Source organism: Polypterus senegalus, chromosome 1, assembly GCF_016835505.1.
Source record: "Polypterus senegalus isolate Bchr_013 chromosome 1, ASM1683550v1, whole genome shotgun sequence".
NCBI lineage: Eukaryota > Metazoa > Chordata > Cladistia > Polypteriformes > Polypteridae > Polypterus > Polypterus senegalus.
The window spans coordinates 80,206,741-80,350,919 of NC_053154.1; the positions used below are offsets into that span (position 1 = coordinate 80,206,741).

The 144,179-nt window shown below is 38.4% G+C and overlaps 2 protein-coding genes across 2 annotated transcripts in view; one reads left to right on the forward strand and one right to left on the reverse strand.

The window, feature by feature from the left end:
- Window positions 1-22,937: 22,937 nt before the first annotated feature.
- Window positions 22,938-71,056, reverse strand: LOC120527904 (cytochrome P450 2B4-like). The gene is made up of 9 exons (XM_039751847.1): window positions 70,769-71,056; window positions 67,927-68,089; window positions 53,636-53,788; window positions 48,835-48,995; window positions 38,305-38,478; window positions 35,039-35,180; window positions 30,527-30,714; window positions 29,888-30,029; window positions 22,938-23,161 (listed from the first exon to the last, which is right to left on the reverse strand). Exons 1-9 carry the CDS (start codon window positions 70,973-70,975, stop codon window positions 22,962-22,964), a joined length of 1,530 nt encoding a protein of 509 aa, XP_039607781.1. The 5' UTR covers window positions 70,976-71,056; the 3' UTR covers window positions 22,938-22,961.
- A 63,379-nt stretch (window positions 71,057-134,435) lies between these two features.
- Window positions 134,436-144,179, forward strand: part of LOC120524695 (cingulin) — a 136,073-nt gene continuing 126,329 nt past the window's right edge. Inside the window, 1 exon segment of the mRNA XM_039746520.1 lies at window positions 134,436-134,550. The gene's annotated coding sequence lies outside the window, so the exon portion shown is untranslated.

A 144,179-nucleotide genomic window follows, 5' to 3' on the forward strand; every position in this document is an offset into this window, starting at 1 on the left:
TAACGGCCAAGTATATGGCAGCTTAAGGGTTAAAGCCCCAAGATGCCTCTGAATTGCCCTGCACCTTCTAAGGCTTCTGGCAATGAAAACGCGCTTTCATGAATTACAGTATATATAGTGGTAACATCGGTATTTTACATTCTAGCACTGCGGGAGACATAGCAGTACCTTTCCATTCTTTATCTTTAGGTAATGTATTAAGCTGAGTTTGAAATTAAATTAAAATGTTTTGGCATCATATTTAGGGTTTATTTTTTTTAACCACATCCAAAATTTGCGGTTTTTCATAATTCACGTGTGCTCTAGGAATGTAACCCCCACTAATTTTGGGGGTGAACTGTACACCAAAGGCAGTAAAGATGGACTCTGCTATCTCCACTAGCTAGAGTTGTCTCAAAGTGGTAATGGCCGCCCAGTGTCCTGCACTTTGGGCCAAACACGCTTGCCTGAACTCCCACCCACTCCACAATCTACAATCCCTCTTCACACATGCATGAAATCTAAAACCTGTCTGAAAACAGATCCGTTATTCATAACTGTAATGACATCAGACTAGCGCTAATTACGTCATTAGCTGCAGGTCAAAACTTACAGCATAATGTATCCAGCCTAAACGAACATGCAAAAAAAGTTAGCCAGTGGAGAAAAAAATAAAGACAACCAAAAAGAGAGACAAATGATTACAAAAGGAAAGGAAAGAAAAAGGAATCAAGAGGGAGGATGCCATTCTGGTGCTTAAAGGGTCTTTTGAAAGATTAATTGTAAAAGATCTGGAGCAAAAAATGAAAGGACATGTGTGGTGATCTGCATAACAACCATTAGCAACAACTACACAGGGTATTTCCATCACCTCACCATTGCTTCTTGCTACCACCACTCCACAAAAAAATGTTGCAACACTTGTCCCGCAACAACACACCACCATGACACCAGTCTCATCCTCTGCTCTACTGACCCGTTGACATGGCCCTTCTGCCAACAATCTGGAGCTGGTATTAGGAAATACATTAGCAAAGATAAATGACACAAAACACATAAGAAACTACAGCCCCACCAGTGGGGATTTGTAGTGGCATATGCTCTTTGCAACTGGGTGCCTACAAAGCCTCATCTTAGAGGTGTATGTGATGGATTCACCCCTTTGGTAACAGATAGTGCTCTTATTCTGCCAATATCTCTTATAACATCTGACACCAATATTTGGTTTGAATTCAAATGGAGTTTGTCAAATACATATCATTTATAATGCCCCTTGACAAGTGAAGGTAAGAACTCCTCAAGGAATTCTGTTCAGTCTTAGATAGATAGATAGATAGATGTGAAATGCACTGTATAATTAAACAAAGAATGCATTTTACTTATATATCACCTTTCTTATGAAAGATGCTTAGATTAGCATATTAGAGCATTGGTCATTGAGTTCAACAAGTTCTACCGCATTGGTCTGGTTTACCAACTCTAGCCTAGTCGTGTCAGGGTTTTGGTTTCCCAACATGGACATTGATTTATTATTATTTTCACTCATCCATTGTCCAGTACATGAAGTTAACAGTCATTCATTAGCATAACAGTTATAAACCTCATTCTTGTGGCCCAAGCAAGTGCAAGGAATTCTCTACGATGATACTGCTGCTGGCATATAATATCGGAAAACAGAAGCCAATAAGGCAAATTTTCTCATTTTTAGACCAAAATTTGGTATTTTTATTATTGTTTTTATTTTTTTGATCCTTCTTTTACATGTTTTGCCTATTTTTAGATTTTTCTTCCTAAACTTAGCAACTGAACAGACACAGAGACACTCAGACATTTGTCCCTTTATTAAGGTGGATAATTGCTCTGAAGTTAGTCTGCAAAACAGACCTATAGTCTGTTTTGTGTACATATACATTTATTTATTCAGTAGGTCTGTCGAGAAGCAGCATGGTCAAGTGACCATAATGTAATACAATTCTCAGTATTTTGTAAGAGTGCAGATGCAAAGACTAAAATTGTGAAGTTGAACTTTGGTAGGGCTAATTTTGGGCAGATGCGACAAAGTCTAAGGAGGATGGCCTGGGATAAGCTTTTAAATGTGGAGACAGTCGAGGAGCAATGGAACAGGTTTAAAAATGTTTTACATGTAATGCAGGACAGATACATACAATGGTGTGAAAAACTATTTGCCCCCTTCCTGATTTCTTATTCTTTTGCATGTTTGTCACACAAAATGTTTCTGATCATCAAACACATTTAACCATTAGTCAAATATAACACAAGTAAACACAAAATGCAGTTTTTAAATGATGGTTTTATTATTTAGGGAAAAAAAATCCAAACCTACATGGCTCTGTGTGAAAAAGTAATTGCCCCCTTGTTAAAAAATAACCTAACTGTGGTGTATCACACCTGACTTCAATTTCCGTAGCCACCCCCAGGCCTGATTACTGCCACATCTGTTTCAATCAAGAAATCACTTCAATAGGAGCTGCCTGACACAGAAAAGTAGACCAAAAGCACCTCAAAAGCTAGACATCATGCCAAGATCCAAAGAAATTCAGGAACAAATGAGAACAGAAGTAATTGAGATCTATCAGTCTGGTAAAGGTTATAAAGCCATTTCTAAAGCTTTGGGACTCCAGCGAACCACAGTGAGAGCCATTATCCACAAATCTCAAAAACATGGAACAGTGGTGAACCTTCCCAGGAGTGGCCGGCCAAACAAAATTACCCCAAGAGCGCAGAGACGACTCATCCGAGAGGTCACAAAAGACCCCAGGACAACGTCTAAAGAACTGCAGGCCTCACTTGCCTCAATTAAGGTCAGTGTTCCGACTCCACCATAAGAAAGAGACTGGGCAAAAACGGCCTGCATGGCAGATTTCCAATACGCAAACCACTGTTAAGCAAAAAGAACATTAGGGTTAGTCTCAATTTTGCTAAGAAACATCTCAATGATTGCCAAGACTTCTGGGAAAATACCTTGTGGACTGATGAGAAAAAAGTTGAACTTTATGGAAGGCAAACGTCCCGTTACATCTGGCGTAAAAGGAACACAGCATTTCAGAAAAAGAACATCATACCAACAGTAAAATATGGTGGTGGTAGTGTGATGGTCTGGGGTTGTTTTGCTGCTTCAGGACCTGGAAGGCTTGCTGTGATAGATGGAACCATGAATTCTACTGTCTACCAAAAATCCTGAAGGAGAATGTCCGCCATCTGTTCGTCAACTCAAGCTGAAGCGATCTTGGGTGCTGCAACAGGACAATGACCCAAAACACACCAGCAAATCCGCCTCTGAATGGCTGAAGAAAAACAAAATGAAGACTTTGGAGTGGCCTAGTCAAAGTCCTGACCTGAATCCAATTGAGATGCTATGGCGTGACCTTAAAAAGGCGGTTCATGCTAGAAAACCCTCAAATAAAGCTGAATTACAACAATTCTGCAAAGATGAGTGGGCCAAAATTCCTCCAGAGTGCTGTAAAAGACTCATTGCAAGTTATCGCAAACGCTTGATTGCAGTTATTGCTGCTAAGGGTGGCCCAACCAGTTATTAGGTTCAGGGGCAATTACTTTTTCACACAGGGTCATGTAGGTTTGGATTTTTTTTTCTCCCTAAATAATAAAAACCATTATTTAAAAACTGCATTTTGTAGTACATCATTGCTACTCAAGGATTGATTACTTCTTTATAGATAATAACTTCTTGCCTAAGATTAAATCTTGTAAATACGATGCTATTGTTATTTCAGACCATGCTCCGATGATCTTGGAGCTGAAATTACTAAGCCCCATACACTCACCCCGCAGATGGCGTCTCAATCCGCTTCTATTAGCTGACGAGAATTGTACTGAATTTATATCCAAACAAATTGAATTCTTTCTAGAGACAAATACATCCCCTGAGATCTCTGCAGGAACACTCTGGGAAACTCTTAAGGCCTTCTTAAGAGGACAGATTATCTCATATCTTTCCCACAGAAATAAATCCGAAGCGAAGAAAGTAGCAGAGATAAAAGCGAAATTACTAAAATAGATGAAGAACATGCCAGACTACCAAGCGAGACTCTACATAAGAGGAGGCAGGCTCTACATTCAGAATTAAACCTCTTGACAACTAAAGAAACCGAACAACTAATTTACAAATCCAGACATCATTATTATGAACATGGAGAGAAAGCTAATAAGCTTTTAGCGCAACAAATTCACAAGCAAGAAGTGCAAGCGCAATCTCGTAATTACTAACACGAATGGAGATAAAATCATCGAACACAAAAATATAATGTGCACTTTTAGAGACTACTATAAATCCCTATATACTACTGAGTTTAAAGAAGACAATATACAATCTAATGCATTTCTGGATAAATTACAGATACCACAAATTGACGCTATTAGTGTGGAGGAGCTCGATAAACCTCTGTCATTATCAGAATTACTGGATGCTATAAAGTCACTCCAAGGTGGAAAAGCAGCAGGCCCTGATGGCTACCCTGCAGAGTTTTACAAGAAATTCTCCGCTCAGCTAGCTCCCTCCTATTAGCAACATTTACAGAAGCCAGAGATAACCAATCTCTTCCACAAACCTTCGCCAAGCACTAATCACTGTCTTTCCAAAACAAAATAAGGACTTATTACAATGTGCATCATACAGACCAATTTCACTTCTGAATAACGACGTTAAAATACTCTCTAAAATCATAGCTAGAAGGATGGAGAAAGTGCTCCCTCAATAATATCACAAGACCAAACTGGATTTATTAGGGGCCGACACTTATCTTCAAATCTTCGACGCCTGTTTAATGTAATATACTCACCAACTAAATCAAACACCCCAGAAATATTATTATCATTGGATGCAGAAAAGCATTCGACATGATTGAATGGAAATACCTTTTACTATTTTGGAGAAGTTTGGGTTTGGCCCGAACATTTGTGCATGGATTAAATTACTGTATACTAACCCAGAAGCTTCAGTTTGCATCAATAACATTTGCTCAGACTACTTTAAACTAGAACGTGGCACAAGACAAGGATGCCCTTTGTCACCACTGCTGTTTGCAATTGCCATTGAACCACTGGCAATACATTGTCGAAATACTGATCAGATAAAGGGGATTAGCAGAGAAGGACTGGAACAGAAAATCTCATTATATGCAGATGACATGGTACTGTATATATCGGACCCAGAAAATTCTGTGCCTGCAGTCTTAGCAGCACTCACAGAATTTCAAAAGCTCTCTGGTCTCAGAATTAATCTGAATAAAAGTGTACTCTTTCCGTGAATTCGCAAGCATATAATATTAGATTAGACACCCTTCCTTTTATCATTGCAGAACAGTTTAAATACCTCGGGGTAAACATCACAAGTAAACATAAAGCTCTTTATCAAAAAATTTCAGTCGTCTGTATGGAAAAAATTAAACAAGACTTGCATAGATGGTCAACCCTTCATCTCACACTAGCTGGAAGAATTAACACTGTTAAGATGAATATTCTTCCTAAGCTCCTTTTTATTTCAAAACATACCAATATACATTAATAAATCGTTCTTTAAGCAATTAGATTCAACAATAACCTCATTTATTTGGAATTCTAAACATCCACGCATCAAAAGAGCGACCCTACAAAGACAAAAGGCAGAAGGCGGCATGGCTCTACCTAACTTCCAGTTTTATTACTGGGCGGCAAATATACAGTCGATAAGAACCTGGACACAAATAGAAGAACATACACAGGCATGGACCGCAATAGAAGTAAAATCCTGCAGTACTTCTTTGTATTCCTTGCTTTGTGCTCCAATAAACACACGTTATCGGCAATACACTAATAACCCAATTGTGCTCCACTCACTTAGAATCTGGAACCAATGTAGAAGGCATTTTAAGACGGAGAAGCTTCTTTCTGTGGCACCCCTGCAAAAGAACCACCTCTTTCAACCCTCACAAACATATGCAGTTTTAATATCTGGAAAAATTTGGAATTAACTTGCTTAGAGATCTTTATATAGACAACGCCTTTGCATCCTATGAACAATTACATTCCAAATTTAACATTCCAGCTACAAATTTCTTTCACTATCTTCAAATCAGGAACTTTGTTAAACAGAACCTTCCAGATTTTCCTCATCTTGCACCCTCATCCACGCTGGAAAGCATACAATTATACAACTCAAAATTATATATCGAGCACATCTGTCTCGACTAAAACTCTCCAAAATGTTTCCAGGGCATGATCCAACCTGCGAACGTTGCAACCAAGCCCCAGCCTCAGTGGGTCACATGTTCTGGGCCTGCTCCAAATTAACATTATTCTGGACAAAAATTTTTAATTACCTCTCAGACAGTCTTGGACTCACAATCCCTCCTAACCCATTAACAGCTGTGTTTGGGGTTCTTCCAGAGGGTCTTAAAGTGGAGAAAGACAAACAAACTGTGATTGCATTCACTACACTGTTGGCACGCAGACTTATTCTGATAAACTGGAAGAACCCAAACTCTCCTCTTTAAGTCAGTGGGAAACTGATGTGTTATATTATTTAAAATTGGAAAAATCAAATACTCAGTTAGAGGATCTGTGCAGACTTTTTTCAAAACATGGCAGGATCTAATCAGTAATATTTTGAAATGATTTTATAAAGCACAGAGAATTTGTTGATTTAGGTATTTTTAAAAGCCTTAAATTTTACACCGTTTGGCTTGCTCTCTCTCTCAAGGGTGGGGATCGATCTGTTCTTAGCATAATTTTTTTTTTGTAAAACTTGATTGCTATGTATTGATTGTAATAAAATTAATAAATAAATAAAAAAAAAAAAAAAAAAAAACTGCATTTTGTGTTTACTTGTGTTATATTTGACTAATGTTTAAATGTGTTTGATGATCAGAAACATTTTGTTTGACAAACATGCAAAAGAATAAGAAATCAGGAAGGGGGCAAATAGTTTTTCACACTACTGTACCTGCATTTGGAATTAATAGGAAACTAAAAAAAACTCCACGGTGGATTAATAAAGATTTAAAGTTGCAAAATAAAGCACCTTGAAACAAAACAAAGGTTTAGGGCAGCCACCTGTGTACTTGACCTTGGCAGCAAAGCAATCAAAATATTCAGCACAACAATGTACAGAATGGAGTCCAAAACAGAACTGATCAACAGAGGAAGGGAGTGGAGTTTTATAAGGAAGAATGTGGAAGTGATGTCATCCTCGGGGCTGGGGCAGGAAGTGATGTTTTCGTATTCAGGTGGAATTTCCCATGTCTTGTCTGCGGGGATAAAATAAGAGGGTTGAATGCACCCCACCACCCCCCAGCTGGGAATGGAATTCCTTTATTTTGGTCCCTGTGGCTGGCTCCAATGTGCACATCAGTGGCAATATATATATATATATACTGTATATATATATATATATATATATATATATATATATATATATATATATATATACACACAATCATGTGAAAAACTTTGGGAACCCCTCTTAGTACTTTGGGTTTTTGTTTATCATTGGCTGAGCTTTCAAAGTAGCAACTTCCTTTTAATATGACATGCCTTATGGAAACAGTAGTATTTCAGCAGTGACATTAAGTTTATTGGATTAACAGAAAATATGCAATATGCATCATAACAAAATTAGATGTATGCATACATTTGGGCACCCCAACAGAGATATTACATCAATACTTAGTTGAGCCTCCTTTTGCAAATATAACAGCCTCTAGACGCCTCCTATAGCCTTTGATGAGTGTCTGGATTCTGGAGGTATTTTTGACTATTCTTCCATACAAAATCTCTCCAGTTCAGATAAAATTTGATGGCTGCTGAGCATGGACAGCCTGCTTCAAATCATCCCATAGATTTTCAATGATATTCAAGTCAGGGGACTGTGACGGCCATTCCAGAACATTGTACTTCTCCCTCTGCATGAATGCCTTTGTAGATTTTGAACTGTGTTTTGGGTCATTGTCTTGTTGAAATATCCAATTCCTGCTTAACTTCAACTTTGTGACTGATGCTTAAACATTATCCTGAAGAATTTGTTGATATCATGTTGAATTCATCTGACCCTCAACTATAACAAGGGCCCCAGTCCCTGAACTAGCCAAACAGCCCCACAGCATGATGGAACCTCCACTAAATTTGACAGTAGTTAGCAGGTGTTTTTCTTGGAATGCGGTTTTCTTCTTCCGCCATGCAAAGAGCTTTTTGTTATGACCAAATAACTCAATTTTTGTCTCATCAGTTCAAAGCACTTTGTTCCTGAATGAATCTGGCTTGTCTAAATGAGCATTTGCATACAACAAGCGACTCTGTTTGTGGTATGAGAGCAGAAAGGGCTTCTTTCTCATCACCCTGCCATACAGATGTTCTCTGTGCAAATTGCACTGAATTGTAGAACAATGTACAGATACACCATCTGAAGCAAGATGTTCTTGCAGGTGTTTGGAGCTGATCTGTGGGTTGTCTGTAACCATTCTCACAATCCTGTGCATATGCCACTCCTGTATTTTTCTTGGCCTGCCAGACCTGGGTTTAACAGCAACTGTGCCTGTGGCCTTCCATTTCCTGATTACAATACAATACAGTTTATTTTTGTATAGCCCAAAATCACACAGGAAGTGCCGCAATGGGCTTTAACAGGCCCTGCCTTTTGACAGCCCCCCAGCCTTGACTCTCTGAGAAGACAAGGAAAAACTCCCAATAAAAAACATGTAGGGAAAAATGGAAGAAACCTCGGGAAAGGCAGTTCAAAGAGAGACCCCTTTCCAGGTAGGTTGGGCGTGCAGTGGGTGTCAAAAGTAGGTGGTCAATACAATACAAAACACAGAACAGAACAATTCCTTAATACAGCATAATAATAAAAATTTTAGAAGTACGGTTTAACAGTAGATGATATGACATAATTAGGTTTGGATATTTTTAGAGTCCTGGAGACCTCATCCATCAAGCTGCCTCCCCATTTGGCCATGCCACGGCTAAAACGTTGCTCAGATAAAAGGACCCCTCTTTCCCATGATTCCTGTGATCCTCCATCAACCATAGGCAGGCAAACAGCTTGGCAGGTGGGCCGTGGCACCAATTGCCACATTTGGGTACCGAGAAAAAAACATTCTTTACAGTCGAAACTGATAGTTTAAACCTCTGTGAGAGCTTTTTGTAGCCTTCCCCTAAACCATGAGACTGAACAATCTTTGTTTTCAGGTCTTTTGAGAGTTGCTTTGAGGATCCCATGCTGTCACTCTTCAGAGGAGAGTCAAAGGGAAGCACAACTTGCAATTGACCACCTTAAATACCTTTTCTCATGATTGGACACACCTGTCTATGAAGTTCAAGGCTTAACGAGCTAATCCAACCAATTTGGTGCTGCAAGTAATCAATATTGAGCAGTTACATGCATTCAAATCAGCAAAATTACAAGGGGACTCAAATTTTTGCACAGCCAGTTTCACATTTGATTTAATTTCATACAACTAAATACTGCTTCACTAAAAATCTTTGTTCTGAAAAAACACCCCAGTACTCAGATGTTCCTAGGAAATATAAGACATACCACTGTTATCTTTTTTGTTGAAAGTAGAGTAAGTTATTATGCAGGCTGAGAGGGGTTCCCAAACTTTTTCATATGACTTGTATATATTGTCACACACGTGCGCATGGGAGGCAGCTAAACGGCTTGAGTAAGGGCAGTTCCATGTCATACCGGGATGTGGCAGAGTGCACTAACTCTTTTTCTCCCTTTCCTGCAGACCATTCACTGGAGATTCCACCTGGCCCTCTTGACGTCACTTCCGGGACCGAGCCTAGCTCCGGCCCCTGTGATGTCACGTCCAGGCTCGAACCTATGGCTGAAGTCCTTCATGAGCTCGACCCCTTTGATCTCATTTCCTGTCTTCCCCTTTAAAAGCCTGCATCTTTTGCCTATTCCATCATTTCTGTTTTGGACTCGGTTTTGGGTACATCAGTGCTGTATACCTTTTACGACTTTGCAGCCAGAAAACCAAATACACGTATGGGCTGCCACAAAACTTTCTATGAATCGGAGTCAAGTTTGTGACAATATATATATATATATATATATATATATATATATATAATATATATATATATATACATAAAAGTTATTTCCTTCATCTCAGAACTGTTGCCACTTCTTAGGCTACATTCACATTAAAAGCCTCATTGCTCAATTCTGATATTTTGCTCAGATTGGATTTGCCTATCCTGACAGTTCAGTGGCCTGTATCTAAAAGTAATACGAACATATCTGTCCCATACACTCATGCACCATTGATATATTTGTGTACGAGTCATCAGCATCAATAACACCAAAAAAACATCATATTAGTGAGATACCTCTTGGTATTAAAACCAAGAAAATGGACCGACTAATAGCTAGTGTATGCATTGTGTTTTGCTCTGGAGGATGGCAAACAGTTTGTCAGCTGTATATGTTAAGGTCAACAAGGTGCAAAAACAGATGGCAAAACTTTTGCTTTTTTTGGAGCAATCGTTGGCACTGCTGCACCAAGAGATGTGTGGGTACAATAAATGAGCGAGCAGTGATGGGACCATGACGGTTGCACACAGCTGTAGCTCTCCTCTATCATTGTTTTGCTGTGCTGTTGGTGCTGGCTGATGATGTCAGCTCTCAGCTAATGTGTTGACTGTTTTCCTTCATGTCACAATGCCATGAATACATGTCTGATCTAGGACCACATATAAAAGTAACTCACATCTGATTTGAAAAGATCAGATTTTTGTGTCCATACAGCCCTGAAAACAAGATCTGTGTCACATTAAGGCAAAAAAAAAAATCATATTTGAGCATGGAAGTCTATTCACTTATGGGTTGTATAGATGTGGCTTTCCTCTAGCAAGTCCTTAGACTCCTTATACAGTCTAAAGACCTACACTTGGACTAACTGGTTGCATTCAGGCAGCTACATGTGTGGGTGAGCATCGCCTTCAGTGGACTGACATCCCATACAGTGCATCTTCATGAATTGTGTCTGTCAAAAACAAACCACACTTGGCCCTCAGGCTACAGTAGTTCAAACTATAATTAATTGTGGGTTATACTTGTGGCAATAAAGACTGATAAAGCACTTTTATTTGCCACTTGCTCAATTTTTTTCCTTTTATTTTAGTTTAGCAACAAATATTAATAACATAACAGATACAACCATTTGCTTCAAAATTAATATAAAAAAAGAAAAATGGAAATACAAAAAACAAAAGTAAGATTCAACCCCCACCCAATGTGAATGCTTTTTTTAAATAAAGTGATAAACTCAAGTCTACCAGGATACCTCAAGCTAAGACTGTTACACATAGCATGAGTTACTGCTACCTTTATTCAAAGCATTTCTAGACTTCTAGATTGAAGACATTCTCCCTCCTCTAGTGGTGCCACTCACCTGAAAGGATTCACACAAGTGATTATTTATATTTCCAATCTGAGTTTTAACAGGCTAAAAACAAAAGTGTTAGGAATTAGAAATGACTAAAGAACACAGGTGACATAGATACCGAGTGCGAGTGAGCAATTAGCAGTCACTACAAAAAACAAACAGTTTTGCTTTCTGAAAAAAACTTTAAAAAGCAAAAAATTGTTTCGGTGTTGACAGGTGATCAACATTTACAACACAATGTGTCCCAAAGTCAAGTAAAGAAGTAGTCAAGATTCAAGAGTTTTGAGGTCAAAGGGACAAGAAAACGGGTGGTCTGGAGTACATCACTCATGGATCTGCAGTGAAAAATAGAGGTTGCTGCTTCCCAGGTGTATTGTTTGGCTTAACAGCTGTATTGGACTTTCTGCAAAGTCAATGCTTTGCACTCCTGGATACGTTAATGGGCAATATGACCAGAAATCGATAACATAATTAACAATGTTGACTGTTTCCATAGATAATGGTAAAATATATTTGTTAAACTTTTCAGAGTGAAACAAATAGCAAATATATTAATTATTGGTGCAAACCAGTGCTGACACTCTTCTACTTAAATTGATTCAAAAGCAGATGCTTCCTTCTCTTGAGTCGTGATCAAGGTTCTGATTTTCATTTTTTTCCAACTGTTCCTTGACCTCCATCCATCCACCCCATACCATGACCACTTGCGGTTGGAGGTTAACTCTAAAAATTATTTGATCATCATTTCAGGTAGTTTGGAGACTAAGGAATTTCTCAGTTATATGTATAATCATCCCTCACCTATCACAGGGGTTACATTCCAGAACCCTTCCATGAAAGGTGAAAATCCACAAAGTAAAAACCATATGCTTATATGGTTATCTTTATATATTTTAAGCCCTTATAAACTCTCCCACACTCTTATAAACATTTCCCACACAGTTATACAGCATAAACCCTTTGTATTCTCTTAGATATTAGGTAAGATTCGTTGAAATTGTGTATGTAAACACACTGTTTATATACAGTAAAACCTAAATATTATAGATAAGATATCAGGCGATATGAACCTGTGAAAGTCGAAGCGCAACATAGCGAGAGATTACTGTATGCCCTGCTTTATTTTGGTTTTGGTAATGTTAAAAACAAATGTTCTCATTCTCCTCTATTTTGCTTTTTTATGGACATTATTTTGGGACCACTTTGTTGATGACCACTTTCTGTTTTTCTATGATTAAATTCATTTAAAAACATTTGCAGTTATTTTTTATAGTCCATTTCCTAGTCTTCAGGATACATTTTTAATGCTCTTTTATTGAAGTTAATGTCTAGCAATTTGTCTCTGGTTAGATGGTTTTCGTTATGGTTATGACCACAATTCTGCTGCACGTCCTGAGCTTTGTTTACTTGATTACTTAACGGTAATGACCTTAGCTTGAATTTTGAGTTTTTCAAATCATGTTTTGATTCCATTTTCTTACAAAACTGCTGCAGCCTTGCACGGTCAGAACATCTTGAACAAATAAAAGTACAGCATCTTCTCACTGACTAACTCACTAATGCCACCACCAACACCAAGCAAACACAGCACAAGGCAGGGCTTAGCATTATGTTTACCCCAGGAAAGATGAGCCAAAAACACAGAATTTTTTCAACAAGTAAAATGTTATTACGTGCAACAGAAACGTGTAAATACCAAACTGTCAACAACAAAGTACAGTGCCCACTGCTGTACTGATGCAGATTTAGTACATGTTCTATGTGTGATACGTGTTGAGACAGTCACCAATATACACCCCACTGTTCTAACTTGGACACAAGAAGACATTTCTTTGTGCCCCAAAGAAATTATACAGTACAGTATTATACAGTACTTTCCTGATACTCAGTGTCCCAAAAGAAAGAAAGAAAACTCTTACACCAAATAGAATTTGAAAGCCTTGGTGATACTGAGGAAGAGAAAACATTATTATTTAACTCACAGATATCAAGGACTGTGTTATGAGTTGATCATGCTGCAGAGAGCTATATGATTTGTTCCTGATTTATGCAGAAAAGGAGTTGGGCTGTGTACACAGAATTAAGGGACTAACTTTTATCATTTATAGGAAAGGCTGACCTCTGATACTATCAGAAGACCCTGTGAAGAATGTAAGATCTTTATGGACTATAAGAATGTTTAAATTGAATCTAAGTGTGTATAATTAGAAGGGTGTATTCCTTAGGAATGCAAATGGCTGTTTGTTTCAGGTTTTAAGAACATTCCAGTATATCATAAATTAAGATTTAACCTTAGCTATGTATAACCTCAGAATGAACTGCTAGGGGTTTTTTTTTCTTTTCTAGGATATAAAAGAGAGAACAGGTTTACTTTAGATATTCTGCCAAAATCCAAATCAGTTGACTGAGTTGGAAAGAGGCAGTCTCACATTCTCTCTACTCACCAAGAATTAAGAATAAAGAAATTATTTTTACTTTAATTGGGTTTAAGTTCTTCCGTTGTTTTCGACTTCAGCGCTCACAGTTTTTGGCACCCAACGTGGGGCAGAGACGGCCAAGCGACTCCTTGAGCGGGATCGTCCAGAGGACCGGTAAAAGGACCGACACCCGCCGGGTCGGGAGGACCAGATCCGGAAAAAGTTAGGACTGGCCTGCCTCGGGCGACTCCTGCATGGGGAATCCTTGACCTCCTCTGATTCTTCCTGAAAGTCGAGTAAACTGGGAACTTCCAGGCGGGAGGAAAAATTCTTGGTGAGTAGACCGAGGGAGTCCGACCGGGGAAAAGAAACCAGGCAGTGAGTGGACGGAATGTATAGATAAGCTCTCGGAAATAAAACAGTGTAAAGATTATGAATGTTAAGGACATGAGTTAGTACACTCCCTAGGAAATGAAGAAGAAGTCTCTTAGAGACTTAAAAGTAAAATAAAGGAAGGGAGTGGGAAGAATAGATAAATAACTGAACATTTCATGATCGGGAAAAAGCACTGTTGCGGGAGGGCGAGACTCTTTGCTCTAACGGTCTGGTTATATTCTGAACTCAACCTAAACAGCGGTAACCAGCGGCCTTCGGGTGAAACTGTCAGTCCGCTAATCAGGTTGATCGTCCCGGTGGACCAGGGAACAGGAGGGACCGGGAGTGAAGTGACAATTGAGGCTGGTTTAGCAAAAAGAGTGTGGAAAACTCACTGACCATGGGGAAAACTAATAGCAAACCGGTTACAACTCCTTTGGGAAACAGAAAGCATGAATCAACGTACTCATCTGTGACTGAATAAAGACTAATTGATTGAACTATTCCTGTCTTCCTCGGGTGTTACTTCCACTGTTTATTTGGCACCTGAACAGTTTCCTTCGTGTTGGAGAACCCGAGTGAAGGTGCGAATTGCAGACAGGAATAAGATCAGTGACCGCTGTGTACAACTGCTTTACCGTTTGGGAGAGGTACTGGGACGTAACGATTAGAGCGCCTCTTGGAATGAGACGGTGTCTTAATTAGAAGGGAGAGGTGGAAGTGTAATAAAAAGGGAAAGTACCTCCCGGTTGGGGATTCGCTAAAGAAAGAGATTGAAAAAACAGGGTGTGAATGAGGAGCCTCTGTTCGGAGGATTGTTTTTGGAAAACGTACCAAGGAAAAAAAAAAAAGCGGCTCTCCAAGACGCTACATAGAACAGAAAACAGGGTTAGTTTAAAAAAATAATGTAAACGGTGGAATGAACAGAGCAGGGGCAGGTGGCCAGTAGAAGGCTCTGGTGATATGAGTGAACTACAGGAAGTTAGGTAGATTGTATATAGAAAAGCACAGGGTGCTGTAGTAGAGAAAATGGAAATGTTTTAATAGATGGGAATTGATAATTAAAGATAGAGCCCTGAAAGCGATGCAGAAGTGCAATGAGGGACTGCAAAGCCAAATTAAACTTATTGCAGAAAAAGAAAAGTTGTTCTTGATAATGCAAGAACTGTCCCAAAAGTCTGGATAAAAGAAGGAAGAATAAATAAATAAAAATATATGAAAAAGAAGAACAGATTATACCTTGATTTAGTGACAGCATGTGTTTAAACTCCCTTTGAGGACAATAGTCCATCACCACCCTTTGGGCAGCTGGAGGAATTAATGAGGGAGAGGAAGAAGATGGTCCCGATGATTTTTAAAAATGAACAGTTTCAGCCAGAGAGGGATGAAGAAGCGGGGAAAAGGATGCCTCATAAGCCCCGATTCTGACCCCTCAGGGTCAAAAAACATGAATATGAAAGGATGGAATTTCAAGCACCATTAATACAAGTGCCCTTTCCGCAATATAATGTACAACAGCCTGACTCAGATTAAAACTGTCCCACCTTCATGGTGCAAAGAAACTGGGACCTGCAAGAATTAAAAGAGGTGGTGCAGGAATTGCTGAACCAGTTCATGACAATGGAGAAACAATTAGATGAAATATATAAGCCAAATACTGCAGAATGGATTCAGGTCCTTAGAAGGAAAGCTCATTTCAGGCTGAAATGATGTGAGAGTGCAATGGACAGAGACTCTGGGACGACAGCGGGTTGATAGTGGCCAGTTCAGTGTTCAGTGGACAGTTATGAGCACAAATAAAAGCAAAATATATCAGCCCTCTAATGCCCAGTGAACTTTGACAAGACTTGATGGTCCGCCTGTGCCTTTGCATTTCAGTTACGAATAAGGGAGTGAAGGTTGCATCAGAACAGCACACCGCCATTGCACTGACCACCACCATTACATGCTTGTATGCTGCCTTGATTGTTCATGTTTGTCAAAACAGCAAAAATCTCTGCTGTCCTGGGTTCCTCTTGGATTACAGTATTCAAAATCATTTTACTGTATTGCATGATTTTTGGACTGTATTATGATGAAGTCTGACTCTTGGACTTTTCAGCTGCTGTTTTCAGAAAAAGAGACTATTTGCCTAACGAACTGTTATATCTCAGCAAAACTGGCTGGAGCAGTATTTCTCTTTTTACAACAATTGCTTTTCTTCTGGAGTGGTTTTACCACATATCCTCATTGCTAAATCCTCTCGTTTTCAGTGGCATAATGTGAGACAATTGGTAATAGCATGTCCAGAAGGGGAGGATTGGGAGTATGTGGGACCTAACATTTAGTTCACCTAGATAGATCTGTTAAGAAAATAGCAGTAGAACTAGTTGTACCTGTAACCCGATCCGTTCTGTCATTTATCTTTCACTTCTCCACCTAAACCCATGCTGTTTACCCTTAAAAATTTTTAGTTAGATTTGCTCCACTCATCTCTCTGGGTACAAGGGAAATAATATTTTGTCTGAATAGCTCATGCTGAACCCTTGGTCATTTTCCCAAAGTCATCCTTCCGTTTACATTGTGCACAATTTCTTATTTCGTTTGAGGCTGAGACCGGTATTACAATTGTTTATGCTGATTTAGTTAAGCGGGGTGCTATTATTCCGATCCAATACTTTCCTATTCTTCCAGTTAGAAAGCATATGATTCATGACGATTCATTCAGGACCTCCGTGGAGTCAATGCTGCTATACACCCTAGGACTCCTATAGTCTCGAAACCTTCCACTATTCTCTGTACTGTCCCGGCCACTGCTATGTGGTTTTCTGTTACTGATCTTGTGAATGCTTTCTTTTCAATTACTGTACACCCTGAGTCTCAGTTCTGGTTCACATTCACTTTTAAAGGGAAGCATTGGACCTGAGCTGTGATGCCGCAGGGATATATAGAGGCTCTGTGTGCGTGCATGTGAGTGTGTGTGCGTGAGTATGTGTGTGTGCGTGAGTATGTGTGTGCGCGTGTTCGTGTGTGTATGGACAAGAACTAGAAAAGATAAAAAGTTGAAAGGTTATTGGCCAAAGGGGGGTGGTGTCCTGGTGTAATATGTAGATGAGTTGCTTTTATGTTCTGAGGCTCAGGAATAATGCAAAGAAGACACAAAGGCTTTGTTGGTCTTCCTAGCGGAAATCGGGCACAAAGTGTTCGGAAAAAGTTGCAACGGGTTGAAAGAAAATGAAATACCTGAGTCATGATTTGACTTCAGAGGAATGTGCACAGTCTGCAAGACGGCAAGTTATGTCTGTTCTTGGAATGTTATGATATTGCCGGCAATGGGTTAAAAAAGATTTTTTTTTTGCTGAAAAGCACAGCCACTCCAAGAATTAGCGACCTCTTCTAATTTGGTTTTGACTGATAAAATTTCATGGACGGAGCAGGCTGAGAAGGCTTTAACTGATATAAACTAAATTTTGATGTCTGCGCCTGCGTTAAGAGTTCGGACTACGGTAGTCTCGTCCTTTCACTCTGTTTGTGGACGAGAAAGGGGGGTGTATGACTGCAGTATTAACTCAACAACAAGGAAATAGACAATGACCGGTCACATACTATTCTAAAAAAAAAAAATTACCAAATAAAACTGGATCCAGTGGCCGCTACAATCCCGGCCTGTTTGAAAGCAGCTTCTGCAATAACAGAGGCCATATTAGCATGCTCAGATGTTGTTCTCATGAGTTTATTAACTGTTAAGGTACCACATGCTGTACATTCCATCTTAGTACAGACAAAAACATCTCATTTGACAGGTGCGCTTGCGGTAGTGAAGTGTCAAGCTCACACAGGGAAGACGAATCCAGTAAGTGAGGGAAATGCAAGCAGACATGTGGGCAAAGAAAGCCCAGGATCCTACTTCACCACTAACTTCTTCATTTCTATTACAGAAGGAGGAACAAGAGTCACACAAGGATGCAGTATTATCTCTACAAACTGTAGCAATGGAAAAGGAGATAAAGATGTTGCAGAAAGAGGGATCAGATAAAGCTCTGAAAGGAATTTAGATCCATCCATTAACTAAACAAACCTTTCCTCCCAAAAGCTTCTTTCCAGAAATGGCAAAAATCGCACATGACCTGGATCATGCAGGAAAAGACACTATGACTCAGGAAGTCGAGCGACATTGGGAAACCACAGGTTTCTCTACATATGCTGAACAATTCTGCTGATGATGCGCACTAGGCCAAAGGTTTAATGTAGGTAAAGGTACTCAGGTAAGCCCCGCCGTCAATCCTAACCCAATGGAACACCTCCAAATGGATTTCATTGAGTTAACACCGTCTAAAGGCTACCATTATTGCTTGGTAATTGTCGATGTGTTCTCCTGATGGGTGGAAGTTTTCTCTCTAAACATGCAGATGCAAAAACTGTGGCTACAGCTTTAATAAAAGAAATCATTCCAAGATGGGGAATATCACAGAAACTGCACACCGATAACGGAACCCACTTTGTGAATTCTGTAATAAATGAGCTGACTACTTGGCTCCAGATAAATGTATATCATTACTGCAAATACCATCCCCAAAGTGGAGGTATTGTAGAAAGGTGCAATGGTACCCTAAAATCAAAATTGGCAAAAATCTGTGAGCAGACAAACTTAACCTGGCCAGATGCTCTACTCCTGGCCTTGATGGGGTTGAGAGGAAGAACACATCGGCAGTTGGGACTATCACCATTTGAAATTTTAACTGGATGCCCCATGCCCGTTGGCATGGTTATCGGAAATGTTACTCTGCATATTGTGGACAATGATCTTCCCTCTAGTCTTGCAGGTCTCCGAGCTTCCCTGAAGGAAGTCCATGAACAAGTTAACAAGGCTTGGCGGACCGGTCCCCCACCAACGGAGATCCAGATCCCCCTTGGAACCTGGATACTGGTCAGAGACACCCGAAGGAAACATTGGCATCAACCTCGTTGGAGGGGACCATTCCAGGTGCTATTATCTACACCTCAAGCTGTTAAAGTCGAAGGACTTCCTGCCCGTGTCCACGTCTCACATTGCAAAGACATTCTTAGTCCTATTATTAATAACTTTTTCTGTCCCCTTGAACATGCGACAACAAACTTATGGGGACCTTCCCACACTAACTTTCCAAGTAGGGAAGACTACCTCACTCCAGATTGACTTTTGTACTGTTGCTCCTTTGTGGAACCGGCAGTCATGAACAATGGACTAGGGCTAAAAAATATGTGTGTGTGTGACTACTGTCTACATTCATTATGGCAGTAATTGTGAAAAATGGCAGTGGGTATTTGCAAATACAGGTACCTATGACTGGGGTTATCAGCCCTGGAAGGCTCAGCAACATGATCTCAAGGTTTGTGGTTGCTGCCTCATCCCCTGTATTCATGGCCTCCTTCAGAGGCTTATTGACACCTCTCTCACAAAAGCCTATTTTCTTCATGCTGACAATTCCCAAAACCCTGATTACAACTCTTTGCTTCCGGAACTTTCTCCCTCTTCTGAATATGATGATATTGTTCCCGATGATTGGGTCTGATCATTCTCATTTGCACATTTTATGTGCAAAGGGGGGAACTGAGGAAGAGAAAACATTATTATTTAACTCACAGATATCAAGGACTGTGTTTTGAGTTGATCATGCTGCAGAGAGCTATATGATTTATTCCTGATTTATGCAGAAAAGGAAAAGGGACTAACTTTTATCATTTATAGGAAAGGCTGACCTCTGATACTATCAGAAGACCCTGTGAAGAATGTAAGATCTTTATGGACTATAAGAATGTTTAAATTGATTCTAAGTGTGTATAATTAGAAGGGTGTATTCCTTAGGAATGCAAATGGCTGTTTGTTTCAGGTTTTAAGAACATTCCAGTATATCATAAATTAAGATTTAACCTAAGCTATGTATAACCTCAGAATGAACTGCTAGGGTTTTTTTTTTCTTTTCTAGGATATAAAAGAGAGAACAGGTTTACTTTAGATATTCTGCCAAAATCCAAATCAGTTGACTTAGTTGGAAAGAGTCAGTCTCACATTCTCTCTACTCACCAAGAATTAAGAATAAAGAAATTATTTTTACTTTAATTGGGTTTAAGTTCTTCCGTTGTTTTCGACTTCAGCGCTCACAATACTATTAAGCGAAGTTGTGGCTCAGGAGCTGCACTAGTATCTTCAAGGTTGCTGGTTCAAATCCAATTACTTTCAGAAAGGATCGTACTCCATTGGGTCCTTGGGCAATGTCTTTAACCTGAAAATTGCTCTAGAGGCACTGACCCTGCACTCTGACCCCCAAAGGTCATGCCAAAAGGCTTTTGATTCACCTTTTAAAAATCAAGGTTCATCATTTAGCCTACACATTTGTGTCTGCAGCTATAATTTCAAATTACAATCAAATGTACTTCATAAACAGAACAGGATGTGAATAAAGGCTTCTGCTTTGACATTTCTAATATTTCCGTGCACATCTCAAAAACTTGCTAAAGAGGATCTAAAGAGGACCTGAAGCTCCAACAATAATTGTAAAGGAGTAGCACTTGACAGGACAGCCTTCAAGCTACAGTTCATTTTGCATCCACAGCTATTCTTATGCAGAGGCATATAAAGCAATATTCATGCCAAATAATGTTACATTAAGGAACTATTTAAGTATATATTTTAGGAATTAAACTGTACAGTGCTTTTGTAATATGTTCTCTTTTTTAGTATATCTTATTCACAGAAGTCTCCAAATCCCCTCTTGCCTTTTCCACTTCATCATATTGTATTTTATATATATATATATATATATATACAGTGGAACGTCTAGATACGAGTTTAATTCGTTCCAGCACTGAGCTTGTATAGCGAATTTCTTGTATCTAGAACAAAACTTCCCCATTGAAAATAATGGAAATCCAGTTAATCCGTTCCGCACCCCCAAAAATATCAACATAAAAATCAATTTTCCTAACAAATAACACTGATAAATAAGTGTGGATAAACTTTGTCTGCTGAGCGTCATGTGATCATAACTGAGCTGATGGTTCTTCTCTCTCGTGCGCGTCTCCCTCTCCTTATCTCTCTTGCTTGCTCACTTGCGCACCCCCCTCTCTCTCTCTCCTTATCTCTCTTGCTTGCTCACTCGCTCGCCTCTCTCTTTCTCTCTCCTCTAGAGGGTAGAGAAAAGCTAAGCAAATTGACACCTTTTATCGGCTAACTAAAAAGATTACAATATGCAAGCTTTCGAGGCAACTCAGGCCCCTTCTTCAGGCAAGATGTAATCAAAGCTTGCATATTGTAATCTTTTTAGTTAGCCAATATAAGGTGTCATTTTGCTTGGCTTTTCTCTACATTCATAATGGCTAACACGGTACAACACCCTAGTACTCCTCTTGAGGGCAATCGTCTCCTATTCTCCGTCTGCATGTCCGCAATATTTTTGGATACGCTTATACGGAGAACTGCTACAGCGAAACAATAAAATCACAAGCGCACAAACGCGTAGATCCTCACGCTACGGGAGAGCAAGGAACACTGAGTGAGCTGACGGCCTGGCAGCGTCAGCTTGGGTGAATCCCCGAGTCAAGGCGGATTGGGAAACGCGTCACGCATAACCACAGCCTGGCTCGTGGCTCGTTACGCGAGGCAATGCTCGTATTTAGATCCGAATTTTTCGCTCATACTTTCCTCTTATCTTGACTTTCTCGTATACAGAGGTGATAGTATCTAGAGGTTCCACTGTATATATATATATATATTGTGGTCCCCGGCCGGGGCTTGTGCCTCCTCCAGACCAAGAGGGGGCGTCCGCCCTGGTTATGTTGGGGGCCTCGGGTAAAGGGCTTGGAAGCCCAGCCCTGTAGGGACCCGTGGCCACCGCCAGGCATCGCCCTGGTGCCTGAATATCACATGTGGTACCCGGCCGGGACGCCCAGGAGGACCGGAGGAGGGCTTGTGCCTCCTCCAGACCGAGAGGGGGCGTCCGTCCTGGTTATGCTGGGGGCCTCGGGTACAGGGCTTGGAAGCCCAGCCCTGTAGGAACCCGTGGCCACCGCCAGGCGCCGCCCCAGTGCCTAAATATCCAGAGAGCCCAACACTTCCGCCACACCAGGAAGTGCTGGGGGGAAGACTTTGGGAGACACCCGGAGAGCTGCCGGCACTTCCCCAACGCTGGGGCGTGGCCAAGGGAGGAATGCCGGGAACACCTGGTGCTCATCCGGGAGCTGTATATAAGGGGCCGCCTCCCTCCAGTCATTGGCAGAAGTCGGGTGGAAGAGGACGGAGCTGGAGTGAGGGCTGGAGGCGGCCAGGAGAGCAAGGCACAGAGACTGTGGGGGAATCGGTGCAAGAGGCACTGGGGTTGTGAGTGCACAAAGTTTGTAAATATTTGTAAATAAACAGTGTGTTGGGTGATGAACAACATGTCTGCCTGTCTGTGTCCGGGCCAGCGTCCACAATATATATATATATATATATATATATAAGAAGAACATCAGAAGTTGGACAGATGAGGGCTGCCTATTTAGTCCATCAAAGTTATTTGGTTAGTTAAAGTCTTACTATCTCAACTTCAAAAAGTTGTCAGGGTCTTCCATTTAACTGCACGACTCTGTAGTTTCACCCAGATTCCCAGAACACTTTGTCTGAACACTTTATTCCTTGCTTCTGTCTTAAAATTCACTTCCTGTGAACTTCCTGTCCACAAGATTATTTGACTGTGCACCCTATCAATATTTCTTACATGACATCTTGAGATTTTAAATGTTAACAACAAAATTAAAAATATAAAATTGCAGGAAAGAATTCCTTTTATTGAGGTGTCTTCTTCCAGTCTCGAGTTTGACACAGCAGCTTAAACGGTTTAGGGCTATGGCTCAAACCCACAATGCCTTCTAGGTCTGGTGGGGAGGCACCATCTGGCCAGCAGAACTTGAGGTGCTGGAGAAGACTGCTGAAGAAGATAAAAAGCTCCACACGGGCAAGCTGCTCTCCTGGACACATTCGCATTCCTGTCAGAATCAACAAAATAAGAGGATTATATAATATGGAAAAATAAGCCACTCCAATGGTTGATTTTATATAAAGATTCTGAAGACACAATACAAAGCTTGAGCAAACATAACTAGAAACATCAATATAGCACCACAAAGCAAAAAAAGCATAAGCATGGTACCACAATGAATTTTTGTCAGGAAAACAGTTCAGTCTTAAGATGGATTAAGACAGATTTTTACAGGCATTGCGCCTTGGTTGTGTTTGGTTATTTAAAATGTAGTCTCCAGGATTGGTACACCAGTTATTGCTACCAGAAGCTCCCAAAGTGAATCACTGAATCATACCTGAGAACAAGTCGCACAATTATTGTTTACTTATGATTCCAGAACTTACTGTCTAATTTTAATTATGCATTTTCACTATATTGTAATTAGGTTTGTGTGGTATGCATGTACTTAAAAAGTACCAAACAATATGGCAAAAGAATTTTGGGAATTTTGGTATCAGAAATGAACAGACGTTTTGAAAGACCGTGTGTTCAGCTGTTCATTCTGCTCTCCAAAGTGCTGTAGACTCTGTGGGGTGGTAAACCCTTCCTGCCTATTTCAATACACTACAGTAGTGGTTCTTAAACTATGGGTCTCCACATGATTGTGTAGTAAACTTACAAAGTTACAAAGTGTGAACTCTGTGCTGAGTGATATGCTTGTCATTCATTATTTGCTGCACTTTTTACTGCAGAAGAATGTGAAACAATGCCATTGATGCATCACAAAGAGCTTTTGTTTCTGTAGCACAAAAATATAATTAATTAATATAATAAAATATAATTAAGTTTTCCTCAACTCCCATCTCATAACCTATAAAACATTAAATCTGAGAAAACTGACAGCAAAGAAGTGTATAAGAAAAGGATAGAGAAGAGGAACTGACAGACAAGCTTGTGAGGTTAAGAAACTGTGGTGCTAGATTGACAAAAACATTTTCCAACATAGCCAACACTATATAGTTGCTTTCCAGGGAACTTGTACTGCTTACCTGTGTGCACCTACATTGCATTTTATAAAGTTTGAATAATATATATATATATATATATATATTGTCGCAGTAGGGGGCAGTAGTGCTCCCTTGAACCCTTAGGTACCACACCAAACACCTGGTAAAAGTGCTACAATAATTATATTTATTATAATAATGTGCACCAAGCACCCTCCACTCCACACTATTCATAAACCACAATACAATAACCAATCAATAATCCTCCACTCCCAGACGCGTTGCCCTCCTACCACCCAGCTCAGCTCAGTGTCTGGACTGAGGCACCGTCCTTTTATAGCCCCTGACCCGGAGGTATTCCTGTCCCGACAGTCCATAGTTCCTTACTCCTTCCGGGTCAGGGCAATCAGTCCTTTTCTTTAACCCGGGAGCACGTTGTTAGTTCCTGTCACGTGACCATGACGTACTCCCGGGTCATAGGGCATGAAAGAGCCCATAAGCCCCCCCACAGCGACTCCTGATGGCCCCCAAGGTATCCAGCAGGGTTGTGTAAAATACTACAAGGTCCATAATGCCCTGCTGGACCTCGGGGCATGATCCTGCTGGCGGGAGAGCTCCTCCTGGCGGCCTGGGGGTGCGGACCGGCATGGAAAGCCGGCAATCCTCCACAATATATATATATATATATATATATATATATATATATATATATATATATATATGCGTAAAAGGCAAATTATTTACTAGTTGCTACAACTTTGCAATAAATCTCATGGCTGACAGTGATAATGTTATAGTGAAAAATGCTGAGCTCCATGAAAACCAGATTATAAATAACTCAATTGGCAGCCTCTAATCGATGTTTATTTTCAGTAAGAAGGAGCACAATCCACAGAAAAAGTAATAATAAGGCACTCAACATACATAGTGAATGGGTGTAGAATGCAGCCAAGTTCACAGCATTACAGGACGGAGAGAGAAACAAAAGCACAGTACAGTAAACAAAGTTATAGATGTACACACACACACATTTCCTTATGTATGTATGTATGTATGTATGGAAGGAATCCTGCATAAGAAAAGGAAATATTTTAAAAATAACGTAACATGGTTGTCAATGTAATTGGTTTGTGACTGTTATGAGTGTTGCTGTCATCAAGGACTTGATTATCATTATTTCTTTCAATCAGGTTCGTATTTGGAGGATGTGTTGTGTTCAAGTTACATTCTGTGTTTGTCTAGTCTATCCCTGACCATCTCCTCTTCGTTGTCAACCATTGTAAAGATAACAGGTTTCATTTATCGAAGTGATCACTGCTCAAATCGGTACTCCTGAATCTAAGATGTTTAACAGGCATTATTAAGTTGTGGATTTGCCTGCAAATATTTAGCGGCAGCATGTCTATGAACGTAATTTAAACTTAAGCTTTACACCTTGCTTTCCTATTGATATGTGTACAAAGGCTTGTTCAGCGTCAGAGGGTTGTTCCTTTCCTACTGCATCAATAAGCAGCTTGTCTTCCTCCTTATCTGAGACATCACACACTGCATGCATGGGTTTATCTTTCCCAATCCTGCAAAATCAGTTCATGTGAGCCGCTCGGAGCACATGCATCGAAGGTTCTCAGCTGTGCCTGTGCTATCTCGTGCGATCTTGCAATATCCACGGCTTTATTTAATGTTAGCTCAGATCCGGCACTTAAAAGTTTCTCTCGCACTTTTGCTGGGTTTGTGCCAAACACTATTCTATCCCTGACCATCTCATCTTCGTTTGCATAAGCACAGTCCTTCACCAGCAATTTTAACTCTGTTACAAAGTGATGAAAAGTCTCGTTTATACCCTGCGTCCTCTCATTAAACTTGTATCTCGTAAATATCGTATTCGTCTTAGGCATGACAAACGCCAGATGCAAAGTTAAGCTTTACTCCTTGCTTTCCTATTCGTTTGCATAAGCAGTCCTTCACCAGCAATTTTAACTCCGTTACAAAGTGATCAAAAGTCTCGTTTATACCCTGCGTCTTCTCATTAAACTTGTATCTTGCGAATATCGTATTCGTAAGCATGACAAACGCCAGCGGCAGCCTGTCTATGAACTTAATTTAAACTTAAGGTTTACACCATGCTTTGTTTCCACAGTAGCTGCACTTATGAATATGCTTGTATGCGTCACTCGCTTCATATTCTTTTGCTGCTTTGTCAATTGTGTAATGCGTTTTTGTTCAGCGCTCTTTGGAGCTCTTACTTGTTCTCTGCGTACTGCGTTCACAGTCAGTTCACGTGAGCCGCTCGGAGTACAAGCATCGAAGGTTCTCAGCTGTGCTTGTGCTCTCTCATGCGATCTTGTGATGTCCACGGCTTTATTTAATGTTAGCTAAGACCCGGCACTTAAAAGTTTCTCTCGCACTTTCGCTGAGTTTGTGCCAAACACTAGTCTAGCCCTGACCATCTCAACTTTGTTTGCATAAGCACAGTCCTTCACCCGCAAATATACTGCTCAAAAGAATTAAAGGAACACTTTTTAATCAGAGTATAGCATAAAGTCAATGAAACTTATGGGATATTAATCTGGTCAGTTAAGTAGCAGAGGGGGTTGTTAATCAGTTTCAGCTTCTGTGGTGTTAATGAAATTAACAACAGATGCACTAGAGGGGCAACAATGAGATGACCCCCAAAACAGGAATGGTTTAACAGGTGGAGGCCACTGACATTTTTCCCTCCTCATCTTTTCTGACTGTTTCTTCACTAGTTTTGCATTTGGCTACAGTCAGTGTCACTACTGGTAGCATGAGGCGATACCTGGACCCTACAGAGGTTGCACAGGTAGTCCAACTTCTCCAAGATGGCACATCAATACGTGTCATTGCCAGAAGGTTTGCTGTGTCTCCCTGCACAGTCTCAAGGGCATGGAGGAGATTCTAGGAGACAAGCAGTTTCTCTAGGAGAGCTGGAGAGGGCCATAGAAGGTCCATAACCCATCAGCAGGACCAGTATCTGCTCCTTTGGGCAAGGAGGAACAGGATGAGCACTGCCAGAGCCCTTCAAAATGACCTCCAGCAGGCGACTGGTGTGAATGTCTCTGACCAAACAACCAGAAAGACTTCATGAGGGTGACCCAAGGGCTCCATGTCCTCTAATGGGCCCTGAGCTCACTGCCCAGCAGCATGCAGCTCGATTGGCATTCGCCATAGAATACCAGAATTGGCAGATGCACCACTGGTGCCCTGTGCTTTTTACAGATGAGAGCAGGTTCACCCTGAGCACGTGACAGAAGTGAAAGGGTCTGGAAAAGCCATGGAGAACATTATGCTGCCTGTAACATTATTCAGCATGAGCAGTTTGGTGGTGGGTTAATGATTGTCTGGGGAGGCATATCCATGGAGGATCACACAGACCGCTACAGGCTTGACAAAGGCACCTTGGCTGCCATTAGGTATCAGGATGAAATCCTTGGACCCATTGTCAGACCCTATGCTGGTACAGTGGCTCCTGGTGCACGACAATTCCTGGCCTCATGTGGTGAGAGTATGCAGGCAGTTCCTGGAGGATGAAGGACTTGATACCATTGACTGGCCACCACACTTTCCTGACCTAAATCCAATAGAACACCTCTGGGACATTATGTTTTGGTCCATCCAATGCCACCAGGTTGCACCTCAGACTGTCCAGGAGCTCAGTGATGCCCTGGTCCAGATCTGGGAGGAGATCCCCCACAACACCATCTGTCATCTCATTAGAAGCATGCACCGATGTTGTCAGGCATGTATACAAGAACACAGGGGCCATACAAAGTGCTGCGTACAATTTTGAGTTGTTGCAATTAAATTTTGGCAAAATGGACTAGTCTGCCACATAATTTTTCTGGATTTTAGAAATCTGACTGGACAATGATGTGGATGTCCCTTTAATATAAAAACAGGCCTAAATGTATTTCAGTTCATCTACAGACTCCTATAATGAGTAACTGGCATATGGAGAAAAACAGACTGTACATTAATTCGAAAACTAAACTTCCACAATTTTTACTGAATAAAAGTCTGTAATGTAAATCTGAGACAATCTTAGGTACTGAATGACAACCTAGCCCTCCTCTCCCCAAGGTGAGCTGTGCAGTGATTGCACATTCAGGCTGTAAAGACAATGAGAGTGGTAGAAAAGTATGGGATATAGCATATTAATGGGAAACGACTGACCTTTAAGTGTAACAGTTTTGCATTTGTTTCATTTACCCTGGTGTCACATACAGGGCCAGATGAATGTGGGGCTAAGTCCAGAAAAACAGCACCAATTATGGATCAGTCATGTCTGGACGATACATAATCCATTTATTAAGGTCAGTATCAGTACCTGTGTAATCCAGAATATACAGTAGGATTGGTTCATCCCTATCTCTTATTTGTGATGTACAGTTTAGGTAATAGTTTAAAACTGATTCACTGCTACATTTTCTAAGATCCCTATTACTTTTTACTATCTATTGATGTTATCATGTGTATTTAGTTCACAGTTTTACATTTTGATCAGATTCCTGTACGTTTACAAGCTACCAGGATTAGCTTTGGCCCTCCATTACCCTGAATTGGATTAAACAGGTTACTTTATGTTAACTAATAACTTTATTTCATTTGCAAGCTGTAATCAATCATTTAAATGTATCTCTTAAAGTCACTTAAATGTAGTAAAGATTTACTTGTTATCTTGTGTTTGTGTTTTGACTGAAAATCGACATTTGATGGTGATTGATGGTGAAAATTTAAAAATGTACTTTAATTTCATTTGCAGTGGTTTATAATAACATAACCTTCCGTGATATGTATTTAAGGAGGAAACAAGCTTGTTAACCAGGTGTTTGGTAGAGAGTATGACAGGATAGTAGACCAAAAACAATCCTTTTTTTATTTGCTGAAGTAGTGCGCACGTATAATTTTGTCATAGCACAGGTTTTTACAAAGCTTGGTTTGACTTGCTCATCTATCTTATTCTAACTTGCTAGTTTGGGAAGACAGGAAGTTTAGATGAGGAACACTCTTATGTGGTGGGGAATTTCATTCCAAGTTGTGTTTTATCCTATTCTTACTGTTATGTGATTGTATTGTTCAGGATTTTTTTTTGCATGCCTGTGCATAAACTTTAATAAATCCATCCATCTTCTAAACCCGCTTTATTATGAGCAGGGTGATGAGGAGCAGGAGCCTATCCCAGCAAGCATATGGTGCAAGGCAGGAACAGTCTCTAGACAGAGTGCCAGTACATAATAAGGGTGAACAGACAGACACACATTTATGACACACACGTTCAGTTTAGCATCACCAGTTCACCTAACCTGCAGGTCTTTAAAATGTGGGAGGAAACCCACACGGACACGTGGAGAACATGCAAATTCCATTTAGTGAGGACCAAGGACATCAAACTTGGTCTCCTTACTGTGGAGGACTAACACTGCACCACTGTCCCACCCCTGCATTTGTAAATATTTCTCTAATTTTATTTCAAAAAATTGTCTCAACTTCAAAATAGGGAAAATGCAACATACAAAACAGAACATCACTAATCCTCTTCACAGTGCTCGATGGCCAATCTGCCATTTCTACCTCAGAAATACAATATAATAATGCAATATAACTACATGTAACATACACAGTAACTGCACCTTATTTGCAATGGGACAAATTGTGCTTGCAGTACAGATTATGTTATCAGTCACTTTACCTTAACCATTGACACATTCAAATGTAAATCTACTTACCTGCAGAAAAAGGAATGAACAGTTCTGGCCTGTAGAAATTCCCTTCATCATCCAGAAAATTCTCTGGGTTAAACTGGTCTGGAAACTTCCAGATTGATTTGTCATAAAAAACTGAAGACAGGTTAATAAACACCTGGGTCCCCTAGGTAAGAGTAAACATATTTTATATTTTGTTTCAGGGAAACATTCGCAAGAACAAAAATATGCAATTTCTTTTACATGCAAAATTATCATCTGCCTAGCATTTTCATCACAAACACCATATTTTAGGTAAAATGTAAAATGCTTAGATGGAATTTGTTTGCAACGGGGATATACCTGCACATATTATTTCCCAAAGAAAGCATGAAAAAAATGATACACATTTACTTTGATACTTATGATTCCCATTGACAATACTGAATTTTAATGGCACACTGTAATTTAATTAATTATATTCCACATTGCGATTTAGAGTTTAAAATGTATATACTGTAGGACTGGGACTAAGAAAGTGATTAACTGTTCAGGGAGAGAGGGCTAGATAATGGCTGTCTTTGTCAGTGAGGAAACACTCTTCCTAATACCATGAAAATAAAATATTCCGCAATTAGATCATTTGCTTATAAGGTTTTTGATTCCTTGAACCAAACATCTCACCTTGGGAAGGAAGTAGCCTCGCAATTCAGTATCTTTTGTCACTTCCCGTGGCACTCCAAAGGGAGCAATGTTTCCCATACGTTGAATCTCATTGATAGTAGCCTCAACAAATGGCAAGTTAATCCTGTCCTCATACGAGGGGAGCCGGTTAAACCCAACCTTAGAAATAATCTCCTGGAAGCACTTCTCTGATATCAGGAAAGAGTAAAATTTATTAAATATCTGTATATATATATATATATATATATATATATATATATATATATATATATATATATATATATATATATAATATAATATATATATATATATATATATATATATATATATATATATATATATATATATATATATATATTAAATACATGTGTCACGAGGATCTATATTGGGTCCACTGCTTTTTTCAATCTACATGCTTATACTCGATTAACTCAGAACACAAGGTGAACTACTACAGCTATCCCAATGACATGCAGTTTTACTTATGTATAGTACCCAATAACCCTGATAATCTGAATTCTCTGATTCAATGTCTAACTAGAATTTCTGAGTGGATGAGTACTAACTTTCTCAAGCTAAATAGGGAAAAAACAGAACTTGTAGTAGTCACCAAAATTGGAAATAATGAGGGTATTAAAAATAAACTTCACCCCTTAGCATTAAAAGTCAATGTGGACATAAAAGAATTTAGGTATAATCATAGACTCTGACCTCAACGTTAAATCACACATTAACCAGATTACAAGGACCGCATTTTTTCACTTTAGGAACATTGCAAAAGGACCTCTTAACACTGCAGGATGCTGGCAAATTAATTCATGTTTTTGTATTTAGTAGACTATATTACTGTAATGCACACTTAATTGGACAGCCTAAGAAAGAAATAATTTGGTTTTAAATAGTTCAGAATGCAGCAGCAAGAATCTTAAGTAGAAAAACAACATCTAAGCAATTGTTACATTGGTTACCTGTGTCCTTTAAAACTGAATCTGAAATACTACTAATGATACATAAGGATCATTGACCTTCAAGGTAATTCCTCTTTTTATATTTATTTTATTTTATTGTAGAATCAGCTCTTGCCAGTGGCCAGCAGGGTGGCCGTACGGCGCATGCATAAGGGCGCTGTTCTCATTCCCTACCACTTTTGCCATCACCTTTTCATATCTTCAATCATTCTTGAGGCAGATTGAAGGCTTAAGTGCCAACTTAAGTGAAAAATTAAGGAAAATGTACTAAGTAATTGCAACACAAACACTGACTTAATCATTTTTAACATGAAAAGATGCAGACAAAAGAAGAGAAGAAGCGGGCTGCTAGGGTGGAGAAAACAAGAGCTGCTCAGGAAGCAGCAAGCACATCAACCTCTGAGCAAACGAATGCTAAACATACAGAGAAAGAGTAGGAAAACTAGGAATGCTCAAGTCAAGTGTATTTGCTGCACGTTATCGTGCAGTATGCTGTTACTGGTATAATATATTATGGTACTTGACTGTCTCGTACAATCTAAAGCATGATAATATTATAGATTTATAGCTTTATATGGTCAATATTGTAATATGTGGAGTACAGCGAAATTCTTACTTAAATGTGCTCATTAACACACAACATGTCCCCACTCTCCAGTGATCACTGAGTTTTACTACCTGACCTCGAAGGTTCTTCCTTCCAAACCTAGAGGGGACTGGGCGGTCTCTTGGTCTGGAATCCCTACAGATTTTATTTCTTTTTCTCCAGCCTCTGGAGTTTTTTTTTTTTTCTGTCCACCCTGGCCATCGGACCTTACTTATTCTATGTTAATTAATGTTGACTTATTTCTATTTTTTATTGTGTCTTCTATTTTTCTATTCTTCATTTTGTAAAGCACTTTGAGCTACATTTTTTTTGTATGAAAATGTGCTATATAAATAAATGTTGTTGTAGACATTTCTGTATTCTTAACCAGAAATTACTACTTTACCTCAAAACATCAGCCTTGCTTAACCCGAAAAATGTACAAACAATATGATTCTGCATAACTTGTTAATAATTATTTTATGATTTAGTAAAACAGACACCTGAAAAACTGAGCTTTGGCTGAATGTAAGTATTAGTGACAATTTCACTATATAAAAACTATAAATTAAATAAATATATAAAATAAATATATATTGTCATATATGTGTGTGTTTTTGAGAGATGAAAGCTGCATTCAAAAACAAGTTAAACATATTCTTCTATATATACCATAATTTTCTTTTCTTAATGCCACCACTGTGGCTACTGTTGAGGGATATGTACTGTATATGCGGCGCGTGTGCCATTTTTGTTTAATTTTACTTCTTCTTCTTCTGTGGGCTGTCTCATGTGTCTTCAGTGCATTACAGCTTGTTTCATTTGCCAGGGCAACCTTTCTCTTGGTAGGGGGCACATGGCACCCAGGTTAAACATCTGCTAGTAATTGCAGCTGTGGGTTGAAATAATTGCCCACTTCACTGTGTCTTTATCTGAGCTGTGGATAAAGAAAAATACCTTTGTAAAACCTATTTCAAATATTTCTTGCTTTCTGAATTGATCTCTTGAATTCCTGACTTCCATTCTGCTCTACTAACCTTGATTTTCATCTTGATCTTTGGTGTTATTGTTTCGGCATTTACCGATCTCCCAGTTCTGAACCATTTTTTGTTTTCTGTCTCATTCCTGGTTTGCACTTTAATGAAAGAACTTGCAAAAATTCTCACATTCCCAGAAAGCATTTGCCTGCTGTGGGATATATTTGCGTAACTGGCTTTAATGTGTAGTTCATGTGTTTTCATTGTATACTTTCTTAATTGAAGCCCAATGCCAGTTCTAAATAGATTTTGCTAAATTAACCACTGGTTTCTATTCTGTGGAGATTTCTGCATTGCATTGTACTGCATTGAGTGTTATCAGGTTAAGTGTCAAGCCTCCATAAACCTAAAATGGATTAAGCAGGACTGGTAATGGAAGAATTTTGCTTGGATTTTAGCAAAGGCATAGTAGACAAAGGCCCCAAAAAAACATTTTCACAGCAGGACTAATGCATTAAATAACACTAGTGTAATGCCCGCAACAGAAGTGGAGAACTTCCACAAGTGATCAAAAGTAATAAGAAATGTATGTAAAATAATAAAAATGATTAGCTTTAAAACAAAAAATACAAAAAACATTAACATTTTAAAACAATAAAATGTATAATATGAAATTGAATGCAAAAAGAAACTCAAGCCCAACAGTACAGGTGGACTTGAGATGATATAATTGGGGCTTAGCCCGGACAAATGCTCTCCTGGGGTCGCTGGGTATGTCATATTAAATGTCTGGTATAGGGGACCGCACTGACAACTGTCTCCAACTTGCTAAGATGACGGAAAAAAACTGATGGAAAAGCAGCATAATGTGAAATAGCCTTTAAATGAAAAACCAATGTTATTTTTAGATTCCTTCAAGTTCAAAATCCCTATTTGGACTGATACTTATTGAAAATCTGCCCAGGAAAAGCTACAAAATAATAACAGAGACTAAGCATAACAATAACACTGATCCCTTGATTCACAGGCCGTTACTAGTGATAAAAGACACAGAGAGAGAAACATTTTCACTTATTGCTTGTCTGTGGTCATTTTTTTGCATTTTGTTTGCAGTTATTGTTCAGTTTGCATCTTTTTTTGTTTGAGGCACAGCGGTTAGCATATGGTCCAGATCAGAGAATTCATAAGCACTGAAGGCATTTCATCCACTCAAGAGCTTTAACAGTTTTTTAGACAAAAACACTTACAGAACATCTTCCCAAATATAGACACTGCTTTTAGGCTTTACCTGACATTGCAAGCAGAGGGTGATCTTTCTCCAACCTTAGGCTAGTGAGGAATAGGCTCAGGTCCACAGTGGGACGGGAAAGACTGAATCATTTGACTCTGATGTCACTGGAGAGTGATTTGGTTTAGAAACTGCATTTTAGTGATCTGGTCAAGGAGTTTGATGCAAAGAAAGCAAGAAAATTACAAATATGAAAAGCAAGAATTTGTCTGATTTAAAATATAGAATGGCTTATGCAGTATCCTATATTCCTCCTTTCTGTTGGCATTTGGTGTGTTAGTTCTACAGTTGATTTGCCAAACCTCAGCTTGTGATGATTACTTGTCATCTGTGCAGTAATGGCCTACTAAAAATATAGCTTTGAGACAGCATACTTTGTCTCTCATGATTTCAAACAGTAAGTCCAAGTTTTTCCTGTTCTTCAGATTTCTTTCCATTAATTTTAAAGCTAACAATCTGTAGTGATCAATGACTTTACTTTGTGTGACTCTGAGAGTTTGAAGTTGATGTGAATGGCATTCGTAGTATTTTATGTAGTTAGGGCCCTAAAATGCCTCTAGCCCTGGGGTACCCACCCTCCTTAATCTGGCCCTGGATGGAAGGACAGAATATTTCTTTCTTCTGTTTTTTCCAATGGCAAGAGATACATCCCTATTAAGAACAAGTGAATACAAAATATCAAATGTACAGTACCTTGAATTTCGGGATGCTGTGTCATGTAGAGCAATCCCCACCTTACTGTGGTGGTAGTCGTGTCTGATCCAGCAAGGAAAAGGTCACCAATGGTTATGATAAGGTTCTCGTCAGTGAACATGAAAGCTGGATTAGACCTTTGCTGTAAGAAACAGAAAGGCAACTTTGAGAAGGACATATAAGAACAGATTGAATTTCGCTATGTTATGTACGCATGACAATAAACTTTACTATTTTTTCCCCAATGCTCTTTCTTGGTAATATATATATATATAATACAGTTTGTTAAAACTGCTAAAAAAGGAGCGCATATTCTTAATAATTAATAAGTTCCAGTGTATTGAGTACTTTCTAAAAGATGCTCACTTAACCTAGCACATCCCATGGTTAGATGTCAACTTTTCTATCTACTAAAGTAATTTTATCCTTATAATTGCTGTGTGTGCTCAGGCTTAGCCTTAAACGGAATTAAGTAATCTTTATACCACCTGTAAGTAGGAGTTTATTTTAGAGGTAAACCTCAATAACTGTAATTGTATTGATAGATAGATAGAGAGATTGATAGATAGATGAGATAATGAAGAAATAAGTGGCAGAAAAGTTCTTATAGGTTGGTTACTTTGTCATCAAATGAACCACTACTCTGGTATTCCACCATGAAAGGGTTATACTAGCCTGTGGCAGACCCACACTTTCCTGAAGTCTTACTATACCTTCATACTTCTCATTCTTGTTAATACTGTAAATAACAAACAAACAGCACACCATCAACAATACAGATTTATCAGTATTGTTCACAGCTTACCAACCAAGAGCTTTTGAGCTTAACGGATGGTTGCTCAGTATGTCGTCTGACACAAACACAAGTGGAATCCCACAGAAATGAAATTCATGGGACCATAAAGATATTTCTTTATACAGGAAATGTCATTACAATGAATATGGATAAAATATGTATACTATTGTGACCAGTGTTGCAAGTGATTCGCAATCTCTAACAGCAACATCACAAGGTCAGCTCCATAGGTCCATTTGACCTGTATTAAGATGCTCCATACTCAGTACACATCAGCCTTTAACATAATTATTCATATATATAACTTTTTGTAACTCCATCTTGAATAGGACATCTAACTTCCTAAATGACTGCAAAGATGGATGGAAATAAATACTGTAAATAAAAAAACATACAATTTTTAAAACAATTCTTAGGAGCTGTTGCTTGAGACCAAGACTATACACACCTTTCATCCATTATTATACAGTAATTTCCAGTAATGGTAACAAATGTTCAGATGAAATTATAATGATTGTCCAATGGCAGACCTGATGAAGTAGCCATGAACACAAAGAACACACAGTGGACCTCAGAAGACCAACAAAAATCCATCCCAGCCATCATCAGATGAAGGACAATGGAAACCATGACAAACTCAAATTGACCCACAACATTATGATCATGATGGAAATGGTGGTTAAGAAAATGTGGGGCATGTCAAAGGATATTCTTCTATTTTTACACTGCAGAACAGAAAATACTTTTGGGAGTATTATGTGATATTTACATTTTATTGTTGTAATATAGTCATGGAAAATAATTGTAAAAATGGGATTTTATTGCTATCCAATTTGCAATATTTAGCAAAAAAGTTACATTTCTACAGTAATAAAACTGGATACTAAAATTAGAGTATGTAATTTAGTCAAGCTAATCATAAAAAATATTAAAGCTTTATAGATTTTTTTATCTCTTCAGATTTGCATTCAATGTCCCCAGTGATGGCTTCAAAAGCAAAATGTGCTGCCCTGCTTTATATACTATGTATTAGTATTTTTGAAAATCTTAAGAAATGTTGGAGTTTACCTTTAGAATTGTTTAAAGTATTCTGGTTAACGTTTTAAATGTTGTGGTTTAATTTTGTACATTTTCACTGGTATTACAATACATTATGGAATATCCACATCATACATGGAGCTGGTTAGTTCATGTTAAGGCAGAGAGGCACAAAGATGAAAATATAAATGCAACTCAAAACAGGTTCTATAGTTCACCATGGTATCATCTACTGAATGGGAAGTAACATGGGTTCAACTATACCTGAAAATGAGCACCAAATCTTTTAATTTATTAATACAGCATATACTTACAGCATTCATATGTATAAGTTTCAATGTATTTTTATCTAAAACCACTTTATATTACCAACTGTATGCATGAAATCTAATCATATCTTCAGGGAAAGGCACTATACAACAACTATATGGGCTTTCTTGATGCACTGAAAATCCTTGCAATTATGAACTGTTTTTGAATTCTAAAATGAAATTAAATATGAAAATATTACTTCTATTATGGGTGAATCATCTGAAAATGAACAATGTAGCATTTCTAGTCTTAAAGATCAATAGTAAAATATTCTGCCTCATCTCACTTTCACTGAGTATGGAAGAAAAAGGCTGAATTGGACTGATCAAGCATTTTGCACTTCAGAAACTTGCATACAATTACCAACACTTGAAATTCTATTGCACATTCATTGACATATTGTGGTGGAGATTTTATTAAGTCAAACATTACATGAGAACACATACAGTTTAAATAAAGAGAAGAATGATCCTATCAAGCTGTAGTTTTAGCTAAATAAGGGACTGAGTTAACTTAATGTAAATGTTGAACCAAACACCACGGCAAGGGACCTCTACTTTTACAACATAGTCGCTGAAAAAAAACACATTGTTTAGCTCCATTTGAATGTGTAGTGGACATACTTTCTCAAGCATAAGTGGCTGCAATAAGTGTTCTTCATTTATTGTACATAAAATGTTATTCTTTGTTTTGATTTCAGAATAAACTTCTGGCTGCCAGCAATCCTGACATAAAGATGGCTGGGTGGATTCTTTTGAATCAATTCTTTGGTAAATCGTCAAAATAGTTAGTGGTTTGCTTTTTTGTATATGTTAGGATGTATACATTTTTTTGTTTTGTTTTATTCACTACAGCATGCTTCCAGTATCTACTAATATACAAGTAATTGTATTTTGGGAATAATGGAATATGGAATCATCTATATAAAGTCCTGAATTTCAAATAATAACCTTAATTCATATATTAAAAAATACCTTTTCAGAAATGTTTAACTACACTCAAGTATTTCAGATTCCTGTAAATAAGCAAGTACATGAAACAGAATTTCAACATAAAATGGGTGAAATAAATGAAATTGCACACTTGAACATAAGTTTTTATTAAAAGTTGTAGAACTCACCTTCTCTATTTCCACAATGTAGGCATCTACAAAGTCCCTCAGATTGTCTGGGTCCAGTGTTTTTCTATGCTCATTGACAGACTGTTGCACAAACTCAAGTATTTCATCAGCATTCCTGAGAATTTTCTGATGTGGTCCAGGGAAGTGTCTAAGAATTGGGAAAAGCTCAAACAACTGCAAAGAAATAAATAATACATATCTATGTTTAGAAGGGTCTACTGTTTGCATCTTATGTCTAATGTTTTCCATTTCAAAAAACATTAAATATTTAATTCTAAGAAAGGAAACAACAGCTGCCTAATACCATTTTCAGTCAAGCACTGTACATCATTTCTAACTAAACTATTAAATAGGGGCTTACAAATCTAGTTTGATCTGCTTTGATGCATAGTTTTCATTCTAACTAAAAAATGTATTAACCATTGGTCAATCATGAAAAGTCATTAAAGATTTTAATTGTTTTAATGTTAGTTCTAAGCTCAGATTTCAGGTATGATAAAAACAATAACAGCACACAGATGTGAAAAACACACACTTATTGAAAAGGAACATACATGAAGATTACTATTGAATACATTTTAGTCCTTGTCAAGTATGTATGGTACTGGTATTGTATGTACAGACAATGTCAACACTTTCAATATTTGTTAATTTTTAGAACAGTTCTTGTTGTATTTACACTTTGAAATGGACTCTACTATTTGCTTACTGTTCTGAAGCTTCCCTGCTTTCTAACGATTTTTGTTTTTGCATTGTGCACTATTCTCTAATGGAAAATCAGGTCTTTTTAAAGATTTCCAAAGCTGATGTCTATCGATACAACTCAAAAATGGATCTACTTTTATTCTACTTTTATCTATAAAATTATCTTTCAGAAATCTAAGTAATCAAAGTAGACTTCATGGTTTTTATTTGATACATAGGCTGTCCATTTGGTCTGGTATAACCGATCCCTTTCCCACATGGCGGCCTTTTCTTCTTTGAATTTTGCCACAACTTTTCACCGCTTCCTCTCACCATCTCTCATCGAACTGACCACACTTATAATCAAAGTATTTTGCTGGGAAAATGCAGTGGTGGTTGCTACATCATTGGACTGGTTTGGCATATCTAGTCTAGTCATGTCGAGGCTTTGGTTTCCTGATGTCGGCATCCATCTAACTTGAAAGATAATGGTAACACCTTGGATAGTCTGGATCAGTCCTGTTGCAGGCAGCATCTGGAGTGACTCAATAACCCAATCCTGGCATGGCAGTCTTTCCCACAGGTGCTGCAGACAAAAGCTGAATGTTTTTCAGAGGTCTGAAATTTGCGTTGAATGCCTTGGTGAGATTGATGAAGGCAATGTATAAAGGCATCTACTGCTCTCAACATTTCTCTTGGAGCTGACACAGAGAGAAAATCATATCAACTGTGGATCTCTCGGCCCTGAATCCTCATTGTGATTCAAAGTAAATTCGATCAGCTAGAATGTTGAGACTTTGCCCACTGTGCTCAACATGGAAATGCCTTGGTAGCTGTTACAATCTGAGTGGTCATCCTTGTTCTTATACAGAGTGACTATCTTGGCATTGCACATATCCTGGTTCACCTTGCCTTCTCTCCAGTAGAGACACAGTTTAGGGCATTAATAGGTTTGCTGAGCTCTTCCATCATGGGTTTCAGAACAAGTAGATCTTCGATACTGTTGAGAGCTTCTTGGGAGACAGAGTTTTCCATGGAATAAAGGTCCAGGTAGTGTTCCACACATCGTTTTATTTGCTCATCTTTATCCTTGATCACCTCCCCTGTCTTTGATTTCAGAGGCGCAGACTTCTTTGCTGGTTTGCGCCTTTGTACATCTTCCTAATGTTGCTTATGTCTGATGCTTGCTGAATGTTATCTGACAATCTGAGCTGGTAGTCATTTACACAGCAATGTGTAGTATGTTGTCCCTTGCTGCAAGCTGCTTTTAGTGCTTTGTAGTTTTGAAATCTCAGATCACGCTTATACCTTACCAGTGCATTGAGCTTTGTGTTGATGACAGCCTTGAATAAAGGGATGCTGGCCTAAAGCCTGTCTAAACTTGTATTTTGAATAAAGTTCCATCTACTGTATCTTCAACGCTTTGTGTTTTGTGACTGGAAAAGGGCTTCTCGCACTGCTCAATGAAATCCTGGTTTTTGTCTGGGTATGCAGCCTTGCTGATGCTGATTATCGGCTGAGGTTTCATTGTAGAATGATAGATTTTCTTCAGTTTATGATGACAACAGGGTTCTATGCCATGGTGACCTAAGATGTTTGGCCATGACTCATGGTCTGCACCCATCCTAGCACTGAAGTATCCCGGAAGGTAAATATGCTCTAATGTTAGGATTTTATGGATGGAAATGTCTAGCTTTTCATAAAACTGGTCTTTGACTTCTGTTGTTGCTTGCACTGTTGGTTCACCAGGCCTTCAAGTGTGGGGAGTCTTTATGTGCTGCCTGTTGAGGGTTCAGTCATTGGGATGAGAGTATTTATGATGGCAAAGCCAACTCCGTGTTCCCTAGTTTCCTCAGCACCTTTCTCTTGCTATCGGTCACCCACCTCTATGCCAATTGAGCAGGGACCTGTAACCCGTAACTGCTGTCTTCCTTGTTGTATTCTCCCCTGGTGGTGAGACTGAAGTGGCCTCTCCAGGGCGCAAGCCTGGGCAATGTATATAGAGGCCTTGTGCTGCCCAGATGACAAGGTTCCCTGTTGGCCTTACCAATGGAGTCCAGCGGAATACAGAGCATTATATTTGGAGCTGAATTGACTACAGGAGTTGCCAGAGAGAAGTCAGTACTGACAACCAACCAACTTAGGTGCTCCACTCCGGATTTTCTGTCTGGATTTACTTCTATAGCCTTTTCTATATGTAGATATGCCCACAAGGCAGTAAAAGTTTAGAATCAGAATTTTCCTTCCCCTAGACGCTTTGAAACACTATTTGTCTGACCCCCGAGACCAGGTTGCCTTGGGAGTTCCTACCAAGAGCTTCTACTCCAGAAAATATAGCTCCCAGGGTCACAGGGGTACACAAACCGCTCCAGCACATTAAGGGGACGATTCACAGAGAGCTTTCCTAATATAATAATAATAATAATTCTTTCCATCTATATAGCGCTTTTCTCACTACTTAAAGCGCTCAGCAATATATGGGTTCATTTATTTTTATTTTGACTTATCCTTTGCCCATCACACAAACGTATCAATCACTCGCATTACAGGTACAGGAGAAAGTGTCTATCACTCTGCTGTTGCTAGCATAACATCTGACAACAGAATAGGCTGATAAGACCATTTTTTTTACCTTTCTTCTACATGTTTTGTCCATTTTTACAACTTTCATCCTAATCCTAGCATCCTGAAAGACACACAGACACTTGTCCTTTTATTAAGGTGGATTCATTTTGTAATATCAAAACTTTTTTAAAGCAGCTTGTGATTAAACATTCTGGTAATAATACTACAAATTATTTTTTCCATAATGCATTGAAGTCTATCCTTTTATAACCTTTTTATAACCCTTTGAAGACACTGTTTGCAGTCATCGTCGTTTCAAGAAGTATTCAACTATGCAATTTACTGCTCACCAGTCATCTATATATATATATATATATAAAATCCATTGTATATCTGTCCGCTTTTCACGAGAGAAGTACTTAACGGATTTAGATCGTGTTTTTTCTATAATTTGTTTGAACATTCTGGTTGCTTTTGTGACCTCTCTCATCGCGCTATGTATCATATTTCACTTGTGGTACCAATTTATTTACGCGAATCAGAGAGACACACAGCAGGCCAAAGGGATAGGGGTAGGGCCCTCCTCACTCACCCGCCAGCCTCGGGGTGTTCCTTACCTCTGCTTAGATAGCAAATAAGAGAACTAATTAACAGATTTAGATCAAGTTTTTTCTATAATTTGCTTGAACATTCCAGTCGATTTCTCAACTTCTGTCATCGCGTTAAGAATCATAGTTCACTTGTAGAAGCGATATATTCGCGGTAATCTGAGACAGAAGCCTAGGGGAGGGTGAATGCATGATGTCAGGAGAAGGGTAGCAGGCAGGGCCCTCCTCGCTGTCCTGTTTCACTACTACTCGGGTAGAGCTGCAGGGGACAGCTAGTAAGGAAATAAAATTATACAGGATGAAGAGTAAAAAGCTGGCAACTCATAAGAATTAGGTCAATATAACATTTTAAATTAAAAAAAGAAAATGCTTCCATGAGCAGGAGGTGAATATAAATTCTTAAAACAGGTAAACAAACAAGACAGCCTTAATTTGCTACATTGTAGTATACACAAGGATAAATTGTCCTTGGTTACCTTTTTACCTGCAAAAACGGTGCTGCAACAAAGCAATAATGTAGAAATTAAAATGGAAATTGTTTGTCTTACTTCACCCAATCTTTTGTTCTTGGGAACAAATCCAGGTAGATTTTGGACTGCATTCTTTGAGAATAATTTAGAGTTATTGTCCATTGTTTACTTCACCCTGCAGAACAACGTTAACCATTTTGACTCCTGCAGCACATTCTTATGTGTAATAAGCATTGCCTAGACTTGTGTTGTTACCTACCATTTCTATGATTATAGCGAATGATTTACCAGTAAACTAAACATATCCAGGAACTGGCCATGTTGGCTTCAGCTCTTTTTGGGCTCTTGTTCTGCAACTTTTTGCTTGTATATTTTTGCTTTCAGCTCTTGCAATTATACGGGGTTCCCAGGGTGATCCCCCTACTCTTTCAAGTTGTTTTGTCTCCTCTTTACAGGTAGTAGTCCAAATTTTTCAAGCATTGTAAATATCAAAGTAAAGATTTCACAATCTTAATCCACTGCATGTGCTGTTGTACACTGTTCTTATACTCTGAAATCTCCAATTCAAATAATTCTTATTAATAGTACAGTTTGTTTTATTTATTCATTTACTGATTTACCCCGTGCTATGCTACAATCTACAACATGATCAATTTAAAGACAAAGAAAACCTGTTTTTTGCTGTTATACACTTAAACCATTTTCACAAGCAAAAGTCAATTGGGAATTCAAAATATCCTGATTGCCTCTGAGTGGAATGACATGATTTTGGAATGGGCAAATGAATGTGTGGAATGCACATAATGGGATCGCATCAGAACTTCTGTATGTAGCAGAATTTAACTGGAAGACTCCAAATCTTCCTCCTAGAGTTCAATGGTAAAAATGTTATTTACTAATTTAAACTAGAGAAAATAAAATTTACAGAGAAATTAATAATTTAAAAAATTGTCAGCATATGGTACCCCATCATTAAGGTTATCCACATCAAGCAATCTTCATAAAAATCACTAAACAAACACAGCCATTTCAAATCGTTCAAAAAAAAATCGTTTTTTTCTCCATAATACCTTTTACTATAGTCTCTTCTGTTCTTGTTATATCCTTTTAGCAGAGAGAGGAATTTGAAAATAATTATAAAGCACTTACATTACAGTTCAGCATATTAGCTACAGTTATGTGAACTGTTATGTTAAAATGAATAATAAAAAATAATTTTAAAACTATAAATACATTTAACTATTCATCAGCCTGTATTGAAAGCTGCACAACAAATACAAACTTTTAGAAAATATAACATGATAGTTCTTTGAATAATCCAATTCATATGTACATTTATTGCATGGGTGTCAAACTCCAGTCCTGTTGGGCCGCAGTGGCTGCAGGTTTTCATTCTAACCCTCTTCTTCATTAGTGACAAGTTTTTGCTACTGATTAACTTTTGTCTTAATTTTAATTAACTTGACTCAGGCCCTTAAGTTCTTTCTTTTTCCTTCATTAGCAGCCAAACAATAATGAGACACAAAACAAGCTGCCACATGACCAGCTCACCTGTGCCCATCACACAATATCTGAAAATAAAGAAAGGTGACTGTCTCAGTAAAGTTGATCACTCAGGTCACCAAAACTTTTTTGGCAGTGTTCATAGACAAAAAACAAAGTCAACAGTTTTTGGAAAGCATCAACAAGCCATGGAATTAAATAACTGATTTAATTAACAGCAAGAACAAGCTTTTTATTAAGAAACTGGTTGAAGTGAAATTGGTTGAAATTTGAAGACCCAATTTAAGATTGTAATCTATTGGCTTGTTTCATGTCTCATTTCTATTTGGCTGTTATATAGAAAAGATTCTATTCAGAGGACTGAATCCTTAAAAACAGGATTATTAAAAGGAAGGGAAAAGAAGTTAATTAGCAGTGAAAACTGGTCACCAGTTAGGAAAAGGGTTAGAATGAAAACCTGCAGCCACTGCAGCCCCCCCGGAACGGAATTTGACACCCCTGATTTATTGTAATGATCACTCTGATTGCACAATGAGAAAACTATTAACATTATAATCACAGCAGAGATTAGAGGTGATCCAAATTAAATTTCAGCTGGAAAGAGAGTTCAAATCTGTCATATTCTTGTCTTTCATGTTGTAAATGTCACACTGTTGCGAGTGGGCAAATGTACTTGTTCTAGATGACAAATACACTACTTATTGATTCATTACATATGCCTTATTAATGGAACCAAATTGAGCCTGTATAAGGAAGCAAGAAAGAGAGCTGGCACATTCTTTATCATATTTATCACTTAGCAGCTGTGAAAGACAGTACAAAAATAAGATTTTTTTAAAATTAAAAATGCATATTACTGATGTGGTTTAGATAATTGTAGCTGTTATGTATGTAAATGTAGCACTATATCAAAGTGCATTGTATTTAGCATCTGTGATGGTAAATGAATGCACTGCAGTCAGCCAGGGTAGCAAAGAAAATGGTCAGAATTGAGCAAAGGCTTATTGTTAACAGAAAAAGAGAGATTCCAGCAATGATGATGATGCAGGTGGTCCTATCAGGGTTAAGAAACGGTCTCCCAGAAGGTAGTTGAGGTTGAGGTGCTTAGTACCATTTGACAGGGGCATCAGCTAAAGACAGAGAGATATCTGACATGGCCATTAGCTGGGTTGTCTCCCCCAGGGTGCTAAGTGGCATATGGCCCACAATCTTTTAGGGTTGTATGACCCTCTAAGTGAGAAAGAAAGACCAAGGATGATATGCCAACAGCAGGCACACAGTCTCAGGAGAGAGCACAAAGTGTTTCATTGTCACTCTGACAACACAAGTGAAAGAGGAGCTACAACAGCAGCCATGCTCTTCGAGAGTATTGGAAGGTTTAGGCAGAAACAAGGTTAAGCTGGTTCATGATGAAAGTTAAGCAGCAACACCAGGGCCACTAGAGGGGTATCAGCCTGGTGTCTTTTGAGCAAAAGGAAGACTGCCCTGACTCTAGAAGTTATTCCATGGCATATCCAAAACTGACCGTGGGATGGAGTTTAACTATGCAAAAATGCTTTGGTGAAGAGTGGGAGAAGAGCTTGTGACGGGGATTTTCACTGACCAAAGAAAGAGAAAGGTGCAGTGAAAAAGCCATAGACAGAAAAAAGAAGTGATAAAGATAGAATTACAGAATAGAGGCTATTAGAATTAGGGTTGACTGGTGGAAAGAAATAAACCCTTCACTGTTAGAACGAACAAAACCTGTTTAGTTTGAATGATTGTTTTTAACTTGTTTATTTGCAACTTGATTTTTCTCTTAGTTTACTCCTCTGTTATATTTAGATAAGGAATAAAATACCTATTCTCTAACTCAGTTCGAACTTAACATACTGTAATAGTAAAAACTGAGGCATGTCGATAGTGTTAGTACCCCCTCACTGTTACACCACTTAAACAGAAATGTTATGTTACACCATGGGAAAAAAGCTTAATGTATTTGAATACAGTATATGTATTTGCTGTAACTAAATTAATAAATTCATGTATGATTTGCATAGCTCCTTTCATAAAGAAAAAAACTAAATACTTCAGTATACTATGCATTTATACTATTTTTAGTATCATCACAATTTTTAACATCTTTACAGCCATGGGTAAGCTTTAAATAACTTCTCAACCAAAATATGCTTAATGACTGCATTTCGTTCCATTTCAGGAATTTCAGAACTGATCGGAAGAGACCGATGGATGGACAGATGAGCAAATTTATATTACAAAAAAAATCGAACAAAAGATTTAACAGACAATTTGCAGCACTCAAGTATCTTTCTGTCTGTTTTCTTAATTCACCTGTTTCGATTCAGATTCATGGGATGCTGGGGTGTGTCCTTGCAATAACTGAATGAGGCAAAAACCCTTCCTGGAAAAGGCATTAGCCCATTAAAACAAATACATACACACACTACCTTTGGTTTTCCTTTGTGACATTTATAAAGTAATCTGCAAATGTCAGTCTAATTCTACACAAGACTCTACGGACATTCTCCACTACCTGCAGAATCGGAGACTTTTAACCAGTGGCATAGCGTGGGTGTCAGCCGCCCGGGGCGGAGGAAAATTTCGTCGCCCCCTTATTTAGGTATTTCAATTTAAAAGACTAAAATATACAGTAATTCTTTGCCGCCCAGGGCGGGCCGCCCCTGCCACCCCACAACACTACGCCACTGTTTTTAACTAAAATCTAAAATTAATAAGAAAAGAGAAAACAGTTGACTACAACAAATATAAATTCAAGATTGGATTTTTACTGTGTTCAAATGAGAATGGATACGCAAATGGAAAAGTATTTGTCCTGTTAAGAATTATTGTATATCTTCTGAAATTTATATGGTAGGTTTCATAGGTTTGTAGGGTCATTATTGTCATGTGTATAATTTGTAGTGACGTGTTGACATTGAAAATTTCTGAAATATAATAAAAATAAATCTTATTTTATATAGTACTTCTAATATAATGCAATTGAACTAAAGATGTGTATTGTTTTATAACCTGTGAAAGGAAATGGACACATACAGTATTCCTTAAATTGATCATTTTATCATGTTTCAAAGTATACAACTGTATAATTTATATTTTCATATTTAATTTTACACAGTTGTACATACTTTGGAAACCAATAAAATACAATAAAAAATACACTTAATAAGTTTAAACAATGAAATCAAAAGTGTAGGATTTTTCCCAAAACTCTGTACTCCATCTTGTGGATGGTTAAGACACTGCACTGTAAGCTAAAGCGAAGAAGCTTGCAAGTGTTAGGAATATCCTAAAGAGCAGCTCTGATAAGAATTATGGATGGGTGATACTATGCATCAACAATCTAACAGTCTTGCAATGTAAAACAAATGACCCAGCATCAAAATATCATGTCTAACCATCACTAGATATGTAATAAAATTTACTATGTGAAAACAAATATCTGGTACTGGTGTTAAAAATTGAAAGGGTTGGTACATGTAAAGTTATTAAGGTACACATGTATAATAAGCTAAAAATAAATGTAAAAAACTGTAAACTTCTTATCTTATAATTGTATAATTGTAAATGTATAATTGCATGGTGTGATCCATGTCTACTTAAACAATCACCAGTTTCTCACACAGTCAGCAAATATGCTAACTAATAGATCCAGCATCAGGTATATTAAAGGATAAGTTCAATATTTTTCAAATCAAAGTTATTTTTTCACAAACATGATATACAGACATTTGCCATGTAAAATTGTGTTCAAAAGTTAAGTACTTTCTATAAATGTTACAAAATATCTTGCCTGTGCTGCCACTTATGGAGGGTATGGGGCATAAAGGAAAAGCTTAAAAACTTACCAAACATGTCCATTTTTCAAGCCAAAACAGTTGTTGAGTATTGATCCATGCCTTCTGTGTTTCTGACACGTTTGTGACAACAAAAGGCCTCTAGAAATAATCATTTTATCACATAATCCTGGTACTATTTTTTTTAGGTAAGGATACATTTTCTATTTGCTTCTGTGAGTCTTCATATAAATTCGGAAGTATATCATAACAAGACCAACCATAAGGCACAAAACATTTTTTGAGATTTAGTCTTTTGCAAGAAAACCATCGCCAAACTGGTGAAAAGTTGTTGCACAGGAAGACTGTTGGGCTACCGTGCATGTATGGTCTTCTTTTTAAAATGGCTGAATCTCATAAAATTGGTGTTTTTCTGTTCAAAATTTACATGTTTAAACAATTTTACAATGTGTTTGTAATCACAAGACACAAAAAATACCAAACCTATCCTTAAGGACTTGAAAACTAAAACCCACGACATGTTATTATTATGTATGCCCCATTACACTGAATAATCATCTAGACCTTCATGTTTATTCGAAAGCCTTACAATCAAGCATCCTACATCACTCCTCTTTGCATCTTTCCATATTGACAAACGATAACTTTTAAAGTCAGCCTTCTTAATATTATAATTCCATTCTGCAGAACTGTCTACAAATGCTTATTCATGATTATACCATTCACTTTATGGAACTCTAAGACTCCTTTAGATTTGTTAGTATGCTAGCTGCTGTATCTGTTATACAGTATTCATATTTATTTCTGCTTCAAGCATCCATAGTATACATTTCTGAAGATTAAAAGGTAGAGATATTGCAAAATGAACAATGGACAACTGCAGACCTGAGCAGCTGGAGATCCAACATTCTGGACATTGAAATTCACAAGGCGCAGGAGGTACTTGAACTTCTCATCATCGTAATCAAATCTGTTCCCAAAGACAATGGAGCAAATGATATTGGACACAGCATTGTTGATGGTGGAATGAGGATTGAATGCTTTGCCTTTAAGATAGAAGGACACCAAGAACAAAAATACATTCATTAATCATATCATATTCTATCTGGCAAATATCCATCAGGACTACTTTTAAAATAAATCTTAAAAATTGGTTCATTAAAACACTTAGGAGGACGTCTGTCATTATATCTGGTGCACACATTTTAATAATTTGTCTTCTTCAAGGTGACATGGAGGTGGCTGGTCATTGTCTGTGTGGAGTTTGCACATTTTCATAGTGTGGGCAAGGGGTTTTCCTGGGTACTAAAAAGATGCATGTATTAGGTAGAATATAACACCCCATAAGGTTGGCTGTGCATGCGAGTGGGTCAAGCGATGGACTAGCAACCTGTCCAGGGTGGTTTCCTTCCTTAATCAAAATATTCCATTGATTTTTGCCATAAACAGTGTAACAGATGTCAACAGTACATTTCCAGCACAAGCATGCTTGATATTGTTTACTTGTTTCATACACACAGGCAGGATGGAGAAGCTTCTTTAACTATTATTACTTTACAGGGATTTTCTTTTATAATTTGAAATTGAGTTTCAATTAGAAGAATAAAGAAGTTTAATTAAATATAAGCATCTGCTGTATGATCTTGAAGGACAAGCAACCCGACTTACCCTTCTCAAAAAACCAGCAAGCACCATTCCCAACTCCAAACACACTGTATTACTATATTTAGATTTTAATGATGCTGAGAGCATTTTTTTAATGTTTTTCTTTGTTTTGTTATTTATTAAATGAAGCACAGCAAACTTGCCTATGAATGGTTTGTACCAGATATAAAGTAAAAATCAATGCTGTCCAAGTGAAGGATGCATGTTTTCCCCATGTCATCCCCCAAATGCTGGTCTTTAAGTATTCCTATTTTCCTTCCATTTCCCAGAGATATAAATGATGGATATATTTTATTTCTGATTTGGTTTATTGAGAGTATGGATTGATTCCTGCCTTGAGAATGATGCTTCTCATGATCCTGAACTGGATTAAGGAGATTTAAGTATGTTATTTTAATGAGAAAGAATTGAATATGCATTTGCTGCACTTTAAATTGTGGCAAATTACCTTTTTCCATTTCATATGTACAGCAATTGTAGCTTTATTGTTGCACAAAAGCTGTATTTCATTTCTGTGTTTTATGATGTATTCAAGCAAACTGGTAACCTTTCTTACATTATAATGCACTGTTTCATAATTTTGTTGTACTATGAGTACCTTTTTGCTTTCTTTCTAGCGACAGTGTCCTGGATTCAGATTTGATTTGGGATAGAATGCCTGCTGCGAGTATGCCCTCTTATCTACATGCCTCTGGTTTCCTTTCTTAATTCAAAGAATTCTATTACATTAATAGCCAACTCTAAAACTACTTTAATGCAAGTGTGTTTGCAACTGAAACCCCAAAGAGCTAGCTAGCTTCCAGTCTAGAATAGGATTTAGAAGGCTAAAGTAGCATATGGACAGATATGCCCATGAGCACACTCACCTTGGGCCAATTCGGTGCCATTAATTAACTTTGGGGATGTGTAAAGAAAACTTGCGCATCCAGGGAAACAAGCAAGCAACAAGCAAAATATGCAAACTTCACACAGACTGTGTCTGGCTAAAGAGAATATACCAGTCTCCTGCAACAGCCAGGCAGCAGCAACAACCACTGCACCACTGTCTATCCATGAACATTTAAAGCAGACTTTACTAATTTCTGTACTACATTAGTGTACTTTACAGTAAAATCTTCTTTGCTCTCCACATTAAACTGTTTCTCCATAATTGTTTATTTCGCTTCCATTCAGTTCTTTCGCCCTAGTCCAGACAAACACAATTCCCAGCCATATAATAGCACTGCACAGAGCTGTCAGAGAGTGATAGATAGATAGATAGATAGATAGATAGATAGATAGATAGATAGATAGATAGATAGATAGATAGATAGATAGATAGATAGATAGATAGATAGATAGATAGATAGATAGATAGATAGATAGATAGATAGATAGATACTTTATTAATCCCAAGGGGAAGTTCACATACTCCAGCAGCACCATACTGATAAAAAACAATATTAAAGATTGATAAAAATGCAGGTATAACAGACAATAACTTTGTATAATGTTAATGTTTAGATGGAACTGAGGAGTCGCATAGTGTGGGGGAGGAACGATCTCCTCAGTCTGTCAGTGGAGCAGGACAGCGACAGCAGTCTCTTGCTGAAGCTGCTCCTTTGTCTGGAGATGATCCTGTTCAGTGGATGCAGTGGATTCTCCATGATTGACAGGAGCCGGCTCATCGCCCGTCGCTCTGCCACGGATGTCAAACTATTCAGCTCAATGCCTACAATAGAGTCTGCCTTCCTCACCAGTTTGTATAGGCGTGAGGCGTCCTTCTTCTTTATGCTACCTCTCCAGCACACCACTACGTAGATGAGGGCACTCGCCACAACAGTCTGATAGAATATCTGCAGCATCTTATTGCAGATGTTGAAGGACGCCAGTCTTCTAAGGAAGTATAGTCGGCTCTGTCCTCTCTTGCACAGAGCATCAGTATTGGCAGTCCAGTCCAATTTATCATCCAGCTGCACTCCCAGGTATTTATAGGTCTGTACCCTCTGCACACAGTCACCTCTGATAATCACGGGTTCCAGGAGTGGCCTGGGTCTCCTAAAATCCACCACCAGCTCCTTGGTTTTGCTGGTGTTCAGTTATAGGTGGTCTGAGTCGCACCATTTCACAAAGTCCTTGATTAGGTTCCTATACTCCTCCTCCTGCCCACTCCTGATGCAGTCCATGATAGCAGTGTCGTCAGCGAAGTTTTGCACGTGGCATGACTCCGAGTTATAAGTTCGATGTATATAGGCTGAACAGGACCGGAGAAAGTACAGTCCCCTGCGGCGCTCCTGTGTTGCTGACCACAATGTCAGACCTGCAGTTCCCGAGACGCACATACTGAGGTCTGTCTATAAGATAGTCCACGATCCATGCCACCAGGTATGAATCTACTCCCATCTCTGTCAGCTTGTCCCTAAGGAGCAGAGGTTGGATGGTGTTGAAGGCGCTAGAGAAGTCCAGAAACATAATTCTTACAGCACCACTGCCTCTGTCCAAGTGGGAGAGGGATCGGTGTAGCATATAGATGATGGCATCCTCCGCTCCCACCTTTTCCTGGTATGCGAACTGCAGAGGGTCGAGGGCGTGGTGTACCTGTGGCCTCAGGTGGTGAAGCAGCAGCCGTTCCATGGTCTTCATCACATGTCAGAGCGACAGGTCGGAAGTCATTCAGCATACTAGGACGTGATACCTTTGGGACTGGGGTGATGCAAGATGTTTTCCAAAGCCTCGAGACTCTTCCCTGTTCCAGGCTCAGGTTGAAGATGCGCTGTAGAGGACTCCCCAGCTCCAGCGCACAGGCCTTCAGCAGTCGTGGCGATACTCCATCTGGACCCACTCTTTGCTGGCAGGAAGTCTCCTCAGCTCTCTGCTCACCTGGGCTGCTGTAATTGTGGGTGGGGATGTCTCTCCTATGCTGGTATCAGCAGAAGGATGGGTGGAGGGTGCAGTACTCCAAGGTGAGAGTGGGTTAGGGTGGTTAAACCTGTTAAAGAAGTTGTTCATTTGGTTTGCTCTCTCCACGTCTCTCTCGATGGTGGCACCCCGCTTTCGAGCTGCAGCCAGTGATAATCTTCATCCCATCCTACACTTCCTTCATGCTGTTATTCTGCAACTTCTGCTCAAGCTTTCTCCTGTACTGCTCCTTTCGCCGCCCTGAGATGGACTCGGAGTTCCTTCTGCACGCGCTTTAGCTCATGCTGACCACCGCCTTTAAAAGCCCTTTTCTTCTGGTTCAAAAGGCCCTTGATGTCACTTGTAATCCATGGCTTGTTGTTAGCATAGCAGCGTACTGTTCTTACTGGAACTACAATGTCCATACAGAAGTTGAGGTCGTCAGTAGTGCAGTCAACAACCTCCTCAATGTTCTCACTATGTGACCCCTGCAGGATATCCCAGTCCGTAATTTCAAAGCAGTCTCTCAGAGCCTGCTCTGCCTCAGGGGACCACTTCCTGAATGAGCGTGTGGTTGTAGGTAGCTCCCTCACTCTTGGTTTGTAGTGAGGCTGAAGCAGAACCAGGTTATAATCTGTTTTCCCAAGCGCAGGCAGTGGGGTGGTGCTGTATGCGTCTTTAACGTTTGCATACATTAGGTCAATAGTCCTACTTCCCTAGGTATTACAATCCACATACTGGGAGAAGGCAGGTAATGTTTTGTCCAGCTTCACATGGTTAAAGTCTCCAGCAATTAGCACAAGCGCCTCAGGGTGCTGTGTTTGTTATTTAGCAAGAGCGGAATGGACTACTGCGTTGTTGGCCACTTATCCTTCCTTTGTATTAAATACTATTTACTATTGGTTTAACAGGTGCACCTGATTTTTATGATCATATTTTTCTAACATAAAAATATGACACTTGGACACTTTAAACACTATGTCTTATTTTACTGACATACTGGAATTAAGTTATGTACCGTCTAAAATCAAAAATATTTAACTAAATGTAGTGAATGAAACAGCAGTACTAAAATATAAACAAAGACAAATTTTTCCTGAAGAAAAACCAATATAATTTTAATTAGAGCAAAATGAAAGTGTACCTGACTCTTTTTGCAATTCCTCAATTAAAAACATAGCCTCTTCAGAAATACGTTCCTCCAGTGATTTCTTTCCAAGGCCAAAATTACGCAAGGTTTGGAGGGCAAATTTTCGCTGTTGCTTCCAAGGTATGCCATAAGGTGCCATAACTATACCTGAGGAAATAAGGGATGTCTAGTGAGTTTTCATTTTAATACTATTTACTGAAACATATTACACAAAATAGCAGTTACTTAATGCTAATCTAATTTAGTAAACTACTACTTAGGAAAGGAAGGCACTCCTAGTGCTGCGGCACCTTCTAATGTAGAGCACACTATCTGAAGACAGTGAATGTTAACATATGATGGCCTAAATATACAATAGTCAGCCAGTACAGTAAAGTCATAAAGACACCCAATGATAGTTTAAAGATGATGTAAAGTAAGTGCCAATTATAACAATAGGGTGGTGGAGTTATGCGATTATAGAATTTGTTGAAAGAAAGAAAAAGAATAGATGTGAGTAACAGATAATCACATAATGGACCTGGAAAAAGTGTGCTACTGGCTAGAAATATATTTCTTTTTTACAAATAACATTTTTAAAAAACTTGCAATTTCAAAAGTGAAAACATTTGGATACAGCTGTAGATTATGCGTGATTAAGTGTAATTCAGAGAAATAAGCCAACAGAACAAATGCAATACTGGAAAACCACAAGCAGGGTCCTTTCAAGTGAGGCATTAGGTTTTAGATCATTTATTTATGCAAAATTTCCATATGTAATTCCAGAGACAGTGTACTGCTTTTGTGTGTTCATCATTGAACTGTTCTTTTTTAGGATGCTTTTAAAAACTGAAGGCAATGCATAGTAAGCAAGTCTAGCACCTCCATATCAATTTGATCAATCAAATCAATTGATTTGATATCAATTGTGGTCTGACATGGAGTGCTACTGAGCCAAACTCAAATGTTGCCTGTGAGATAAAAAATAAATAAAAAGAACAGAGATGCTGAGTATATTGGGAGAAGGATGTTAAGGACAGAGCTGCCAGGTAAGAGAAAAAGAGGAAGGCCTAAGAGGAGGTTTGTGGATGTGGTGAGAGAGGACATGAAGGTGATGGGTGTGACAGAGCAAGATATAGAGGACAGAAAGATATGGAAGACGATCCGCTGTGGCAATCCCTATTGGGAGCAACCGAAAGAAGAAAAAGATGTATTCCTTTACAGAAGAATTTTACTGGGTTGGTAAAATTATATATCTGATGCCTCAATATCAATTAAACAGGACATATGTTTTATATGCTAGTTTAATACTGTTTTTTGTGCATTAATTACAATATATCTTCAATCATGCCTCAATATATTGTCACAGAAGGCTGGGGTTCTTACCCAGCAAGGGACACCTGGAAGGACCAGAAGGTGGTACTTATGCCCTCGTGCCACGAGGGGGCAACTGCCCTGGATTAGGAGAGGACCACAGGAGAGGAGCAAGGAGGTTCCAACTTATTGGGACCCGTGGCCACCGCCGGGGGCGCCTCAAGCCTCATGGAACCCGGGAAACATTTACTTCTGCCACACCCAGGAAGATGTAGGAAGATCCTTCCAGGGACGTCCAGAGTGCTTCCAGTGCAAAGGGCAGCACTTCCGCTACACCAGGAAGTGCTGCCAGAAGGACATCATCAGGCACCTAGAGCACATCCGGGTGAAAATAAAAGGGGTTGCCTTCCTACAATCACGGAGCTGGAGTCGGAAGTGGGAGCAGGACAAAACTCCCATTAGGAGAGGAAAAGAAGCCCAGAAGAGGGGTGATTGTTGCTGGGAGCACTGTGTGCTGTGTAAGGGACTTTGGTGCTTAATAAACGTGTGATTTTATAAAGACGTGGTTTCCGACTGGTGGTGTCCGGGCATGTCTCACAATATACATATTCATGTTAAGTGAGTTGTGTATAGGAGAATGCATTATACATGTGCATGCACTAAAGTGAATGTTGGTACAGAAAAATGGATTTGCATTAAGTCAGCTTGGCTGCTGCAAGCAATGACCAGAGTCTGTTAATAGCCAGTAGCAGTCACACCAAAACAATAAATTCTAGAAGAAGCAACAGTTTTTCCAAAATAACACCGTCACTTCATTGGTTCAAAATCGCCTGTCCCGAGTAATTCTTTCTAATTAGCTGACACACCTCTGCAATATGAGACTCTAGACTCTGCAACCTTTATGTGTAACGTGGGGCTTCAATAGTATATTGATAAGGCAGTTCACACATTTTCTTCATTAGATGGTTTACTGAGTACCAGTGCTCTGCTTTTAAAGAGAAAATTTAAAGAGAAAAAAGAGAGTCCTGTAGAGAATGAATGCTGTGACAAGCACCAGAATGAAGGACATGACTCACTGATTACTTCTGCCTAAAGACACTTATTTTATTTTACTGTGGCTGAAGCCTTGATCCCCATTCCAGGGCAACAGAAGTAATCACTAAAACAGTAAACTACAGGATCACTGTGATCTGTTCTCACTGGCTGTCCCTGCAATCTCCTTTTCTATTTCTCTCACTCTCTCTCTCCCACTCCCACAAGTCCTCTCAACACCCAGGCACTCATTCAAATCGACCCACCCAGTTCTCGGAGAAACCTGTGAAGCCGTTCCTTTATGCTTATCTAGCCTGGGTGTTAAACTATGAAAACAAAAACATTTACATCTGGTAAACTGGACTTTGCTCTCCATATGATCTACTAGCAGAAACTTATATTTAATTATACTCTCTCCCTGACATGTTTTTGGGATGTTTATATGATTCAAGTATGCATGGTATGATACGTAACTAATCAAAATGATGCCAGACTATATTTTTGCAGAACTTAAACAATATTTAAAGACACTATAAAGTCATAAACTGACTTTTCTTTAAATCAGCTTCCTTAAAACATTCTTCCATGCCTCTGCTGATGGAGTACCACGTTTAATGAAATATTTCTAAAATTGGAAAATAATATAAAATTCTTCAAATGTATTTTCATTTAAAAGTTTTTACCTGCTTGAACAGAGATCTAATAAATGTACTTCAATAGATTTTATATAGAAAAGGCCTTATTGCACCACACTCGGCTATGACTTCCAATGCTTATACCTGTAGTCTTTCAAAAGACATTGCTGACACACAAAAACAGAAGTATTAAAGTACAAAGAATAAAGGGAAGGAAAAAAAGTGCTCAGAGTAACAAAAAACAAGAATTTCTGGAAACATTATGTCCTTCAAACACCATGACACACATCTTTAAAATGGACATTTAATTCTTTACTATGATAACTGACTTGACTAAAATAAAGTTATTGAGCTTTGTTTACAGTAACACAGCTTCAAATAAAGCAGTAATGCATGATGCCACACTTTATTTGTATCTTCGCTTTGATATTTTAGTACACAAAGCTGCTGCTGATTCTCATCTTACGAAAAAGTCTGCAGCAAAAATTAAAGTAAGAAAAGAATTCTGCATGCATGCAACTTTGTATAATATCTTGTTAATGCTTAAAGTGTATATGAAAAGACTCAAAAAGTTTCTCTTTTTAATGGTACACAAAACATTGACAGACTGGTCAAATTCTCACATCAGTCGGCAAACCCAACTGTCTTGCTGTACTAAAATCAACAATCCTAAAACCATACAATCCAGCCCTCACTCAGCTATTTTCTTTATCTATTTAGGCTAAACTGTCACAATGAGTCAGAAGCTAACAGCCAGTGGCTGGTATGAGGTTAAACTCAACCTTGGACAGGATAAAAGTCAATACTCACACAAATCTACAACCTATCACATTGAAGCAATGTAGTGACACAAACTAAACTATGACAGATGTCTTCAGGATAGGGAGGAAATGGCAGTAACCACTCAGAAACAAGCAGAACACGAGTTGTGTAAAGAGTAGCCAGGGAAAGTAAGTCAGCAACACTAACATTGTGCCATTGTGTGGCCCATAAAAATCTGTCCAACGATTATAAAGTCCAGAGTAACAGCCCATTTAACTCCCATTCTCTAAATTACACAGTTTGAGGAATAAATGGTGTGTGAGCACTCTGAAACCAATTTTCTGCTGTGCCATTTCTTTGTGAATGCTAAACATTTAAGTATATACTGTAACTCAGCATATACTGCACACAATATAAATTGTTCAATCACTGCAATAGTATTGATCTTATCAGACTGCTGAAATAAATGGCTAATAAATGTAATGACATTTTCCAACATTTTCTCCTTTTAATACCAACTACAAGTGATAAATTGTTACATCCCTGCCACCACAGCGATTTACTCATTGATTTTCTTTATTTTAAAAACTGGACACTTCAATATTTACCATCATTGTACTTGTAATTATTGATGCTACTCAAATAGATAGATAGATAGATAGATAGATAGATAGATAGATAGATAGATAGATAGATAGATAGATACAGTGGTGTGAAAAACTATTTGCCCCCTTCCTGTTTTCTTATTCTTTTGCATGTTTGTCACACAAAATGTTTCTGATCATCAAACACATTTAACCATTAGTCAAATATAACACAAGTAAACACAAAATGCAGTTTTTAAATGATGGTTTTTATTATTTAGGGAGAAAAAAAAATCCAAACCTACATGGCCCTGTGTGAAAAAGTAATTGCCCCTTGTTAAAAAATAACCTAACTGTGGTGTATCACACCTGAGTTCAATTTCCATAGCCACCCCAGGCCTGATTACTGCCACACCTGTTTCAATCAAGAAATCACTTAAATAGGAGCTGCCTGACACAGAGAAGTAGACCAAAAGCACCTCAAAAGCTAGACATCATGCCAAGATCCAAAGAAATTCAGGAACAAATGAGAACAGAAGTAATTGAGATCTATCAGTCTGGTAAAGGTTATAAAGCCATTTCTAAAGCTTTGGGACTCCAGCGAACCACAGTGAGAGCAATTATCCACAAATGGCAAAAACATGGTACAGTGATGAACCTTCCTAGGAGTGGCCGGCCGACCAAAATTACCCCAAGAGCGCAGAGACGACACATCCGAGAGGTCACAAAAGACCCCAGGACAACGTCTAAAGAACTGCAGGCCTCACTTGCCTCAATTAAGGTCAGTGTTCACGACTCCACCATAAGAAAGAGACTGGGCAAAACGGCCTGCATGGCAGATTTCCAAGACGCAAACCACTGTTAAGCAAAAAGAACATTAGGGCTCGTCTCAATTTTGCTAAGAAACATCTCAATGATTGCCAAGACTTTTGGGAAAATACCTTGTGGACTGATGAGACAAAAGTTGAACTTTTTGGAAGGCAAATGTCCCGTTACATCTGGCATAAAAGGAACACAGCATTTCAGAAAAGAACATCATACCAACAGTAAAATATGGTGGTGGTAGTGTGATAATCTGGGGTTGTTTTGCTGCTTCAGGACCTGGAAGGCTTGCTGTGATAGATGGAACCATGAATTCTACTGTCTACCAAAAAATCCTGAAGGAGAATGTCCGCCATCTGTTCGTCAACTCAAGCTGAAGCGATCTTGGGTGCTGCAACAGGACAATGACCCAAAACACACCAGCAAATCCACCTCTGAATGGCTGAAGAAAACAAAATGAAGACTTTGGAGTGGCCTAGTCAAAGTCCTGACCTGAATCCAATTGAGATGCTATGGCATGACCTTAAAAGGCGGTTCATGCTAGAAAACCCTCAAATAAAGCTGAATTACAACAATTCTGCAAAGATGAGTGGACCAACATTCCTCCAGAGCTGTAAAAGACTCATTGCAAGTTATCGCAAACGCTTGATTGCAGTTATTGCTGCTAAGGGTGGCCCAACCAGTTATTAGGTTCAGGGGGCAATTACTTTTTCACACAGGGCCATGTAGGTTTGGATTTTTTCTCCCTAAATAATAAAACCATCATTTAAAAACTGCATTTTGTGTTTACTTGTGTTATATTTGACTAATGGTTAAATGTGTTTGATGATCAGAAACATTTTGTGTGACAAACATGCAAAGAATAAGAAATTAGGAAGGGGCAAATAGTTTTTCACACCACTGTAGATAGATAGATAGATAGATAGATAGATAGATAGATAGATAGATAGATAGATAGATAGATAGATACTTTATTAATCCCAAGGGAAATTCACATAATCCAGCAGCAGTATACTGATACAAAGAAACAATATTAAATTAAATAGTAATAAAAATGAAAAGAATTAAAATAAAATTAATGTTAGCATTTACTCCCCCGGGTGGAATTGAAGAGTCGCATAGTGTGGGGAGGAACGATCTCCTCAGTCTGTCAGTGGAACAGGACAGTGACAAAAGTCTGTCACTGAAGCTACTCCTCTGTCTGGAGATGACACTGTTAAGTGGATGCAGTGGATTCTTCATGATTGACAGGAGTTTGCTTAGTGCCCGTCGCTCTGCCACAGATGTTAAACTGTCCAACTTTAATCCTACAATGGAGCCTGCCTTCTTAACAAGTTTGTCCAGGCGTGAGGCGTCTTTCATCTTTATGCTGCCACCCCAGCACACCACCGCGTAGAAGAGGGCACTCGCCACAACCGTCTGGTAGAACATCTGCAGCATCTTACTGCAGATGTTGAAGGATGCCAACCTTCTCAGAAAGTATAGTCTGCTCTGAGCTTTCTTACATAGAGCATCAGTATTGGCAGTCCAGTCCAATTTGTCATCCAGCTGCACTCCCAGATATTTATAGGTCTGCACCCTCTGCACACAGTCACCTCTGATGATCACAGGGTCCATGAGGGGCCTGGGCCTCCTAAAATCCACCACCAGCTCCTTGGTCTTGCTGGTGTTAAGGTGTAAGTGGTTTGAGTCGCACCATTTAACAAAGTCTTTGATTAACTTTCTGTACTCCTCCTCCTGCCCACTCCTGATGCAGCCCACAATAGCAGTGTCATCAGCGAACTTTTGCACGTGGCAGGACTCGAGTCATATTGGAAGTCTGATGTATATAGATTGAACAGGACCGAGAAAGTACAGTCCCCTGCGTGCCCCTGTATTGCTGCACACAATGTCAGACCTGCAGTTCCCAAGACGCACATATTGAGGTCTGTCTGTAAGATAGTCCACAATCCATGCCACAAGGTGTGAATCTACTCCCATCTCAGTCAGCTTATCCCTAAGGAGCAGAGGTTGGATGGTGTTGAAGGCGCTAGAGAAGTCCAAAACATAATTCTTACAGCACCACTGCCTCTGTCCAGGTGGGAGAGGGATCGATGAAGCATATAGATGATGGCATCCTCCGCTCCCACCTTCTCCTGGTATGCGAACTGCAGAGGGTCGAGGGCGTGACGGACCTGTGGCCTCAGGTGGTGAAGCAGCAGCCGCTCCATGGTCTTCATCAGATGTGACGTCAGAGCAACAGGCGGAAGTCATTCAGCTCACTAGGACGTGATACCTTTGGGACAGGGTGATACAAGATGTTTTCCAAAGCCTGGGACTCTCCCTGTTCCAGGCTCAGGTTGAAGATGCGCTGTAGAGGACTCCCCAGTTCCAACGCACAGGCCTTCAGCAATCGTGGCGATACACCATCTGGACCCGCTGCTTTGCTGGCACAAAGTCTTTTCAGCTCTCTGCTCACCTGGGCTGCTGTAATTGTGGGTGGGGATGTCTCACCTATGCTGGTATCAGCAGAAGGATGGTTGGAGGATGCAGTACTCGAGGTGAGAGTGGGTTACTGTGATCAAACCTATTAAAGAAGTTGTTCATTTGGTTTGCTCTCTCCACGTCTGTCTCGATTGCGGCACCCCGCTTCGAGCTGCAGCCAGTGATAATCTTCATCCCATCCCACACTTCCTTCATACTGTTTTTCTGCAACTTCTGCTCCAGCTTTCTCCTGTACTGCTCTTTCGCCGCCCTGAGCTGGACTCGGAGTTCCTTCTGCACGCATTTCAGCTCATGCTTATCACCACCTTTAAAAGCCCTTTTCTTCTGGTTCAAAAGGCCCTTGATGTCACTTGTAATCCATGGCTTGTTGTTAGCATAGCAGCATACTGTTCTTACTGGAACTACAATGTCCATACAGAAGTTGATGTAATCAGTTGTGCATTCAACAGCCTCTTCAATGTTCTCACTATGTGATCTCAGCAATATATCCCAGTCTGTAGTTCCAAAGCAGTCTCTCAGAGCCTGCTCTGCCTCAGGGGACCACTTCCTGAATGAGCGTGTGGTTGTAGGTAGCGCCCTCACTCTTGGTTTGTATTGAGGCTGAAGCAGAACCAGGTTATGATCTGCTTTCCCAAGCGCAGGCAGTGGGGTGGCGCTGTATGCGTCTTTAACGTTTGCATATAGTAGGTCAATACAAATGTGGTTTTAAATAGTGACAACTACACACTATTAATTTTTCTTGTAGAAATGCAGAGAAAATTAAAAGAATGTACAAAAATGAAGGGTCTCTCCGAACAAGTTGTTAGATCTTGTACTATAGTTCTATTGAAAGTGTGGGGTCTGAATTTTTAAAAATAAGGACTGAAATGTTGACATACTCCTTACTACCTGTGAGCTTGCATGTCTTTGTGTTGAAGAGGAAAATTATTAGCAAACTATATGCAAAAACATACTTACAAGTACAGCTGCTATCAAATGTCTTTGTCTTAGAGCAGAGGTCTCCAACACCAGTCCTAGGGCCACATGCATAACGCCGCGTGTAGAATTCGCACTATAACCTGACGTAAGCACAAAAGCCGAAATGTGCTTATGCACAGAAAAATCCAGATGCAGGAATCTGTGCGTACTCCAACTTCCACGTTCTTCCGCTCCATAAATCCCAGTCAGCGTGAAAAGTAACGCTCGTGCACACACGTGCTGTCCCGCCCCAATTCCTCCCAGAATTGCGCCTCTTTGAATATGCAAATCAATATAAATATCCCTTAAGCTCAGCATTCTGAGAAAAGACAATGGTAAAAGCACGGGGGAAAATATAAGAATTTCAGCAAATACCAAGTGGAGGCAAAGGAAAAACATACTATTTGTTGATTTAAACAGTGGTATATTTAACAAAAGGAAGTTGATCGAATGACATAGCATGTCAGAGAAACTCAAAAGCTGAAGTTCACAAAGTCGCACAGTGCCAAAATAAAAAAGAAGTCACATATCATAGTCGCCATGAAAAGGCGAGTTGTAGCCCACCATCTGAGCTTATTAGGGTGCAGACAAAAAAAATAGGCACACAGTGGAAAAAAAGCACGAAATTTCCACTTTAATCTCAAAATTTCCACTTTAATCACGTAGTTTATTTTGTCAATAAAGTAGAACATCATAAACTTCATCTTAAAATCATTTAATTTACTAGTCTCAAATCCCATCGTAACTAAAGTAAAATGTTAAATGCTTTGTTTTGTATTTGATCTTCAATGTGCTCTATGTGTGTGAATCACTACGTGCTTCTGTTCTTTCTCTTTCTCCAGCAGGGCACAGAATCCATTACATTCGTGATATTACAGCTCTCTGAATAATTAAAATACTGATATGTATACGTGATATCATTTTCATGATGATTGGAATGAAAGCATGTTATTAAACATGGGAACACGATGGCGCAGTGATTGTTCATGTCTCACACAAGATGCTGCTGTGCCATGCGTGACCTTCGATGAAATAATTTATTGTAGTAGTAATGTCTCTTTCAAACGTACTAACCTCCAATTCCTGTCCTTACTTTTCTTTCCACAAATATCCAATCGCCACACAATCAGCTCTGTAATAGACCATCTGTAAGCTTACAACGACGATTCTTCAAAACTTTTAAGGAACACTGAAATATCTTCATAGTACGTGTTTAATTATTCTATCCGTTTATCCTTCCAATGTCACGCCAGCCTCAGCAAATATGCAGCACAAGGCAGGAACAATACGTGAACTTGCTAGCCCTGCAGCACCGTGTCCTCACATGTTTAATTATTAACAATACAGATTATTTAAATGAAGTTAAAGTTTTTTCTCTATAATATAATCAACATATTTTGCTGCATTTCATCTTAAAAATTATATTGTCATCATATGTAAATACGCGCTTTATAAAGTGTCTCAGGTTGTGCGATATTATAACTGCAGTGCAAGTTTACAGTGGGGTAATTGTACTTTTTAGTACAAACAGTTCTACAAGGAGCAATTGATTGAGTGCGTTTATAGTTCTTGGGATGAAACTGTTTCTGAACCGCGAGGTCCGTACAGGAAAGGCTTTTAAACATTTTGCAGTGGCTGAGACCGCGTGTCCTTGAAGCTGTATACCAATAATTCTCTTTCCAATCAGCTGCTGCTGTGATTCCCCACTCAGATACAGTGATATAAATACTCCGAGTGGTGCAGTGAGAGTAATATGGAAAAAGATGATCCGCTGAGGCAACCCTTAAGGGGAGCAGCTAAAAGAAGAAAAAGGAGGTGCAGTGAGAGTAACAACGCTAAAGCAGTTATGGTATTTGGAATACTATGGCTATTCCCTGGGCTATTATATTGTTACAAGTTGATTACAATCAGATTCATCACACTAATAAACAATATGCGGATTGTTTCAGCGTATTTATAAAGCCGCATCAGGAATGTGGTTCTAAGAAATAAAGGGTAACCACACAGGAACAGTAACACTGCTTTGATGCTGGGTGACGGCAGTCTGCAAAACCAAGCGCAGAACTTGTGTACGACAGGGTATGAGGTACCGTGGAAAAGTGCATGGCTTTACGCCAAGTGTAGGTTTTATACATCGCGATTTGAACATGGAAACGTTCTTACGCAACTTTTCTGTGCATACGCACTGTTTATACATGAGACCCCTGAAGAGCTACTGTGGCTGCAAGTTTTCATTCTAACTATTTTCTTAATTAGTGACAAGTTTTTGCTAATTAACTATTTCCATTTATTTTAATTGACATTTCTTGAGACTCTGACCACTGAATTGATTCTTTTTTCTTAAATGTCACCTAAACATACATTTGATGTGAAGTGAGCCAACAGATGACCAACTAAGCTGGGGTCTCAAACTCAAACCTTTACTCAGTTTCTTAACTTGAAGCCAATTCTCGTTGCTAATTAAATCCATTATATAATTCCATGGCGCTCATTGCAAAAATTGTTGGTTTTCTTTTGTAAGAGCGCTGTCAAAATGTTTTGTGGACCTGAGCAGATCAACATTACTGAGGCCTTCACCTTTCTTTATTTTGAGTTATTGTGTGCTAAGAGAAGGTTGTTGTTTATGTGTTGGCACATTTTGTGTCTTAATATTGTTTGGTTGTTAATTAAGGAAAAAAAGAAATAATTAAGGGTCCTGAGTCTTAAGTTGTGCATCAATTAAAATTAAGGCAAAGAGTTAATTAGCAACAAAATCTGGGGCCTCATGTATAAACGGTGCGTATGCACAGAAATGTTGCGTAAGAACTTTTCCACATTCAAATCGCGATGTATAAAACCTACACTTGGCGTAAAGCCACGCACTTTTCCACGGTACCTCATGCCTTGTCGTGCACGCAAGTTCTCCGCCGGTTTTGCAGACTGGTGGCACCCAGCGTCAAAGCAATGGTACTGTTCCTGTGTGATTACTCATTATTTTCATGACGCGGCTTTATAAATACACCGAAACTTACCGCATATTGTTTATTAGTGTAATGCATCTGATTGTAATTAACTCGTAACAATATAATGGTCCAGGGAACAGCCATAGTATTCCAAATACCATAACTGCTTTAGCGTTGTTAATCTCACTGCACCTTCCTCTTCTTCTTATTTTTCTTCTTCTTCTTTCAGCTCCTCCCGTTAGGAGTTGCCACAGCGGATCATCTTTTCCCATATTACTCTCACTGCACCACTCGGAGTATTTATATCACTGTATCTGAGTGTGAATCACAGCAGCAGCTGATCGGAAAGAGAATTATCGGTATACAGCTTCAAGCACATGCTGTCTCAGCCACTGCAAAACGTTTTAAAGCCTTTCCTGTGCAGTGCCACCATAAGCCTAGAGCCGCCCCTGAGTACTGCTGCAATAAGTTATTTCATCGAAGTGAAACACATGTTTAATAACGTGCTTTAACTCCTATCATCATGAAAATTACATCACGTATACATCTCAGTATTTTAGTTATTCAGAGAGCTGTAATATCACGAATGTAATGGACTCTGTGTCCAGTTGGAGGAAGAGAGTCGGTTTAAGAAGCAAGTAGTGATTCACACACATAGAACACATAGAAAATCAAATACAAAACAAAGCATTTAACGTGCTACTTTAATTACGATGTGATTTGAGAAACTGGTTAATTAAACGATTTTAAGATGAAGTTTATGATGTTCTACTTTAATGACAAAATAAACTACGTGATTAAAGTGGAAATGTCGAGATTGAAGTTGACATTTCGTGCTTTTTCCCCACCGTGTGCCTTTTTTCTCTGTACCCTAATAAGCTTACATATGACACTCAGACAGTGAGCTTACAACTCGGCTTTTCACGGCAACTTTGATATGTAACTTCTTTTTTATTTCCGGCACTGTGCGATTTTGTGGATGTGAGCTTTCAAGTTTCTCCAACACGCTATGTCACTCGATCAACTTCCTTTTGTTGATTATACCACGGTTTATTTGAACAAATAGTATGTTTTTCCTTTGCCTCCACTTGGTATTCGCTGAAATTCTTATATTTTCACCCGTGCTTTTCCATTTGTCTTTTCACAGAAGGCTGTGCTTAAGGGCGATTTATATTCATTTGCATATTCAAAGAGGCGCAATTCTGGGAGGAGTTGGGGCATTACATAAAGCGCGTGCACGAGCGTTAGTTTTCACACTGATCGGGTTTTATGCACATTTCGGCTTTTGTGCTTATGCCATGTTATAGTGCGAGTTCTACGCACGGCGTTATACATGAGGCCCCTGGTCAGTAGTTAAGAAAGGGGTTAGAGTGAGAACCTGCAGCCACATTAGTTCTCCAGAACTGGAGTTGGAGACCCCTCTCTTAAAGACTCTATATGAGGTATGCAAATACAAAGTAAAGTGGGGCTCTGCATCCAGTGGCATCATTTCCATACGGATTGGCTCAATTCCACTGTTATGCTGCATTAGATTAAACAAGTTTGAAAATATTACTAAGTAAACTAAATGTTAGGTATCACTGTAAAATAGGACACAGGGTACTGCAGAAAAATGGTGAAAACTAAATTTTGCATACATTTTCCAACATCTTGTCTTGCAGACAACTGCAGGCATACGGTATAGTGCATGCTACCTAACTGTGTAACTGAACATAGCACCTTTGGGACCATCGCATTCCAAAATAACACATTTTAGACACAGTGGGCAAAGAATTAATTATTACAGTGGTCTGAATGTGTATTTTTTTTTACATAATATGTAAGGACTGTGGTACATGGCCGGCCATTCATCAGGGCCAATACCCCCAGGCCGCCAGATGGAGCCCTCCTTGCAGCATGGAGATGCCCCGAATGCCAGCAGGGAATTATGGACAGTGGACTTCTAATGCACAGCCCTGCTGGATACCATGGGAGGCCGCCAGGAGTCGCTGCAGGGAGGCCCAGGGACTATTTTCCCTACACCCCAGAAGTACGTCCCAGTCACATGGACAGAAGAAATGACGTGCTTCCGGGATGAAGAAAAGGAGTTTTTACCTGACCCGGAAGTGATAGAAAGTCACATGGACTGAGGAACAAACACTTCCGGGTTAAGGACTATAAAGGACTCTGGGAAATCCCAGACGGACAAGCTGAGTTGGGAGGCAGGGTGGCTAAGCTTCTGGGAGTGGAGGATTGGATTACTGTATTGTTTATTGAATATTTAGGAGTGGAGGGTGCTTTGTGCACATTATTATTATAATAAATAATAATTGGACTTTTTACCTGGTGTCTGACGAGTGGTCTAAGGGTACAAGGGAGCGAGAAAGCCTTAATCTGTCACAGGACATAACCCTCCAGTGACATTTTTCACTTATCTCCTAGAGTGCCTTTCCAATTCACTTTCATTAATGCCTCCTTTTTAGAGGAAAGGTCTTCCTATATTATCTGCAAGAATATGAGAGACATCAGTGATGGAATATCATTGAGTTCCTGCCAGTTTATATTTGTGTTATTTTATGAACCTCTCTAACATTCAGTTGATTATATCTGGGTGACCATAAATGACATAAAAGGACTTTGACAATAGAAAGCAATGTGGGAGGCAGTTGGGTCAGGATCGATTGAAAAAAATGTTATGCTTAAGAGCTAACTAAAAAAGTTTTTTTTTTAATCTGAAAGGCAATTATTCATTTGTAATTTCCCTTCCCACAACTGTCATGCATTTTTCAACATACCTAAACCATGGGTGATCAATTCTATAACAGCCATCTCTGGTCTACCGGCAAATTCTGCTCCAGAGTGTATCAACACATCTTTCATGATGCCAAACTCATTTAGTAGAATAACAGGTTTCCGTCCTAAAAAGATACATGAAATGTCTCCATATTTCTCTTTCATCTAAAAAATAAACAAGTAAATAAAAATTAACAGTGGTGTAGGCATGTCAAAACACGATAAAGTGAAATCAGATACACATAAAACAGTCAGGACACTCACATTACAAGCAATTTTCCTAAAAAGAAAGCAGATAAAGAATTTATACACTACAATAAATAATTTTTTTTCAACCTACAATCCTGAACAACAAAATAAAACCATAAAAGAATTTTTCAGTTGAATAAAGCATTTTGTGAGCTAAAATAAAAATGGACATTTACAATAAATAGCCCGGAGCTTAAAAAATATTTCAGTTACATCTTAGTAGAGGATAATATTTGAGCATTCTGGAAAAAGGCCAGAAACATCCATCCAATCCACTCATCCACAAATTTACCTAACTCATTTGATCCATTACATGGCTGAAGAAAGCCAATGTCTACTGAGACGAAAGTAGAAGCAACGAAGGCATTAACCCTCAAGAAGATGCCAGTCAAACAGCAGGCACAATTACTCACATCAGAACAATTGTGTGACACTAATCATCTTAACATGATCATCTTTGGGACATGGAAAAAAACAACACAGTGGAAGAATATGAAATCTTATTTCTCAGAATCTCTACATTAACATGCCATCCAGGTAAAGAAAAAAACAGAACTTCTCTATAAACAGGTTGCTCCTCTCAAACAGTGCCATAGTGGTCTTTAGAAATTGTGAAGCTCCTGCTCATGGAATACTTTGAATTTGTGAAGCTGCTGGTTGACTTCATCCAAGCCCAGCTATTAATCTGCAAACTATACAAAAATATAAAAATACTTTAAGAGGTCCATTAAGGTCTTATTGATCCATCCACCTATCAGTTTAGTCCATTTTTTAAAGAATCACTGTTTGAAACCTATATCCCAGCAGAATGGTATGTAAGGCTGGATCTGGTCATGGACAGAGCACTGGTCCACTGCAGAGCACACTTACACTCACATGCTTTACCAGAATCACTCATGTCGGACCAATTCAAAGTCAGCAATCAAAATAAGCTTCACATCTTCACGATATTACAGTAGATTCAAAAAATACTCAGACCTTTCACTTTTTTTACACATTATATTGTAGATTGATTTTTAAATTAATAAATTTGCAATTTTTGCCCATTACTCTACACTCAAAAACCCATAATGACAAAAAGAAAACATACTTTCAAAAAGGTTTGCAAATTCAATAAATCAACAACTGAACTCTCTCATTCATATAAGTATTCAGATGGTTTGCTGTGGCACTCCAAATTGTAGTCAAGTGCATCCGGTCTGCTTTAATTATTCTTGAGATGTATCCAGAACTTGAATCTAAACTAACTGTGACAAACTGAATTGATTGGACATTGTTTAGAAAGGCACACACTTATGTATATAAGGTCCATAATTCATGCAAGACAAATACCATGTCATGAAATCCAACAAAGTCTCTATAGACATATGCAGTCAAATCTGTGTTGAGGCACAGATCAGGGAAACAGAAGAAAATCTTCTCTAAAGCTTTGAGTGCTCCCAGGAGCACAGTGGCTCAGTAACTGTGGAATGGAAGAAGTTTGGAACCACCAGGACTCTTCTTAGAGTTGACCATCTCACCAAAGTGAGTAAATAGGAAAGAAGGGCATTGGTCAGGGTGGTGACCCAGAACCCAATAGTGACTCTCTTAGGGTGTCAGAAGTCTTCTGCTGAAATGGGAAAATCTTTCAGAACCTGAACCGTCTCAGCAGCACTCCATTAATTAGGCATTTATGGTAGAGTTTTTGGATGAAAGCCATTCTTGAGTAAACGGCATTTGTCAATCCGCTTGAAGTTTATCAAACAACATTTTAGGATTCTCTAGTCTGATGAGACAAACATTTAACTATCTGGGCAGAACAACAAGCACTGTGTCAGGCGAAAACCAGCTTATCACTTGCCTAATACCATCCCTCCGGTGAAGCATGGTGCTGGAGACTTACCCAAGAAGACTCAAATGTGTAATTCTGCCAAAGGGGCTTCTACAAAGCTCTGAATACGTATATGAAGAAGAGACTTCAATTTTTGATTTTTAATAAACATGCAGACTTTTCATTATGGGATACTGAGTGTAGAATAAAGAATAAAATGCCAAACTTGTCTATTTAAAATGAAATCTACAACACAATAAAGTGTGCAGTGAGTGGAAGGGGTCTTAATACTTTATGACTGTATAAGAAAGTTAGGGTTTCTGGGAGAAACACCCGGACAAATAAGATAAGAATCTGACATCTCCACACCTACTGGTTTGGGGTGTGATTCGAAACCTAAATCTTGAAGATCTGTGGCCAAACACTGCAGCACCAAGGGCGGCTAATAAATCCATGTACAGGAAATAACACAGTACACAGATGACCCCCATCAACCACGCGTTTGCCAAAGTCGTTATTCTTTGCTGCCACTTTCCGTTTACGACTGGTATATGTCTGAGTGCGTTTATTTCCTAACAAATCTTTGAACTCCTGATTTCTGAGTTCACTCCTTAAGTTCCATGTGATAATGAATAGTGGAGCTTGCCACTCCGGAAGATTAGCGAGTTGTGAAACACTTAACTACAGAAAAACAAAATCGCGTGCTGAAAACCCACATAACAGGTAAAGAAACAAAGAGGGTAGGTTGAAAGGTGCATCAGTAAGCAGGAAGTTGGGTAACTCACCTGCAAGAATGTCCTCATAGGATCTATGAAAAACTGAAGGCTTCCAATTAAAGGCAGCGACGTTGGACCTGGGGGTCTCTTATACTTCGGAAACCAAAGCCTAAAGACTTCATAAAACAACAGAAATGCGGCTCCGAACACGAGAGCAGCTGTGACGGCTTGATATGAATTGCCCGCGGGAATAAACTCAGCGAGTGACAGCTCCATGTTTCCGAACAGCAGCACTGCACTTCTTTCCTTGTTGTAGTGACAAAACTGAGCTAAATACAGGGTGGGCGTGGTGGATGGCCTTCACGTACTAAATTCGTGTGACGTCATGGACTTTGCCTGTGCCCCTGAGTGTGCAACCTTCTAACTGTTGGGTTACTACAGATATCAGCAAATGGTGGCAAGGAGTAACCATTCTTGTCTTGACACATTTTCAGGTCTATCAAGTAATACTACATTTTTTCTTTATCATAGTTTACAAGATTGAAATCAGGACTGTGCAAAAACGCCTTTCCTTCCGACAATGCATACATTTAGTACATATGAGCGGTCTTTGATCCGCACAATCCAATTCAAGTTCGGATACCAAATTGGGGTGATGGAAGTGGGTCGGAATCTACAAAGGCGGCACGGGACACAGCGTGGGGAAAAAATGGACAAGGCGCCAGTCCACTTCTGGGAAAACACATACAAATGGTCAGTGACGAGGCTGAAGTTGGCTACGTATTCACAGCTCTTTATTCGACTGGCTACTTATTTGCAGATCCGTATTCTAGTGACAGTACCAGACAACAGTATCATTTTTTAAAGGGCTCTTTCCAATTTTGTATTGAAGCAAATGCGGATTTGCGCAAATGGGCAATCACGGCATGTACGTTTTAACGTTGGCTCCCTTAGCTGTTCCGTTACACTTCTAAGTGATTAGTGTTATGGCGGTGGACAAGGACACTGGTTAGGAATACACAGGAAGTCTGTACCACCACAATCTCACTGTGCCACCGTGCATGAGTAAGCGCGGAAGAGCTTAGCTTTAGACTGACACCAACCTATACAAGCTTGCTCCATTCTAATAGAAGAAACAATCAAAATGTGGCATCAAAATTTGTGGGGTGCTACATTCTAGAACAGAGCAATGCTAGAGAAAAACAAAAGGCTCTTGCTGCAGACCTAATGACATGCTATTCTGTGGCTTTTTTAGCCACAGGACCTTGTGATGTCCATTCAGGGGAAGTTGTGGTAGAGGTCTGCGCGAAACTGATTTTTTAAACCCGCTCGCTTCCGCATGTAGGCCTACCTGCCCTCTTTGTCCCGCTCCCGCCCGCAGATCCACATTGCTTCCATTAAGGAAAAAGGTCATTTATGGTTGACAAGCCTGTTTAACATGATTGTGTATAAGGAGATCACTAAAGGCTTCCCCTCTTTCTCCCACTTGTCCTTTTCACATTTTTTACGAAGAGTCTGCTTCATCAGTACTTAATACAGATCTTCAGAATGGAATTAAATAATAATTTCTGAGCACAAGTCCCCACCTCTTTTTCACAGAAAGGAACAAAGATGAGTACAACAACAACATTTATTTATATAGCACATTTTCATACAAAAAGTAGCTCAAAGTGCTTTACATACTGAAGAAAATAAAAGTAAAAGACAAAATAAGAAATTAAAATAAGACAGCATTAGTTAACATAGAAAAGGAGTAAGGTCTGATGGCCAGGGTGGACAGAAAAGTAGTAGTGTATAAGTAACGTGTTGTTAAAGCCTTGTAAGAAGGCAACCGTTTACTGTTCCATGTTAAAATAAAGTACGATCTATGTTAATAATTGCTATTCATTCCACACGACACGGAAGGTAGGTGCTGCCCACGTACAAGTCGCAAATATAAGTTTTGCTTAAAACATACGCTTTTCTAGTCGGCATATTACTTGTAGCTTAACAAACGTTCCCCACTTTCTCACAGTTGCTTATCAATAAAAGCAACATGTAACCAAGCAAAGCACTCTGAACATATAGGCATCTCCTCCTATACTGGCAAGCTCTGAAATGAAAGAAGGAGTTACTGACAGCTGACCAGTGAACTTCACTGCACTTTTTGATCTACTGCAATTGCATTAAATTGCGATTACTGCAAATTATTACAAAATCTCTTCTTGCCCTCGTCCCTTTGCAATCCACATAAATAAAACAACAACAGCAATATTTATTTATTTATATAGCACATTTTCATACAAATGATGTAGCCCAAAGTGCTTTACAGGATGAAGAAAGATAAAAAAAGACAAAATACAAAAATTAAAATTAGGCAATGCTAATTAACATAAAATAAAAGTAAGGTCCAATGGCCAGGGAGGACAGAAAAAAACAAAACAAAACTCCAGACAGCTGAAGAAAAAAAAAATAAAATCTGCAGGGGTTCGGAGGCCACCAGACCACCCGGCCTTTTCTAGGCATTCTACCTAACATAAATGACCTCAGTCAGTCCTCATGGTATTCAGGGTTCACATGGAAGAATTTGATAATGATGTTCATATGAACTTCTGGCCTTTAATCCAGCAATGTAGGAACATCACGGTGCTTTGATCAGGTGGTGGTGGCCGCCACCATAAAAAAAATGGAAAAAGAACAGCAAAGAAAGTGGGGGTTAGTACATATTTCGGAGCCACCATGAATGATAATGATAATTAAATGCATATACAGAATATCAGAATTAAACTATGAGAAAGCCATATTAAAATAATGTGTTTTTATCAGTTTTTTAAAGTGCCTGGCAAATTTCTATCAGTAAGCTATTCCAGATTTTGGTACGTAACAGCAGAAGGCTGCCTCACCACTTCTTAAGTTTAACTCTTAGAATTAGAAACAGACACTCATTTGAAAATCTAAGGTTAAGATTTTGAGTGTAAGGTGAAAGACATTCTGAAATATAGGATGGAGCGAGATTATTTAAGGCTTTGTAAATCATACGCAGTATTTTAAAGTCAATTCTAAATGTCACAGGTAACCAATGACTTCAAAACTGGAGAGATGTGTTCAGATTTTCTTTTCCTAGTTAAGATTCTAGCAGCTGCATTCTGCACTAGTTGCAATCGATTGATGTCTTTTTTTGGTTAGTCCTGAGAGGAGTGTGTTACAGTAATCTAGCCAACTGAAAACAAAAGCATGAACTAATTTCTCAGCATCTTGCAATGTTATAAGAGGTCTAACTTTTGCTATATTTCTTCAGTGAAAAATGCTGTCCTAGTGGTCTGATTATTATGTGTGATTTAAAATTCAGGTCAGAATCAATACCCCTAAATTCTTTACTTCCATCTTGACTTTTAATCCTAATGGATCAGGTTTATTTCTAATACCCTCATTATATCCATTTTTGACAATCACTATAATTTCTGTTTTCTCCTTATTTAGTTTGAGAAAATTACTACTCATCCATTCAGAAACACAAGTAAGATATTGTGTCAGTGAATCAAGAGAGTCAGGGTCATCAGGTGCTATTGATACAGTTGTGTGTCATCAGCATAGCTGTGGTAGCTTACATTATGCCACAAGATAATTTGACTTAATGGAAGCAGGTAAATCAAAAAGAGAAGCGGGCCCATGATAGAGCCTTGTGGAACACCATAGAATATCATGTGTCTTTGAAGTATAATTACCACAACTAACAAAGAATTTTCTAACTACCAGGCAGGGCTCAAATCAATTTAAGACACTGCCAGAGAGGCCCACCCATTGACTAAGGCGATTTCTAAGAATATTGTGATCAATGCTATCGAAATGCAGCACTCAGTTCTAAGAGGATGAGAACAGATAAACAGCCTCTGTCTTTATTTACCAGCAAATCATTTACTACTTTAACGAGTGCACTTTCAGTACTATGATTTGTTCTGAAACCCGACTGTAACTCATCAAGAATAGCATGTTTATTGAGGTGGTCATTTAGCTGCATAATGACTGCCTTCTCTAGAATTTTACTTAAGAAAGGCAGGTTATAGATAGGTCTAAAATTTTCAAAAGCAGAAGAGTCAAGATTATTTTTGTTGAGCAGGGGTTTAACTATAGTAGTCTTTAGACAGTCTGGGAAGACCCCAGTATCTAATGACAAGTTTACTATGTCAAGAATACTATCAGTTAGCATGCCAGATATTTCTTTGAAAAAACTTGTTGGAATAGGATCAAGGACGCATGCAAGTGGAGAGCCTCAGAAAAAGATACAGAGAGATAAATTTTGCTCCTTTGTAAACTATGTGAATAAGAGTTGGTGCTGAACAGTTTGTTGACAAGTTTTTTCGGATATCGTAATATCTGATTCTAAATCAGTTATCGCAAAATTGAATCGTTTCAGAAAAGAGTACCTTTTAGTTGATGTGGTTATTCGACAGATTGCTGCAGCACTGAATTCAGCACTATATCTTCTCTCCACAGGCTGTTTGAGTGGCCTAGTAAGCTCCTTCTTGTCCAGGATGTTTAAAATACTGAGAGAATCGTGTTAAGAGTGTGGCCACTACAGTTTAATCTGGTGTAGCCACGCAAAACAGCGATTGGGCTTACTCCTTGGTCAGTTACGGTCAATTCCAAAAATTCATACAGTAAAGCACAAATATTTTCACCCATTTAAATCATGCTGGCTTCAAACAGAGATGCAAAAAGCACCCTTTGACACAAGATTGTAGTTCTCATTAATGTAATGGATTGTAATAGATATGAAAGAGGTTTTCTCAGAGTTTTCGGTCCAAATATCAGTTGTGACAGCATACCCATAATTATTGACGGTCTCTTGCATGTCACATACAATATCCTTTCTCAGTTTTTGGCTTTTTCTACCATGTGCCACAATATATTAGTCAGATTGGGGCAGACTCTCTTTAAACTTCGGACTTCCTTACTCAAGATGAATGCAGCCCTGTTGTAAAGCTCAATATCCTTGCAAACAAAATCCTGTGCTTCACTTTTAAGTTGTTAGTTGTTTGGCAAGAGTATCAGTCTAGTTTGACCCTTTGCTACTGCACACGCGTGGCACTTTAAACATGGGGTCCCTGATTAGTGTCCACTGTATGTTAGGACATTTATTGCAGCAAGCAAACGACACTTGGTTGCCATTGCCACAACAATTGAAAATGCCTGCCAAATGACAGACTTTGAGTTCTGCAGTCTTGTACTATCCTATTTTAATGTTTTTTCCACCACTGTAGATGTAAGGCTTCATCCGGTTTCTGCCATCTTGAGAAGGCTGCACGCTGACAGTATATATATGTGACCTAACTACTTAGGGAAATTAATTATATGAATTAATTAATTACATATATACTGTATGTACGTTCTGTTCTAAATTGAATTTTAATTTCCCAGATTCTAGCTCCCACCCACAGTGACATGTGGTCATGTGGTGCTGTGGCTCTGCAGGTGAGAAGGGTCTAACTGTAGGTTGCAATACCTATGACATAGATCAGGTAATGTCCACAACGTCAGTCACATAATGGCCTTTGACTCAGATAACCCTCCTACAACCCTAATGTTAACCACAGTGTAACAAGGCCCTAATATTAATCATAGTCTAATACGATGGGTGTTACGTGGCTGACGTTGAGAGCGTTTCGTGATGTTAGGGGCATTACATGACTGACCTCATAGTTACTGCGGTCTGCAATTACACTCTGTTGCTGCAAGTGGATATTACTGGAGCAAGCGATTGCAATGGATCCAGCAAGTCCCACAGTAGTCCAGCGGGAGTGGAGATCCGCCTTCTGTTAGAAATGTAAGTGATGTTGATGTTCAGAGCTTTTAAAGTCCATGCCGCTCATTTTTTATTAGGTTTCTTTACCAGATCTTGTGTAAAACGTGTGTACACCATGCTTTTTTTATAATATTTTTTTCCAGCATTTGCCAATCTTTGTAGATAGCAAGTTTCAAAGGTAAATTTCAAAGTATAACATCATCTGATGGAAATATACTATATGTAATAAATTGGGAAAGCAGGCTTACAAATATAATACTTACCTGGTAATGACATGAGTATTTGTTTAATAATTTTTCAAATCAGATCCTCATAAAAATACCAATAAAGAAAAGCACTGAACAAAAATAAATTAGAACACTTCTTAAGAACAAAAACCAACTCTCAATGCTGCGTGTTCAATTAGTACATAAAAATGCCATATACAATTTTACTTGGATAGCTTTCAAAGTAAGATTGTTAACTTTTCATTAATAACAAATGCTCATATTTCTGAGGTTTTTAATGTTGTCTAGACGAGTTTATTTTGCATAGTGAAAAATGGGGTATAATTAACAACATCCGTATTTTCTAATTAATAAACACCAATGGAGTCAATAACTGGACCAACTGGACTGCACTATGTATTTCAGAAGTGGAAAGCTGTGAAGGATCGTCTGTAAATTTGGAGCAAGTTTGAGTGAAAAAAAGAACAAAACAAATGACATTTCTACCATTTTTTTCAACACAAAATGTGCATGTGAGCAAACATGCGAAGACCAACAGAATGCAATGGGAGTGGAGAGTAGCTTGCAAATATTTGAGCAAACTACTGTGTTAAGACTGCTGATCGCATGCGATTTAAAATGACTTGTACCAAAGAAATCTGAAATTGTTGTGTAATGTGAAGCATCCTTAAGACATCATAATATATTTTAATAAACCAATGTGACTGAGACATGTTATGAGAGGATTGGGGGGAGATTTTTTTTTTGATCCTACCAGTGAATGCACAAGAGGAGCTTCACATCACCATCAAGATGCAGACCAGTGTTTCCTGTTTATGATTTTTGCTGAAGATAACTAAGGCACTCACACAATTGCCCAAATGGTTAATCTTGCCCTGCTTTGAGAAGAATCATCAGTGCTGGATCTATTGTATGTAGAACACTGATGGAGAGAGCAGGACTGGTGGGAATGACATGTAGATGGGCTGGATACAAAATATTGGTCTGACAAGAATAACAAGGGGTTCATTCGATTATGGTAACGTCATAAAAAACATAGAGTTTTTCAATAGACTGCACCAATTGAAAAAAGGCAGCTTTTTATTTAAGCCTTTAGCCTAATAGGTATTGTAAAGTGATAGACTGCTATGAATATCAAAAGCCCCTCAAGAGAAGGATGACCAAAATCTTTGTCTTATGCACAGAAAAGCAACAAAGAAAGGGTTTATTTTGAAAATCTCAAAAATTCAAAGAAAGGTTAACAAGAGCAGAAAATCTGTTCAAAGGAGTTGCCAAAAGGCAAGACAAAGGCATATAAGTCCTAATATGAAAATGCAGTAACATAATCCAATAATTAGAGCAAAATAAATAAATAAATAAAAACTCCAACAGACTTCAATGTGCCATGTTTGGACTCTCCTCTGCTTTGATCTAAATAACTTGAGGGAAGACACAGATATGTTGATATTAAGGTGGTCCCGCCTCCTGGGGCACCACACACAAAGAACATGGAGCGTAAGTAAATTTAAAGAGATAGTATATAATCATAAAAAGAAAATACATAAAAATATAACACATAGCAACTCAGAAGCAGCAAAAACAACACAAAAATACATAAACATATGTAATACCATAACATGAAAGTACAATTATAATCTTATTATAGCATCCTTCCCTGTGAGTAGAAGGGCACAGAGGACATAGACTTTATCCACAGTTTTTCTCTTGGGTAATCTCAAATAAGAAATGTGAACAGTGCAATTTAAATTGATCACAGAATAAATACTTCATTGGACTGTTATATAGTCTAAACTAACACCTCTCCTTTGTTAAGGCCACAGAGAACACCCTAACTAAATGGGCTTTGGTGTTTTTGTTTGCCCACAAAGTATATCATAACTAAATACTGTAGATCACACCAACTTTTTACTAGACCCACACTGTGCACACTTTCACTTTGGGTGGGTGTTTGCCGCATGACCGCTAACTCGGTTCCATTCATCTATCTCTGACCCAGCCTGAGGCTTAGCTTCTCCCACTCCTTCATCACTTTGAATAAGATCTCAATGGTGCAGTGTGTTAATGCTGCTTCGGATTTTGCTTACAGCTGTGCTGAGTGTTTAAATGTCCAGGGAAGCTTGGTGGCTCTTGTGTTTTCTGAAGTGCATCCCTTCAATTCACTTTCACTTGACTGCCAAAATAATACCAGTGCTTGCCACGCACAAAAATTTTCATATGTCTTGTTCATTATAGGCTGCATTAATAATGGAGTCGAGTCAGAGTACAGAAAAGTTGTGGAGGACTTTTGTCTTGTAGTACAGGGAAACCACCAGCACTCAGCATCAGCAAGACAAAAGAGCTAGTGGCAGACGTCCAGTGAGCCAAAGAGCTTCTGAGACCAGTCACCAATAAAAGGGAGGATGTGGAAGTGATGCAGAGCTACAAGTACCTGGGGGGTTTATGTAAACAGCAAACTAGACTATTCTAACAACACAGTGGCACTGTACGAGAAGGGCCAGAACAAACTGTACTCCTTAGGGATACTCTGTTGATGTACGCAGTGAGATGCTGGAAATGTTCTATCAGTCTATAGTAGCCAGTATGGTGTTCTATGCTGCAGTCTCCTGGGGAAGCAAATTCAGCTCAAAAAATGCACAATGCCCGAAACAAACGTATCTGGAAAGCCTGCTCCATCACAGGGTGAGCCCTGGACACACTGGAAGCTTTTGTGGAAAAGAGGATGATGGCAAAATGGGATGCCTTATGAATTCCCTTCATTTCCTCCAGGAGGTGCTCTTCTGGAGCACTTTAAGCCACAGGCTCATTCCTGCTAAGTGTGCTAAGAAGTGCCACAGGGGATCTTTCTGCCTACTGCTATCGGGCAACTACCACAAACTAAATTCTGATACTCTTTAAGTTCATTTTGCAATTTTATATTCAGTTTGCTGTTTCTGCACATTATACATTATTGATTGATTGATTGATTGAATTCTTTGTCCTGGCAGATTTTCTTTGCTTTTTTTTTGTTTCTGCTGCTGTATGCATCTGAATTTCTCCTTGGGGTTAATATAGCTTATCTAATCTAATCATTGCAGCTCTTTTTGACTTTACCAATCTTGGACCCAACTTGTTGGGTTCAATATTACAACAAGGTATTTCATTGAGTTCAATAAGAGGATGCTTTTATTGAATATGGTGTCTTTAGAGTGTAGTCTTTTGGTCATTAGAATTTTTGTCTGTGTTGATCACAATGCATCAAGTCTGGAACCAAGTTACTAAGGCATTGATTGCTTCTTATAGACTTTTAGTGATAATCTTGGTTTGTCTAGATTTGTAAAGAATTGCCATGTCATCTGCATGTTGAGTCATCATGATCTCTTCTGATCTGGGTATGTCACTGACCCATTTTTTGAGGTGAAAATAAAATTAATTCAATGCAGTTTAACTATTTCCTATTAAACATTGTAGCTTTTCACGTCCAATTCAACAAGAGTGTGACTGGTTTGGTAAATGATATGTGCTTCCACATTGAACTGAACAAAAGTCAAATGAAACAAACTATAGTAATGTATCCTTTGCATTAATCATCAAATTTAATGTCATGTGACAGTGTGTACCATTTAAACAATTAGATCTTCATGTCACAACAGAAACGCACAAATAAGCAGCAGAAAAATATCACCAAACTCATCCTCATCAGAAATCAGTTGACAGTGAAGGAGAGAACAGGGAAAACACCAGTAAACAGTGTCCCTCCTAAAAACGTTATTTGGATTTCTATCAAATTGAATCCACCTAATCCGTGCTTTTAATGACCACAAAAAGCCTACCCCTGTGAGATGCAAGGCAGGCATACTAAATTCAAATGGATCAAGCTCAAGTCCAAATAAGACACAAACAGCTAGAACAAGGAGAACATACAAACTCCAGAAAGATAACTGACAAGTCACGTAATTCAAATATTAAATTCATATACTATAAAGTAAGTAATAGAAATGAGTGGCATTGTTGATGATTGGTTTTTCATGATGGCTCAGAGTCCTGTGTTTAATCCCTGGTCCAAATACTCCCTGTGTGAAGCTAATACAATGCCACTGTGCCTGAATGGGCTTTGCTCTGGGTACTCTGATGATCCATGGTAAATATGTATCAGACAGATTAAGTGGCGATTTTAAAATGGTTCCATATAACTCAGTGTAGGTGTCCATTAGTTAACCATGTGATGGATTGGTGCCTCATCCAGGGTTGTTTTTCTAACACGTACCCCATGCTATTGCGATGGTCACTGGCTTCGTTCTCACCCTAATTAGATATGTGAGTTAGAAAAGAGATGGCTGGCTGGATGGATGGGTAAATGCCAGCCTTCAAGAATAATTTGCTCAAATCCAAATGAAAATGTAACCCCATATTTATTATGCTGGCACTTATAGAACATGCACTTTATCAATCCATATAACCTTGTTGTCTAGTTCAGGTTCGCAGATAGACAGTTTCTATATCGGCAGAATAATTAAAAGATAAAAACACAGTTCAAATTAATTTAAATGTAACCTCTCAAACAAGTAGGTATGGAGCCCCAAGGGAATGTGTGACGCTGGAGTCCATCTCCAGGGAGAGAGAAGAAGGGGAAAAAACAATGAGTGCAATTCATTACCTGTTAAAAACAGAACTCAATACACTCTGTAAGTTCATTTTTACCTCTTTTTGTTTGTTTCTCTTCATTTTGAAATATCTCTGAACATTTTTCAAAATGTAGCTTGTGCTTGCTAACTATGTATCAGGGGACATTGTTAGACATACACATTACTGCCTAGTTAATCTATCAATTTGTCCATTTTTAGAATTTGACAGGAATTATCTGTAGGCCTACAAAAACAAAAATAAACTGTCTGAACAACTACAGACTGGTGACAATCACTCCAGTGATGATGATGTTTTTCAGAGATTGGTGCAGTGACACATTAAACAGAATATACCAGATAGTCATGATTTCCTCTAGTTTGCATATCACTGCAACTGGTCCACAGAGGATGCCAATGTCAACATTTTTATATTAGTTTTTATTTCTATATTTTATATCTGACCTTACTTGGAAATTCAGTTTAGTTTTCCTTCATCGTGTAGTTTTAATTTAAGTTTAGTTTTTACTTCACAAAGACATTTCTATTTTAGTTTTATATCGATTAGTTTTAGTTTTAGTTTTAGTAATTATGGCACGGAGCTCCTACAGAGTTTAGTTTTGTGTCACAATCAGACAGAACTGTACACTTAACAGATTTGGATACAAGTTTAATGTTAGTGGAAGCTTACTACACTACATGGTTTACTATCTGGTTTTGTTTTTGTCTAATAAAACAAGCAAAATCAAAACTAGATACTGAATATGAACAATTTTACAGAATTTTATAATTTTTAAATATTTTCTCATGAAAATCACAGGGGCTTAGGAAGAAAATGACTCTTAGACTTGAATCAGTGTGCAGACCCCACCTAGCTGTATTAAGGGAAACAAAGAAAAACAGGCATGTAGTGTCAAGGTTAGGGGCCATGAGACTTGAACAGCCCAACATAAAGGACAGTAAACCCTTAATGAGCAGAGCAAGAGCAGGGTAACAGGAGTGCGGACAGGTATAAAATGACAGACAGCATCTGAGATTAAGAACAATATATACATTATCTAAACCTGTTTATCCAGAGCAGGATCGCAGGAAACCTGGAGCCTACCGCAGCAGGTTTGGATATAAGGCAGGAAAAATCCCTGATATGCAATATGTATGATATTGCTGATGTTAAGAACAAAACAAATATGATATTTCAACTATCTATTTTGAGAGACTGCGGTGGGTTGGCACCCTGCCCAGGATTGGTTCCTGCCTTGTGCCCTGTGTTGGCTGGGATTGGCTCCAGCAGACCCCCGTGACCCTGTATTCGGATTCAGCGGGTTAGGAAATGGATGGATGGATGGATGGATATTTTGAGAGAGAGAAAAACATTTAAAAAAGGGAGAAATATTTTAAAATATAATTCTGCTAATGGATTACTTTCACAATATCAGGCATTTTGAGTTGTGAATATGAACTAAAAATGATAAATTAACAGATATAGAATAAATACAACAACCCATTAGTATGTTTAGTTTTTCATCACTTGGCAGACTCTCTTCGCCTTCCTACCTTTGTTTGTATAGCTTCATTGTTAAACGATGTTTTTAAAGCAAAAGTGATTGGTCAGCACCAATATGCTGATCTTGTATAATGACCTAGTCAGTCTCTCGATCAGTGCCGTTTTATTTTCAAAAACCGGGAATGGTCTACCCTAGACTTTCTCCTATACTCAGATATGGGGATGGATATTTGAGGCGTAAACCGTAAGACAATGATTATATTTTTATATTATGTTTATTAAGGAACCATCAACAACAAATCAAATAAATTTAATAATATACCGAAAAATTATTATAAAAGTAAAGTTGAATAAATCAGACTCTACAGCTGCATGAATAATACAAAAAAAATCGAGTATGTGTTCAGGCAAAGTGGTGATGTATTTGGCCCAAACGTTAATACAGATCTACAATTGTTGTGTAACAACCACATGCCGAATTCCATCCATCTGTCTAGTTGCGTTTTTGAGTTATCGTGTTTACACACACACAGACACACACACGTGCACACACACAATTCCAAAAAATTTTATTTTTGGCCTCTGGGAGGTCTATAACGTCAAGATTAATCAAAATATTGAGGTCAAATTTTTTTCATAGTTACTATACTTTCTCTGCGGTGGGCAGGCGCCTTGCACAGGGTTTGTTTCCTGCCTTGCGCCCTGTGTTGGCTGGGATTGGCTCCAGCAGACCCCCGTGACCCTGTAGTTAGGATATAGCGGCATGGATAATGGATGAATGGATGGACTATACTTTCTCTATATTTCGTATATGAGAAAGTAAAAAGGATTTCTCCTGTGCGAAGTGTTAGGTGAATTGCTGTCAACAAAAAGCAGTCACCTGAGAAATAAACTGAAGCGTTACTCACTCGTGATTTTTCTGTCCATACGAAGTTTTTGTTGACCAGCACATTCTGATTTCAGCCGTTTGAATTACATCTTGATAGATAACAAACGCACGTCAATCACTTTCTATTTCACACGCTTTACGCATCAGCATTCAGCTTGTTCTGTCACCGCAAATGTTGTGTGAACACCCGCCCTCCGTCATCAGCCACCGTTCACTGGATGACTATATGTGGGCGGCTCGTGGTGGATGATTTTCTGTTTTAGAGCTAAAACTTACAAGGGTTAAAGACTAACAGCAAGAATATTCATTCAAAAACTAAAAATATTTTAATACATTATTATTTTATTTCAGTTAGTCTTTCTAGCTACTTTAATAGTTTCATTTAGTTTTAATTTTTCATTTCAGTTTTGTTAATTATTTTATTTCAGTTTTACGAAAATGTTTTTTTTAATAATAGTTTCAGTTTTGATTTTAGTTTTTGTTAACTTTAATAACCTTGGATGCCATATCTCTTGAACATAATAAAAACCATTGTGCCAGAGTACCATTGATAGACATAACTCTGTTATACCTCCTGCAATTGGTATTTGGACTTAACAGCTCTCAGCATCTGCAGATTATCAGTATCAAATCCTCCATAGTGATCCTCAACACAGGCACTCCACAGGGTAGTGTGCTCAACCCCCTTCTGTAGTCCTTGTTCATCTCTGACTGTGTAGTTGGACACAATTCCAAACTCCATCATTAAATCTGCTGATGACACCTCCATCACAGGCCTGTTCACCAACAATGACAAAGCCATTTACAGAGAAGATGACTACTTACTCCACTGTTTTTAATTTATTTTTTATTTAATTTTATTTGTTTTATTTTAAGTTTTTTTATTTAGTTTTAGTTTTTCACCATCTTCTAATTTTAGTTTTTATTTTTTCATAATTTTTGCTTTGCACCCTCCCCTCTATAATCTATTGTCTATGGAGGGGGAGCAAAAGCTTTAGATTCATCAAAAATTTCGATCTCCGATTTTTGAAGGATCTCAACATTTTAGGGTCTCTGTATATCAAAAACATCGATACCTTGATGATGGATATTATAATAACCTACTTTATGGTCAGAAAGATCAGCATCAGAGTAGTAAATGATTACTGAAATGTTCTAGATTAGTTTGGGTAACTTGGTTCCTAGGGCGCAAAGCCTACTGATGCTCACGTCTGAATTTTTTTGTTTTAATTTAGTTTTAGTTTTTTAGCAATTAACTTTAAGTTTTTGGAACATTTTATGTATTACTCACCAAAATGCCCATTCAGCCACAGTTTTACAAATGTAAAAACACGGTTTTATTCATAGTTGTATGTCAAATTGTATATTATTCATATGTACCTGTCAACATAATATGCACAATATTACTGACTGTGACAGAACTCTAATTCCTTCTGATAATGTGATAGTTCAAGGCTTCCAGTATAATTTAAAATACAAGAATCAAATAGCAAATGTGCTCTGATGTTATTTTTTACTTTCACCTGCAATAAGTATAAGCAAATAGCTATTTAATTTCAGAAATGCTTTTTCATCTTTGAGATTCCCAGTGTGAGCAGTAAGATCACTGCACATATATATTCTTATTTTATTTTTATTTTTGATATTTCCTGATGCTAATGATGTCTACCCATGCATTTTGAAACTTTGAGAGTGTATTTTTTCAGGAAATTCTTCCTTATTTTAGAAACACTGTTGAAGTCACTACTTGAACTGAGTTAATAAGAGAAGTAGCTGAAACAGAGCATATTATTTGCATTAAATACTGAACATCTGTTATAGCCACATCTCAGAGCATTTACTTAATAAGCAATATGCAAAATCTGGTAAGCTCCATGTGCGCCTAAACTGGGAGAATGTAATTTATTAACACATAAAAGAATAAACATATTTTGGTAATTGAGATTGCTTAATGACACACAGAACATGCAAACTCCATACAGGCACTGACCAGGGCAGCAATCCAACCTAAACTCATGGCACAATAATAATAATAATAATAATAATAATAATAATAATAATAATGCATTTTATTTATATTGCATGTTCCACATGCTGAAAGCACTTCACAAATATACATATAAATTCAATTCCAAAAACTAGTTTTGTTTTTGTTTTTATTTCATCATTTTCATTTAGTTCTAGTTTTCGGATATTTTTTCATTTTTATTTTAGTGTCAAGACAAGAATCTCTTCCTTAATGTCAGAAAATCCATGGTTACAGACTTTAGGAAACAGAAAGATGACCATGGTGCCATCTGCATTGGAGTGGATGATGTTGAAAGAGTGAGCATCTATAAATTTCTTGGAATTACTATCACTGATGAACTAAAGTGGGCAAACCACATTTTGTCAAAAGACTCACCAGGTCCTCTACCTTTCAGATGTCTGAGGACAGCTCACACTACCCTGTCTGTTCTCACAGCTTTCTAGTTACACAGTTGAGTCCTTCCTCACTGACTGCATCACATCCTGGTACAGCACCTACACAGCGCAAAATTATAAAGTACAACAGTGGGTGGTAATGGTGGTACAAAATACCTTTTGTTCTGTACTGCTGTTTTTTTCCATTCCTTCCATCTCTTGAGGTGGTTTGTCATGAGGTGGTTGTTGCAATGCATTGTATAAGTGCATGCTCCTAACCTCCTTCCATCTGGCAAATGATACAGAACTATTGTTATTCAAATCAGTAGTTATAACAGTCATAAGAAGAAATATTGTAAAATAATAAACAGTGTATATTTAATAATTGCAAATATATATTGTATATAATTTATATATACGATATGTATTGCATTGTTTTGTATACATATTTATTTAATTGTATTTTTGTAAAGCACTCTGAGGAGGCTTCCAAGTAAGAATTTTATTAATTATGTACAAAGACAATTAACTTGACCTCGACCTTGAAATATCAGTCACGAAGGTGTCCTTGCAGTAACTGCATATGATAAACTGCATGTTATTTCCAAAAATGTAGACGACTTCATTGTTTTTCATATTAAAACAGAATTAACCATAATTGTTGTGCCAGGTTAGTTTGGTCATAGTAATTATTCATGACTGAATTAATCAACCTATTATATGATGTAGCTATTACTAATGATTATGGGGATTAATTGCAAAGATATGGAAACAGACATCTTTACCAAACTTTCTAACACACCTGTTTAATCCAGAAGAATTTTACACAATTTTAAAGGTCCAATTTACTCTCACAATCATACACTACAAATAATTATTATTATTACTACTGAGATTAAAAATGTAAAATGTCACTGCTTAATGTTTCACTTGTTCCTACTCATACCGGAACAGTCACAGATTAAAACTAGAACAGTGTGACACCAATATAGCAATCAATGGATACTGTATAAACTAGAACTTATTTGTGAAGAACAATATAAATCGGTTGACATATGAAAGTACAATCTCTCTGAAAGAGGCACTAGATAAAGCAACTCATGTCAAAACATAGCTGGCTATGGCACAAAGAAACTCACTTTTGTTTCAAGATAACAGCCATGCTCCTTAACTAGACCATATATGGAAAGCAACAAAATGACAAGTATCCTGGACAGAGTGTAATGACATTGTTAAAAAATTCTGTCATATTCCAGAACAGTTAATACCTTGAAAAATGGAAAATCTAAACTGACATTGAAAATTGCTACAAGCATTAGTAGCATTCATTTTGTCTTTAATGATAAAAATAGATCATAAAAGACTCCAAATTTCAAAGTTATATCATAAATGTATTATTTTGGTGTCAAACTTGACCCATTCTTGTGCAAACTGCCTTAGTAAATCCAATTTATTAATATAAAAGGAAATCAAAACTTTTAACTTTAAGATTAAATCTAATAAAGTGCTCCTTATAGAACTGTTTTGTTAATATCTTTACTATGTAATTACGATCAAAGTCTAGAATCTAAGATTCCTTACTGCTGCAGAAGGGGATGTAAAAATACTTGTAACACACAGACTACAACACTTTATCTTCCTCAGGATACTTGGAAAAGACAGTAAGAAATATTTCATCTTTATCAACATATAGCTTTAAAATTTTAGATGCCATCCAGGTGTTTATTTCATGTAAGCAAAGCAGATTATTAGAGGTGTATACTGTATATGGGAAGGTCTGGCATGTATATTAATTTATGTATCATCTTCATAATAAACAGTATTTACTTCATGTTATAAATAATCAGCCAAAGGGGGAGTGTATAAATGCTAAACTATAAAGGAACTACTACAAAATCCTGTGAAACACCCTGAACAAATGAACGAATGGTGGACGTAAAACTAAACTACCAATGGAAACAAAGTGATGCCTATTATATAGGACTTAAATCAGGGAAGGGGTGTTCCAAAACTTACCTAAAAGTGTCAGTCAGTCACTTTCCAACCTACTATATCCTAACACAGGGTCATGGGGGTCTGCTGGCCCAGCCAACACCGGGCTTCCATGCAATTTTAAAATATATTTTGATTAGTTGTATTAAAGGCAACTGTTAGGGCATGAAGTATAATAATAAATAAATGGCCAGAGGCAAAAGCTAGTTATTTAATGGTTTAACCAATGCAGTTTTTGTGCTGTGTTGTGCATGAGATCCTAACTGGAATTCTTCAAACACCTTATTAAAACCCATATCAGACTGAATTTCCCTGGCATTGTGCATTCAAGAAACTTTGCAAAAAGAAACCGGCCTACAATTATAACAATCTTCCATTTTAGTCTTATCTTTTTGGGAACAGGACCAAATGCTGCAGTTTTAAAATCAGGTGGAAAAAGTGAAGTGATGTGTTGATGACATCAGCCACAAGAGGACTGAGAGGGTAGAGATACAAAATGTAACCAAATATGGCATACCAGCAAGTGCATTTAGGCAGAAGTAAAGCAGCAATGAATGAGTGGTATGTGGCACTTATTTAGTGAAAACTGGCCCCAATACACCTTTCTGAAACTTTTAAAAATTCAAAAGTTTAAATGTTCAGATCCTAACATTATTATATCAGACTCCACCATTTTGTTATCATATATATATTTTATTCATTCTACATTAACATTTCTCAAAGAATTAATTTGTATGAAGTATAGTAGGAAAGACAAAACACTTTACTACACTACTACTGCCTGCCAGTTATTTCTCTTTTAGGTAAAAGTAAAAAATCTCCTGACCATATGTCATATGTCCCTTTTACATAATTTTCAGGATTACCATCCTTTTCTCCAGAACTGATCTGTCTGAATACTACCAGCCTAGGAAATTAACTAGTCATGCTAAATGTCAACCAGAAAGGCTGAATATTTGTTTCTTTGTCTTCTTTTATCTGTCAGAGAGTTCCGGAGGTTGGCAGACCAACATAAATGCATATTACCACTACAAACACTGTACTGGAGTGTGGTACAAGGTTTTGTTAAAAAAAGCACTTAATTAAACAGTCCTATCATATGTGAATATTGAAAAATACTCTTCCTAGGATGGTTAACCTGGGAGTAAGCTGGGTAATATTTGAGATGAGGCTCTAGATTCACAATATGCCTTTTCCTCTTTTAAAGGTTCCATGGCCATAAGAGGTTTTTCAGAGTGACCATGCAGATGCTCCTTATGCATTTTTAAAATGAAAAATGCATGCAAGAAAGGCTATGTTGTCTATATTATATAGTCTGAATCACTATCTCTAAACTACCAAATGAATGCAAGAAAAGCCAAAATGTCTTTGTTAAGAGTCACTGTAATCTAATTAAAGAGGACACCTGGGGATTATGTATTTTTGCTAACAATGTTTTGAATTATACTGTAAAGAGGCAGTTCACCTTACTTTAACACAGATGCAAGGACATGTTAAGGACTTCTATTTTAAGTGTAGAGGATTTGATGTTGATGTTGAGATATTTAATACTGTCCTTTGGTGGTTATACAGCATGACAATATGTTGCAGGGTTTTCACATTCTGTTATTTTTTTATGCCATTATTCGGCTGATATTTTATCATCACTGGTGCTTGTATCCTAATACATTGTGAAGTGCAGTGTCTCTATCTCTCTCTCTCTCTGTTTCCCTTGCTCCCTCACATGAGGCTTATTAAAAGCCATCTCCTTCCTCTGCCACATTCCCACTGTTTTGCAATACACTTTTTTCTGCCACAACTCCTGCCTGCATATTCAGGCTACAAGCCCTACCTCACACCAGTTACTTGGAATGAGAGGCAACACAATCTACACTCATTTTCCCCAACTATGTAAGATAATCCAAGTAAAGATCTGCAAATCATTTTTTCAATACTTATCCATTAAGCATCCATTGTAAGACATAATCAGCCATAAATGAGAAGGCATTGGATGTGGGAGATAAACCAGAATTCTTGGAGAAATATATGTGCATATTATACACAAACAATGTCTGAACTGGGATTAAAACCCATAGAAGAAACTCTGAGACAATAGGGATATTATATAAGGTAGGCTGTTTTACAGGTTTGTCTACATCCTGAAAGACATTGTACCATGTAATGATTATTTCCAAATAAACTTTCTGACTGGACATAATGGCAAAGGGAGTAGAGAAGACATGTTTGCAGCACAGCCTTATAGTCTATGTTTACACATTTCATTAAAAGAAAAGTTGATACAACATGATATGCTACCATTAAGAACGACTATAAAGCTATATTTCTCCCTCTCTTACTAACAAAGTTTTCTAGGCTACACTGTTCCATCCTTGAAGTAACATGGTTTCCAAGCCAAAGAGGAATATAATTCTGACCTCACCCAACTTTTGCATGATGACTAGTCACAAAACCTGGCATATGTACACCATTGTAATATGCTCTCCTATTAAACAAACCAGAAATGAAAGAGGTCTGTGTGAGAGATAATATTCATTGTCCTGCATCATATAATCATATTTTTGGAGCTTTCATTTTCTGTCTGAAACCTTTATGGCCCATAAATTACACAAACTCAGCCACGTCTGCCACTTGTCAGTGTATAGATACAAAATAGCAAGATATTTCTGGAGAGTTGCAGCTGTGTCTGAACAGCCAGTATATTCCTCAGAGATCGTGTTGCTCATAAACTTAATTAGTTCCCTTGAAAAAATAATTTATGTACTGTTCATAAGAAGTAGCAAGGGAGCCTACTGTGACCGCTAGAGAGCAATTCTGTAGCCATTAATTTTATCTGGTGAATTATAAGTTAATTTGAAAACATCAGTAGTGATGCATCTCACAGAAAGAGCAATACATGTGTAAGGTTCCTGTTCTCTGAAACACAGTTTTATACCAGTTGAAGTCAGTGGAAAGCAAACGTGGTTGTGATTAAGGTATCCCTTCTAATCTCGGGCTAGGACATTAAAGCAAAAGTGTTATTTGTTGTGATGGATCCCTCCTTAAAGGCTTGTGACGTTCTGACAGAACTGTTGTAATTTTCCCATTAATGATGCATTACAGGGTGCACGACATGGAGTTAATGTTTTATATACACATATACGTACATACAGGTTTAATGATGCTGCCTCACAGATCCAGTGACTTGGGTTTGACTCTCTGTGTGGAGTTTGCATGTTTTATTCCAAAAGTTGGGTGGATTTTATTCCAGGTAGTTAGGTTTTTTTTCACATATCCCATGAGACACATATGGTAAGTTTATTGGTAATTTTATATTATCCTCTATGACTGTGTATGTAAGAGAGCACTGAGACAAACTTGCATGAAAATGTTTAAGCACCCACACATGAACTGGGTTAGTCAGGATTGAGGATGTGATGTTATGTTATGTTATGTTATGTTATGTTATGTTATGTTATGTTATGTTATGTTATGTTATGTTATGTTATGTTATGTTATGTTATGTTATGTTATGTTATGTTATGTTATGCTGTGGTGGGCTGCCGCCCTGCCCAGGGTTTGTTTCCTGCCTTGCGCCCTGTGTTGGCTGGGATTGACTCCAGCAGACCCTCGTGACCCTGTAGTTAGAATATAGCGGGTTGGATAATGGATGGATGGATGTTATGTTATGCTATGTTATGTTATGCTATGTTAAAGCTGCTGGGCACTCAGCTAGCCAAGACAACAAACTCAGAATATAATGTAATAATAATAATAATAATACATTTTATTTATATAGCACCTTTCCCATACTCAAGGCACTTACAGAATATAAGAAAGAACGGCAGGGTATACAGTATATAGCATAGTACAAAGCAAATAAATAAATAAAGAAGATTAAGACAGTAAATTCAGAGAAAGCCTAACAGGAAACAGAACTGATGTCTAGCACACACACACACACAGGTTACATGAGCATCATGAGAGAGAGGTAAACTGAGAGAAGGGGAATGAAGTCAAGTAGAGCTAAAAGCCTTCCTGAACAGATGAGTTTTGAGTTGTTTTTTAAAAGAATTAATGGTGTCATCTGACCTGATTAATTTCGGTAGGTCATTTCAGAGTCAGGGCGCTATACAGCTGAGGGCCTTGTCACCCATGGAGTGTAGATTAGTGTGGGGTACAACAAGATTGCCAGAATCAGAGGACCTTAGTGAGCGGGCAGGCACATAGTTATGGAGAAGGTCACTGATGTAGTTTGGTGCAAGGTTATTTAAGGCTTTGTAGGTTATTAGTAGGATTTTATATTTGATTCTGGAAGACACAGGGAGCCAGTGAAGACGGAGCAGGATGGGTGTGATGTGCTCGCTGCTGCTGCTGGTTCGAGTAAAGACTCTTGCAGCTGAGTTTTGAATAAGCTAGAGCTGTGATATAAGATTAGAAGGGGCAACTGCCAACAGCGAGTTACAATAATTTATGCGGGATGTGATAAAAGCATGGACAAGTTTCTCAGCATTAGAAAAGGAGAGGAAGGAGCGAACACGGGATATGTTACGGAGGTGAAAGTAAGAAAGTTTCTTAATGTGATTTATGTGGGCGGAATAAGAGAGGGAGGAATCAAAAATGACACCAAGATTCTTTGAAGTAGAGGCAGGTCTGATGAGATCACAGCCAAGATTGACTGGGAAGGAGCTCATTTTATTCAGTTGCATTTTAGTCCCAATTTAATGTCCAAATCTAGCCACGCTGGTGGCCTAATATCTTTTTTTTTTTTTTCAAATTAAATTTCCTCCTTCTTCCCCAGTTAAAGGAAAACTCCACCCAAAAGTGATATTTTTTTATATGTTACTTACCCACATACTGTAGTTTGTAGTGGTGGCTGAGAGACTTTTTTAATCTCATGTTTTACTCTTTATAAAAAAATGACAAAAAAGTTTTATAATATAATGTAATGACATCCCATTCTGTACAACAACAAACAATGTGAAAAAAGAAACAAATCTCACATTACTAATTGTTATATAATCCATATGTCCATTATCCAGTCATATTCTCAAAACACGCAAAATGAATGCATATTTTGCTAAAATATTATTAAAAGATGCTTCCAGAAAAAGCAGCTCACACCATATACTGGAAAATGCATTCCAATAGTTCAGTGCTGTTGAACTGAAGATCTGGATCTACCCTTCATTCATTGGTCTAGAGTCCTGTCTTCAATTCAAAAACACACTGTTATGGAAATGTGTTTGCCTATTTATGAAGTACACTGCTTTTTCTGGATGTAACTGTTAATAATGTTTTACGAAGAAATGCATATATGTTGGACGTTTTGAGCATACAACTGGATCACTGGCATGTGGATTATGTGAGATGAGTAACATGCTATTTTTTTCCTTTTTTCCATGGAGGTTTTTCTATCATTTGCCATTGTACAGCAGGGTTCACTGCCAAGTTCCACTGTATTATAAACCCTTTTCTGTCATTTTGCCTGAAAGAATGAGATTTGGAATTATTCTCTGCCATTACTAAAAATTACATGGAATTAGTAACACATAAAAATATAATTTTTGGGTCGAGTATTCCTTTAGGGCATCACGGTTGCACAGTGGGTAGCGCTGCTGCCTCGCAGTTAGGAGACCCGGGTTCGCTTCCCAGGTCCTCCCTGCGTGGAGTTTGCATGTTCTCCCCGTGTCTGCATGGGTTTCCTCTGGGTGCTCCTGTTTCCTCCCACAGTCCAAAAACATGCAGGTTAGGTGCATTGGCGATTCTAAACTGTCCCTAGTGTATGCTTGGTGTGTGTGTGCCCAGCGGTGGGCTGGCGTCCTATCTGGAGTTTGTTTCCTGCCTTGCGCACTATGTTGGCTGGGATTGGCTCCAGCAGACCCCTGTGACCCTGTAGTTAGGATATAGCAGGTTGGATAATGGATGGATTACTTTATCAAATTTAACAGAAGTAAAGTTCTAAAAGTGTGATTGCCCCCAAATAAACAGAGTAAGTCCATTTGCAGTTGCGCAAATGTTATGCTTCTCAAAATAAAGAAGTCCTAGAGGCTTTTTATACTCAGTCTGAGGATCATATGGCCAGAACAGGCAGATGTTACCTGACTTCCCTCTTGACCTTCATGTGTGTCCTTTGGCCTCCATAGACTATCTGCTAACCTTTACAGCTGTATTCGGTGTAACCAAAGCCTTTCTCCCTCCTGCAAAGTACTAGTATTAGTACTGTGAGGCATCTGGAGTTTTCTAATTGAGGTATTCTCAAAGTTTCCTGTATGCTTTGCCCAAGGACACATCAAAATGTAATGATATAGACATGTATTTGAGTGTATTTACATTTTTGCATGGAGGTTTTGTGTCCAGCCAAATGTTTTATATTATTGTTGTATGTAATTTTATTACCTTGATTGTACTTGAAATGTTTTACAGGACACTGAGTTCTATGAGCAATAGTTTACTTTATAAGGATAAATTATATTTGATTATGTGTATAATTGTTTTGTATTATTTATTTTGCTTTGGCAGTAAGACATTATTAATTAGGATCTTATACATTTCTTTAGATCTCCATGACATAGCAATGAAAAAATCAGGTTCTGAAAACAGATAGATGGGCTTAAAAGAGAATACTCTGGACAAATTGTTTTCATGCTTGTGCTGACCATGGTTCAGTTTTTTTCTCCTTACTTTTTGGTAACAAGCTTTTCTTAGTAAAGAAAATACAAGGCTAAATTTTACATTTACAAATTAGAAAGTGTAAAACTTGTAATAACATTGTGTTTTATATCCAGATGGTTTCACTAAAAGCAGTATGTGAATAATTTTACATATTCACACTCGTGAATTGGTCTTCCGCTTCAAATAATCCTACAACCTACTGTACTTTTGATCAGCCCAGTTTCAGAAAGCAAAAACCAGCATTTTAGGCTACTTGACTAAAGGAACACTGCAGCAGTCTAGAAAAGCCTCATTTGTTTTCCTCAGTATGCAGTGATGTAATTGCTCCATTCGTATTTAGCTGGCCTACAGTCTTCTCCCACTTAAATTCACACCCTCTATGAAAACTATGCAGTTGCAGGTAAGCTCTAGTTATGACCAATAGACAGTGATATTGGATGGACATGTGAGGCAGGTGAGAAAACCCTGTTAACATATTAAGCGTCCCCCAATTTGGTACACGGAAGTATTGTGGAGCTACTCTAGTATAGTCTATAGGGCACTCCATGGTGGAGGTCTACGCGGGACTGATTTGTTTAACTCGTGCCCGCCCACCCCCGCATACACCTGGTCTCATTTACCCTGCGCTCGTCCACAACCTAACGGTTTTGTCCCGCTCCCACCCGCGGAAACAGATTGCTTCCATTAAGTAAAAAAGTGAAATGTGGTAAATAAGCCTGTTTAACATGCTCTTATACAAGCAGGTGGCTGAATGTTTCCCCTCTTTGGCCCAGTTGTCCTTTTTACCTTTATGCGACGATTCTGCTTCATCAATATATAATACAGATCTTCCAATGGGACGTCAGTTGTTGCATCAGAAAAGAAACCTCAGTAGTATTTTTCAGTTGGTGCGGTCAATCAGCAAATTGCTGCAGCACTGAATTCAACACCGTCTCCACAGACCATTGGAGTGACCTCGTAAGTTTGCCTTGTTCTCCAGGATGTTTAGAATACTGACAGAATTGTGTTAAGAATGTATACATGGCCACATCAGTTTAATCTGGTGTAGATTCGCAAAGCAATGGTAGTGTTTGCTCCACGGTCAGTAACAGTCAATTTTAAAAGTTGTTAAGTTTTTGAAACAGTAAAGCACGAATATTTTCACCTATTTTAATCATGCTTGCTTCAAATGTAGTCGCAAAAAGCACCCCTTACTCAAGATTGTACCGCTCCAAGATCTTTTATAGTTCGTTTTGAACGATTATCATTTAAGTCAGAGGTGATGGAACTCCTCAGAAAAAAGGAAGATATTATATATGAAAATAGCCACATTCGTGTCTTCCCTGACTTCTCTCCAGCAACAGCTATTAAACGCGCAGCCTTCTATAATATTAAACAGCGGCTACGGCAAGCCAATGTCAAATACGGCCTCCTGTATCCGGCAAAACTGAAAGTGGAATGGCAAGGTCATTTCTATGTTTTCGCTAGCAAGGAGGAAGCAGAAAATGAATTAAGAAAGCTGATCCCGGGACTATTCTGATACATAATTGTGAGTCATGGCGGTAATTGATAAAGCTAGGATTAATAATCTACTGTCTGATCTATTTGTTTTAAAATACGTGTTTTTTATCAGCATATATTCTCATATTCTTATTATTACTTACTTATTATTATTATTACTTACTTATTACTTATTATTACTTAGTATTACTAGGGCGCTAAATGTTTATGTTTTATTGTGCTTAATTACGTTTTCCTCCTCTTTTTTTTTTCTTTTCTAATTATTTCATGTGTACCCTAAATGAGACTGTTCAATATCATACCCTTGGTTTACTGTTATTGCTATTACTGCATTAAGACTTGTTATGCTTGTTTTGGACACATCTTTAACACCATCACCTGGGTTTATTATCTGGGGGTATCATCTTAATGCACTAAAATTGCTGAAGATTATATATATATATTAAGTGCAAAATTCTTTTCTTTTTTTTCTTTTTCCTCTTTTAAAGACTATATTGGTAACAGATATCTCTATCTTTTAACCTTAAAGCGCCACTGCATGGGGCTTGATGTGCTTTGGACGTGCTCTGTCTCTGGGTATGTCAGAGGACTGGGACTGCATGAAGTGGGTTTTAGCCTCACCTGGGGAGGCAAAAGGGAGGGTGGGGGTTAAGGGGAAGAGAAAGAGAGCAGGCTTGATCTATATCTAATCTATCATCTCAATCTTTATAATTATAACTATCAACGTAATAATAAGCTGCATGGCAACAACTCTTGGGGAATAGGAAATTAAGACCTAAACTATTTCACTTCCAGTTAAGACTATAAATGACATCAAAAACTCAGAATCAGTGTCTCCATGATGGGACAGTTAACTTCGTAAGCTGGAATGTTAAAGGCCTGAATCACGAATTAAAGAGAAAGAAAGTACTTTCTCACCTAACAGGTCTAAATGCTAAAATAGTATTTTTACAGGAAACCCACTTACTAAGTAAGGATCAGTTCCGCTGCAAAAGACTGGACTGGCCAAATGTTCCATTCTAGTTTTACAAAGAAAACTAGAGGGGTGGGAATTCTCATACATAGAACAGTACCATTTGTAGCATCAGATGTAGTATTGGATCCTGAAGGGAGATATGTGATGGTCATGGGAGACTTATCTAACTGTAAAATGATTTTGATAAATGTTTATGCACCTAATGTTGATGATAAGGAATTTATACAAAATTTATTTGCATCCATTCCCAATCTGAACACTCATAAACTTATAATGGCTGGGGACTTTAATTGTGTTCTAAATCCACTTTTAGATAAGACTTCCTCCACAGGGGAACGCAACTAACACCGCAAAGATAATTACAAAGTTTATAACTGATCACAACTTATCAGATCCCTGGAGGTTTTAAACCCAAATTCAAGAACATATTCTTTCTACTCACCAGTACATCATTGCTACTCAAGGATTGATTACTTCTTTATAGATAATAACTTCTTGCCTAAGATTAAATCTTGTAAATACGATGCTATTGTTATTTCAGACCATGCTCCATGATCTTGGAGCTGAAATTACTAAGCCCCATACACTCACCCGCAGATGCGCTCAATCCGCTTCTATTAGCTGACGAGAATTGTACTGAATTTATATCCAAACAAATTGAATTCTTTCTAGAGACAAATACATCCCCTGAGATCTCTGCAGGAATACTCTGGGAAACTCTTAAGGCCTTCTTAAGAGGACAGATTATCTCATATCTTTCCCACAGAAATAAATCCGCGAAGAAAGTAGCAGAGATAAAAAGCGAAATTACTAAAATAGATGAAGAACATGCCAGACTACCAAGCGAGACTCTACATAAGAGGAGGCAGGCTCTACATTCAGAATTAAACCTCTTGACAACTAAAGAAACTGAACAACTAATTTACAAATCCAGACATCATTATTATGAACATGGAGAGAAAGCTAATAAGCTTTTAGCAACAAATTCACAAGCAAGATGTGCATAACGCAATCTCGTAATTACTAACACGAACGGAGATAAAATCATCGAACACAAAAATATAATGTACACTTTTAGAAACTACTATAAATCCCTATATACTACTGAGTTTAAAGAAGACAATATACAATCTAATGCATTTCTGGATAATTACAGATACCACAAATTGACGCTTTTAGTGTGGAGGAACTCGATAAACCTCTGTCATTATCAGAATTACTGGATGCTATAAAGTCACTCCAAGGTGGAAAAGCAGCAGGCCCTGATGGCTACCCTGCAGAGTTTTACAAGAAATTCTCCGCTCAGCTAGCTCCCTCCTATTAGCAACATTTACAGAAGCCAGAGATAACCAATCTCTTCCACAAACCTTTCGCCAAGCACTAATCACTGTCTTTCCAAAACAAAATAAGGACTTATTACAATGTGCATCATACAGACCAATTTCACTTCTGAATAACGACGTTAAAATACTCTCTAAAATCATAGCTAGAAGGATGGAGAAAGTGCTCCCTCAGTAATATCACAAGACCAAACTGGATTTATTAGGGGCCGACACTTATCTTCAAATCTTCGACGCCTGTTTAATGTAATATACTCACCAACTAAATCAAACACCCCAGAAATATTATTATCATTGGATGCAGAAAAAGCATTCGACATGATTGAATGGAAATACCTTTTTACTATTTTGGAGAAGTTTGGGTTTGGCCCAACATTTGTGCATGGATTAAATTACTGTATACTAACCCAGAAGCTTCAGTTTGCATCAATAACATTTGCTCAGACTACTTTAAACTAGAACGTGGCACAAGACAAGGATGCCCTTTGTCACCACTGCTGTTTGCAATTGCCATTGAACCACTGGCAATACATTGTCGAAATACTGATCAGATAAAGGGGATTAGCAGAGAAGGACTGGAACAGAAAATCTCATTATATGCAGATGACATGGTACTGTATATATCGGACCCAGAAAATTCTGTGCCTGCAGTCTTAGCAGCACTCACAGAATTTCAAAAGCTCTCTGGTCTCAGAATTAATCTGAATAAAAGTGTACTCTTTCCGTGAATTCTCAAGCATATAATATTAGATTAGACACCCTTCCTTTTATCATTGCAGAACAGTTTAAATACCTCGGGGTAAACATCACAAGTAAACATAAAGCTCTTATCAACAAAATTTCGTCGTCTGCATGGAAAAAATTAAACAAGACTTGCATAGATGGTCAACCCTTCATCTCACACTAGCTGGAAGAATTAACACTGTTAAGATGAATATTCTTCCTAAGCTCCTTTTTATTTCAAAACATACCAATATACATTAATAAATCGTTCTTTAAGCAATTAGATTCAACAATAACCTCATTTATTTGGAATTCTAAACATCCACGCATCAAAAGAGCGACCCTACAAAGACAAAAGGCAGAAGGCGGCATGGCTCTACCTAACTTCCAGTTTTATTACTGGGGGCAAATATACAGTCGATAAGAACCTGGACACAAATAGAAGAACATACACAGGCATGGACCGCAATAGAAGTAAAATCCTGCAGTACTTCTTTGTATTCCTTGCTCTGTGCTCCAATAAACACACGTTATCGGCAATACACTAATAACCCAATTGTGCTCCACTCACTTAGAATCTGGAACCAATGTAGAAAGCATTTTAAGACGGAGAAGCTTCTTTCTGTGGCACCCTGCAAAAGAACCACCTCTTTCAACCTCACAAACATATGCAGTTTTAATATCTGGAAAAATTTGGAATTAACTTGCTTAGAGATCTTTATATAGACAACGTCTTTGCATCCTATGAACAATTACATTCCAAATTTAACATTCCAGCTACAAATTTCTTTCACTATCTTCAAATCAGGAACTTTGTTAAACAGAACCTTCCAGATTTTCCTCATCTTGCACCCTCATCCACGCTGGAAAAATATTGCTCAATTTCAAGGAGTTAGACTCCATCTCTACAATATATAAAATCCTTTTACAATCCCTTCCTTTCAAAGATCCAAGAGGACACTGGGAAAATGACCTCTCAATTAATATATCAGAAAAGGAGTGGAAAGTAGCAATGCAGAGAATTCACTCAAGCTCCATATGCAAAGCATACAATTATACAACTCAAAATTATATATCGAGCACATCTGTCTCGACTAAAACTCTCCAAAATGTTTCCAGGGCATGATCCAACCTGCGAACGTTGCAACCAAGCCCCAGCCTCACTAGGTCACATGTTCTGGGCCTGCACCAAATTAACATTATTCTGGACAAAAATTTTTAATTACCTCTCAGACAGCCTTGGACTCACAATCCCTCCTAACCCATTAACAGCTGTGTTTGGGGTTCTTCCAGAGGGTCTTAAAGTGGAGAAGGACAAACAAATTGTGATTGCATTCACTACACTGTTGGCACGCAGACTTATTCTGATAAACTGGAAGAACCCAAACTCTCCTCTTTTAAGTCAGTGGGAAACTGATGTGTTATATTATTTAAAATTGGAAAAATCAAATACTCAGTTAGAGGATCTGTACAGACTTTTTTCAAAACATGGCAGGATCTAATCAGTAATATTTTAAAATAAGTTTATAAAGATTGTACCGCTCCTTAATATAATGAATGGTAGCAGATATGAACAGCTAAGGTAAATGAATTATATGAATTCATGAATTGATACTAATAAAAGGCAAAGCCCTCACTGACTCACTCACTCACTCACTCAGTCACTCACTCACTCACTAACTCACTGACTGACTGACCCACTCATCACTAATTCTCCAACTTCCCATGTAGGTAGAAGGCTGAAATTTGGCAGGCTCATTCCTTACAGCTTACTTACAAAAGTTGGGCAGGTTTCATTTCGAAATTCTATGCGTAATGGTCATAACTGGAACCTATTTTTCTCCATATACTGTAATGGACGTTAGCTCGATGGCCGTGGGGGGCGGAGCTGCATGTGACCTCATCACGCCTCCCACGTAATCATGTGAACTGACTGTGACCGCAGTACATAGAAAAGAAGGAAGAGCTCCCAAAGAGCACTGAAGAAAAACGCTGAATACTTTATTCGCGAGATACAAGTTATGAGAGGACACGAGGTATAAACAAGACTTTGGATCACTTTGTAATGGAGTTAAAATTGCTGTAGCGAGAAACTTTTAAGTGCCGGGTCTTAGCTAACATTAAATAAAGCCGTGGACATCGCAACATCACACAAGAGAGCAGCTCATGTGAACTGACTGAACGCAGTACGAGTGATCACTTCCATGCATCAAACCTGTTCAAAAAATGCATTACACAATTGACAAGGTGATGGCTTTATATGTCGTTCGTTTATAAAACAGCGGAGAAGCTGTGTAAAGGCTGTTTCACAAAAAACCAGCGGAGCGTCTTATATGAGCAGGCAATCAGCTAAAGAAGGGAATCAATAAATATCTATGATCGTAATAAACGAACAAAAAAAAACGTACAAGCCGCGGATTAAATAAAGGAAATGGGTACCTGAACAGTAAAGTAAGTCTCGAATAGCTACACAATAACTATAAGAATTGTAATAAACGAACAATTAAACAGTACAGAACCGCGAAGCAAGGAGAAACCATGGCCTTATATGGTGTTCGTTTATAAAGCAGCGGAGAAGCTGTGTGAAGGCAGCTACACAAAAAAACAGCAGAGTGCCACACTCTGAATGTATTCCTCGCATCACCGCTATACTCTCTGATCTCCCATTTCAATTCAAATGCTTCAAATTTCCAGTAAGGCTCTGCTTCGCGATGACAATTAATAAGTCTCAGGGACACACCCTACAAAAGGTTGCCATTGATTTGAGGCAACATTGCTTTCCTCCTGGACAAAACTATACGTTGCATTTTCAAAAGTAATCTCAGTGCACAGCTTGGTCATATTACAATCGGACTGCTGAACTGACAACGTGGTATACAAAGAGATCCTTAACAGATAGTTATTGGTATATTTTCCCTCAGTTTAAAAAGGTTTTCTTTTCTTCTTAATAAAAATTTAAAAGCAGTTCTTAGTTAATGAAGCGGGGATTTTGCTATATACAGAATATATATATATACTAGCAAAATACCCGCACGCAGAAATGAGAATAGTGTTAAAGAAGTAATGAAAAAGAAAAGGCAACATTTTGAAAATAATGTAACATGATTGTCAATGTAATTGTTTTGTCACTGTTGTGGAGTGATGAGTGATGAGTGTTGCTGTCATATGTATATACAGTATATATACACACACATATACACATATATATATACACACACACATATATATACATACATATATTTATATATACATATATACACATACATCCACATATACACTCACCTAAAGGATTATTAGGAACACCATACTAATACGGTGTTTGACCCCCTTTCGCCTTCAGAACTGCCTTAATTCTACGTGGCATTGATTCAACAAGGTGCTGAAAGCATTCTTTAGAAATGTTGGCCCATATTGATAGGATAGCATCTTGCAGTTGATGGAGATTTGTGGGATGCACATCCAGGGCACGAAGCTCCCGTTCCACCACATCCCAAAGATGCTCTATTGGGTTGTGATCTGGTGACTGTGGGGGCCATTTTAGTACAGTGAACTCATTGTCATGTTCAAGAAACCAATTTGAAATGATTCGAGCTTTGTGACATGGTGCATTATCCTGCTGGAAGTAGCCATCAGAGGATGGGTACATGGTGGTCATGAAGGGATGGACATGGTCAGAAACAATGCTCAGGTAGCCCATGGCATTTAAACGATGCCCAATTGGCACTAAGGGGCCTAAAGTGTGCCAAGAAAACATCCCCCACACCATTACACCACCACCACCACTAGCCTGCACAGTGGTAACAAGGCATGATGGATCCATGTTCTCATTCTGTTTACGCCAAATTCTGACTCTACCATTTGAATGTCTCAACAGAAATCGAGACTCATCAGACCAGGCAACATTTTTCCAGTCTTCAACTGTCCAATTTTGGTGAGCTTGTGCAAATTGTAGCCCCTGTTTCCTATTTGTAGTGGAGATGAGTGGTACCCGGTGGGGTCTTCTGCTGTTGCAGCCCATCCGCCTCAAGGTTGTGCCTTGTTGTGGCTTCACAAATGCTTTGCTGCATACCTCGGTTGTAACGAGTGGTTATTTCAGTCAAAGTTGCTCTTCTATCAGCTTGAATCAGTCGGCCCATTCTCCTCTGACCTCTAGCATCAACAAGGCATTTTCGTCCACAGGACTGCCGCATACTGGATGTTTTTCCCTTTTCACACCATTCTTTGTAAACCCTAGAAATGGTTGTGCGTGAAAATCCCAGTAATTGAGCAGATTGTGAAATACTCAGACCGGCCCGTCTAGCACCAACAACCATGCCACGCTCAAAATTGCTTAAATCACCTTTCTTTCCCATTCTAAAATTCAGTTTGGAGTTCAGGAGATTGTCTTGACCAGGACCACACCCCTAAATGCATTGAAACAACTGCCATGTGATTGGTTGATTAGATAATTGCATTAATGAGAAATTGAACAGGTGTTCCTAATAATCCTTTAGGTGAGTGTATATATATATATATATACATACACATACATATATATATATATACATATACATACATACACACACACACATATATATATATCTTTGGGGTGCGAGCAACTGTTGGGGTGCCAGAATCCATCAAGGAAGAAAAATGAAAAACATTATTTGTACAAAATCTTAATTTATTTATCCATTCCTAAATAATTAAATGGGACGGCTATTTCGTATCAGTGCAATACGCTGTTTGTTAAAACGGATGACTCCCGCTCTTACGTGCAAGTCTGCGTGGATATTATGAACTATCGTATCTGTTCAAGTTCTATTTGAATTTTAAATAGAAGGAATTTTTATTTAGTCGACAGAAATATCTTTGGTAGGAATGTAAGTTAAATGTAGGCATCATTGCATACATTTTTTTTCACCATACAAATATAAAGAGTAAATTCGTCTTACATTTCAACCAAAGATATTTGTGTCGACTAAATAGAACTTGAAAAGATATATTTTTTCGAATGTGATCAAGCAATTCAGATCGAGTTGACGCGCACCGACGCATCGAGCCCGCGTGCTATTGTGGTTTTGCCTGTGTGCCTCAATAAGTCACCCTCCCCTTGCTCTTACTTTTTTACCTTTCATCTAATGAATACACTGAGTATGGCTTTACCAAAACAATTATTGATGGTGAATAAAGTATCCATTATTCATAAAGCTTCAATTGATGATCTGTCTTTCTGCGTTAACTGCATATTTTTTCATACGTCTCAAACCAAGGGGATGCGAGGGTAAAATGAATTGGGAAGCACGCGTACATACTCAGTGCATCCCCTCTCGGGAATCGAACCTCGGACATCGGCGCTAGAGGAAAAACTTCTACCATTGCGCCACAGCGTGTGGTTTGTCTATTTGAGAGTATGTAGATCGGGGTATATATATACATATATATATACTCGCGCTTCGCAGCGGAGAAGTAGTGTGTTAAAGAAGTTATGAAAAAGAAAAGGGAACATTTTAAAAATAACGTAACATGATTGTCAATATACAGTAATTGTTTTATCACTTAAACTATTTTGCTAGTTATATATATATGATACAGTACCTGCCAAAAAATACAGGTGTACGCAACTTTGCATCCCCGTATGATGAAATCCATGAACTTCGGACATTGTGCCATGGTGGCAAGTTCGCTTACTTGACCAGGTGAGGATCAGAGTACAGTATTACATTCGTAGGTCTGATTATATGGATGGTAACCTATATCTATATGGAATGAATGCACAGGTCAGGTCAGGTTGGGGAGCATGCATTGGTACAGTGCGTTGCCGCACACACCACACGACGAAACATCTCGAGATCTTGGTTTGTCCCACCCTCCGAAAATGACCATCTATTTCCCACAGCCAGGTGTTAAGTGGGCGTCCTCATGGCCTGGTCCAGCAGCTCTGGTCCTCAACAATGAGGATCTTGCGAGGCGGATCACCCTCAGGGAATTGTTCCACATGGCAATAGTGATCATAATACAGGTAATGTGCCTCATTCAGGACTCCATGAGCAACCACTCATTCGACACAAAGTCAAACGAGCAGTACTGAATGAGTCCAGTCTTCATCTCAGGTCACTGAATAGTGCCCATGCCTCGCAACCATATAGCTAAACAGGAAGCACCAGGGCTCTAAAGACTTGGACCTTCCACCTTTTGCAAAGACATCGGAAGCGCAACACACCTTTTTACAGTGATCTCATCACCCACCATGCTCTACCAATCCATCTATTGACTTCATAAAAAGAGTCACCAGAGACATGAATGTCGCTGCTGTAAATAAAGTTCTCAACAAGGTCAACAGAGACAGACAGAATGCTGATGGCTGTGCCCAAGATGTCATTAAAGGCCTGGATCTTGGTTTTTATCCAGGACATTCACAAGCCCAGTCACTCAGACTCCTGCTCGGTCTCTCAAGATCCCCAATCAGAGCCTCAAAGATCACAGTATCGTTGGCAATGTCAAGATCAGTACATTTTTCTTCACCAACATTTGCCCCTCCTAACATCCAGTCCATGCAAGAACTGAACAGAGTAGGAGCAAGAACACAACCCTGAGAAACCCCAGAATCAACTGGGAAAAACGCAGAGGTTCTGCCTCCACTCTGCACAGCACTCATAGTACCAGTGTCCAGGGGCCTCATGTATAAACGGTGCGTACGCACAGAAATGTTGCATAAGAACTTTTCCACGTTCAAATCGCGATGTATAAAACCTACACTTGGCGTAAAGCCACGCACTTTTCCACGGTAACTCATGCCTTGTCGTACGCAAGTTCTCCGCTTCGGTTTTGCAAACTGGCGGCACCCAGCGTCAAAGCAATGGTACTGTTCTTGTGTGATTACTCATTATTTTCATGACGCGGCTTTATAAATACACAGAAACTAACCGCATATTGTTTATTAGTGTAATGCATCTGATTGTAATTAACTCGTAACAATATAATGGTCCAGGGAACAGACATAGTATTCCAAATACCATAACTGCTTTAGCGGTGTTACTCTCACTTCTTCTTCTTCTTCTTCTTCTTCTTCTTCTTCTTCTTCTTCTTCTTCTTCTTCTTCTTCTTTCAGCTCCTCCCGTTAGGAGTTGCCACAGCGGATCATCTTTTTCCATATTACTCTCATTGCACGACTCGGAGTATTTATATCACTGTATCTGAGTGTGAATCACAGCAGCAGCTGATCGGAAAGAGAATTATCGGTATACAGTTTTAAGGACACTCTGTCTCAGCCACTGCAAAACGTTTTAAAGCCTTTCCTGTACAGACCTCGCGGTTCAGAAACAGTTTAATCCCAAGAACTTTAAATGCACTCAATCAATTGCTCCTTGTAGAACGGTTTGTACTTATAAGTACAATCACCCCACTGTAAACTTGCACTACAGTTATAATATCTCACAACCTGGGCCACTTTATAAAGCGCGTATTTACATATGATGACGATATCATTTTAAGGTGAAATGCAGCAAAATATGTTTGTTAAATTATACACATAAAACTTTAACTTCATTTAAATAATCTATATTCTTCACTGGGAGTGTCTTGAAGGATAGAATAATTAAACATGTACTACGAAGATATTTCAATGTTCTTTAAACGTTTTGAAGAATCGGCGCTAAGCTTACAGATATCTTAACGTCTATTACAGAGCTGATTGTGTGGCGATCGGTTACTTGGGGAAAGAAAAGCAAGGACTCTTTGGCGCCACGCCAATATATATTGAATATAAAACAGAAAGAGAAAATAACAACACAGCTAAAAACGCAGCGACAAATTTCGACAAAAGATAAATACTTGTCATGAGCACGAGGCTCATGAAACACATGTTTAATAATGTGCTTTAGCTCCTATCATCATGAAAATGACATCACGTATACATCTCAGTATTTTAGTTATTCAGAGAGCTGTAATATCACAAATGTAATGGACTCTGTGTCCAGTTGGAGGAAGAGAGCCAGTTTAAGAAGCAAGTAGTGATTCACACACATAGATAACATACGAGTAGATCAAATACAAAACAAAGCATTTAACGTGCTACTTTAATTACGATGTGATTTGAGAAACTGGTTGATTAAACGATTTTAAGATGAAGTTTATAATGTTCTACTAAATAACAAAATAAACTACGTGATTAAAGTGGAAATGTCGAGATTGAAGTTGACATTTCGTGCTTTTTCCCCACTGTGTGCCTTTTTTCTCTGTACCCTAATAAACTTTCATATGACACTCAGACAGTGGACTTACAACTCTTCTTTTCACGGCAACTTTGATATGTGAGTTCTTTTTTTATTTCCGGCACTGTGCGATTTTGTGAATGTGAGCTTTCAAGTTTCTCCAACACGCTATGTCACTCAATCAACTTCATTTTGTTGATTATACCACGGTTTATTTGAACAAATAGTATGTTTTTCCTTTGCCTCCACTTGGTATTCGCTGAAATTCTTATATTTTCCCCGTGCTTTTCCCATTGTCTTTTCACAGAAGGCTGCGATTAAGGGCGATTTATATTGATTTGCATATTCAAATAGGCGTAATTCTGGGAGGATTTGGGGCGTTACATAATCTTGGCGTGCACGAGCGTTAGTTTTCACGCTGATCGGGATTTATGTAATGGAAGAACGTGGAAGTTGGAGTATGCACAGATTCCTGCATCTGGATTTTTCTGTGCGTAAGCACATTTCGGCTTTTGTGCTTACGCCATGTTATAGTGCGAGTTCTACGCACGGCGTTATACATGAGGCCCCAGGCCAGCCATAACATCCATCAACTCTGAGGGGATCCCGCAAAGTCTCAGGATGTCCCACAGGGCAGCTTGATCAAATGAGTCAAAAGCTTTATGAAAATCGACAAAGGCTGCAAAGAAACTTTTTTCAGATTCAGAAGATGTAATATATTCATCTATTGATTACCAAATCCTCTTAATCGAGTTGAGATTCATGTGATGCTTTAGCCTATGCCAGTAGCACCGCATGATGCAGTCCCACACAAGGTACCAGTCCATTGTAGGATCACAGCAGCACAATAAAAGAAACACTCATTGACTAAGGCTGGGCCAATTTCGATTGGCAATTAAAACACACACTAATTTGAGACATGGAAGGTAACAGGAGTATCCCAGAGAAAATGCCATATAGAAAGACAGAGAACAGGCATACTCCACACAAGCAGTAACCAGGGGCCTCATGTATAACGCCGTGCGTAAAACGTATGGAAATGATGCCACTGGATGCAGAGCCCCACTTTACTTTGTATTTGCATACCTCATGTAGAGTCTTTAAGAGAGGTGTCTCCAACTCCAATTCTGGAGAACTAATGTGGCTGCAGGTTCTCACTCTAACCCCTTTCTTAACTACTGACCAGGGGCCTCATGTATAACGCCGTGCGTAGAACTCGCACTATAACATGGCGTAAGCACAAAAGCCGAAATGTGCTTACGCACAGAAAAATCCAGATGCAGGAATCTGTGCGTACTCCAACTTCCACGTTCTTCCGTTACATAAATCCCGATCAGCGTGAAAACTAACGCTCGTGCACGCGCATTATGTAACGCCCCAAATCCTCCCAGAATTACGCCTATTTGAATATGCAAATCAATATAAATCGCCCTTAAGTGCAGCCTTCTGTGAAAAGACAATGGGAAAAGCACGGGGAAAATATAAGAATTTCAGCGAATACCAAGTGGAGGCAAAGGAAAAACATACTATTTGTTCAAATAAACCATGGAATAATCAACAAAAGGAAGTTGATCGAGTGACATAGCGTGTTGGAGAAACTTGAAAGCTCACATTCACAAAATCGCAGTGCCGGAAATAAAAAAGAAGTCGCATATCAAAGTCGCCGTGAAAAGCCGAGTTGTAAGCCCACTGTCTGAGTGTCATATGAAAGCTTATTAGGGTACAGAGAAAAAAGGCACACGGTGGGGAAAAAGCACGAAATGCCAACTTCAATCTCGACATTTCCACTTTAATCACGTAGTTTATTTTGTCATTTAGTAGAACATTATAAACTTCATCTTAAAATCGTTTAATCAACCAGTTTCTCAAATCAAATCGTAATTAAAGTAGCACATTAAATGCTTTGTTTTGTATGTGATCTTCTACTCGTATGTACCTATGTGTGTGAATCACTACTTGCTTCTTAAACCGGCTCTCTTCCTCCAACTGGACACAGAGTCCATTACATTTGTGATATTACAGCTCTCTGAATAACTAAAATACTGAGATGTATACGTGATGTCATTTTCATGATGATAGGAGCTAAAGCACGTTATTAAACATGTGTTTCATGAGCCCCGTGCTCATGACAAGCATTTATCTTTTGTCGAAATTTGTCGCTGCGTTTTTAGCTGTGTTGTTATTTTCTCTTTCTGTTTTATATTCAATATATATTGGCGTGGCCGCCCCAAGAGTCCTTGCTTTTCTTTCCCCAAGTAACCGATCGCCATACAATCAGCTCTGTAATAGACGTTAAGCCATCTGTAAGCTTAGCGCCGATTCTTCAAAACGTTTAAAGAACATTGAAATATCTTCGTAGTACATGTTTAATTATTCTATCCTTCATGACACTCCCAGTGAAGAATATAGATTATTTAAATGAATTTAAAGTTTTATGTGTATAATTTATCAAACATATTTTGCTGCATTTCACCGTAAAAATGATATCGTCATCATATGTAAATACGCGCATTTTAAAGTGACTCAGGTTGTGTAATATTATAACTGTAGTGCAAGTTTACAGTGGGGTTATTGTACTTATAAGTCCTAACAGTTCTACAAGGAGCAATTGATTGAGTGCATTTAAAGTTCTTGGGATTAAACTGTTTCTGAACCGCGAGGTCCGTACAGGAAAGGCTTTAAAACATTTTGCAGTGGCAGAGACAGCGTGTGCTTAATGCCGTATACCGATAATTCTCTTTCCGATTAGTTGCTGCTGTGATTCACACTCAGATACAGTGATATAAATACTCCGAGTCGTGCAGTGAGAGAAATATTGAAAAAGATGATCCGCTGTGGCAACTCCTAACGGGAGGAGCTGAAAGAAGAAGAAGAAGAAGAAGAAGAAGAAGAAGTGAGAGCAGTTATGGTATTTGGAATACTATGGCTGTTCCCTGGACCATTATATTGTTATGAGTTAATTACAATCAGATGCATTACACTAATAAACAATATGCGGTTAGTTTCAGTGTATTTAAAAAGCCGCGTCATGAAAATAATGAGTAACCACACAGGAACAGTAGCACTGCTTTGACGCTGGGTGCCGCCAGTTTGCAAAACTGAGCGGAGAACTTGCGTACGACAAGGCATGAGGTACCGTGGAAAAGTGCGTGGCTTTACGCCAAGTGTAGGTTTTATACATCGCGATTTGAACGTGGAAAAGTTCTAACGCAACATTTCTGTGCGTACGCACCGTTTATACATGAGGCCCCAGGTATGGCACTATTTTTTTTTTCTTTACTGTTTTATTGTGTTCTCCTACTATATAAATTTTTTGTACTTGTATAATGTAATTAAACATTTTTGATGAATTAAGTCATTGTATTGCGGTGGGCTGGCGCCTGCCCAGGGTTTGTTTCCTGCCTTGTGCCCTGTGTTGGCTGGGATAGGCTCCAGTAGACCCCCATGATCCTGTACTTAGGATATAGTGGGTTAAATAATGGATGGATGGATAAGTCATTGCTTTATTGTATGTCAATTTCAGCACAACACCATCTGGGATTTTTAATGTGTGTTGGTATATGGTTTATTGTTACCATGACTATGGTCAGTCAGGTCATCACTGATGATGGGGTATGCAGTGTCATCATAGCCTGTCTTTATAAGATAATGACATGCTTCTGACTGCATCCGAGTATTTGGTTAAAAGTGCAAATGTCTATATGCAGTACTTTTGATCCTCTATGTTTTTGCTTCTTGAATCTTTTGACGTTTTTGCTAACATTACTAACTTTCAGGTTTGTTTTTCATTTGGTCATTTCCTGAACATTTCTGAACTGTCCTTTTCAGGACAAACACCTGTTTTTTTCCATCTATGGAACTTTATCTGCAGTTTCAGGATGCTTGTTTCTAAACAGCTTGGCTAAGTGATTGTTATAAACATAACAATCATAACAGCTCTGGCATCTAAATCAGCTACATGTAAATGTGGTTGTGTGCAAGTTAATCCTGCAATGGCATGATGCCAGGATGGTTTGCAAAACATTAATGGATAAGTTAAGAAAGCTTTAACATTTTCTTGACTAATGTAAGCTGCAACTCAGGGAGAAAAGAAATAAAGAAAAGTTGTGGTACCAAACAGGCCACCCTGTTTACTTCCAAAGTCCAAAACACAGAACAAAAAATTGGCATGTAATGGTATAACAGAAATAAAGTGTAACCAATGCCTTCTTAGCCTAGGTGGCTTCTCAAAACACTTTGGCTATCTCAAGCAGGTCTAGGTTAGGGGGCTCTATCATGTGGGACTGCATTCATCAGACTGAGATGCCTTCTTCCTAATGGCCTCAAATTTATGTTGTCCCAGCTGGAAGAGGCGTGGTTTATCTGAATAGAGGTGTGGCTTAGGTGCCCTTACTGGCAACTTCTCTGAGCTATGTAGGGGAAAAGAGATGAAATTGTTAGTGTTGGGGCCCCTCGTGCCCCGCTGGGGTATTGCATACCTTGTCAGAGTCTAGAAGGTGATCCTCAGGCGCCCATGCATGGTACTATTGAATATTTACTTAATTGGATGTTTTGCTCTTTTACAACCTTAAGCTCTAAACAATGTGTACTTCAAGTGAACTGTCATGTTGCTCGATATGTTGTGTCTAAAGCTGCAAGGATAGAATTTGGCCATGACCCTTGAATTAGATTAAGTAAGGTCAAAAATGTTGTGATATGTAATTTTTGTTGTATTTTATTTTTTACAATAAGGCATATAATATCTTTGTTCATTCATTTTTCACATCCACTGTTTCAGTACAGGGTTGTGAGATTGTTCTTTCTATCTTAGTCATTTTTCTTTGTTTGTTCTAATGCCTGCAACATAATACTTTTTACATATTTCATCTACTTTGTGTTAATTTCCTCTCTTTTCAACTGCTCTCTATATTGGTCATTTTTCTGTTTAATGGTAGCAGATGTAAGATAATTATGGGGTCACTCCTGTCACATGTACAGAGTACAGCAGAGTTCTTACCGGAATGTGCTAACCAGCATGCAACAGTAATTAGATGATGACATTAAGTGCTTAACACTTAACTTTCCTTAATTTTCTGTTTACAAAAATAAAATTTTAAGTGGGTAATATGAACTGTAAAACAATCATATCAATTAATGAAAAAATGACTACATATGAAAAATAATGTGCAGTTTTAAAAGGAAATGTTTAATGTTTCTTTAGTCTTCTTTATTTTTCATTTTTCATAGGTATATCAGAATTCAAGCTGTTGAACTCCCTGCTCTTCAAAATGTCACATAAAAAGCAGTGAATCAAAGATCAGCATGAACACCATTTACAATATTTACGGTATTACAAAATCAGATTGAAAAGTAACCAACTACACAGAGAATGACACCATTGGAACAAGTTGTAACAAGTAAAAACCTTTCAGGCTCTCAAAGCTTGTCAGCACTATTTGTGTAATTTCTCTGATATAATATCGAGTAAACTTTTCAAGGCCTTTAAAGTTCTGTTATCTACCACACCACTTGATAACTTATTTTGTTCTTCTTTCATTGAAAGAAAGACTTATATTGTTTGTTGGAATTTGCCCTTAAAAGTTTTCCTTTTTGTGTCATCATGTTTTTGGTGTGGAATTCCCCACAAATCTGAACACTTCAATCATGTCACCTCTAAATCTCTGCTTTCTTAGACTGATCAGGTTTAAATAAGTTCCCTGCAGTCCTAGAATTCATCCAGTCTCTCTTCTCTGGGCTTAGATAGATAGATAGATAGATAGATAGATAGATAGATAGATAGATAGATAGATAGATAGATAGATAGATAGATAGATAGATAGATAGATAGATAGATAGATAGATAGATAGATAGATAGATAGATAGATAGATAGAATTTAATTTATCCCAACTGGGAGATTTAACCTTTTAAAAAGCTGGATGAATGAATAAATGAATGAATATAACAAACAACAACACCCACACACACACTAGAATTACTAAAAAAGAAAGGACAACTTTTGACTTGGCCAAAGTAGACAGAGGTAATGAAGAGCTCTCTGTCATTCCTAGGTGTTTCTCATAAATGTTTACACCTCTCACTGTTTGCTCAAATGTAACAATTTCTATCTCCTATGTGTAATACTTTGCAATCTCCTATGTTAAATTTAATTCATCACAAAAGCCTGAAATTTGTCCAGGTTCAGCTTTAATTATTCAGTTTGTGATACAGTGGTACTGCCTTCGAGTAAAGAAACCGAGGTTCACATCAGGGGTCCTTCCCTGCGTGGAGTTTGCGTGTTTTCCCCATGGCCACATGGATTTTCTCCGGGTGCTCAAGTTGCCTCCCACAGTCCAAAGACAGGCAGGTTAGGAGACAAAGCTAAATTGGCCCAAGTGTATGTGTGATGTGTGCACCTGTCCAATATATATTATCTTATATATTGTATCTTAAAATTGTTTTTTTCCTAAGCTTTTAACAACCTACCAGATGTCAAGGAAAATGATTAGACATACAGGAATCAAAGGCAATATACAACAAATGAAGGGGTGGGGGTGCAAGGAGGGGTGGATCAGTAAGGTGGGGTTCAGAGGGTGATGGTCATAAATTTTTATATTATTTAGGTGTCCTTCTTTTTAAGCCTGCATATACTGGGTTCATGACCAAATGTCTGTTAACGGTGTTTACATTTGAGATCCAATGCACTTTTGGCATTAGCCTTGAATTTTTCTTGCACCTTGTCCCAATTAAACGTGTGTTCACTTGAACTTATATGTGCATATATCAGAGACCATGGGTTCTTCCTCCTGACACCGTTGTGATGTTCTTGTATGCGTGTTGCGAGTGTTTTAGATGTTTGTCTCACATATACAGTTGGGCACACCTTGCATGCTATAATGTATACTGCGTTCCATGTCTCTGATGCAGATTTTTTGGTGTTGGCATTAAAAAGAACAGTCCACTGAGAGTTTGCAGGTTTATGGGCTATTTTGATGGCTGATTTGGAAAGGATGTGCACTGTACTGTGATGAGGAAGGGTGTAGCGAGTAGGACATGAGATCAAGTTAGAGTCGATTGTTTGTTGAGGTCTATGGCACCTCCTATGTAACCATTGTTTGATAAACTACTTGGGGTAGTTGTCTGATGTGAAAAGATAGAAAAGATAACGTCTTACATTCTTTTTAGTATTCATTGTATTACAGTGGGTGTGAATCTTTCTGAACAGAGTCTTAACATTACTCCGTTTATGAGATGAGAAGTGATTGCTAGAAAAGTGTAATATTTTGTCCGCATAACATTCGTTGCCATAAATACTAGTAAATAAGGTGGCATCATTATCTCTTTTAATGGAGGAAATTAATGTGTTGGTTAATTTCTTTTTCCATAGTGAACTGAATTGCAGGGAATACTGAACTGATGTGACTGTGGAATTCATTCAGCTGGGTGCTTTTTAATATGACGAATGTGTCGTCGACATAGCAAATCCAGAGTTTAAGTGTGAATTGAGTTAGAGCCATGCTTTCAAATCGCAGAATAACCAGTTCAGCTAAGTGTCCTAATAATGGAGATCCCATTAGCATGCCCTCTTTCTGTATGTAGTATTTTGAATTAAAATGGAAGTGAGTTTTCAGGGAAAGTGATATTAAATGCATTTTGTCCTTCGAAGTCAGCTTCATTCATGTCGTTATGTTGGGGTCATTGTTTAGTTTTGTCATTAAAGTCTCTTTAGCCAGATGGAATCATTGTGTACAGTATAGTGACACGACTTCAAATGGAATATGATTTCTTCATCAGCGATGAATACATTCTTAAGGTGTTGTAATGCCATTTTGGTGCTATTAACAGAATAATCTGAATTATATGTTAAATGTTTCAACAAAGACTTTACGACCAACACCCTCCGAATCCCATCTTATTGATCTACCCTCCTTGCACCCCCACCCCTTCATTTGCTATACTGTATATTACCTTTGATTCATGTATATTTAATAATTTTTCTCTCATGATGACACCTGGTGGGTTGTCGAAAGCTTAGCAATAAAAAACTGTTTTAAGATATTTGATTAATTTTTTGTGGATTACTAGCTACATATATGCAAACTGACCTTCGTTTCCACACACACACATACATATATATATATATATATATACCTGTTGTCAGGGATGCCAGGGGCCATGACCCGGCCGGGACGCCAGGAGGGACCGGAAGAGGGTCAGAGCCCGGCCTGGATCACGTGGGGTTCGCCTTCTGGGTTGCTTTGGGGGCCACGGGTCAAGGGCATGGAAGCCTTTCCCTGTAGGGACCCGTGGTCACCGCCAGGAGGCGCCCAATGCCTTGGGGACTTGTTAACCCAGCGCTTCCGCCACACCAGGAAGTGCTGGGGGAAAGGTTTATGATGGCGCCCGGAGAGCAGCCGGGAGGACAGCCGGCACTTCCGCCACGCTGGGGCGTGGTCAGAGAAGGAATGCCGGGAACACCAAGTGCTCATCCGGGTCATCTATAAAAGGGGCCGTCTCATTCGGGGCTGGAGTCGGGTGGAAGGAGGACGAAGCAAGAGGAGTGTGGAGGCGGCCCGAAGACAAGGCATTGTGGCCAGGACTATTTGGGGTTTGTTTGTGCACGTGACTGAGGTCTGAGTGACCATAATTGAGGTCTGTGTGACCAATGAACTGGGGTCTTAGTGACCAATTACTGTAAATATTGTAAATAAACATGTGGTGGTTTGTGCAAAACAAGATGTCTGCCTGTCTGTGCCCGGGTGCCGTTGACACTGTATACAGTATATATATATATATATATTGTCACAAAAACGAGACATAAACAAATAAAGGTTTGGGGCAGCCACCCGTATAATATGGTATCCCGGCTGAAAAAGTTGTTTTTATCAAATAACCAGCACTGAAGTGCATACAACTGAGTCCAGAACAAGACTGAGGGAAAAGGGAAAAGGATCAGGCTTTTAAAGGGGAAGACAGGAAGTGAGGTCATAAGGATCGGGCATGTGTTCTTCAATCATTGGATCACTCCTGGACGTGACATCAGAGGGGCCGGAGCTGGTAAGTCCTACTTCCATTGGCTCGGTCCCGGAAGTGACGTCAAGAGAGACAGGTGGAATCTCCCGGGAATGGCCTACAGGAAAGGGAGAAAAAGAGTCAGTGCACTCTGTCACATCCTGGCATGCCTCAGAACTGCCTTCACTCAAGCCCTTTAGCTGCCTCCCATGCACACGTGTGTGACAATATATATCCTGTCCCCAGCACTGATTCCACCAAGTTCAAAGAAAAGTTCCTTATACTATACCTGTTGGAGCCTGTGTTTAAACCAATGTCTTACCCATCTACACACTACATTCTGAATTTCCACTTTCTTCTAGTTTGATCCCTATAGCCTCTTTTCAAAATCTTTCTAAAAATAATGATAAATAATATCATATGTACCTCTCTGGTTGCTTGCTTTTATTGCATCTTCATAGATCTACCTGTCTTCAGGGAATTTTGCAAATGTCAGGGAATTTTTGCAATTTTGTAAAAAAAAGTGAAAGAACACATTAAAATACCACAAGTACTCAGTACTTAGTTGAAGCACCTGTGGCAGCAAATATGGTGTGGAGTCTTCTTGGGTATGATGCAAAATTATGGGGATTTTTTTGGCATTCCAGATTTTCTCAAGCTTAGTCAGACCATCAGTGAACAATTATATTTAAAGAACCCCGGAGCAGATTTTCATTAAGGATATCTCTGGCTTTTCCTCTGTTCACCTTTCCTTCAGCCCTGTCTAGTCTAGTCAGGCCCTGCCACTGAAAAACAATCTCACAGCTTGCTTCACTGTTGGTATGGTATTGCAACATGTGATGAGCAGTGCCTAGTTTACTCCAGACATCACAGTAATCTTGGTTTCATCAGGCCAAAGAATTTTATATCTCACAGTCTGAGAGTCCTTTAGGTGCCTTTTTGCAGGTTTTAATGAGTTTTAATGAGGAGATGCTTTTCTATGGCCACTCTATCATAAAACCCAGATTGGTGGAGTGTTATAGTGATGGTTGTTCTTTTGTTTTTTACATCCATCCATCCATTTTCCAACCCGCTAATTCCGAACGCAGGGTCACGGGGGTCTGCTGGAGCCAATCCCAGCCAACACAAGGCACAAGGTAGGAACCAATACTGGGCAGGGTGCCAGCCCACTGCAGGACACACACACACACCCACACACCAAGCACACACTAGGGCCAATTTAGAATTGCCAATCTTTTGTTTTTTTCTCCTCTCAATACACATTTTCTGAAGTTCAGTCATAGTGACTTTTGACACCTGTCTTCCCGAGTCCCCATCACCCAAGATTGTTCAATTTGACCTGCTAGTTAGCTCTAAGAAGAGCTGTGGTGTTCAAACTGTTTCCATTTAGTAACTATGAAGGGATCTGTTCTCTTGGGAAACCTCAATGTTGCAAGATTTTTTCATGACCTTCCCCAGCTCTGTGCCTTGGAACAACCCAACTTATAAGCAGGCAGTAATTTTGACCTCATGGCTTTGTTCTTTTTTGCTCTAATGCAAATGTGAGGGGACCTTCTACACAAGGTACCTTTCTTAATTATGATCAATCAATTGACTGTAGGTGTACTCCAAACAAGTTGTGGAAACATCTCAATTATAACCAACAGGATGAAACATTTTAAGTGTTACAGCAAAGGGTCCAATACATGTATCAATGGGATATTTCAGTTTATTAAGTTTAATAAATTTGCAAGAAGTTCTAAAATCCTGTTTTTGCTTTCTGAATCCATTGTATGAGTGGGGATCTACTCATGTCGATTAATTAAATTAATTCATGCAATTAAAATAAAATTCTTCTTAAATAATTTGTTTATATTGAACTGAATCGCTGCTTGAGCAAAGAATATTTAGGTTGACATTTTAGTAATTGTGACTTTCTGGATCAACACTACACATCAGCTGCTACTGTATTTACAGATGGCAACCAGCTGTCCAGAAAAGAGCAAATCTGGTAAATCCCAAGCTGTAAGTGTAGAATGATGTCTGATCATCTACTTTTTAATACAAGTATACTGTAATTTCATAATAGGTTACCTGAAACTGCTACACAATTTATAACAGTTCAGAATACAACATCCAGGAACATTTATCATCCACATCCCAAGTACAAGAGTACTATATCATTCTGAATCTCTAATTGTCTCTTGTTGTGAGTTTGAGTGTGCAAAAGTTCATCCAGTTACCTTGTGCCTGTGCCATTACAGCAAACTGCTGTCCCTTGTGACATTATAATGGCAAATGGGAACTCAGAAAAGGAAGAGATGAACCATCATATAGTATGTGCTACAACAGAATCTGAACACATAAAGTTACACTTTGGGATAATGGAACCTATCAGAAAACAAAATTATGTTGATAGAAAGTTTAACAAAAACCAAACCTCTGCAGGATCCCAGTTCATAATGGTCATTTTGACCTTACTCAGCTAGATGTTTCAGGCGAAGAAATTTAGTATGAGCACCTAAGTTAAAGATAGATTAATGTGTCTCTTACCTTACACTGCATATGTAAAAGTAAGGAGCATATGTACATCCTCTTCATACATAGAGTAATCATTAATAGAATTTTCAGTATTAATTGATAGATCAGATAGCATGTTGAACCCTTAAAAAGTGCTTTGAACTTGAGAAAGATTCTGTATAAAATGCAATATTATTATAATTATTATTTAAATTTGAGCAAATAGATGATACATGTTTTTATCATTCCATTTTCATTGCATTCATCTTCCTGTAGGTAGATACATGGTTGCTAGAGACCATAATCATATCACCTTTTTCTATGACCAAAAACTGGCTGAATTCAGGAATTATGATCAAAGCTGTGCTATTCTCCAATTATCCTATAGTCCATAAACAAATACACCAGCATGCCTGTCTGTATGGCTTGTCATGCTTCACCCTCTACCATACCTATCATCCCATCCTTCAATTTTCATTTTCTGGCATCCACAACTATTCTTATATCACCTGAGCCTGATTCAGTCTTAATATATACACAGACAAACAAGACATCTCAACGGGGTAAGAGCTATGAGGAAATACTGAAAGATCTGAATCTTTTCAGCTTAGACAAATTGACATCAAGAGATTTTGGAAGGAGTTGGAAGGCTGTCAGATATTACTCTAGGTGAAGACAGTGGTCTTTCAAAGCTCTGCCATAATTTTCTTCATTTGCCTCTACTTTTTTTGGTAATTTATGATTTAGACTTTTGATTTGGTTTTTGACTTCAGAGTTTTTGCATATCCTTTGGTTTTAAATAGCCAAAGGTAGCTGAATAATCAATACATCCCAGATCTCTGTGACTTCCTATTTCTTTATCACAAATACATATAAACAATAAGCAGTGAAATATAAGGTTGACAAGATGGCAGCGTATATCATTCCAAAATTATAAGCATTATTGCTCTTACAACAGCCTAAGGTTAATGGAATTTCAAAGATATGTGAAGAGCAGCCAAGGTGGCTGGAGAGATGAAACATATTTGCCATTTAGCAGACAAGGTTGTTGAGCTGGAAAATGGTATCTGTCTGCTTGTACAAAAGGTTGCTAACAATATATAATCATTCTCCCTCTCTCTTTATTTACAAGGGTTAGTCAGCATATACAGTCATATGAAAAAGTTTGGGAACCCCTCTTAATTCTTTGGATTTTTGTTTATCATTGGCTGAGCTTTCAAAGTAGCAACTTCCTTTTAATAGATGACATGCCTTATGGGAACAGTAGTAGTTGCAGCAGTGACATTAAGTTTATTGGATTAACAGAAAATATGCAATATGCATCATAACAAAATTAGACAGGTGCATAAATTTGGGCACCCCAACAGATATATTACATCAATATTTAGTTGAGCCTCCATTTGCAAATATACTGTAACAGCCTGTATATGCCTCCTATAGCCTTTGATGAGTGTCTGGATTCTGGAAGGAGGTATTTTTGACCATTCTTCCATACAGAATCTCTCCAGTTCAGCTAAATTTGATGGCTGCCGAGCATGGACAACCTGCTTCAAATCATCCTGTAGATTTCGATGATATTCAAGTCAGGGGACTGTGACGGCCATTCCAGAACATTGTACTTCTCCCTCTGCTTGAATGCATGAATGCCTTTGTAGATTTCGAACTGTGTTTTTGGTCATTGTCTTGTTGGAATGTCAAACCCCTGCATAACTTCAACTTTGTGACTGATGCTTGAACATTATCCTGAAGAATTTGGTAACATTGGCTTGAATTCATCCGACCCTTGACTTTAACAAGGGCCCCAGTTCCTGAACTAGCCACACAGCCCCACAGCATGATGGAACCTCTACCAAATTTGACAGTAGGTAGCAGGTGTTTTTCTTGGAATGCGGTGTTCTTCTTCCGCCATGCAAAGTACTTTTTGTTATGACCAAATAACTACATTTTTGTCTCATCAGTCCAAAGCACTTTGTTCCAAAATTAATCTGGCTTGTCTAAATGAGCTTTTGCATACAACAAGTGACTCTGTTCTGTGGCATGAGTGCAGAAAGGGCTTCTTTCTCATCACCCTGCCATACAGATGTTCCTTGCGCAAATTGTGCTGAATTGTAGAATGATGTACAGTTGCACCTTTTCTCATGATTGGACAAACCTGTCTATGAAGTTCAAGACTTAATGAGCTAATCCAACCAATTTGGTGGCAAGTAATCAATATTGAGCAGTTACATGCATTCAAATCAGCAAAAGTACAAGGGTACCCAAATTTTTGCACAGCCAGTTTTTAATATTTGATTTAATTTCATATAACTAAATACTGCTTCACTAAAAATCTTTGTTCAGAAAACACCAGTACTCAGATGTTCCTAGGAGATGAAAGACATACCACTGTTATCTTTTTTGTTGAAAGTAGAGTAAATTATTATGCAGGCTAAGAGGGGTTTCCAAACTTTTTCATATGACACTAACTTCTCAAAACTTGATTGGTTACATTAATAACAAAATATTGTCCAAAACAATATAAAATACACAACAGTATTGTGAGAAATGGAATTCATGGAAGGATGGACATGCTCATCACACATCTGCCTTTACCTAGTAGACACATAATTGTTGAAACCCCCTTAAAACCCTACAAGAAAATCTCAACTATTCTATGGGCTTCCTTCGGTTGTTTCTATATAGAAGGGAACAATACATGAAAACAAAATTACATTTTCTAAGTGTCATATCTTTGTATCTTAAAAGCTGTACAGAAGACACTGTGTGTTGTGATTCAGGGCTAAATACTTAAAAAGTCCTGAATTTTTTAAAAAGACTCACACTTTTAAAATTCCAACAGTCCTGAGGCCAACACTTAAAGGAGAGCAGAACTGTCACAAACCCCTGCAGGAAACAAAATGTCTTTTTTTTAATATAGTTAATTCAATTAAGAAAGCACTATGAACACATTCGAAGTTAAATAGTAAGCGCTATCTTCTAAATAGGCAACCAAAAAAAGAACAAAACCAAAATTGACATACAAAATCAATAAACTGGTAAACAGATACAAAAGTAAAAAAAAGGATGGTGCAAAGTCATCTTTAATAGTTTAAATGTCAGGAGCCCCTGTTTGTTGTGAATGAGGTTTATTATTACATTTTTCTTTGTTAGTTTACGAGGCTGAGTACTTTTTTCAGGGATGCCTAGAGTCCTAAATTCCAAATCTGTTATTAGTTTTTCTGATTGAAAGCTTAATTTTGTTGTTGTGAATTTTTAATAGTTTTCACTGCCATTGTGGCTATTCTGCTATTATGACAGTTCCCCGTTATCAAGGGACATTTCCCCAGAGGTCATAAGCTGACAGTAATGATGCAACAGGTTAAAAGGTTGCCATTTCAGGCACACTCATCTGAGTTAGCTGACTCCAAAAGCCTTTTCATAATCGGTATTTTGTTTTAAAACAAAATGAACACTTTCTCTAAACTTTTTTGTTCTCAAGTTGTGCCTGAATTTTGGAGTAAGATTTTTGATTCTCGTTTTTGGTCTTTGTTTGGTGTGGCAGTCTTTTTGGTTTTCACTCCTGTTTCTCGTTTTGACTATATCCTTTCTCTTTTTCTCCTTCCTGGCTAGTTTGCTAGCATAATACCATCACCTTGGGTTCAAAATACAGATTTCATACTTAAAAGACAAAAAGGAAATACAATGACTAAAAACAAGAAAAGTGTTAATGAGAAATGATTAAATTCAAAAAGAAAGCAATCAAAACTGTTGCAATTAACAAATGTAAAAAAATAATTCACACAGAACAACAAAATATAAACACAAAAATTAAAGAAACTAAAGCCATAGATGAAACCGTGGCAAAACTATGATTCTGGGCTAGGATTTATCCATTTTAGTGTGACTGCTGTTCCTAAAGAGAACATTCCCAGGCACAGAGTACCCTGACACCCACAACCACTGGATTAAGTGGGTTTGAGAATCTTCTTCTTCTCAAGTTCTTAAACCAATATTTATATGCCTTTCCAGTGGCGAGTCCAGGCTATAACTCGATCCATGGCCTTGGTGAGGTCCTCCATGGTGCATTTTTTGTCCTGGTTGGGGCAGCTCAGGAGATGTTCCATGGTCTGTCTTTCCCTGAAGTCACATAGATCGCTGTCCTTGAAGTATCCCCACTTGCTCATGTTAGCTTTGGATCTGCCACTCCTAGTGTGTAGGCAGTGTGACAGATAGAGGGCGCTATCGCTCCCTTGAACCCTTGTTCAAGATGCCAGACACCAGATAAAAGTCCAAATATTGACTTTATTAATTAACAACAGTGCACCATGCACCCTACTCTCCACAATATTCTTAAATAATACAATAATCCTCCACTCCCAAATGCGTTGCCACCCTTCCACCTAGCTCAGCTCGCCGTCTGGGAGCTATAACAGTCTTTTTATAGCCCCTGACCCGGAAGTGTTCCAATCCCCAGTTCATGTGATCCTTATCACTTCCGGGTCAGATAAAAAGTCATTTTCTTCATCCCGGAAGTACATCACTTCTGCTGTCGCTTTGCCTATGATGCACTTCCAGGTTATAGGGAACATATGACTTTCTAGGCCTCCCTGCAGCGTCCTTTATTGGCCCTTGGGGAATCCAGCAGGTTTGTAGGGGAAAACTCCATAGTCCATGATTCCCTGCTGGTATCCGGGGCACCTCCATGCTGCAGGGAGAGCTCTATCTGGCGGCCTGGGGGTATTGGCCGTGATGACAAGCTGGCCATAGACCACAGCAGTTAAGGTTTTCTATGTTGTCCAGTCCAAGTAACTGCCAGTGGGAAGATATTCTCCCACTTCTAGGCTACAGATGTTAATTGAGGTGTTTAGCAACTTTGGAAGTGTCTGGGGTCCTCTAGTTGTCTCTGTTTTTCCCACATACTCATCACATTTCTTATCATATCTGGTTGAGCAATACCAGCCAGTATGTAGCGGTTGTTGATGCGTGTTGGTTTTAGACAACCAGTGATATTATGACAGCTCTTGTTTAGTACAAGGTCAAGTTTCCTGACATGTGCTGATCACTCCCAGACTGGGCACACATATTCTGCTGCTGAATAACACCATGCAAGTGCAGTGAAATGCAGGGTTGCTTGATTGGCACCCCACCGGGTGTTGGCCAATTTTCTGAGGATGTTATTATGGGCGCTGTCTTTCCCAATAATCTTTTCAAAATGGGCCCTATAAGTCAGGGTCCAGTCAAGGGTGACTCCGAAATACACCAGGTTTGGGAGGTGTACTTTTTCCATACCATCCACGATGATGCGTAGCTTTCTGTTTGCCTCCCATTGGTGCAGATGGAAGGCAGTAGTTTGTGTCTTGGTTGGGTTTGCTCTCAGATAGTTATTGTAAAAGATTGAGAGGTTCGATAGGGTAGATGTAGGACTTTCTCCTGTGCTGTGATGCATAAGTCAACTGCATATAAGAAGTGTCTGCATTTAGGGTGGATGGGTTGATCATTCAGTCATCATTCTAGCACACATTCCTGTGGAAGGCAATTTTACAGTAGGGATTAGATGACTTGAACTTTAGGTGGTAGTCATAGATCTTAGATAGGAGCAACCTATGATTCACAGTATTGTATGCAGATGAGAAGTGTACAAAGACTGCACCTGTGCTTTTTCATTTTCCAAAGCCATCTTCTTTGTGCTGTGTGAGACTGAGTATATGTGCCATGATTGATTTGCAAGGGCAGAAGCCAGATTACTCTAGGATTAGGTGTTCTTCAATTGGGGGACAGATGGTTGAGGATAAGACATTCATAGAGTTTGTAGAGGTGGCAAAGGAGTGATACTGGTCTAAAGGTTTTGTCTGAGGCATCTTTGCCTGGTTTTAGGAGGGAAATGATGTATGCCTGCTGCCAGAAGGGATATTGTATGAGGTACAGCTATCTAGAACAGCTCGAATATCCACTCTCTTGTCTTCAGTCCAAAGTCCTTTCTGTTTTGAGGAAATACCATCCATTCCCTCTGCTTTGCCATTTTTCAAGTTGTTAATGCCAGTGTTATGTTCTTCCATGGTGGCAGTGGTATCGAAGCAGATGTTTTCTTTGTCAGGTATTTATTTGATCTGCACCTTAGGAATTGGCTTGCAGCCTGGTTCTCTGTGACATTATAGTGTTAAGCTTAGCATTGCTGATGGTGAGCCAGGCCTTCCTGATGCTATGGTTCATTCCACATTTTCAGTCATTTTTTGCCATGACTTATGTCTTTCTTTCTCTATCTTCAATGCCAGTTCTGATCTAGCTGCAATTCTGTTATCCGGGAATTGTCTTGGAACATCTGTTGGTACTTCTGGTACTCATCTACCATCTCATCGGAGAATCCTGATACATAGCTGGTTCTGCATCCTTGTGGTATGTTCTTTCTGGTTGCAATACATACTGCATCTATAAATAGGTCGTAGGTGGTCTATGACAGTTCGATGTTTGACACTCTTTTGTCCAGATACTCTGAAAACCCTGTCCAGTCTGCTTTTTTAAAGATGAAACAGTTGCAGAATGGGACCATGTTTGGTGTGACTGCTGATGATGCACTGATGGATATATGCTTGTGCTTTGTGTGGGGAATGGGCTGCAGCATGGATTTGTTGCAGTAGCCTGCAATATTGTTGCTTATGAAGGCTAGGTCTGGGTTATACCCTCGTTTCTATCTAGAACTTGAAGGATTTCTGGAGCTTTGGGTAGTGCATTAGACTGTCGTGGTTTGCATCACTCCATGTCTCAACCAGGTGGCCATTTTCATTTGTTTTGTCATTGTCACAGTGGACATGGTGATTGTTGGAATCACCGATGATAATGTGAGTCTTGTTCCAGTCAAAGTTAAGTGGTTTAATGGACAGTTTATAGACCAACGTGATAGAAATGTTGTCCAGTTCCAATGTCAGGATTTCAATGTTGTTGACTTGAGACATGTTGGTCATCTTGACAATGAGATCAGTCCTCATGAAGATGGCATTGCCATATTTTTCATGTTGCCATTCAATAATTAGCTTCATGCCAGGGATCCGTGGGCTGTTGTTAGTTTGGCTCCGGTGTGTCTCTTCCGGGCAGAGCACATGACAGTTGTAGTCTGTGCAGATTTTTGCCATGATATCTTATTTGGCTCCTGTAAGCCCTTCGATGTTAGCAGAAATTGTAGTCAGTGCTGGTCGTGGAAACTGCCCCTTGGGGTATGCTGATGTACTCTGTTGGTAGGCATAACAATGTTTGATTAAGTAATAGGATTCACAGATTAGAATCTGACAAGGGCCACAGCGAGAATGCTCCTACTGTGGCCTACTGTGGTTTAAGAATATTATTCATTTGATTTTTGTTAGCTTTTTAATTTGAACTTTGCCTGCTTATTTGACTTTGCCTTCAAAATGCACCCTTCTTTTCTAAAGCAAATGCAACTTTATTTTTTCAAGTCGGTTATCTTGTAAAAAAACAATAAATATTTACCAAAGTATCTACCTCCTCACTAAAATCTGATCTGTTTGCCCAATCTATGAATGGATTGCTGCTCAACTGGGACATAACCAAAGATACACAATGCAGTGTGGAGAACTGACAAGACTTATTGCATATATGCTAGTGTGACCTCTGTACCTTAATACCTGGCAACAGTAATATAGAATGCTAGTTCATATTTATGATCAGTTTCTACCAATGTTGCCAAACATTTGATTATAAATCTCCTTCTTTCACAGCAATTAACATTTTGAATATAAATTTTAATTGCATTATAAAATTCTTATGCAATGGTAATTCATTTTCAAATTCAGCCATATTTTCACTCAGATATTTCTCATTACCACTTTCAAATGTCTTTTGTATCCTGCAAGAATTTACTCCACTAATCTTTAAACCTCAATCAATATTAAACACATTAATACATATTTTTTGTTATATTATTATAATTAAAATTACCTGTTACAGGGCTCTGAGGATGTTCTAAGTAACACTGTTCAAAAAATGTAAATGGAATTGATTGTTTTTTAAAGTAATTACTCTGATATCTTTTGTCACCTGGACATTGACTTTTCTCCATTAGCTGGTAGAATTTGTTGTGTCTTCTAGTAATTCTAACTGTATAAGTGGGCTTTGAAACAGGTTAAAATAAAAAAAAATTAAATACATGGAAAATATAATAGCCAAACTGATAAAATAACAATAAGCATGTAAAATACATTTAAAAGCAAAGGAGAAAGTCTAGTCCATCAATTTAATTGAATTAGCTAGTAATCAAGATGTCCCAGTATGTCATTCACACATTTTTAGAGAGTCAGCAGGGTCTCCACTGTTTTACTTAAAGTGTTTCTGCATGTCATTTACCATTTAAGTAAAATAATTCTGCTGGATAAATTTCAACAATGCCTTTTGACAGTTTTGAAAGTTTGGATTCGGTACTCACTTCACAGTTGATGTTCAGCACCCTTATCCTGCCAGAACAGGATGTATCATTTATTTCAGAAATTCTTTTAATTGCTCTTTTCAGCATTCTGTGCTGCTATGTCTAGGTGAATATAAATGTTCATTATAAAATTTCAGCATAAATGACCTTGATTTCTTTTCTATAGTAATAAAGGAAACGGTTGGGAATCATTTCCTGTTTATTAAATTTGGTAGCACAGTGGTTAGTGAAGCTGCTTCGTGGATTCAGTGTCCTGGTAGATGTGTATGGCATTTGTACATTTTCACTGTGATTGAGTTGGTTTTCTTCCCACGTCACCAGATATATTCAAGTTAGATTAATTAGCAACTCTAAACTGGTATGTTTGTGCATGCAACTGGGCACTGCATTGGACTGGTTCTAAGTCTGGAACTGTTTCCTAACTTGTGCAAGGTGCTGCTAAAATTGGCTTTGGTCCCCTGAAACTTTAAATTAGATTAACTGGGTTTGGGATTAGCCTTCTGCCTGACTGAACAGATTAAAAATGTAGTATTAAGGGATGAATATAGCTCCTTGACCTGTGTTTTAGAGATTTATTTATGTTTTTGAGGATATTCATTAAACATTGTTGAGCTATACCAAGCTCATGTGATGAGATACCATGTGAGAAGATTCAAGCACATACATATTGAAAGTATCATATAGAGCATTGCAGCATTATTCACTAGCATTGACCCACCCAGCTATAAAGGCGCACTGTTTGTGGCATGACACATTTGTCAGATGCTGTTTACTATTCATACATAATGATAGTCAAGCACATTATTCAGTGGCATTGTCACTCACAGAACACATCTTGAAGAGCCACACCTAAGATCTCTCCAGTCATTTGGTGCTTTAATGCAGTAGTGACTAATGTGATTTTTGTTTCAAGGATATTGTCAAATATTTAAAGAGCAATACTTGAAGGTGGCATTGTGTTACAGTCCATAGTTTTGCTGTCTCACAACAACACAGGTCTGTATGTTCTTTCTGTGCACACATTACCTATATCTGCTAAGTCTTTAAGGCATTCAGTTTGGTCAAGTTATCTTCAGGACCATCGCAATTTGACTTTGTGTGGCTGTGGTAATGTGTACTTGGAATGAGCAACTCTGAGGGGACAACACATTCCTCTACACGAGCACCTGATCAGTGAATGGTCAAATTAGTTTGATGGGACCATTATTCTAGAGGAGCAGCATTCCAGTTACTCAATAGACACTCTGCTGATGTAAAGGTTTTTCAGAACATCCTGGTTACCATCTACCACAACCTGCCTTGAAACTGCAACCTGATTTAACTGAGAGAAGCTTGTGCCACATCATAAAATATTTTGGCAATATAGCCTAACCTTCAGCACTAACTAATCAAAGCTGGTATTTTATCTTGTCACCCACACAGTGAGTAAGTGATATTTAATGACTAACATCAGGAAGTCATAAAACTAGTGAATGAGCATAAAGTGCATATCATTTGCAAAATCCATTCCTGCTTATTTGGATTCCTTGATTATCGTTTAATATCTCATTACACTCAGTGTGGTGACCACAAATAAATATATATTATAAGCAGCTAACATTCTTTTGAAATATTGATCTCATGTAATCCACTTTGCCCTACCCATGGAACATCAACTCACTTCTGTGGGTAAAATGCAAATTATATTTATAACAAAAACTACAGTTAACAAGTAAAAATTGTTGTAGAACAGGCTAGGTGAAAAACAGTTCAAGTTAAACAAGGTCAGAGAGTACAAAGCCAAAATTAAGATAAGTAGAAGACCAGAAAAAAGCATTCAGTGTGTGACACATATAAAGAACAGAAGTAAAGCCTCAAGTCTAACTCAAAAAAGGGGTGGTAATGGTGGAGAGAAACCTGAGTAAACACTGATATTCATTAACAGCCTGAATGCTGCCATCCAGCTAGTCAACAGCAGACTGGAGATATGGCTAATGGTGTGCCCAAAGGCAGAACATGGCTAATAATAATGCATAAAAAAAGGTAGCAGCACACCTGGCATCAACATTGGAGACACTATCATCATTTGGAATATGGCAATGCAAAACAATTATACCATTTCTCCAAATGATCTTGTTATGGTGGTCCATCACAAAAAGAAGAAATACCCACCGATCAATGTAGCAGTCCAAGATAACAATAACATTAGCTCAAAGAAGCTGAAAAAGTGAAGCAAATATAAAGATGTGGAGTATGAGATCAGCAGGATTTGAGACACCAAGACCAGACATCTGCAGGAGCTGCCAGGGTAACACATAGTTGCCAAGAAATGCAGAAAATCGGACTGATGGGAATCACTCATATACTCTGCAAAGTGCTCTATTAAACCTTAGGTCCCTGGTTGGGACACTAACACTGCCATGATAAAAAAATTATAATAATCATCCATCTTCTAAATCTGCTTATCCAGGGCAGGGTCTTGAGAAGCCAAAGATGATGATAATAATAATAATAATAATAATAATAATAATAATAATAATAATAATAATAATAATAAATGGTGTTACCCCATAGCTCCATTCACCTGTGTTTTATTCCTGCCAGGTTATTATCTGGGAGATGTTTGCACATGCCTCTTATGCCTCTTACTAACTCAAACCATGGTGTACCTAAACCATCCAGGAGTGTGTTATTGTGACCTCCTGAGATAAGACTAATGAACAAATTGTACTAACTTAGGTTGACTGTAAAATAAATAACTAAATAAATGACATAAATGAGGTAATGAAAGCCATCTCGTGACTGGACAAGAGTCAGTCCATTGTAGGCACACTCTCAGATACACCTACATTAAGTATTACTTGGCTGGCATAGAGTGCCCATCAGTCTAAACAGCATATGTTTTGGATGAAAACTGAATATTTAGCAAAATAACTCATATAGAAATGGGAAGAGCATGCATTATAATGAATTATGAAACTGAAAATTAGGTTCAAGTAATAATTGTTAATATTGGATACAAAGTAGAGCACACATGCACACACACATGCACACACATACACACAAACACATACTCTCAGGTCACTTTGACCTAACTAACATATCTTTGGGCATGCCAAAGTAAAACCCCATAGGACAATCTATGCAAACAGAGAGAGTATGCAAAGTCTTCACAGACAACCCAAAGGCATGGGATATGAAGCAAGGCTATTAGATCTGTGAGGAAGCAGAACTAACCATTGAACTATCACGTTACCTACTAACTCATTGTAGTAACTACTGTCAAAAGTACCCAGCATTGCCTGGGTATATCTCTATAATGAATTTAGGTAAGAAATCTTTCTATGATTTTTAATGTTAACACTTATATAATTAATTCCTGATTTGTCTCATCTGTCATTTACATTATCCCTCTAATAACTATTAATTTTTCTGCTTTAACAGGTTGAGAATTTGTTCTTTTTATGTATGATTAGATTCCATAGTAATGGTAACTCCTTGCTGGGTTAGAACCAACAACCTACTTCATTGTATTTTCTGGATTGCTTTGGTTCCAAAAACAGATGCTTAAGCCAACGTTAAAAACTGGATGGCTTACTTAATAATTGAATCAATGGTAGAGCATGCAAGCTGGGCAAAACTACTGTTTTTTGTGATGTTCCCGCTATTGAACCAGTACTAATGATGAAACTTCTGAAAATCCACAAACTCTGTATATTAAGTTAGGATCATTGAAATATAAATTCAGAATTTTATAAACATCCACTTAGCTGTTTTGGAATAAAGTGTGCTTTTTTGAGGTGTTGGCCTCCCATTATGACTCCCTAATGTAGAGAAAAGCCTGAAGAAGGGGCCTGAGTTGCCTCGAAAGCTTGCATATTATAATCTTTTTAGTTAGCCAATAAAAGGTGTCATTTTGCTTGGCTTTTCTCTACATTCATAATGGCTAACACGGTACAACACCCTAGTACTACTGACTCCCTAATGAAATCTTAAAATTCTATGAAGCCCATATTTTAAGTTGCTTGGACAAAAATGTTAATACAAACTTTTGTGAATGTAGGCAGAGTTGTTTTGAGTGATATGCAATGTTTATGTTAGTCCCCCATAACATCCTCACTGTTTGTACTGAATCGTTGACCCTGAATGTAGCCTTCCCTGTAACTAACAATATCCCAGATTCATTACCATCGATGGAATCACTTTGTCATGATAACACTGTTTTGGTTTTGTACTATTTTACATCACCCCTCCCCAATGAAATTTCTGAAATGCCTTTATTTTAAGTTAGACCAACAGCAACCTATATGCATAATTTCATGCATACTGATTAAACTATTTTCACATGATTGGGGAACAAATATATAAGATGCAATCTGAGGTTCTTAGAGTGCAAAAGGGATAAATAACATCAAATGAAGTCAAAAACCTCTAAAGACAGACAGACGGTATTACAGTTTTATTAAATCTAAGTATTAATTAACATTTTGCTAATAAGGGACACACCATTATTTACTTGCTTCATCCACGACGGGTCACATGCAGATAGAGATGACACTTGCTACAGGATCCAACAGGCTAAATGTTATTCCAATTCAGATAAACAATTATTAACATATTATTTTCCATACTTATACTGCCCCACTACAAAAAAATGCACAATAAATGCTTCATTCTTAGTTAGGTTAGCCTACAAGATATCAACTAACACTTAAAGTAGACCTCTGTTTCTGGTGTTAATATGTTTTAAAAATAAAGCATTAACTAATGTTAATTTCTTATCTCTTTCTACATTATGTGCTGCAGATATTTACAATGACGAAGTAATCAGCTCCCTAAACACTCTATCAGTTGACTACTTAGTGAAGAATGCCACTTTATCTTAGCAGGCTAATCCACCGGTATCATGGAGGAACACAGAGACCACAATTCAAGATGGCACTCTCAGCATGGCTCTGTTTATCTCCCTGGGACTCCATCCGCCAAAAAAGATTCTGATTGTGTTATATCTGTATGTTTCATTTACTGTTGAGATAATTTGAAATTTATTTTAAGATACAGTACCTCATAAACTAAAGATTCAAACCTAGGGGAACTTAATACAAATGTCACATTTAATCCCCAGCACTCGGGTACCTTGAGATCTTGAACAAGTTTCACAGAATATCAGTTTAAAGTGCAATCTATTAAAATCTTCTGTAAGTCATTAATAAACTTTGATATATGAAACAGTGGCATTGGAAGGGGGACTTCAGAGGTTTAAGATTATGGTCCATTGTGTCTAGCCCTGATCTTTTCATCCTTTTTTTATTTTACTTTATGTATTTATTCAGTGTAGTTGATGTTACTGCGGTGGGTTGGCACCCTGCCCGGGATTGGTTCCTGCCTTGTGCCCTGTGTTGGTTGGGATTGGCTCCAGCAGACCCCCTTGTCCCTGTGCTCAGATTCAGCGGGTTGAAAAATGGATGGATGGATAGTTGATGTTATATATGCATAACAATGTGCTTGATAACACACCATTCCCCCCTTACATGCTAAAAATCTCAATGGAAAAACCCTCCCTGCCACTCCTCGTTGTTATGTATGTAATTCAACACAGTTGAAACCCCAAGGGAAACAAAAGGGACCCCCTTTTTCAGTTTTATATACATATATTGATGTGCTGAACACCCATAAAGGAGACCAAGGCCCTGATACTATCAAATCCTAAAAATGCCTCTTAGCTGAACATGTCAGTAGTGTTTTAAGATGTCAGTAGTCCTTCCATTTTCTGAGTCTGGTTAAGTAATTTTGTTTGGGAGGGGTTGGATGAGGCTGGGGCTGGAGAGAATACTAGCACCATTTGCTGAAAGGCTACTAACAAACATGCTGAATTAGGTCCATCACTTAAGGATATAAGATTATTTACACCTGCAAAAACTGTTTTACAAAGTTTGATTGGACAATCTAGATTAAACTTTTATGAGTGTGTGTACCCTTCCATGAACTGGCAATGTTGTCCAGACCTACCAGGATTGCCTCCCTGCAATTAAGGTTAAGGTAAGGTATTAGTAGGGTTTAGTTTCTAAGGTGATAAAGTAATTTGCTACAGGCTGATGTTCACTATATAAGGCATTACATAAAATAAATGTTTAGAAACAGTGGAATGATGTTGCAGAAGGCAGCACTGCTCTATTGCTGTATTTGGATTCTGATCTTAAAATGAAGATTGGGTGCCTTTAACTTGTGGGTTGTCATTTTTCTGGTCATGAAGAAATTCTGCATGCCTCCCCTAACTATAGCAAGAGATTTTACAGTCACGTGAAGTGGTGACTTTAAGATAACCACATGTCAATGAACGAGTGTGGCCCCTTTAATTTGCAACCCATCCATAGCTGTTTCCACCTTGAGATCTTGCTGCTGTGATGTGCTCAGGTTCATGGTGACCATCAAGGTTTGCAAATAAATAAAAATAGGTAATACACTACAAATGACCAAAACTAGAATACACAAATTTATTTGCACAAAACCAACTCTGATTGTAATACATTTTCAAGTTTATAAGCATAACACACGTTTTGAGAAGAATAAAACATGCGTCTAATAAATAAACAACAATTTTTGAAAAACAAGTAACCGAACTACGAATAAGTAACAAGCAACAGCAAACGGCACAGCTGCTCTCTGCAGACACATAAACGTTCATAAATACTGATTTAAAAGAATCACCGACTCTGTAAGTGCTTGTACGAACAGAAAAAATAGCTGACAGTAAGCTTACAAAGTGGTTAATGTTTGCACACTTCCTTTAAGAGAACAAAGAAATCATTTTGTGATGATGTGTTTACGCCTATGTGTAGCAGCTCATTCTTTCCACCTTAAAAGCGTTTAGTATCCCTGGAAAACAGCGGAGAAGCGCAAGGACCATCATTTTGACTGGCAGGACATTCGACCATTCAGATAAAGCATAAAATGACGTCTCAAAAGTAGCCTCGACGCCTGTGGCTGGGTAAGTGCGCGGGGAACCGCCCAGTTTGGAAGAGCGAAGCCAATCGTATTGGAGGGGGCGGAATGGGATTGTATCACACTTAGGAGAGAGATTTTCACGTTACGGGAGCAGAGCGAAGGAAGCAGAGACAGCTGTTGGGTTAAAGGTGTTAAGTATACGAAGAACCACGACAGAAGGAACAGCAGCCCACATTTCAGCAGGTGCTCAGGTACGCAACCTCAATTAGAGGTAAAAAAAGTTTGGATGAGGGTCTGAAGAGTGGGGGTGAAAAGCATTTTTCTTTGATGTGTTGCCGCGAGGACTGCTAGACTAGCTCACCTTGGTATCGATGTTTATGAGGGAGTGGATGAGGGCATGTGGTAGTTTCGGTCAGGTGCACAGCCGGTAGTTGGACTGATCGTGGTGCGCTTACTGCGTTGTTTCTTTTTAAATACATAACTGAAGCTGTGTTTTCACTTTTACGGGTTCATGTGTGACTTGTATGGGATCATTGAGAAAAGTAAACCACACTTTTCTACATTCCGATCTGTCGGGTTCTCTTTTTAGTTTTTGAATTCCAGTGGGTGCAAGAGAGAAGCCAGTGTAAAATAGGGAATCTTCATAAAATGTACGTTTTTGATGTTGTTAAAATATCACAATAATCAGATTACACGTGTGTTGGGGGTTCTCGCTTTCGTTTTAGTTAAAGGTGTATAATGCTTGGACGTTTATCGTATGGTAAACTTCAAATTTGAATGGTTAGGTGGACAAAACATTTAAAACTTTTGTAAAATGCTCGAAAACCCATTCGCGTAACCTAAGATTTGTCGCACTGGAAAGTCATTAAGTTGTTGGTTGACACCAGAGCTTACTATTTTGACGCAGTACGTTGCAAGTTAATTCAGAGTTTTTCAGTTTAATATATATGAAATACTAAATCCGCTTTAAAAGCTATATCTTAGACTGTCCATTCAATATGTATTAAATACAGGCTGTATTGCTGTCATAGGTCACTTTAATAATCGTTGTAAAGGCTTCTCAAGGCGCAATGACTTCCTGGTGATCGCCTTGTTCGCTTTATACTGTATTAACATGTCGTGTGTATTTCGAATCCCTCCCTTTACCTCCATGTTTGGATTTCGTTCTGTTTGTAAGCCTTTTCTGTTCCTCGCATGTTTTTTTTTGTTTAATGCATGTAACGTGTGTAATTTTTGCTTACCTGCCTATGTAAGCACTAATGCCCGCGGAAGACCCCTCTGCCGCCCTCCCTCAAGACTACAGGTGCCACCTGATATCAATGGACAGGTAACACGATCGGAAAACAGCCTCCCATCCCCCCCGTTTTGGGTTTACCCATATTCTGTTTATATTGTGTAGAAATAGATAAGGTGGTGACTAGTCCCAAAGTCCTGAAGCGCGGTACAGTCGGGATTATTTTAATGCAAATTTGGAGAAGGCGATGCGTGTGTTATTTTCTGAAGTGACAAACGGCGCTATGTTTCGTTTTAATATATCATACTGTGGTGGGGTGGTTATCTGGGGTAGATAAATGGGCAAAACATAAGAACCAATCGCTTTTGTTGAACCTTGCCTTACAGTGTGGATTTTGCTGATTTGTCGAGCCTCTGGTAAGAATCGAACTGGGTTTTTTTATTACAAACGCCACTCTGAAGTTGACAGTCAAAGCCGCGTTCAAGCAAATTGCAATATCAGTTTCGGTAAACGCGATTGACATATTAAAATGTGCTAGACAAAATTACGCTCTCTTGTGAAATCCAGTTTCCTAGGAGACGTGCACACCGGATCAGAAGGGCAATAAAATATTACCGACATTTTTTTTTTTTTTTAGCAAGGCACATTGATACGCTGTACTGGGGCTACCTTACTGTGGAGATTTTAAATTATTAGTTTATTGGCAGTGTAGTCATAGTAAAGCTTTCAACGAAGTAGTAGTAGTGTGTTAGATGTCTATATATGTGATGATAGATTTTTTGAGGCATGATCCTACTCCTCTTCCTTTCTTTTTTTTATGCTTGGTTAAAAAAAGCCTTCTGTTGTCCAACCGCTTATCCTTTTCAAGGTTGCAGGGAGCTGGTGTCTTCCAAGCAGCATTGGGTATGAGGTGGTATCCAACCTTTAATTGGGCACACTAACACATAACCCCAGACTCTACTCCCAACATCCAGATTAGAAAAAATAATCTTTAATTTTTAGTAAGTGCAGCTCCTTTTTTTTAAGATGATATAACAGATGGAGAAGGGAAATGAATGTGTTGCCCAAAGTTCTAAAAGAAAAAAGTTGTATAATAAGTTCCTCCAGGAATCGACAACACAGTGGTTTGCTTTTTCCTGGGAAACGCCAGGAGAATCTTAGCAGCTGAGGAACTTGCTGAATTCAATTTCTGATTAGAGGCTGAAAAGTAGTATGATGAAAAATCAAAAAGTACAAAAAAAAAAAAAACTATCTTGAACAAGGAATAAAGACATACAAAATGGGTGCAAATGATGATCTATAAAGATTTATCATGAAGCAGGACCAAAACATATGAAATAAGAAACCAGGCACTTTAAATTACTCATTACTTAGTCAGGAGTCGGTAGCTAAACCAATTAAACATACTATAGTTTTAAAGGTGTTATGTAGATCCCGTGGACAATTTTATACTGACTAAACAGGTGATTTGAATTTTTGGACCAATTTTTGATTTCTTTAAAGACTAAATCGAAGTTTAAGAGGAGAGAAGAGGAATTCAGGTTTGAATCCAACTTAACAGCAAGAGTGAGAGGTGTTTTACCAGCATCTTGGAGATGCGCATACATCATTGTGAGAGGCTTTAATGGCAAACTGGTTGTTGAAACAAATAAAAAAAAAAAAAGAGAGAGAGAGATGGTGTATGTTTTGAGGACTGACCTGTGCTGTATGTAAAAGAAAAAAGTGCAGGAAGGTGATGAAAATTTAGAGGAAAGGCCATCAAATAAAAAACCCTTAACTTGCCGTAACGATCACTGAGTGAGTACATACCCAAAGCAGACCAGCATGGATATGGGATTGGACACCCACCAATATTAACTGCTTTATTATGAAAGATAGAAGACCATTTTTGCACAAAATGTGCTTGTGCCTTGAGTTTCTTAAAAATCTGAATAGCATATGAAATAATAAAACCTAATTTGTCAGAGCTAGACTTCACTTGGTGCAGACTGAAAAAAATATCTGATGGATGCTGCTACAGAGACAGACTAGTTTCAATGAAGAGCCATGAAGCAAGTGAAGAGGGAGGAAACAACCAATTAGATAAGGAACACAAAACAAAGGCGCACTGGTAAAGATCAAAATCGGGGAGGAATATGAGATATCTGAAAGTTGATCAATTGATCATTTCTTAGGTTTCCATGGGTAGAGAAAGGTGGAAATGCCCAAGATGTCTTAATGTCTAAGCAGTATTGTGGGAAAATGGTTAGTGCTGTTGCCTCACAGCTTCAGAAGACTGGACCAAATTCTGGCCAGGCCACTGTCTGCATGTAGTCAGCACAATCTCCTGATGTCTTTGTCTATTTTCCTCTGAATGCTTGACTGTTCCTCCACATTTTGGTCTGGTGTGAGTGAGTCACTGTATGTGAATGATAGACATTATTATATATAATTAAATTATATATAATTATTATTTTTAAAAAATATTATTATTATATATAATTAATCTCTTTGAATGATTGATAGATGGCTAGCACTTTATTGTAAAGAGGGAAAATTTTGGCTTTTTACTAAAGCTCAATAAATAAATGCATATTACTGTATTGTATTAGGACCAACAACAACTGTCCTCTCAAATATATACCAGAATGACCAAAAAGAAAAAAAATAAATAAAACATCTGACATGGCCAAAAAAAAAAATATTAGTCATGGTCACAGGAATGCATTATAAAGGCATGTTGTCATAGGTATAAAGGAGCCCCAGTAGTGTTTCTTGATACACTTTTGCTGAATGATTTGTTGTCTGAAAGTCCTCAATATAAGTTTGTTATAGAGAGCATGTGCAGCATTGAATGGGCGTCATTGTTGCCTTCATTCTCTCCTCCACTACTACCTCCTGCAGGTCCTAAATATGTACCATAACTGAGCCTGACTTTTTAATTAATTATTAATTCAGTGGTCCTCCTTTGAAATGATGCTTCCAGCCCAGCATACCACAACATGGAAAATCATGCTGGCCATCACAGAGTCGTAGAATATGTAAAGGATGTCTCTACCACATTAAATGTATGCAGTCTCCTAAGAAGAGAGTCTACTCTGTCCTTTCTTATGTAGTTCCTTTGTGTTGCAAGACCAGTCCAGCCTGTCATTGTTGCGTACCCCCAAGCACTTGTAGCATTGAACCACCTCTCCATCCATTCCCTGAACAGGGAGTGACCGGCTGAAAAGGCTCATTGGTATGGCAAAACATACTAACCAGTTCCCTGGTTTTGTTGATGTTATGTTGCAGACAATTCTCTTTGCTCCAAGAAACAAAGTTCTGCTCCTGACGTCTGTACTGTACCACATCCCCCTTATCAATACACCCCATAAATACAGAATCATCAGTAAAATTACATGTCTAAGGTCTAAAGAGTGAATAGAAAACAAGACAGGACTGTTCTGTGTGACATTCCTTTGTTGCTCACATCTTTATCAGAGACACAGTCCTTGAGCCTCATAAACAGCAGTGTGCCCAACGAAGGATGGCATCCTATCCAGGGTTGGTTCCTACCTTGTAATCTGTTACTGTCAGGATATGATTTAGATTTCCATCACCCGAACTCGAAGAAGTGAGTCAAAGAATGGGTAGACTGCATCTCACTCATTGTCTCACAAATAGTATTGTTAATGACATTGCATAGCAGTATATTTTGTTTTACTGAAGTATGATCAGGCTAGTAAATGTTACTAGTTTTAAAGAAATATACACAAAACTGACATGAAAAATACTCTAAAAAATAGCATCTTTTGAAATTAACTGTTTATTTCTCTACCTACCATCATCAGTGTATCTCTCAGATGGTTGGAGTCTCCTGTAGCAAGTATTTTTCTGTCTGTTTTATTTTGAGAAATGGTGACATTTGTTGGATGTGTTGTCTGTAATGGGTAGTTTTATCTATAAGGAGCTAAAATAACTCAATTCAGAAATGGAAGTATGTAGACACAGAACATTGAGGCATAGTGGATATTTTGACTATTGTGCATGTACATACCCTTCAAATTACATTTTATTGAATGTGGACTATTTAACAATCAAAGATTGTCTCAAGGACCAAAACAGTGATGATCCTTGTTGGGATTTATAATAGTCTGGCATATTGTCAATTTATTTATTTATTTTTTTCTTTTTTCTCTTTTGTGGATTTGTCTTAAATCGCTTGCACAAAAGCAGGCTATACTGAAAGTTCCTGGTAAATTGCAGGGTCACTAGCTTTTGTAAACAACGCCTAAATCAATTATCCTGAGTAATTCTAACTAACAAATTCAAAGGCGATGATCTAGTTTAATTCAAAGAAATTTACCAGGTCAGCTTATGTGTGAACAAAGCTCTAAAATATCTGGGAAAAGCACAATAAAAGCGATGCTCGTATATAAGATGTGATGATGTTCACACTGGTAAGACTGTCATCAAAGTTCTTGGGTGGTGTTGTATGGGCATCCACTATTTTAGCTGTTATAAGTTAGCCGTGGGAGTGTTACCTTTCAATAGAGCCAAATAAGAAATTGTTAAGCATTGCTAAAGCCACATGAGACCATTTGCCACCTGTTTCACAGCTACTGTTTACCAGCAGTAAAAAGAAAGATGTGCGCAGGTGGCTGAAAGGCAGTAAGAAAACAGTACGTGTGTAGCAATTTAGGGAAATTAGTTTCAAGTTACCTTGAGAAACTGTAAAAATTAAGTATCATATGTCTTTAAATCCTTGTTGTACTTCACTCTTGGCTTTGCCATTTTTCTCCTTACCATCCATTGTGTTGTTTATGCCATTTTTGTGAATCACTGCGCAAAAAAAAAGAAATTAATGATAAAACAAAAGGAGCTCTTGATCATTTATGCTCTCATGAATAGTTTATGCAAAAACAAACATCTGGCATATCAGTGGTCATAGGCTCTTTTAGGTTAATTTCTAGATCTGCCGCCCCCCTTTGCCAGGAACTATTATGTATGAACAAGCAAATTCCAATGATTTCCTGGGATGCTTCACTTGGGAAATCGTGAGATTCTAGTGTGAAAAATGTTTTAAAAACATAGGACATGATGTTTAGTAGGCTTAATGAGTACAATACAAATGACAACTTATCTACTTTAAACACCGATTGATTATACGGTTTGGAGGCCAAAAAAATCTTTTCCTAATTTAATTTTCTCTTGCTGCCTTGAGAGTACATGTTGGAAAAATGCAATGGGAATTCCTTCGATAAAAGTGCGAGAGGTCAGATTTACTCGTGCTTGACTTCACTTAAATGAACTCCTAGCTGTAGCAGATTGCAAGACAGCATTAGTAGCGCAATGTGTGGCATTTAGCCAAAAAAAAAATCTGAGTGAATTCCAAGATATGTGTTAAGTAATTTTTCAGTTTATATAGCAAAGCAGCCCACAACCAGAGGCCTAACAGTGAATGTGAGTTGTTAAATAATTTCATATGTTCAGCAGCATGAATTATATATAATGGAAGTTTTAAAATGAATAATTTCAACTAATAGTGTATATACATATGAGTTTGTTGCACCAGACAAAATGTGAACATATAATTTGTGTTTTAAGAAGAAGTGGACTGCCCATATTGGTGCATGAGAGTGTAGGTTTGAGTGTACCCTGCAACAGCACATAATACAGGAGTCTTCCTGATGTGGGAGGTAATGAGATGTACAGTAACTAGAGAAATCCAAGGCAGACATACAATCTCTTCATAGTAGGTGTCTGAGCCAGGATTTCAACACAGTTTCCTGAAGGTGAGTGGTAGCCATTTCATCATCAAGCCACTGTTCATTCCATCTATATTTTTTAATAATGAGCAAATAATATAATTGATCAAATTTGTACTTTAGGTTTTTAGGGCCTGTTCTTCTCTTGCCATCTTGAAAAGGCCTAAACAGTTTAAATATTTTTCTTTTTGAAATTCAGAAAGATGTTTGCTGTCATGGTCTTTTTTAGTGTTTAGATCTCGTTATGTTAGGAATCGCTTGCATATCAGTCTGAACTCTTCATTGTTTTTCCCTCTCTTACACACCCATTCATGAGCTGTCACAACTTCCAATGATGGCATCACAGGCAGCAACAAATTCAGTGTTTGCAGTTTTGTGTGTTTTATCATTAAAAGTTGATAAGTTGAAGTGCACTTCTTTCAACAAACACCCACATCTATAATGAGTGTCTCAGAAACACAAAACATATACTTTTTGTAATGCCTGACTCTGCAGAATGAGAGTAGGAAATAGTCATTTAATTTCTCCAAAGAGATGCTGCAGCATGCTGTTCATCAAAAGTGACTGATGCTGTTGAGGAGATTTTGGGACTTAATATGCAACACTGTGGTTCTTTGGTTAGCGATGCAGCTGTCTTAGAGCTCCGAAAATCCCGTCTCCATATCTGGCTTGACCAACTCCTGTTTTGAGCATGAACATTTTTTTTTTTTTTGTTTTCTTCCTTGCTCACGTGGGTTTTCTCCCAAATGCATTTCAAAATTGGTCATGTCTGTGTAAGTGTGACTGTGCCTGCGATTGAGTGCTGGTTTCTACTCTGAGCCTATGGTAAATTCAGAACTCTGAACTTCACTGAGCTAATGGCTAAGGCATTTAATAATACTGTTTTACTTTCTAATTCAGTAAGTGTTGTATATGACCTTATCCTGTCCATAGCATGTCACCTGATGTAATCGGCAGTACTGTATAGTCTGTCCCCTGTTTCTGAAGTGTCTGATGAGCTCTTAGGCTTTGTTGACATTAAGGATGAGCCTTTTGCTTCTCGATGTAAGTAATTTCTTAATTACTTTTAATCAGGCTTGCCATGATGGTGTCATCAGAAAGTTTAATGATTATGTTGGAGTTATGTCTGGCCATACAGTCATAGTTGAACAAGGTGAGGACTAGTGTGGAGGAAGTGATGCTACCAATCCACACATGTTGAAGACTGTCAGTTAGGAGGTCCAAAACTGAATTACAGTGGTGGCACTAATTTTCAAGTATAGGAGCACAGTGATTTGTCTCGTGGATGGACTAGTGTTAAATGCTAAGCTGCAGTCTACAATTGCTCTGGCATAGCAGATTTTATTATCTAGATTTTCCAGTATCGTATGAAGAGTAAGAGATATGGCATCTTCTGTGGACCAGTTGTGGCAGTAAACAAACTGGAAGTAGCCGAAACACTCAGGAATATCATCTTTGATAATGGTTTTCTATTATTTGCTCCAGATCCTTTCTTTGGAAAGTGAAGTTGTATATGGTAACTTTAAAAAAAAAAAAAAAAAAGTGCCTTATGAAAGTGACGAATAGAAGGAGTATAACAAACTAATATGGCCAGTTTGATACAGTAACCCATTTTCATCAAACATGGTTTTTGTACTTCTCAGTCCACCTTAATAAAAGGACAAACATCTGTGTGTGTCAGTGTATCTGTATGTTTGCATGGTCACTAGGATAAGGAAGAAAATGTTAAAAATAGGCAAAAATGGAGAAGGGTCAATAGAATTAAAACCGATAGTACCAACTAAAATTCTAAAATTAGGAAAATTAGTCTTATCAGGGTATTCTGTTCTCTGATGTAATACTGGCAACAGCAGTGTGGTTGTTACTTTGTTGTATCCACTTAAGTGACGTGAATGAATAATGATAAATCAGAGCTTGCACCAGGAAACCACAGCCCCGATGTGACTAGGGTAGTTGCTAAACCAGGCCAATGCAGTAGCAACCACTGCTGCATCTTCCCAGCAAAACACTTACCATAAAAGTGGTCAGTTTGATGAGTGACGCAGAAAGGAAGAGGCAAAAATAGGTAGCTGTGTCTAAAGAAGAAAAGGCTGCCATGAGGGAAAGGAATCCGATGCCTCTTATTATACCAGACCAAATATACAACTCGTGTATCAAATAAAAAACATGATGTCTACATTGATTATTTAGATTTCATCCCTCTTCAACAAGTAGCAGAGCTAGTAAGGATAGATTTACTTGCGACTAACCTTTTAGTGTAGTCCAAGGGTTCTGAAACTTTTTAATCTCAGGACCCAAATAAGAAATTGATACCATACTGGGACCCTAGAAGAGAATTACTGTTGTGAGCACGGGTCCGAACACCATCAAACAAACACCAGCACTTTGCAAAACACACGTTTTTATCTACAAGAATAAAGTTCACACAATGCACAGTGCTCCCACACTAATCACTCCCAACATGGGCCTCTTCCAATGCCCTTTTCAGGCTGCCTTTCTCTCTACTGTTACTGGAGCCTCGTCCTGCTCCAGCTCCCGACTCTAGCTCCTCGACTGTAGGAAGGTGGCCCCTTTTATATTCACCCGGATGTGCTCCAGGTGCTTGATGACGTTCTTCCGGTGGCACTTCCGCTGGGATCTACTGACTGCCTCCCCGTCCTTCCAGGCATCTCGGCTGGGTCTAGCCCCCAGCTTCCTGTGACACTATCCTAATGATATTGGAGTTCTAAATCGACAAATAACATCCAAATAATAAAAACTGTTAACATTTTTTTTTTCTTTCAAGCATACTTATGTATCACGTAAATATTACAGTAAAGTGAAAAAAGCAAATGTATTGTTAATAAAACCATTAATATCACTCAAAATAACAAATAGAATATTGAGGCATGCCACTTTCAGTGTAAGTACTTGGTGTAAG

What these genes read in the sequence shown, in the direction of transcription:
- LOC120527904 (XM_039751847.1), bottom strand. Translation starts at nt 70,975, where the DNA reads ATGGAGCTGTCACTCGCTGAGTTTATTCCCGCGGGCAATTCATATCAA. An exon ending in CTATGAGGACATTCTTGCAG is followed by an intron (nt 68,090 to 70,768) that starts GTGAGTTACCCA and finishes TTTATTTTTTAG; the next exon opens with ATGAAAGAGAAATATGGAGA. An exon ending in GTTCATTCCTTTTTCTGCAG is followed by an intron (nt 23,162 to 29,887) that starts GTAAGTAGATTT and finishes TGATTCTGACAG; the next exon opens with GAATGCGAATGTGTCCAGGA.